Source organism: Pinus tabuliformis, chromosome 5_2 (assembly GCF_031772625.1).
Source record: "Pinus tabuliformis cultivar Carrire ecotype Pingquan chromosome 5_2, CPIR1, whole genome shotgun sequence".
NCBI classification, from domain to species: domain Eukaryota; kingdom Viridiplantae; phylum Streptophyta; class Pinopsida; order Pinales; family Pinaceae; genus Pinus; species Pinus tabuliformis.
The window spans coordinates 82,345,206-82,489,384 of NC_142306.1; the positions used below are offsets into that span (position 1 = coordinate 82,345,206).

Genomic DNA, 144,179 nt, shown 5'->3' on the forward strand with positions numbered 1-144,179 from the left:
AACATTCTACTAGGTAGAAAAATAATATGTTAACTAGATAACGAACAAAAATGAAAATTAGACTTACCTCATTATGATGACCTTCTCATTCCATCAACATACTCATGGTCCATATCCATATGAATATCCCTTCATGCATCATAGTTCTCAAGGATCGAACTTGATTACCAAATTACAACTTTTCTTCCGGAGACTAAACTGGATGTTAATAATTATCTTACATATTCTAGAGAAAGTCTTATTCTTTTATACATCCTTAAGTAAGTCAAATTCTATTCTTTCTCTAGCATCATAGGTACTCAAGCATAATTTTATAACCAACTTTGTTCCATAAGATTATTTTACATTCTAATCTTATCCAAAGTTTATTTTCAACATGCATTCCTATGCTTTCATCCAATCACCTAGCTATATGACCCTGCAACCTGACCCATTGCATTCCTTCATCCCTTCAACAATATTGATTCCACATTACATGGAATGTCTACTTTCCTTGTCATGATGCCTTTCCCAAGGACATTTTATATGAAGGTCCTTCCAGGATCATGATGATCCAATTAGGTAATATGACAACTTATAACATGATATTAGATAATCCTTGGATGAACATTATTAAAGATGATCTATCTATCTCTCTATCTAGATGATTTCTATAAAGCAACTTAATCATGTAAATTTCAAAATATGCCACTATCATGTGCTTTCTTTCTATGATGCAAAACAAACTATCCTAAAATAAATATTAATATTCACAAAGAACATAACAGTTAGTGAACCTTCTTCAATAGTAAATATCCTTCACTTCTTCTTTCTTTGCCTTCTTCTCAGGTTCTCCCATTGCTTCAGCTACATGAGCTTCACTCCTTTCCTTTCTCTTGTTGTTTTGTTGGTTTGGACATTACCTTTTAAAATGTCTAAACTATTAAACCTTGGACATGTCTTTCTTCTTGGACTTACCCAAATTTCCCTTCTTCAGCTTCTTGACTTGGGCTAGAAATGCTTGAGTGTTATGCAACTAGCTCAAAAAAAGATATAAAAAATAGATCAACAACTTCAAAATCAGCCTCTTTGAGGGGGCGACCTCCCCTACAATACACAAATGAACAATTCTTGGATGATACAAATGAAGAAAATCCTTTCTATATATAGGAGTCTAAATGGTCACAATATAATAAGAGCCGATATAACATTAATAAAGTAAGGGCACAATAATAACAATAGTGGGCTTCTATGGGGCACAATAATAACAATATGGGGACAATATGGGAACAACAAACAACAATAATGGCTACAATAAAAATAATAATGGGAGAATACACTAGTATTATAGGGACCTAACATTCCCCTCTCCTTCAAAAATAGTGTTATCCTCAACACTTGTGTAGTTTTGGATGCTTTTGTATAAACTTTTCATCCTCCCATGTGGAATCTTCAGCAGGTAAGTTCTTCCACTTCATGAGATACTTTGAAATTGATCGATTTCGTAGCTGTCGAGTTCTTATTTCTATGACTACTCCAGGTTCCAATATGATTTTTCCTTCCTCGTCAAGTTCTGGCAATATTGTTTGAACTGGGAGCTTGTCACCTATAACCTTCTTTAATAATGAAACATGGAAAATTGGGTGCACTCGGGAAGATGCAGGAAGCTCTAATTTGTATTCCATAGTACTAATATTTTGCAACACATTGTACAAATGATAATACTTTGCTAATAATTTAGTATCCTTCTTAGCTTGCTTGAGGGGCATTTGTTTGTATGGTTGTAGTCGTAGAAATACCCAGTCACCTACGTCAAAATTTCTTTCGTTGCAATGTTGATATGCTTATTTTTTCATTCCATTTTGTGCCAAAGTGAAGTTATCCTTTAAGAGTTGAAGAACTTGTTGTTGATGCTCGATGTGATCTTCCACTTCTTGAACCTTAGAATTTTTTCTTAAAGATGATGTGATGGATGGTGGATGATATCCATAAAGTGCCATAAATGGGTCATTTTTGATGCAGTATGGAAGGAAGTGTTATACCACCGTTCAGCCAGAGGCAACCACTTGACCCATTGTGGTTGTTTATAAGATACAAAGCAATGAAGATATCCTTCTAAACATTTGTTCACTATCTCTATTTTCCCATCAGATTGAGGTTGATAAGATTAGCTATGAGCCAATTGAGTACCCAAACAAGAAAATAATTCCATCCAAAAATTTCCAGTGAAAATGGGATCTTTGTCACTTACAATAATCTTTGGGTTTCCATGTAGCTTTTGTATTGTTTCCAGAAATGCAGTAGCAATTATACTAGCTTTAAATGGATGAGATAATGCACAAAAGTGTGCATACTTGGTAAGTTTATCAACTACCACCATGATAACACTCTTTCCTTCAGACTTGGGTAGATATGTGATAAAATCCATTGAAACCTCCTCCCAATGTTGACTTGGAATGGATAAAGGTTGTAACATACCCGGGGTCTTAACTGTTTCAACTTTATTTTGTTGGCAAACCAAACACTCTGCCACAAACTTTTGAATATCATATTTAAGGCCATCCCAAAAAAATTCCTTCTTAACCCTATGGTAAGTTTTTAAAAATCATGAGTGCCCTCCTAACGAAGAGGTGTGCAATTCAAAAAGAACCTTTTGTTTGAGTTTGAAATTCTTACAGAGGTATAGGCGATATTTGTACCATAACAAATAATTTTTCTAGCTAAATGTGTCAAATGTACTTGGATCTTGCTGCAACTTTTGAATGAGTGCCCAAATTTCTTAGTCATTATTCCATTCATCCCTTACTTCATTTATCCAATCTAGTTGGATAATAGACATGGCACAAAACAACGCTTCCAAATCCTCATCCTTTCTTGATAGTGCATTTGCAACAACATTTTGCTTCCCTTTTTGTAGATGATTTCAAAGTCATAACCCAACATATTTGTGACCCATTTTTGTTGCTTTTTTGAAGATAATCTTTGTTCTAAAAAGTATTTAAGACTATCATGATCCGTTTTTACCTTGAAGTTCCTTCCCATTAGGTAAGGTCGACATTTCTGAAGTGCATGTAGTATCGCCAAAATTTCATTCTCATAAATAGCATTGTGTAAATATTTTCCTTTGATTGGACAGCTTTCAAAAGCAATGGGTCTTCCTTCTTGCATTAAAACAACACCAATTCCATTTCCTAAGGCATCACATTCCACAATAAAGGTTTTTGTGAAGTCTAGTGTAGCTAATGGCGGTGCTTGGCACATCTCCTCTTTAAGATGTTCAAAGGCCATTATTGCTTCTGGAGTCCAAGAAAATGAATCTTTCTTCAATGATGTCATTATAGGTGTTGCTATCCTCCCATAATTCTTAAAAAACTTGTGATAATACCATGTCAACCCAAGAAATCCTCGCAGATGCTTTATGGATGTGGGAATTTTCCATTCCTTAATGGCTTTAATTTTGCTAGGGTCTACCTTAACACCTGCATGAGATACAATATGACCCAGATATTCCATCTCCTGTACTCCAAAGAAACATTTGGCGGTTTTTACATATAATTGTTTCTCCTCCAATAGTTTGAGCACCCTGTCAACATGTTAAACATGATCCTTCCAATACTTGTTTTAGTTTAGTATATCATCAAAAAATACTAACACAAATTTTCTTAGGAAGGGTTTGAAAATGGAATTCATCAAACCTTGAAATGTAGAAGGTGCATTGGTAAGGCCAAAAGGCATCACCAATAAATCATAGTGACCCTCATGAGTTCGAAATGTCGTTTTCGGAATGAATTTAGTCTTCGTTCTGATTTGATGATATCTTGAACAAGGATCCAACTTGGTGAAGTAAATTGCTTCATCTAATTCATCAATGACTGGAATTGGAAATTTATCTTTAATAGTGAGCTTGTTGAGCTCCCTATAATCTAGACACATGCGCCATGATCCATCCTTCTTGTTCACCAATACTACTAGAGCAGACAAAGAACTTTGACTAGGTTTAATTATACCAGCCTCTAGCATTTTTGTAACCATACGTTCAATTTCACTCTTTTGGGCATAAGGATATCTGTAAAGCCTGATGTTTGGAGGAACACTTCCTGGAATCAAATGAATAGCATGGTCATGATCACGAATAGGTGGGAGGCCTTTGGGAGTCTCAAATACCTTTGAAAGATTGTCCAAGACTTTTTGGAGACCTGGATAAATAGATGATTTCAGTGTGGGAACCTCTAGTGAACATAATTGTGCAATTATGCCTCGTTGTTCTTTATTTAGAAGATGTGTCTTGCCGTTAGAGTTGATTACCTTTCCTGGTTTCCCTATGATACCCTTAATTCAACTTCCTTTCCTTCCCAAAAAAATTCAAGAAAAGTTCTTGAAAATTAAAATCTATTGTACCCAAAGATTGTATCCATTGGACTCCTAGTACAACATCAACACCACCCATTGGAATGGAAAGCATTGGAATATTCAATACATAGTCTCCCATGGATAAATTGATATTATGGAACTTTCCAGACAAATTTATGGTTCCTCCATTTGTAACCATCACTTGACACTCTGGTGTTGGATATAGGAAGCAATTCAATCCCTTGGCTATCTTACAATGAATAAAATTATGGGTGCTACCTGAATCAATCAACACTATTACCTTTTTCTTCTTAACATGTCCTTCTATCTTGAGATTTTGAGAAGTGGTAATTCCTACCAATGCATTACAAGATATGGTCGGATTCATTTATTATTTCTCTAGGGTTGGTTCCTGGTGTATATCCTCTTCTTTTGACATTTCTTGTTCATTTTCTTCCTCATCTTCATAATCTATGTAAAATAATTTCTTCTCATCACACTTATGACCTTTAGTGTATTTTCTATCACAACAATAACAAAGCCCTTTTGCTCCTTTTTCTTCCAATTGTTGTGGTGTCAACCTTGTAGGTTGTGGAAGGCTAGGGGTAGCAACACTTCCATCTTTACAGTTGTGAGTGGTAGGCTTCCTTGTTGCCATAATTTTGCTTTCAATTTTTCTTGCCAACTTGAATGCCTTTTCCAATGAATCAGGTTCCCAAAGGCGAACCTCATGTTGGATGTTATCCTTTAAGGTCCCTATGAACACATTAATCATATGCTCCTTTGGAATATCATTTATCCTTATATTCAATTTTTGGAAGTCCTCAATGTTCTCTACCATTGAACCCTTTTGTTTGAGATTTATCAATTGACTAAAGAAGGTGTTGCTCTTTGTATCCTCATAATGTTCCATCATTTCCTCCATAAAAATTGACCAAGTGACAATTTTTTTACGAGAACAAAGCAATTGATACCATACAACTGATTGGGTTCCAAATATAAAGTTGCAATGCATGCCATTTGTGTGTTTTGCACATTATGGAGATCGAAATATTGCTCCATCTGTAGTATCCATGTTACGGGATCCTTGCCATCAAAATTCCTCATATTGATCTTTGGAACATGGTGGGTATTCAATCAAATGTTGGAGTCTATGGATTCATGATTAAAATTTCTTTTTTTATCATCATTAGTTTCATCTAATACCTTTTCACCATTAGGAAGAATTTCTTGTAGCAACCTTGTCAAACCTTCCTTGAAACCTTCCATGTTTGTTTTTAAACCATTCTTAAAATCTTCCATATTATCTTTCATGTCAACCATATTAGCTTTCATGTCATCCATATTAGATTTCATGCCATTCTTCAATCCTTTCATGTCTTATTTTAATCTATTCTTCAAACCATCCATCTTAGCTTCCATTTCATTTTTGGTTACTCTTTGTGAGAGCGAAAATTGTTTCACTTGGTCTCGTAATTTTGATATATCATGTTGCATTTCTTCTTCTTCTTCATGATTCATAGTAGAACTTTTGGGTTGCTTACTAGGTGTTTCCATTTTCTTTATTTGGGGCATCAATTAATGAGTATTATGCTTCACTATGTCTTTTGAATCACTTCAAATTATTTTTTCAAATAAAACTTATGCAAATTTAAAAAAAATACACACCTTTTTTTTCTTTGTAGTAGCTAGATAGTGAATCTATTTCATCTCTATAATGTAGGATCCCCAAGGTCTAAAATTTTGTCCTATGGTATCCCTCTGATTTCTCTTTCCAACCCCACAAGTATGATCAAGATTGGATTCTGCAAGAAAGAGTTATTCCCAATATCCCACAATGACCTGATTATAGACTGGTTCAGTAGAGAAAACTTGTATGAAGTGCCATGTGTCATAGTTTCAACTTTAGGACCTAAAAACAATACCCAAATAACCACATTTTGTCCTCTTTCTATAACATTTTACAAAATTTGAATCTAATTCTCAGAGATAAAGTTATGACGATTTTCCCAAGGTCACCTGTTTCATATGGAATTTAGGAGCCTGCAATAACCCTAACTTCCTTGGATCATATCTCTGAAAATATAGCGAGATAAGATCTAAAATTTTGATAAGACGTTAATCACGATTTCTTCTCAAATCAATTTTTTTTCCACTTCTGAATCTTTCTATAACAAACATTATATTGAAAATTCCACGAGGACCTGTTTGAAGCAGTGAAACCCTAGAATCCAAAGCTCTGATACCAAATGTTATGAAACCAACTCACAAAAATATAGAAAAGATAGATCAACGACTTCAAAATCAGCCTCTTTGAGGGGGAAGCCTCCTTTAAATTATACAAATGAACAATTCTTCGATGATACAAATGAGAAAACTTCCTTTCTATATATAGGATTCTAAGGGGTCACAATATAATCAGAGTCGACATAACAATAATAATGAAAATAATAATGGGGGAATACATTAGTATTATAGGTACCTAACATTGAGATTTCTCATCTAATCCAATATCATCTTTTACTTTGATCCTTGATTCTTCCAATATGCATTGATCCCACAACTCATCAAAGGGAGTTGAATCCTTATTGGAGTAGATGCTTTTTGCAAAGCTACTCCATTCTGGTGGCAATGCATTTAGTACATATATGGTTACTTTAGAATCAATAATTGGTTCCCCAAGTCCTTGCATATTGTCTCTTAGTTGAGAGAATCTCATGAGAAAGGATGCCAGACCCTCATACTTAGAGAGTACAAATTCACTAGCTTCTCATACATAGCCTTGGAAGTTTTCAAGTTTGCAACAAATGGAAACAGAGAATATTTAATAGATTTGACTATGATCCTTTGAGCACTTACTTCCCCTTTCTTTTACTTTGCTAGTTCTTATGTCTTGTCATTGCTTGGTTTAGTGATTTCCCTACTAACATATCCCATTACTTCTTGTTATGTGAGTATCATGTTAATTATTTTATTCAACACTAGATAGTTTGATGCCCCAACGAGCTTATTTTTCTCCTTGCAGAAAGAACCCATATGACTTGAAGGTTCGGACATGATGTAATAATATGATAATTACTTGAGACCAAGATTCCTTTTGATTATGTCTTCAATCTTCTTGATGCCTTCAAGATCTTTGAAGTGTCCTTGATAATAGCTTTCGAAGTCCCTTGATGCTTCCTTCAAAGATGCCTTCCAAATAGATCTTCTTTCAGAGAGAGATCAACACTCTTCTTGAAGTCTTTCTCTCAGATATTCCTTTGATGTGATCTTGATGTAGACTTGATCTCCTTTAATGTAGAAACCCTCCTTCCTTGAGTATTTTCTCAAATTATCCCTTTTGATAATCAATTTTATTCTTGAAGAGTTTCCTTTTTCCTTCCCCTTGACAAGTAACTAATGTCCTTTCAGTCACCTTCCTTATTCACCTTAGCTCTAATACCATGTTGGAAAATGGATAGTGGCAGCTTATTAATCTTTTTTTCCTTAACCTTGATATTTGCTTGTGAATCTTATTTATCGTATTTATGTTCCGCGGTTAGATCTTTTCATCAAACAATATCATGAATAGTAATAGCAACAATATAGGACATAGATATTAGGCTCTCATCCAGGGAAAAACCCCTCTAAGGGGAAAACCTGTAAACTCTTCTCTTCTTAGAAACTTCTTTAAATGAGATACAAAGACCCGAACCCTAGACCAAGTCCTTCTCCTTAGACCAAGTCATCCCTTCCTTGATTCTACACCAAACTACTACACAGTGCAACTTCAACCTACCAGCTTCGATACTGCTACTCATCCTGCAAATTTGACCCTGCAATTTCGGTCTTTCAACTTCCAAGGAAACCCTATATCAGCCTCCTATTAAGACCTTCTTGAAGAAAAACATCTCCTCCTAAGGTCAATGAGGTCTAGATAGAATACCCTTCCTTCCACTTACAAGATGTTGCATTTTGTCATATTTCAACTCGATCGAGCAATTTTGGCCTCTTCCTGCTACCCAGAAACCTTATAATTATGCATGTGTGGGAGAGATAAAACCCAAAACAAGATATTTTCATCCTTATTTCTTCTTCTAGACCTATGCTATCCTTTTCTGCTTCTCCTAGCTACAGATCAAACTTCTTCTTGTCACTTGTGATATTGAACTTGTATAGTTAGTGCATGCCAAATGAGGTCAAATTGCTCCTTTATATAGCCTTCTCAAGAGGTCAAATTCCCTCCTTTAGGCTGAATTGATGCTACCAGGGTTGACTTGTACTTTTGGAGTTTCCAAGGCTTTCTAGACTCAAAAATTATTCTTTTTACGATTATGTTTTTCTCGGAAGGGTCTTATAAACATGATTTTGACTCCTTGGAAGTCCCACATCATCGATCTACTTAAAAAATATAATTTTGAAATGTTTGGTGGCACTATATTCCACCATGCTTAGAAGTTGGGAGATTTGGTGGACTCGTGATTATAGAAGCAAGGTATTATTCCCAAAACAAATCAGAAATGGGATTTGAGTTATATAATTAAAGAGTTATCTTTTACATCAAATATGCAAGACATGATATAGACCTTAAGTAAATAATATAGATGTGGGTCAACAAGGCTGACAGAGTAGTTAATGAAGGTAATTACAAAGCACAATTCGTTATGTAAGGGGTCCAGAAAACCACCTTTCATGGCGTCAGCAAATTGATTATGTTTAGTATCAATGACGGAGGGATGAAACAAGAAGATAGGGCCAAACCAGAGAGCCAAGGATGAAGAAAAATGCACTAACCTGTGAGTAATTAAATTCTTCTACTTTAGCTCTGACTGAGTCAATATACATGGATATGGTCATCAAAAAAAATAGAAGGTTATGTCAGTTAAGTGGATACACATCTTAGTCTTTTTTTTTTACAGTTTTGCTTTAACTAATTAAGTTATTTGAGGAATATCTATGGAATTTGCCAGTTCTCACTAAGGTTCTCATCATGGATTGTTATAGTTGTAGAGTTAATACTATTTTCTATGCAGAAATTCATTCTATATACTAAACAAACACTTTGGATTTCAAAAGATACATCTAGGCTCTTGACCAAAATTTAACCTGTTTTGTGATCCATGGAATTCTTCCTCAAAGAAAAATAAAGGAGAAATGTCGATCAAAATTATGCCTACAATAAATTCTATAAAGATGAGGTGTTACAATGCCTTAGCTCTATAGTTTTTGCCTATTTATTGTTGCCTCTTTATAGAAAGGAAGTTGAACTCAACATGAACTTATTTCTCCACATGTAGATCCAAAAATATAACATTGAAAGAATTTCTAACTAGATGGTACCAATCTGGAATTTATAGAACTATAATAACATAATGAAGAATATACAAAACAATATTTATTAACCTATCAAGTTGATCACATCCATGACAATTCTTGCATTGCTTTAATATCAAATGCGAAGTGCCTTTTCTTACAAAACAAAAGATGTATTTTCAAACAAAGAGAGGATTTTTCTAATATTGAAGGTCACAATTACTACAAAGGAGAACATACGCATATCTCAGTTCCAAGGTCAATAACCTTACAAACTTAAATCTCAATAAGTTCAATATATGCGCAGAGCATATATGAATATGCGAGAACCATGTATAACTAGTTTAACTAATGTGTATGTGTGTGGTTCCACTTATTCCATATATAAGTTAAATTAAATTAATAAATAAGTGAAATTTAACTAATATATGGATTATATGGAACTATGTATTGCATATGTAATTAAATTCACATAAAAAACATATTATTTAAATTAATATCAAAATGATTCTATAAATTATATTTATATATATATATATATATATATATATGAAAAATGAAAGGAGGATAATTGTAACAACATTTTTATTAGCAATTTTATGTAAGAGTTTTATGTTTTATATGTGAAAAATTTACCCTAATATAATCTAATTTTATGTTAGGATAACATATAAAATTCTAGACATCAGGCGTAGTTAGCTTGGCAAAGCATGTAAATGTGTTACGTAAAAATATTATGAGGTCCTTGTATCAATCTCTTGATTAACCCATGTACACATTAGGGGAAATCATGGTGCACCTAGTGGTTATAGTGGTAGAAGAAAGAATCAACCTCGTGACATGCAAGTATGAAACCACCCTATTTGTTGATTCCACTAGTCACCAAAAAAAACATAGCAAATTCTAATTCTTTTGCAACATGTAATCAAACTACATCATACATAATTTTCAATTTAGAAATACTTGATTAGGTAGGTGAATACCTCTAATTATGGTTAGATAAACCTTTTGAAAGATAATTTGGATTGTCTTCTTCCTTTGTCAACTTCCCAACTATATTTTTAACCTCTCATCCAGATAGGAATAGCTTCTTCAACTCTCTAACTCCAGGAAACCTCCAAAGGTTCCATATCCCTTGTCCCCAAAGCACATAGAACCACAAACAACCCAATACATTCAAAATCACAGATCCAAATCTCAATGTCAATCCTCAAGTATCATAGACTTATAATAGTGCTATTTTTCTTTGACTACTATTCTTATTCTCCAAAAAAAAAGGGTAATCCAACCTATATCTCCTAAAAAATCATCCATCTTTAAAGCCTTCTCCATTGTCATGCTAGATCCCCTCAACCAAAGCCTAGAAAAGCCAAAGCTCGGATAAATTAATATCTTGACCCCTAGCCACATTTAATGAACTAACATTAGAAGTCTCATAATTAAATCAATTCAATCAAATCATATTTCACTTTATTCTTCATTTTAACATTAATGTTTTAACTTTATCATTAACACTAAAGCATAGCCCCCAGTGTTAGCTCAATTGGTAGAGTTCCCGCTGTTAAATCACCTTGCTAATGGGAGGTCACTAGGTCAATTCTCCTCTACACTCTTAGGGTTAGGCACCACTAATGAGTTGGCGGGATGTGATCCCTTCGAGTGGATTTTCCTGAATAGTTTTTGTGGATGTAGTGACCACTAATCTATGATTTCAGCGAACCACTCATTCAAAAAAAAATCATTAACATCAAAATCCTATATAGATTAAATTTCACTACAAAAATTAAGCACAATAATATAAATAATATTATAATAACCAATACATTATAATAATATTATCATGGGTGTGTGAGGTATATATGTGTATCTAGCATAACTCATGAGTGCACAACAATGTTAACCATAAACATATATAAAACATAATTCATATATATTCACAACTAAATAAACAATAGAATAAATCTTGTAAGACATTAATCGATAACATATGCTAACAGTGTAGCAATCATTTATCATTCACAAAAACTTGATGAATTAAACATTTTCTCTATATCATCACCAATGAGTTAGGATTTTAACATACAAAAGGGAATAAGATGGACATAAATCTTATATGATTAAAACATAATAACACTCCAAAATACTTCGAAACCCATACTTCCCTAACCTACTTCCATCTTCCAAATCATATCCCTATTTTTTGAATTGTCCTAGAGCTTTAATTGTATTAACTTCACACCAAATAGAATTTGTATGCAGAAGTTGTTGGAACCTTTGAGCACTACTGAGAAGGGGGGAAGGTGGAGGTGGGGGGTAAATCGGTAGTGTGATCTATATACAATGTTTACCAAATTAAACTTCACTTACTAAATCATGCATATAACCAACAACATATTATATCATCACATGAATATAACAATGTAAGCAGCTAAATCAAACAATCATGAGAGAAAAAATACCATCAAATACAAACACAAAAACCATCACACAAGAGACATAAGATATCTAGTGGAAAACCCTTCACCAGGAAAAAAAGCCACCCTTACTTTTGTTGCATTTCTTTGAATCTTCTATTACAAAAAATCTGTCTTTAAATAGATTGTTGTCTCCCATTAGCTAGGAGACTTGACCTCATACACAATCAGCTAACTCCCATCAGCCATGAGACTCAATTCTACTTATAATCTTGGAAGACTTATTCTCACACAGATCTATGGACTACCATCCACTAAAATCCACCACGATCAATGATCCTTGCCCAACTTCGATTAGACTATCAAACTACCATTGGATTGATAAATTGTTCCTTTTGTTGAAACTTCGTGATCACTGCTCCACTCCCATGAAGCCACTGCTCCTCTACTCTATGTGGACCGTGTTTCATATATTTTCACACTAAATCCCAAGAATTTCTACTCAACTCAATTAAGCTCTGCAATACGAACTCTAGTAGCAATACATCATAATCAAATCAATAAAAAACACCACAATCATATGCTCCCCACTCTAGCAAAATAGTGGCCACAATCCATCCAACAAAAGCTAAATAATACTATCTCCAATAGCTAAAACAACTCATACTCATCCATAATATCAAACCCTCACTGCAAAATATAATTTCTACATACTATAATTAAAAACATACAACACAATGGTTATGTGTCAAATGCCTCAGCATCTCCTACAAGACCAAATTGGTGAGCTCCAGTATTGTAGCAATAATGCTACAACTCCTGGAGCTTCCTATCTCTAATTTTATAAACCCGGTAGTTCGTACAAACTTGGAAGCGACGGTGCTGTATGCACAAGTACTAGCTCTTGTCGCAGCTGTCACTTGGTCAGCTGGCACAAGTACGCTAGGGCTCAAGCCAACTTCTATATGCTCTCAGAAGAAGCTTTATGAGTGATGGACGAAAGCTAACTCAAAGGAAGCTAATCTACTTGCGGAAAGAAACTGAAAGCCAAAAAGAAATGCAAACCCTAGCAAACCCTAATTCTACCAACTAGTCCTACTGATGCAAAAATGAGAATGCAAACTATGAGAAGAGATGCCATTACTTCTAGGAAGGTAAAATGCATGTGTCTAAGTTATCACTATCTGAAGAAAACATCTTTTTGTATTTTTGATTAAGTTGTTGGAATTATCATGCATGCGCTTCTAACTAGTTTTTCACTGTGCAGGGATGGATCAAGGGATGAAATGCTTTGGGAAAGGTTGGGATGGTACAGAAAGGGTCTAAGGGATACCTGACATCCTCTCTGAGAGTTTCACAAGGTCTGGATGACATGCAACCGTGCTTATGAACTTCTACAGGAAGTCTGCAGGGGTTTCTACAGGAAGTTCTGTAAGTCTTCTACAGGATGTTCTGTAATTCTTCTACAGGATGGTTCGAAATGGGATTTTTGAGGATGGATGGTTGATGGAAGATGCATGGATGGTTATGGAGGTAGGATGGGGGTCTGAAGTGACCTAGGAACTGATGGATGGAGAGGTGAGATGATGTGGAAGGCTGACTTGCATCAACGAAGGTTTAGGCAATGGAAAAGCAAGAAGGTAGGGTTACGTGGCAAAAGAGCAGATGGGAGATGAAGAAACAGACTTGGTGATGGAGGAGCTGACCTGAACGAGGCTCAGATGAACGAGGAGGTGATGAAGGTGATAGAGATGCCCTGCACAATGCTTATTCAAACAAATCAATGAATTCTTGCAAACAAACCAAGTCCTAGCTAACTCAATCCAACTGTTAATGAATGAGTAAACAGCAGCCTTGTTTGAAAAGAGAACCATATACATCACATGAGAAAGAACATGCCAAAAGATCTAAATGCATACAAACTCCTACCAATCTATTATAAACATGAGAAGCTACTCGAACCATCAAAAGAAACCTAAGTAACAAAGCACGAATTAAATCTAAAGAGCAGATTTTATTTCAAGAACGCAGCAAACACACATAAAGAGAAACAAGGGAGGTACTGGGCGCTTGAGATGGGCCCAACCCCAAGAGCTACAGCCTCCCATGAAAGATTTAGGGCTGGTGCAAAGCTGGATCCATCTTTATTAATCAAGAAATGAAAAGTACATCAAAACTGTCCACAAGGAGAACTTGAACATGAGCTGAAAGCAAAGCTAATCTATTGCATAAAAATCGAACTACAAACTAGCTAACTAATGGCTAAAACAAAATGACTAACTAGCTACAAAATGACTACCCACTAGCTAACCCAAAATGACTAACTGAAATGAGGTCTTAAGCCCTCTTATTTATACAATTTGAGGACCCAACAGTCCTCCTAAAATTTAGGGACTTGGCTGCCCAAGACTTGGAGTTAACAGCAGTCCAACTTGACTTGCTTGGCTGCCCTTGAGCTCATTGATTTGGTGGCCTTTGAACTCCGAGCTGATGGTGGAGAATTCGAGGTAAGGGCCCATAAATGAGGGGGACACCTTCCTACAAATCCTCTAGCTTGTTCTCCCACGAATTTGGCTGCCAAGTGCTCATTAAGACCTTCAATTTTGTCTCCAAGTTGACCAAAAAGGCTACACAAAGCACCCATTAGACTTGTTGGCATAATGACTAACCAAATTCACTCTATTAACATAAAAATAATCAAAAACATGCAATAAACAAATGAGAATGGTGGACTAAGCCAAATTAGGAGGTTGAATGAGCCCAAATAATTGTACATTTTTGGGGCTCATCATCACCCCCCTACTGAAAGTGTTGCTCATCCTCTGAGCAACCTATCTCTCCCCTTGTCTTTGATGGCCCTGATGGCCTCCTTGTCATGCCAAGCTTCTGAAGTGATGTCCTCTTCTCTGTCATGAAACCATGCTTCTTTGCTTCTTCCCACTACTTGCTCCTTTTCCTAAAGAATTCTCAGCTTGGGTATGATTGTGCAAGTGTATTCAATCTGATGGCGGAAATGGTGGTGAAAGGAGATGAAACCAGTGGAGGATGGAAGAAAAGAGTGGTTGCATGCCTCCTCAACAAACTTCAAGCTTCAAATCCCTCTCCATAATTGATTCTGGCCTGCCAAAAGGCTTCTACGGGATGTTTTTGGTAAAAATACAGAACTTCCTGTAGAAAGTCCTGTAGCTTCCTGTAGAAGGTTGAACCGTGACTAAATTGTGCCCGAACCTTAAAAGAAATGAGTGTTCATGGAGGGGATGGATGTGCTTAGGGTGGCCAACACAGGTGCTGCCTGCTTAGCTAAGATCTCGGCCGATTTCTCCTTTTGTTGCCCTTTTTCCAAACTTCCTGTAGAAACAGTCTCTGTCTTCCTGTAGAAACAGTCTGATAACTTCCTGTAGAACTGCCTTCACTGTTTTGGTCTGCGCGGCTGAGGGTGCCTTCTTCTCGAACTGTGCTGCTGCTCCACTTGTTGGGAAGGATTTTGCTGTTGCATATGAAGATGGTGTTGATCCAGCTGTTGTGACCACATAATTTGAGGTTGATACAATTCTGACTGTTGGGACTGTGGAATACTGAATTGTAACTAATGTGACTGCAATGCCTGTTGGGCTGAATTCGAAGGCTTGGTTATGTCACTGCTCCCCAGTTTTTGTAAGGTAGCAGCAGCCATAGGACGATAGTAATCTGGCTGGATGGATGAGTTTATTATATCAGGTCTCTGATGCATGTTCATCCATTGGAGTAAACCAACACCAGGCATTGTAGGATTTTGAGAATTAACAATACCAGTCTCCTCCCCAAACCACAATGAAGATCTCTTGATGGAACTCTCTATTTCTGATTCTTCACCCAACATTCCTGGCTGTCGTGGGTGCTTGGGCCTGAAGAAAGGCGGAGGACAAATGAAAAATGGGGTGGCAACGGGCTCAATCTCCCAGATAGAAACTCGATTCTGCCTTTCACCAGCAGTTGATTCATCCCACCCAACCTGGATATTACGCCACTGTGAGTTTGGCCATTTCATAGAATCAAGATCACTGATCCCTGTAATGGTACCCATATATCTGCGCACGCCTGATTCCTCAGTTTCAAACATCATCCTGAACCGCATGCCAAGTGAAACCTGGGTGCCATAGATTGCTTCGTTGTACTTAGACAGAGGAATGACAAACTCTGAAGGGCTTGCCCTTGGATTGTAGAAAACGGTAAATGGGCTATGGTTTGAAACAGCATGCACTGCTACAGCAAGAACACCAATATGCATGCTGTCACTAGACAGGACAGATGACGACATAGTTGCTCGTTGCCGATTTGCACGCCTTATACCCAGAAGGAGTTGTGATTTTTCATCCCTTATAAAAAGGACAGAGTCACCAGCAAAAAGTCTCTTCGCACTCACAAATACACCCCATCCTGTTGTTAGAAGATGCCTCTTTGGCTGACCACGATAGATATGTCTGCATGGTTAGGCAAATCTCTGGCCACAAGTTCTTGAGCTGGTGGTTGCATCGTATAATCTAGTGGTGGAAATGAAACAAGAGGTCCTACGCAGGCATGCCAAAGTTCAGAATTAATGCTCCTCCTTTCCCCTCGTTTTGAGCTTGAACTTTTCTAAAAATCCCGTGGTTTCTTTCTGCAGGGCTGTTTTCTGCCTTTCCTGTAGACGACATCCTGTAGAAAACGCCTGTAGAGTGCAACAGGCGGGAATTTTTTTAAGGAACTGAAGAGATCTCGAGAATAAAAGGCAGAAATCGGTAGAGCACCATTGTTTAACTGATCTGGATGGTGGACATGCGCTTCAGTTGACCGCAGTTGAACAAAGAGTGGTGAGAGTTTCAGCCGAGCGTTCCTTGAATTACTGCGTGACTTGTGGTGAGGTGGCAAAAAAACATGCGCGCTGGTTTTTTCGAACTGAAGTGTTGTCATGAACTGCTGTTGCTAACTATTCGTTCTCTGCTTGTATTCAATTCCATTAGTTGCACTAGAGTTTAGAATATCCCCAACTGACTGTGTTTTGTTTTTGAACTTCACGTGAATGGCTGATCCATGCATGCGTGATTTTTGCCTTGCTGAGTGCAATTGAACGTGGCTCCCTTCTTGGCTGAACCCACTCATCTCATTCATTCATGCATTGCTTTAGATTAGATCTATGCAAATAGATGAACAAGGTTAAGTCACGTACCTGCAAATCGACTGGCTGCTGTGAAGCTTTTTGCTGCTGCATGCTTGGATTCCTTGGTTGCATGAGGGCGTGGCTGATGATTCATAGCTGGTTTCCTTGTGCAGGTGTCCTCTGGCCAGATTCATGCAACAAGAGTTCATTTCCATGTTCAACTCCGCCCGTTCAAGCTGCTGCTGCTGCCTGGTCACAAAACCAGAACTTCTTTTTGCCATTTCTCCCAAACTGTAGATCAGTTTGATCTGAAACTCGGTGAGCATGTTACTACCATCATTATGCATCTCCCATAGCAAATTCGTGATCAATGGATGCACAGATTTCGAGAAAAATGGAAAATGGCTGAAGATTTCAGAGGTCGATTTCTCGGAAACCGTGCATCAGAATCGGCTGAAACTACTTGGGTAGGCTACTATCACCCATGTGCATCTCCCCATGAAACAAGTTTTAAAATGGATGCACGGATATGGAGAAAATGCAAAAATTACTGATGGTGATGGAGGCTGATTTCTTGGAAACCGTGCACCAGAATTGCGTGAAACTTCTCAGGCATGTTTTCATCAACCTTGTACAATTCTCCATAAAACGGTTTGTCAAATGGATGCATGGTTTTCAAGTTATGGGAAAAACAAATTTTGCTCTATGGATTTTTGCTTCAAGGCACTTTGCATGTGTTTGCATGGTATGACAAAATGAATTTTGGCTGTGATGTAGGTATGGAGATGATGGAGGAGGAGTTGGAAGATTGCATGAGGACTTCTGAACCCTTGAGGAAGCTACCATGTTCACCAAACAACTTTTTGAAATCCATGCCTAGTTTCCCACAATTTCTACAGGAAGTTCCTGTAGAAGCACAATGAGAAGCACAAGGAGGTGGAAAAAATGATGGATGAAGGCAAGGGATGGACACACAAGTGCTTGTAGGCCTAATCAACAGATTCCCACCATTAGATTCACTTTTGAAATTGGATTTGGCTCGTCCCAAGGTTCTACAGGATGTTTCCTGTAGAAATACAGAGCTTCCTGTAGAAGACACAGTTTTGAGGAAAGAAGCATAATGACATGAAAAAAATGATGGAAAAGGAGTGAGGAATGGAAACATGGATGTGGGTAGGCCTCATGGACATATTCCAAGCCTTCAGGTCCTCCTCGGAGATCAATTTGGCTTTTTTGTAAGCTTCCTGTAGAAGATACGAAACTTCCTGTAGAAGGCACAAAAACTCCTTTGTCTTTGATTTGAGTGCTCCTCCTGTCATGAAACGTCCTTCTTTAACCTGCAATGTCATTGCTGCAACATGAAATGGAGATTAGCTTTATTTTTCTTTATTTTTCTCTTTTTTTTTTTTGAAAAACAACTAGGGCGCCTCATGGAGGTTTTCACCCTAATTGCCTGCCCTAGGCGCCTCCAAGGGAGGTTTTCACCCAAAGATCTTATTCTCTTTTCTCTTTTTTTTTTCCAACCCATTGACCGCCTCATGGAGGTTTTCAATCAATGAGCCAATCTAAGGCGCCTCCGAGGAGGTTTTCACCTTAGATTTCTATTTTCCTTTTTTTCATTTTTTTTTCCTTTTTTTTTTCTTTTTTTTTTTTTCTTTTTTTTTTTTCTTTTTTCTACCCTACCCTACTTGAAAAGAAAAATCATTTTCAAGTATAAGAATACTTCCAATGGAGCCATGTGCACATCGAGATTAGAGAAAAAATGATGTGAAGGCTCGCAATGCATGCTTTGATAGGTATCCAGATCTCAGAGACAAAGTGATCTAACTTTGAAAGTACAAAACATAGCTGAGGAGGAGAGTACTGCTGCAACTTAGTGACTTTCTGGAACCATGTCTCAATATAGCTTTGATATCCTTGGTCCTTTTCTTGATCTCGATCATTCTTCATGTCACCTTCTAACATGATTTTCTCACCTTCCTCTTTTTGCTGATCTTTCTCTTGAATCCATGGAATATTTGATGGTAACCATGAGGGATCTTTCTTTATCTCTGCTTCTGATGTCTTCTCTTCATTAAGTGCAGCCCATGGTTCTTTGATCTCCTCTTTGGAATCTTCTTTTGCTTTTGGTCTTTCAATGTTGTCAATATAATCTCTGCTTTGCAACACTCTTCCTGAGCTTTGGTGAACATCATTGAGCTCAAAAGGAGTCATTTGCACATGTTGTGCCTCAGATTTGCATTTGGGTTGAGCTACTCCATTGTATGGCTTTGGAAATGGTGCTACGGGTAACTGAGTGGAGGGGTGTAATTGAGATGGAGGTGGATGGCATTGTGGTTGGGTAGGCATTTGGGGTTGCCTTGGTGGAGGAGGAGGCGATGGTTGTGGATGAGCAGGTGGTGGAGGAAAATGAGCAGGATGAGAGTTGTACTGGGGCCTCCACTCCTGATAAGGTGCATTCCACTGAGGCTGTGGCTGAGCATAAGAGTGAAATGAATGAGCAACTGGTTGGGCATAATATGGATCTGTGAAGGAACAAGGAGAATATGACCAAGGAGGAGGTGTAGACCAGGAAGGATGAGCAGGGGGACCCCAAGAAGGCATGAAAGTGGCTTGATAGGGGTCATAATAGGTCTCGGGTGTCCCTTGCAGTTCCTGCTAGTAAGATCTAGGTCCATGCGGCCAACTTTGGTTCATGTAATAGGGTGATTCAGTGGCTCCCTTGGCTCTTTGATATGTAGCTTTGATTCTGGGCAAGGAAGGGCACTGATCTGTAGGACGGTATTCTTCACAGATGAAACACACTTCTAGAGAGTGCATTGGACATTCGTTCCTAGGATGCTTTCTAGTGCACCTAGGACAAAAAATGGCCAAAGCCCTCTTGGCTTCTTCTTGCTTCTTTTAGATCCGCAAGGTATCCAGTTGCATGGCAAGAAACTGCCTCATATCACTCTTGAAATCTTTGATCTGATTTTCAAATTCATCTTTGGACAAGATGTTGCTCCCAACATCTCTGCTTGTAGCCATTTGCTCCAGAGGAATGTTTTCTTCTTCTTCTCCCCTAGAGGTTCTTCAAATATGTCTTGATGTCCACCCAGGGGTTCTTCAATCACAGCCATCGAAGAAGAGAGAAGGCTGTGTGAAGCAGTGGGGGTGTTTTGCAATCATTTTTCTAACTTATCTCTACTCCTACAAGGCATGAAATGAAATCTTTTTGGTTGATTTTTGCTTTTTTCTACTTCTACATGCAAAACTGAAATAGATTGAACTGCAACTAACTATCTTGATAAAATGAAAATGCGGAATTGAAATGAAAGCAGGAAAGGACTAATCTATTTTGCTCAAATGAAATTGCAGGAATGGAAAGGCTAGTCTACACTTGCAAAATTGAAATACTAATCTACGCTTGCAAAATTGAAATTGTGGAATTGAAAGGCTAATCTAGGAAAGCAGGAAATGCTAATCTATGAAAGCAGGAAATACTAATCTATGAAAGCAGGAAATGTCTATGCTACTTTTGCGGAATGAAAATGAAATAAACTACTGAGCAGAAGTAAGAGTACGAAAGTAGAAGAAAAGCAACAATTACTAATACTCTGACGCTTCCTCGGCAACGGCGCCAAAAAGATGGTGAGCTCCAGTATTGTAGCAATAATGCTACAACTCTTGGAGCTTCCTATCTCTAATTTTATCAACCCGGTAGTTCGTACAAACTTGGAAGCGACGGTGTTGTATGCACAAGTACTAGCTCTTGTCGCAGCTGTCACTTGGTCAGCTGGCACAAGTCCGCTAGGGCTCAAGCCAACTTCTATATGCTCTCAGAAGAAGCTTTATGAGTGATGGACGAAAGCTAACTCAAAGGAAGCTAATCTACTTGCGGAAAGAAACTGAAAGCCAAAAAGAAATGCAAACCCTAGCAAACCCTAATTCTACCAACTAGTCCTACTGATGCAAAAATGAGAATGCAAACTATGAGAAGAGATGCCATTACTTCTAGGAAGGTAAAATGCATGTGTCTAAGTTATCACTATCTGAAGAAAACATCTTTTTGTATTTTTGATTAAGTTTTTGGAATTATCATGCATGCGCTTCTAACTAGTTTTTCACTGTGCAGGGATGGATCAAGGGATGAAATGCTTTGGGAAAGGTTGGGATGGTACAGAAAGGGTCTAAGGGATACCTGACATCCTCTCTGAGAGTTTCACAAGGTCTGGATGACATGCAACCGTGCTTATGAACTTCTACAGGAAGTCTGCAAGGGTTTCTAGAGGAAGTTCTGTAAGTCTTCTACAGGATGTTCTGTAATTCTTCTACAGGATGGTTCGAAATGGGATTTTTGAGGATGGATGGTTGATGGAAGATGCATGGATGGTTATGGAGGTAGGATGGGGGTCTGAAGTGACCTAGGAACTGATGGATGGAGAGGTGAGATGATGTGGAAGGCTGACTTGCATCAACGAAGGTTTAGGTAATGGAAAAGCAAGAAGGTAGGGTTACGTGGCAAAAGAGCAGATGGGAGATGAAGAAACAGACTTGGTGATGGAGGAGCTGACCTGAACGAGGCTCAGATGAATGAGGAGGTGATGAAGGTGATAGAGATGCCCTGCACAATGCTTATTCAAACAAATCAATGAATTCTTGCAAACAAACCAAGTCCTAGCTAACTCAATCCAACTGTTAATGAATGAGTAAACAGCAGCCTTGTTTGAAAAGAGAACCATATACATTACATGAGAAAGAACATGCCAAAAGATCTAAATGCATACAAACTCCTACCAATCTATTATAAACATGAGAAGCTACTCGAACCATCAAAAGAAACCTAAGTAACAAAGCACGAATTAAATCTAAAGAGCAGATTTTATTTCAAGAACGCAGCAAACACACATAAAGAGAAACAAGGGAGGTACTGGGCGCTTGAGATGGGCCCAACCCCAAGAGCTACAACCTCCCATGAAAGATTTAGAGTTGGTGCAAAGCTGGATCCATCTTTATTAATCAAGAAATGAAAAGTACATCAAAACTGTCCACAAGGAGAACTTGAACATGAGCTGAAAGCAAAGCTAATCTATTGCATAAAAATCGAACTACAAACTAGCTAACTAATGGCTAAAACAAAATGAATAACTAGCTACAAAATGACTACCCACTAGCTAACCCAAAATGACTAACTGAAATGAGGTCTTAAGCCCTCTTATTTATACAATTTGAGGACCCAACAGTCCTCCTAAAATTTAGGGACTTGGCTGCCCAAGACTTGGAGTTAACAGCAGTCCAACTTGACTTGCTTGGCTGCCCTTGAGCTCATTGATTTGGTGGCCTTTGAACTCTGAGCTGATGGTGGAGAATTCGAGGTAAGGGCCCATAAATGAGGGGGACACCTTCCTACAAATCCTCTAGCTTGTTCTCCCACGAATTTGGCTGCCAAGTGCTCATTAAGACCTTCAATTTTGTCTCCAAGTTGACCAAAAAGGCTACACAAAGCACCCATTAGACTTGTTGGCATAATGACTAACCAAATTCACTCTATTAACATAAAAATAATCAAAAACATGCAATAAACAAATGAGAATGGTCGACTAAGCCAAATTAGGAGGTTGAATGAGCCCAAATAATTGTACATTTTTGGGGCTCATCACAAATGTGAGAATCTCAAATATGGAGCTATGCCAAGCTCTCCATCATTACCAATAACTATGCTACATCTCTCTACATCTTTTCTCTAAAATATGAAGATCTAAATCAATATTATGCTTCATTAAACATATCTACTCATTTTGCTACCATTAGAGCTCATACACTGAAGAAATCAAGCTCACTAATGGCTCTGAAACATACTCACATAATGCAACCTTCACTCATTCAATATACTCACCATCAACCATCACTCAGCTCCAAAAGGAAGAATATAAAACATGAAGGGTGAATTGCACTTTTGGACTAGGATCAAGGGTGCACAAAGTTGACAAAATCATATCATAATCATCACTACTTGTGCACTAATGGTGTTCACACACACTAGAGGACTTTTTCAACCCATTTCAGCCTTTACCAATTAGTTTAGAAGCTTCCCCAAACATAAAAGTTGAAATATTTTGGATTTATGCGAGGAATGTAGAGAAATTCACTTCCAGGACATATATGTAACTTTCCTTCATAAAACCTATTTATACACATTTTTCCTTCATAATACCTATGTATTCCTCTCAAAACTAAGTTTTCTCAAGAGTTTTGTAGCCCTAATATTGCATCTAATCAGCTCCAAACTTCATATACTTGTTTATCTACTTGGGGGGGCATCTCCTAATGTTGTAGAACCTCTAAAAACCCATGATAAAAGTCTCTCAAATTTCACTACCAAGTTGGCATAAAAGGCCAACAAACATAGGTTGGAAAGACTGCCAACAAGTCCTCCACAAGTTGTAACACCTATGAACATACCTACAACACCTCTACATCATCATCATCATCATCATCATCATCATGAGGCCAAACCATTACTACAAGAAGTCATCTCCATAAACACAAGCATGAAGACCTAAGATGCCAACTAAACAAGTGTGTCATCATAACAACATGAATGACAACAGAGCCATCATCTCCATCACATGTAGATCTTCATCATCCACCTTTATCAACATCAACAATTCCTCCAATCAATGGACATGCTAACATATTCCAACACAAGACAACTCAAGGAAACATCTCCATGAACACCACTAACACATGATGAACCATCAACCACACCAATTCCATCATCCAACCACTCTCAAAAGGTTGACATCAAGAATTAACATTATTACCAACATAACCATCTCAATGCCAACTCAACAAATTGCAAACTATTCTAAATGAATGCATCGAAACATCAACTAGACTGCATGGGGTTGACATCAATGCCAACATAAGTTAGCTTCCATCATGAACCAATGACAACATCAACTAGCTAGAACCATGCGCACCATAATTCCAACAAAAGTGTCAACTACATTGTTCAAACTTTCCTAACATGCAACCAATAGTTCCATCACATGTCTAAAGGGGTGACTTAGCATTGTTCTCCCATGACTGAGTTTTGGAGGATAAATAATGAGAAACGGATCCATCCCCTCTGATGGAACTAAGGTCAACACCCTATCATGGATCATACTACATTATTATTTTTGGGTGATTTATTGAAAGTAATTACTTAATTATTCATGACAGCTGAAAAACATACAATTGCTCAAGATCTGGGTCACTTATAGCTCAGATATGGGCTTGGACACTTGATAATATTTTGGGTATTCTCATCTTGTCAAAGATATATGCAAAACTCAAGATTAGCGAATAAAATCAATGGATAAAGCCTTTTACCTCCATTTTCTCTCTCAAATCTCCTTCTTCAATGAAGCACTATGTTGAAATCTGAGTGATTCCACTCTTCAGCTAGCTAGCATGTATGGTTTCAATACCAAAACTAGTTATCTACAAGCAAGGTTTCCAAAACCCTAGACTCTTCTCCAAGAGCTCTCCAATTTTTTATTTTTTTTCAAATGGTAAAAGACTAGGATGAGGAGAGACCACCTCATTTCCCTTTTCTTATAATTCACTTGACTCTTTTGCCACACATTTTAGAGTGAAGGAAGGCAAAAATGACAGCTAAAAACATGAAAATGACACTTGTAAAAATAAAGGTGCGTGAAAGAAACAGTTTTCAAAACTCATTGAAATTGAAGTACGAATGTAGCTAGAATGTGAGAAACTTTCGTTGTTAATGTGCACTGACTATCGACATGGATTTTACATCACACAGGCACGGTCTTAATGGAACGTGCTATGCTTGTCCAAGCTTGTGTAAAACGATGCACTCATGAACTTGTTGTGAATTGAGCATGTGTGAACAAGTGACTTCGACACTTTCAATCCGAGGGAACACAAAAGAATCAACTAACCAAGAAGTGACTATGGAATGACTGATCATAAGATCCATAGTAGGCTCCAAAATTAGGGTGTAGGAAAAATTTTAGAGGGTGTTTGTCACAACGACAACACGATCCTAGTGGCATCTTTGTTACAATATCTTGAATCATCTCCATTTTACTTTCTCTAAGGGTTCTAGACATATAAACCCTAATCTAGGGTTGTGCCTTCTTTTTAGGGTGTTATTTCAAAGTTTTAACCCTTCTATATAGCCACACCTTCATTCCAAGGGTTATCTAGGGTTTTGTACCATTTGGGTATATAGAGAAGTATTCATTCCATAAGGAGCCTTCATCCTAATATTATTGAGTCGATGGATTCAAAGTGGTTGTTCCCCATCTAAATTGGGCTAAATCATTCTTGGGTGGATCAAATGGATACCCTACCTTAAAGTAAAGGTTTATGGATGCAGTTGATGAAGTTGCTTCCTACCCAAGATGATGACAATGATGACCTTATATATGTAAAGAAGGATGAATCTCTTTGGTTGATCACTCTTTATATCAAGGCTAGTCTCATTCATCATACCAAGGATAATAAAAAGTGTGAAGGAATTATGGGATACCCTCAAAACTCTCCTCAAAAAACTCTCTCACTTCAAGATGGGCGAATTCAACAGGATTAAGAAATATATTGAAAGGTTTCTAATGATTAATATTATTCAAGCATGAGGAAAAGGTAAATCAAATATGGAAATTGTAAGTATTCTTCTGAAAAATCTCTTTCTAGCACTCAAAATATTTTATCCCTTATTTGTAGAGGATCTCAATGTAACTTCTTGTAACACCCCTAGGATGATTGGCCATGTATGTGATGTACATATAATGTTTATGTTGGTGATTCGAGGACTAATTAGAGGTCAATGTGCCCATGTACATGTGTGTTTAGGATAAGTGTGCATGTGTTATATATTTCGGGGCCAAAGAACCTAGTTTTGTAAATATGAAATTATATGTATATCAATCAAATACACCATTGTTGAAAACCAAGTTAGATTAAGAGTATGACGGATCTAATACTACTATGAAAGGGGGAATAAAGGCTAAGTGATAAAGAGCTTAAGCCTAGGTGGCCAAGACATTATTAAAATAAGCCTAATTCAAAAGTGTGAATGTTTTTATCCAAGGTTCATAAATTGACTTTAGAGGGTACCATGTTCTAATAGAGTGGCATGCACATAAAAGTGAGGGTGTCAGTCTTATGGTGAAGTCACAAATTATTAGAACATTATAATTATTAGGATGAACTTGTGACATAATGGACCACAAGTTGAATCTAAGTAGGATTTAGGGAAAAGGGGATAAGTTCCCTGGTGGTGAGCACCAGTATTGCAGCAATAATGCTGCAATTCCTGGGGCTCCCTACTTTACTTTTATCAACCCGGTAGTTCGTAACAAACTTGGAAGTGATGGTGCTGTATGCACAACTATTAGCTCTTACTGCAGGCTGTTACTTGATCAGTTGGCGCAAGTTCACTAGGAGCTGAAGCCAACTTCTATGAGTTCTCAAAAGAAGCTTTTACTGTGATGGAAGAAAGCTAACTCTATAAGGGGCTATTCTACTCACAGAAAGAGAAGGAAAACTGAAACGAAATGCAAACCCTAGCAAACCCTAGTTGTGCAAGAAAGAGATGGGAACTACTGAAATGGGTTTCATTAACTACTGAAAAGGTAAATTGCATTTATTCAAGCTACTTCTGAAGAGAAATGAGAAGAAATCATCTTTTTTGTACTTTTAAGTATTTTTGCGTGGAATTATTATGCTTATGATTTGACTGGTTGTGATTGTGCAGAGGTTTGGTGGCAAAGGAAGATGGAGTTGGCTTTCGTAGATGGTGAGAAAGGTGTGGAGGGGTCCTAAGAAGTCCCTATCACCCTTCTGGAGACTTCCATTACGATCAGACTTTGAAAAATCACTCGCAGGAAATTCTATAGGAGGCTGCAGAGGATCTACAGGAGATTCTACAGGAGGATCTACAGGAGAAGGCCAAAAGTGGTTTTTGGAGGTTTGCATGTGGAAAATTGATGGAAAAATGGAAATGAAGGCTGGATGAAGGTGTTGAGGGGTCTAGAACGTGTCAAGGAAGATCAGGGATGAATGAGATGGTTGGATTTGTTCAAAGGTCAAGAAAGCAACTTTGTGAAAAAACGTAGAAATTAGGGCAGATTGGCGAAATGTGGCAAATGATTGGGGAAATATTGAGAGATGAACTAGTACAGTCTATGTTATGGAGGAATGATAAGCTATAATGGCCTACAAGAGAGCTACACACTTATTCCTCAAAACTTACTGAAGCAAGAACCGAAAAACAGAGTTTTGCCTATTTTAACCTAAATTCTGACCTAAAACCAGAAAAATGCCAAACAATACTTTATGAACAGAAACTTGTGCGAGAAAACCATGGTAAATGAACAAGAAATGATCTAAGCATGTGAATCCAAACTGATATCAACTTCTCCAACTCGAAATATCACACTAGCAATTGCATTGGAGGAGCAAAAACTGTGTTTTTGGTGGCAACATTACTACCTTGACCTCAAATCATGGTCCCAGGGAGGGAGAAAGGAGACCAAGACCTACTGGTAGCCTTTTTGGACCTTTTCTATTACTGCAGCAAACTACTTAAGCAACTTGAAGCAAAAACAACTATTCTAACCATCAAAAGCAACCTAATTTAACAAAGCAAGATTAACCTAAACAATAGAAATTATCTTATGAATGCAAGCAAAAGAATATAAATACACAAATCAGGTGTTGGGTAGCTTGGGTTGGGACCTAACCTAAGAGCTTTAGCCCTCTAGAAAAGATCAGTGCTGGTTCAAAACTTGGTTCATCTTCATTTATCAAAAAATAGAAGTTACATCACAAAACTGTCTTCGAAAAGAGCTCGAAAATGAACTGAGTACAAGGCCGCACAAGAGTGCAAAAATATATAATGAAATGGCTAACCTACTGAGGCTTGAAGCCTTCTTATTTATATAAGTGGGGACTCCCAACAGTCCTCCTAAACTTAAGGAACTCGACTGCCTAGAATTGAAGATAACATCAGCCCTACTTGACTTGCTCGGCTGCCCCTTGGAATCATCAATGTGGGCCTTTGTACTCCGAGTTGTTGATGCAGAATTCGAGGAAGGGGTAATTAATGAAGGAGACACCCCTCATATAAGTCCTCATCCCTTTTTCCTCGGGTTTGGCTGTCATTTTGCTCATAAATTCCTGGGCCTTGTCCAAAATTGTCCAAAAATTTGCAATAAACACTCATTAGACTTAATGGCAAAGTGACCATCCCCATTCACTCTATTGACATAAATATTTTAAAACATGCAAAAAATATTGAGAATGGTGGATTAAATGAAAATAATAGGCAGAATGAGCCCATATAGTTACCCATTTCTGGGGCTCATCATCACCCCCCCGCTGAATGGGTTGCTCATCCTCTAAGCAACTAATCCAGTTATTCATCTTTAATAGTTTTAATAGCTTCCCTGACATCCCAAGCCTCTGATGTGATGTCTTCCTCTTTGTCATGGAAACCTACTTTCCTGTCCACTTCCTCCCATTTTTCCTGTTCTTCCTCCTCCTTAACTCCTTCCAACAGTCCTGATAGTATTGGAGGACTGAACTTAAGACCAATCCAGTTGGCTTTCAAGTTTTGAATTGATTGTTTATATAGGGGCACTCTCCTCATGGTTTCCCTCATTCTAATTGGGGAGTGATACTTCCTAATCTTCAGGCTATGTGATAATATATTCCACCTTCTCATGCGGGCATGAAGGCAGTCATCACCAAACAACCTCTCCATATCTTCAAAGTGAGCTATAGCCTGTGCTTTCCTGTCAACATAGTCAGGGGCAGCTCAAGGATTGGCTGCAAGGTGCTGGTGGGCATAAATGAGATCCAATGGTTCTGCTGGTTCTACCCTTATCATCAGGGGCTCACTTAGCTCCTTTTCCATGATTTTCTGAAATTCCACTGCCCTCTTTTCTTCATGGTTCAACCAAGAAGCCATAGCCATGAGCTATAGGTCTCCCAATGCAGCATTTGGATCCCATAAATTCATGTCAAGAAGTGCCATGTTGTGTAGGTAAAATTCTGCTAGCTTGGCTTTATCCTCGGCTGAACTACTATCACATAAATGCATAAACTGACCATAATTTTGGAATGGAATTGTGCCCCTCTGTGCCAATGTTTTAATCTGTAATTGGAGCCACTAGTATTTGAGATACAGTGCATAGGATCTAGCTAGCTGTCTGCACTGCAAGGCCTCCATTTCCCAGCTGGCCATGCAGGCCATCTGGGCTTCCTTTTCCTGCAATTGCTTTTTCAAAATCAGCACTTCAGTCATTGCATGAGATTCTTTTTCTTGCTGCTGTTTCATCAGCGTTTCAACATCAGTCTGTGGTTCTTCTTCTTGCTGCTGTTTCTCTGCTACTTCATTATCTGCTAGGGGTCCTTCTTGTTGTTGCTACCCTTCCAAGATTGGCAACTTGTCTCACCCTTGAGGTTCCAGTTCCTGTAACTTCTTTTTTAACAATTCATTTTCTTCTTGTAGTTGGGCTCTTCTGATGATTTCTTTGTGTTTGACCATGCTCAATTCTCTGCTCATCTCTCTCAACTTGTTTTCCATATGCCCATTATCTTATACTCCTTTGGATTTTGCAATTTGCATCCATCTGTGGCTTCTGACCCTTTCTTTTTCGAATTCAAAGAACAGGGGCACAAAAAAATTTTGTGGGATGATCTTCCCACCTTCCAGAAGGTTGTAGTAGGAGCCTAAGTTAGGCTAAGGGTTAGGGTCAGGCATCTCTTTTGCCTTACCCTCCTCTCGGGACTGTTCTTCTACCTTCTTTTCCAATTTTAAGTTTTTTTAAGCTTAGCCAGTGTCTCCTGTAGAGAGGTTTGTGCCTCCTGTAGGACTGCTTTGGAGTCCATCAATTTGATTCTTTCCTTCCAGGTGGAGGTCTTTGGACTCCCTCTCTCATAGGTGATGGAGATTTTGGAGGGAGATTCCTCCTTTTTCACAGTAGGTGCATCCTCAATGATAATGGGTTCTTTTGATGGTGGCTGGGGCTTGCCCACCTTAATCCTGGTGTTCTTTGGAGCCCTAAAGTACATGGATGTCTGTCTTTTTCTCTTCCCTTTTTGCTTGGATGGAGTGTTAAGTGTAGCCAAAACAACTGCTACTTCTCTTACAAGTGTCTCAGGAGACACTTCCTCTTGCTATTTTTCTTCTTCACCATCTGCAGTTTTACCTGTGTCTGCTGTTTCCACTTTGATTTCTGCTATCTCAGATGGTGTTTTCTCCTTTTCCTACAGGGCTTCTACCTTTCTAGTGGTAGCCTTCTTCTGAGTTGTCTTGGTTTTCTTTTTCTCAACTTTTTTCCTCTTTCTCTTTGCTGCTCTTGATGCTGTTTTCTTTTCTACCTTAGGTTCAACTGTGGTTTTGTCAAGTTTCTCCTCTTCTTTGTGTTTCTCCTCTATTTCTCCTTATGTTTGAATATCTTGTGCCTCCTCATGAATTTCCTTCTAAAATTCCTCTATCTCCTCCTCCTCTTTACTGCTAGATGGGCTAAGATCATCAATAGCAGTTTTGATGTCATCTTCTTTAGACATGTTCCTGAAAATTTGCCATGCTATAGGGATGGTGTATATGTGTAGGGAATCTTCTACCAACAATTTGATGAGCCCATGGTGGGCCAGCTGATCTGGGACCCCTGCATTTAAGTTAGTGCCACATTCTATTAAAGATTGGAGGAGGAAATATGGGAGACTGAGTTTTCTAACTGCAGGTAGGTCCATCCCATATCTCAATTCATGCAATAAGATGAAGTAATAACCATAAACTATATCGAATCTTCCTTCACAAGTGATATATTTCATGATCTGGTATCTGACCTCTCTCCATGGAGGAGGTAAGCTTGTCCTTTTTACCCCATTCTTATCCTCTACAGGATTCTCATCAGGCTAAAAAAATGTCTTTTTAGCAACCTGTCCTAATGGTTTTTCTTCTTTGCTCCAAGGGAGCCCAAGTAGAAGACCTGTGATTCTGATAATAAAATTTGGTGTAAGCTCTAGGGTCAGACCCCTGAAACTGATTGTAGCATGTGTTTTAGAATGGGTTCTTAAGGGCAGTAGAAATTCTTCAGTAACCTCTTCGTCATAACCATGAATTCTCTCAAAGAAAGACATCCAGTTTGCCCTGGTGAAGAGGGCCACCACTTCGGGGTGCTCATGCAATTTGTTGGAGTTCAAAGGCTCCTTTCTCATAAAACCTCCTGGCATGGTGTTTAGTGGTTTCTGAAAATGCTCAGATGAGGAAGAAGGCAACAACTTTCAAAACTGGAAACAGAGGAATGGTTGATGTTTGTCTTCCTACAACTAGAGAGGGGATTCCTTGTGTTCTTCTTCTTTTCACAACAACAATTTACAATTTTTTTCTCCCTTCAAACTGTTTTCACCCTGAATTTACTTCACAGCTCTTGGAGGAACTTCAATATTTTGACAAAACAGAGAATATATAAAATAGTGTTTTTTTAGACAGAGTAAATAGAATTGCAAATTCATTTTTTTCACAAGCTTGGTTACTATGGTTGCGTCCATTTTTTTATAGGAGAATACGGGAAAGGGAAAAACAGACTTTGAGTGCATAGACGAAAATTGGTAAATTGTATGGAATTTAGGAAAACACGGGCAGACTTTGGAGTTTTCTTTCCTTTCTTTTTTTCAACCCAATACTTTGCTTATAATCCACCACCTTGTATGGATATATCACATGCAGAGTGGGTTCCCGAGCCTACCTCAATTCGAGCTCGAATTTTGACAAAAATTCTGAATTTTCTTCTACAGAGCTGCTTTTTGGCCTTCCTGTAGAAAACCTCCTTTAGACGGTGTTCTTGCTCCTGTAGAATGCAGTAGTGCTCCTGTAGAGCCTGATAGGTGATAGGGTTTTGAAAAACTGGCAGAAAATGATTGGTTCGCTGTTCTGAAGGTGGTAGGTGAGTACCGCAGTAGAGAGCTCGTCGATGCAAATGAAACAAAAGGTGGTGGAGGCTTAGACCGCACTACACTTAAGCTGATGGCGTAATCTGCAGTGACTAGGTGAGGTGGCCGGATGGGTACGTTATCCCCATCTGGACCGTTGGTCCTACGCCAGTGTCATTATGGTTTTTCATGTTGCCTGACCACCATCACCTCCACTCTTCCTGTTATACGCTGCCACCACTACCGATTTTGAGTTTCTCTTCTCCAAGTTGACGGGCCACACGTGCTGACTGCATATCTGAACCATGGTTTGAATTGCACGCGACTCATTTGAACTCCACGAGGGTGGTTTGAACTGAAAAAGGGTGGCTAGTTAGCTAGCCACCGATTCTGTTTAATCGTGACCATTCCAATAGTTCGTGCAGTTCCTAAATAATATTCATGCAATCGAGTAATAGGTTTAGCCACTTACTTGTTAGTCACTGCTATGTTCTGCATGCTGGACTTTGGCAATTCATTTGCTCACTGTTGTTGCTACTGATGCTCTGCATGCTCGGACTTTGGCTTATGCTAGTGATGTTTCGATCAGGCTCTGCTCTTTGCATGCTGCATACATCTTGGCTGCATTGACCCTGTCTCTGGAGTTTGTTTTTCAAAGGGATCAACTACTATAGGAATCCTGCAGGATTTCCCATAGTTACTTCTCCTTCTGAAATTTTAGGCTAATGCTTGAGCAGGGGCTAAAAAAACAGCTGAAGAAGGTTTTGAATGAAAGGAATAACAGCTGGAAGGAATCAGGTAAGAATAAGTAAAGAACGCTATTGCTTTATTTACCATCATTTTTTGTGTTTAAAGAATGGAAGAAACATAATTTTCGTATTTCTTGTCCTCAGTGTGCCCTTTAAATCTTTATATCTTGAATCATATAGCAACGCCCAATCTCCTTGCTAGAATTGTTTTTCTTTGATGTGTCTGTCATGCCATATTTTTCTTTGAAGTTGGACTACCTCTGAGTGGAGAAGGGTCTGTAATCTCTATTATCCAATCCATTTAGCTAAAGTAGTCTTTCCTTTTGTGCATGGCTGAGATCTAGGTCCAGCTGAGCTACCATCCTTAAGGTGTTATATTCAAATTCTATTGACAACAGAGCCTTCTTCCCATAGACTAACTCATAGTGTGTGAACCCTGTGGTGGTTTTCTAGGTGGTTGTTATAGGCCCAGGTGGCCTTAACCAATCGATCTGCCCAATCTTTTTTGTTGCTGCTTACAACCTTAGTCAAAATCCCTTCCAAAGCTCTGTTAGTGACTTCCACCTATCCATTTGCTTGCAGATTATAAGGGGTGGAAGTTCTATGCTTAATCTTGTGATGTGTGAGTAGGTCTTCAATGAGATTGGAGGTAAACTGACTCTCTTGATCTGTGAATAATTCTCTTGGATAACCAAACTTGTAGAAGATATTTTCCCTCAAAAACTCAACTACTTTTTCTTCTGTTGTTGCCTTGATCGCCTTTGTTTCTGTCCATTTTGTTAGATAATCGGTACACACAATGATGTAATATTTCTGTTTTGAAGGAGGATTGATAGGACCCACAAAGTCCATGCCCCCCTTCTCAAATGGCTTGAAAATCACTTGAGGTTGCAGGGGCATCTCATCCCTTGGGGTAGGTTTCCCCATCCTTTGACATTGGTCACACTGGCTGATATATCTCCCGACATCTTGATGAAAAGTGGGCCAATAGTAACCTACTTGCAGAATTTTGGAGGCAGTCCTCTTTGCTGCAAAATGGCCCCCACAGAGCCCATCATGACAGGTTAGGAGGATGTCAAAAACTTCCTCCTCCCTGACACATTGCCTCAGAATCTAATCTGGGCGAAGTTTAAAAAGATTGCCCCTAATCCAGGTGAATGGGGCACTTTTCCTCACGATCTTGCTCTTCTCTTTTGAGGACAGGTGTGGCGGAAACTATGCTGAAACAAAATAATTTTCTATATCTGCAAACCATGGAGAGAGTACTGAAATAGCAAATAGGTGTTCATCTGGCATTTGATCATCCACCATTCCTTCTTCACCTGTAGGCAGATCTAATCTAAACAGAAAATTAGCAACAACATTTTCCTTACCTGGCTTATCAACAATGGTCAAATCAAATTGATGCAATAAAAGTAACCATCTAATAATACGAGCATTTACATCTGGTTTATTCATTAAATACCTAATTGCAACATGATCATGTGTACGAATGTTTGATAGCTGGTGATGTAGTGTTTGAACTTATTTAGGGAATGGACTACAGCTAGGAGCTCCTTTTCGGTTACATTGTAGTTTAATTCTACCTTAGACAAGTTTTTACTTACAAAATATATGGCATAAGCTAGCCTCTCATCAACTTTCCCTAAGGTTTCTCCTATCGCTTTGTTCGAGGCATCTGTGTGAATGTGGAAAGGTAGGGCATAGTTTGGACCTCTCAAAATTGGGGCAGTTACCAGTTTACCTTTCAAGGCATCCAGAGCCTCTTGACAGTTGTCAGTCCATATGAACTTAAAATCTTTTCCCAAAAGACCAAACAATGAAGAGGCTAGCTTACTAAAATCCTTAATGAATCTTCTATAATACCTTGCTAAGCCTAGAAAACTCTGAACATCTCTTACATTTTGAGGAGGTGGGACCATTTGGATGATAGCAATCTCGTTGGGATCCACCTATAATCCTTGCTATGAAATTGTATGACCTAGCACGATCCCTTCAATCATCAGGTATTCGCATTTTTTAGGACTGAGGGACAGGTTCATTTCAATACACTTGGCTAGAACTTTTCCTAGGTTAGTCAAAGCTTCGTGGAAGTTAGAACCATATGGGATAAAGTCATCCATATAGATTTCCACTGAGTCATGAACCAGTTCAGCAAATATGTTCAGTACTGCTCTCTGGAAAGTGGCGGGAGCATTGCATAACCCAAAAGAAAGGACTTGGTAGGCAAAAGTACCCCAAGGACAAGTGAAAGTGGTCTTATCTTGGTCTTCTAGGCTGATTTGGATCTGGTTGTACCCACTAAAACCATCTAGGAAGGAGAAGAACTTCTTCCCTGCCAGGCCATCTAGCACTTGATCTATGAAAGGCAAAGGGAAATGGTTCTTCTTGGTGGCCTTGTTTAGTTCTCGATAATCTACATAGATTCTCTACTTCCCATTTTTCTTTGGCACTAGCACCAAAGGAGAGACCCATTCGCTATCAGAGATGGGGTAGATGAATCCTGCATCCAGCAACTTTTGCAGTTCTTCTTTGGCAATGTCCTTAAGGGCTAGATTCATCCTCCTTTAAGGCTGCCTTATTGGTTTAAAATCTTCTTTAATGTAAATGTGATGAGTACAAACTGAAGTGTGGACTCCCTTCATCGCTTATAGCTCCAAGCAAAAGCATCCAAGTGGTTTTTCAATAAGCTACACAGTTCTTTCTCCTGAGAGGTGGATAGGGATGATTTGATATTCAAAGTTCTTTCTGGGCCGAATTCCACATTCTTAACTCAGAGAGGGGTCGGATCAGCCATACAGAGATCAACTAGAGCATTTCCTTGGGTTTCTTCCACCAACTCTTCTAATGGAAACACACCGGGGGCTAGATTCTGAATCAAGTTCTCAATAAGATCATCCTTGGTTTGTGGACCCCCCAGGGTAGCCTCTACTGTACACAATGGTGCGGAATAGACTTCATCCTCATCTTCCTCCTCCAACCAGAGAGGTAAATCATACTCTAATAGAGGTTGGGCAGGAGGATATAGGACTAGCTATTTGGACATATGCCCATTCTTGATTGTCATGCTCCCCAGCTCGACAAATGATGCAAGCATCTGGAGTAGCCAACCAAGGTCTCGCCAGGATGAGAGGATACCCAGTGAGCTTTGGCTTTGGCTGAAGAACCAGGAAGTCAATAAGGTACTCCCAGGAGTCAATAGAGACCATTACATCTTCCACAATCCCCTCAGGGGTCATGGTGGAGCGGTCTGCTAACTGCAGTACTGTTGTGGTCTTCCTCAGAGAACTTTGAAGGTTGGTTTGAGCATAGTGTCCTTGGTCATCACATTAATGGCAGCCCCTAGATCAATCAAGGTATGGGGGATTATGATGCCATTGATGTGGACATCGACTACAGGACTCCCAGGGTCTAGATATTTCGGACAGATCACCTGCCCCAACATCAGGTCGGGCAGTTGTCCTATGACATTGATAGTTGGAGCATCCCTCTTGCACCTGCCTGGGTGCCTGAAGCATTTCTCCTTGATCAGCTTGTTGTAGATTGGTACATATTTTATGGCTTGGAGAAGTGGTATCTTTACACATAACTGTTTCAATTCTCCTAGAAGTTCAGTTTCTTCTGGGGTCTGTTGTGTGGTTCTAGTTAGTCTCTCGGGAAAGGGTTGAATGGCTTTTGGTTCACTTTCCTGTTTTTCTTCCTCATCCTTCTTAGGAGGCTATCTGGGAGAACCTTCCTAGATTGTAGGTTAATCTTCTGAATCTCCATAGCATAGGCTAGGCATGATGTTTCTCCAGTATATACCTATTGGGCCTGTCTGTTGTTGGGGTTCAGGTTCGGTTGAGTAGGTATTTGGGGTTGTCTTGGAGGAGCAGGAGGTAATGGTTGTGGTTGAGTAGGTGGTGGAGGCAAAAGAGCAGGAGGAGAGTTGTACTAGGGCCTCCACCCCTAATGAGGTGCATTCCATTGAGGCTGTGGCTGAGCATAAGAGTGAAACGGAGCAGCAACTAGTTGAGTATGATATTGAGATGGATACAACCAAGGAGGGGGTGTGGACCAGGAAGGATGAGCAGGGGGACCCCAACAAGGCATGGAAGTGGCTTGATTGAGGTTGCAATAAGTCTAGGATGTCCCTTGCATCCCCTGCTGGTAAGGTTTGGGTCCATGTGGCCTCCTTTGGTTTATGAAATAGAGTGGTTCAGTGGCTCCTTCAACCCCTTGATATGCAGCTTTAATTGTGGGTAAGGAAGGGCATTGATTTGTAGGATGGTCTTCTTCACAGACTAAACAAACTTCTATAGAGTGCAATGGACATTCGTTCCAAGATGCTTTCTAGTGCACCTAGGACAAAAGATGGCCAAAGCCCTCTCGGCTTCCTCTTGTTTCCTTTGGATCCGCAAGGTATCCATTTGCATGGCAAGAGTCTTCCTCATCTCGCTCTTGAAATCTTCCAGCTAATTCTCAAGTTCGTTTTTAAGGGATGAACTGGATAAGGGTGTACTGGTTAAAGGATGACTTCCCCTACCTCTCTTTCTGGCTACCCTAGAATGGTTTGTAAACATAGTCTTTATGTCATCATAAGGCAGTTGGTAGATGTCTTCCCTAACCAGCAAATGGAGGGTATCTAGAAAGTCTTCAGGGACTCCTCTGAGCAGAACCAACTTCAGAGATTCGGGATCAAGTGTGCACCTAGCCCTTTTATAACTAAGTTGAAACCTTTCTTCATAGTTTTCTAAAGATTCATCACTTCCCATGGTCATTCGGAAGATTTCTTCCTTGGTATCCTTTGACCTACAGTAGTCCTGGTATTTGTTGTTAAAGGCTTTCTACATCTGAGCCCAAGTTGTGATACTGTTTCCAGGTAATCCCTTGAACCAGCGTAATGTTGCATCCTTGAGGGTAGAGCGAACCAGTTTCAACTTCTGTTTGTCTTCTACATAGTCATAGGTTCGACAGAGATCAACAAACTCAAACAAGAAGGTATTAGGGTCTTTGGTAGTCAATCCATGGAAGTGAGGTAAGGCTGAGGGACTTATGTTTTTCATTTTTGTGTCCCCATTGGTCTCTCGGATAGGAAAGGCACCTTCTATTCTTTCCCCATTTCCTCTAATGTTTTTTTCAGCCATGGTCTCAGGAGGAATGATTTCTTGCTCTTCTTCTGTTATAGGATCTTCGTATATCTCTGGAGGTTCACCTATAGGTTCTTCTGGATCACTACCACCAAAGAAGAGAGAAGGGTGACTTAGTGATGTGGTGGGGTTGTTGGGTAGGAATTTTCTTGAATTGTCTCTATTCCTACGAGGCATGAAAGGAAATCTCTTCTTTGGATGATTTTTGTTTTTTCTCTGCTTGTACTTGCAAAACTGAAATTGATTGAACAACAAATTGCAACTAGCTGAAATGAATTTGCTGAAATGAAATTGCAGAATCAAAATGAAAGCAAGGAAATGACTAATCTACTTTGCTGGAATGGAAATTGCAGAATTGAAATGAAAGTAGGAAATGACTAATCTACGTTTGCTAAAATGGAAATTGCAGAATTGAAATGAAAGCGGGAAATGACTAATCTACATTTGCTAAAATGGAAATTGTAGAATTGGAATGAAAGTAGGAAATGAATAATCTACATTTGCTGAAATGGAAATTGTAGAATTGAAATGAAAGCAGGAAATGTCTAATCTACTTTTGTAGAAAGGAAATTTCAGAATTGAAATTGAAACAACTGCTCTACTCTTGTTGAAATAAACTACTTAGCAAAATGTTGCAGTAGAAAATAGAAGAAAAGAAGTAATCACAAGATACTCTCACTCTTCCCCAGCAACAGCACCAAAAAGATGGTGAACACCAGTGTTGCAGCAATAATGGTACAACTCCTGGGGCTCCCTACTTTACTTTTATCAACCCAGTAGTTCATAACAAACTTGGAAGCGACAATGTTGTATGCACAAGTACTAGCTCTTACTGCAGGCTGTCACTTGATCAACTGGCGCAAGTTTGCTAGGAGCTCAAGCCAACTTCTATAAGTTCTCAGAAGAAGATTTTACTGTGATGGAAGAAATCTAACTCTATAGGGGGTTATTCTACTCGCAGAAAGAGAAGGAAAAATGAAATGAAACGCAAACCCTAGCAAACCCTAGTTGTGTAAGAAAGATATGGGAACTACTGAAATGGGTGCCATTGACTACTGAAAAGGTAAATTACATTTATTCAAGCTACTTTTGAAGAGAAATGAGAAGAAATCATATTTTTTGTACTTTTGAGTATTTTTGTGTGGAATTATTATGCTTATGATTTGACTAGTTGTGACTCTGCAGAGGTTTGGTTGCAAAGGAAGATGGAGTTGGCTTTTGTAGATGGCGAGGAAGGTGTGGAGGGGTCCTAAGAAGTCCCTAACACCCTTCTGGAGACTTCCATTGCAATCAGACTTCAAAAACTCACTCGCAGGAAATTCTACAGGAGACTGTAGGGGATCTCTAGGATATTCTACAGGAGGATCTACAGGAGAAGGCCGAAAGTGGCTTTTGGAGGTTTGCACATGGAAAATTGATAGAAAAATGGAAATGAAGGCTAGATGAAGGTGTCGAGGTGTCTAGAACTTGTCAAGGAAGATCAGGGATGAATGAGATGGTTGGATTTGTTCAAAGGTCAAGAAAGCAACTGTTTGAAAAAACAAAGAAATTAGGGCAGATTGGTGAAATGTGGAGAATGAGTGCGGAAATGTTGAGAGATGAACTGGTATAGGTTGTGTTATGGAGGAATGATAAGCTAGAATGGTCTACAAGAAAGCTGCACACTTATTCCTTAAAACTGACCGAAGCAAGAACTGAAAAACAGAGTTTTGTCTATTTTAACCTAAATTCTGACCTAAAACCAAAAAAATGCCAAACAATACTTTATGAATAGAAAATTTTGCAAGAAAACCATGGTAAATGAACATGAAACGATCTAAGCATGTGAATCCAAACTAATATCAACTTCTCCAACTCGAAATATCACACTAGCAATTGCATTGGAGGAGCAAAACTGTGTTTTGGTGGCAACAGTAGTGCCTTGACCTCAAATCATGGTCCCAAGGAGGGAGAAAGGAGATCAAGACCTACTGGTAGCCTTTTTGGACCTTTTTTTGTTACTACAGCAAACTACTTAATCAACTTGAAGCAAAAACAACTATTCTAACCATCAAAAGCAACCTAATTTAACAAAGCAAGATTAACCTAAACAACAGAAATTATCATATGAATGCAAGCAAAAGAATATAAATACACAAAGGAGGTGTTGGGTAGCTTGGGTTGGGCCCTAACCCAAGAGCTTCAGCCCTATAGAAAAGATCATTTTTGGTTCAAAACTTGGTTCATCTTCACTTATAAAAAAAAAGCAATTACATCACAAAAATGTCTTCAAAAAGAGCTTGAAAATGAGTTGAGTACAAGGTTGTACAAGAGTGTGAAAATATATTATGAAATGGCTAACCTACTGAGACTTGAAGCCTTCTTATTTATACAAGTGGGGAATCCCAATAGTCCTCCTAAACTTAAGGAACTCGGCTGCCTAGAACTAAAGATAACAGTAGCCCTACTTGACTTGCATGGCTACCCCTTGGAATCATCAATGTGGGCCTTTGTACTTCGATCTGTTGATGAAGAATTCAAGGAAGGGGTCATCAATTAAGGAGAAACCCCTCCTATATGTCCTCATCCCTATTTCCTCGGGTTTGGTTGTCATTTTGATCATAAATTCCTTGTCCTTGTCCAAAATTGTCCAAAAATCTGCAATAAACACTCATTAGACTTCATGGCAAAGTGACCATCCCCATTCACTCTATTGGCATAAATATATTCAAAAACATGCACAAAAATATTGAGAATGGTGGATTAAATGAAAATAATAGGCAGAATGAGCCCATATAGTTACCCATTTCTGGGGCTCATCACTTGGCATGAGGTCATAGAGGTAACTGCAGACCCGTGACATAACACAAACTACTAGAGACCACAAGGCTGTGGAACATCCTTGGGATACCGACTTGGACACCTTGGAAGTATTGGGTGTGGAGCTTGATTATATTCTTTATTCATAGGTCTCGTTTTAGCCGTGTTGGGCCCCAATTCCTAACGGGGTGGAAATTTTTCCTGTAGGATCATCATTAGGGGGGTCCAGGCCATTCATTAGTCAATTTGGGTCATTCATTAGGCAAAATATATGATGGTAAAAGTTATGTTAAGTTATGGTTTTTTTCCATAGAAGGAAACCCTCAGTTCATATGAGGGAATTGTATTGTCGTCATGGATGATTATTCTATGCGAGAAAAAAGAGGAGATTGTGTGAGAGTGAAGAGGAAACTACAACACATTTGTTGTAGTTTGTATCTCTTCATTTTTCTAGATATTATAAGAGGAAGGCTTGGTTGTTTCTCCATGGACGTAGCCAAAATTGGGTGAACCACTTATATATGTGTCTCTCTTTCTTTATGCTTTTTTGTGTTTGTGATTTCACAATATTTTATGTGTTCCATTTCTCTATTAATTAATTTCTAACAGGAAGGGTAATGGCACAACCTAAGGAACTGTGGGTGCAAAGAAAGGGGTGCATGACTTGAGTTGTGGGGTTGATGGGAGATGTAAAACTCTTGGTAGGAGGTTGTTGGGTTTGGTACCTTAACCAAATTATGTATGGTTTGGTATGTACTTGGATTTGAATAAGTCATTTCTCTATGGAATTGAAGCCCCAGCTCAAGGTTGACCCGTTTCTGAGAGAATATGAGTAGCATGGTATGCGGTTGGTAGGAACATCTAATGTTTGCATCCAATCAGTGTATTTTATCAAATAACTATTATTCTTAATGGTTATTGGAATTCCATTGTGATTACTAGGGTATTTTTCTTGTGATGTGTGTGAATTGCTATTTAAATGATATAATTATGTAATTATACCTATGTAGATGACTGAATTGCATCATTTAATGTACTAGACATGCATAACATATGTTACTGGAAATAAATTAAAGGGAAAATAGCAAATAATTCAAGTTACAAGAGTAACAAGGGCAATAATATTCCCTAGCAGGTCACTAGGAGGTGTTATAGAGTGGTATAAGAGCCCAAGTTGGAACATTGGGCCATATGGGTTCAAATCCAATTACAAAAGAAAATCACAAGTTGCATGGAAATTATTTGAAAATTTTTGTACGGAATAGAGATGGATGAATTCTCAATGTGAGATGAGATCCATTGGAATGACAAATATAAAGGTTAAATTTATGGTTATAGGTTCAAAAAAGTGAAGTGATGGTAAATTTTCACAGTGAAGATGCCAATTTCATGTAGACATAAATTCTAAAAAAATAAATGTTATTGATGGAAAGAGGAATTACAAAATTTTAAAAAATTAAAATATTCCATATAGTATATAGGTGGCAATGTCATTTTTCAATTGAGTTCGCAGAAGGACAAGGAAAGATGACATCACTAACTTCCATCAGAGTTTTATGGGTGATTAAACCCATTACACATTGGAATCTGATATGTAGCAGGAATTGTTGTTTAAAAAACAACTATCAAATCCATTGAAATGCAGCTTTCAATCAAACTACATGCATGTCGGGATTCGATATGGATCAATGTCATTAGATTAGGTGGATCATGGTCATCTGATCCATTAAAGGTGAAACTCCCCTTTAAATTCCACACATGTTGAAACCCAATGTGAAATATATACCATTAAATGGGAGTGGATCGCGGCCATCAGACACTTAGAATCCACTTAGAATCCCTCCAAACTATACACTTGTTGTCATATAACTCTGTCCAAACTGAAATTACGACACTTAGAATCCATATACATAAAAGAAGATAACACATACACTTAGGATGTCATGCTTTAGCCTTAAGATACTCTTAGGCTCCTGTGTAAATACTTGAAGATTTCAGCCCATGGTTAGGGATTCTAGTAGTTGTTATGCTAGCTCTAATTCTGGGCTCTAAACCTCCTCAGAAACTGCACAAATCCTTCTCTAAAGAACCCTTTCTCCTGCACTATTATACAAGAAAACTCACTGCTCTTGTTCACTAGTCTTAGCCTTATTTAGGATTGTTTATATCACATAAACCCCAAGAAAATTTTTTGTAGGCTTTCTAGCCTTGTAACAAAGGACTAAGGGCACCTCTAAGGGTCTCATCACTCCCTTTCTTCACACAAAACATGAGCGAAGGAACACAGAACTTAGGGAAAATGAATAGGCCATATAGATCCACAGAAAAAGGTTGCATTAGTGAAGTACAATAGGTCGTAGATGATCCATAAAGAAGTTTCATATAATCCACAAAGAAAGCATAGAAGAAGGTCACATTAGGCCTGAGTTAGTACATAGATATTTGTCGCATTAGAACATAGATAGGTTGTAGATTTATGTGAGATAGGATGCAGAGAATAGGAGAATAGGCCGTAGAGATAGATCTTTGTATGCCAACCATGCAAGCTACCTCAAAACTAGCCACAGTTCATTTGAAACCTTCCAAAGATGACATTAGAAATTGAATGCAAATGGTGGAGGATAAGTTCCAATTTATATTCATTTCTCCATGTGAAGGTTCATGAACTTTGGGGAAAACCGACTTGAAATATTATGAGGCCGACTTGTAAATATGGAAGGAAAGCATAAACTAAATGTGCTAATAAATTCCTTGGTGATTGCTTGCCCAAATAAATTTTTCACATCAAATAATAATGAGAGGAGTGCGAAATAATAATTTCCTTTTAACAAATTTAAATTCTTCTTGGGGAAATATGGTTTCTCCTTTGAGGGAATTGGATTTCTCTTGGATAGATTCATCCCGAAGCTACCCAAATTTCAACACTCCCTCTCATATAGGGAGGAATTTTTGGATGTACATATCTCAATATAAGAGAAGCTAATCTCATCTCATATAAGAACAATAAACCACAACCAAGGGTAGGGGATATCAATTTACCATAACCAAGTCCATGGTAGTCACAAATGACCTTGGTAAAGATCACACACACCCCACTAGTCTTTAGGTAAAGCTCCATGACCTCATCTTAGCTAAACAATGATGTCTCTAACCATAGAAGAAAATAATGATCCACACTGACAATAGTGGAGATACATCTACCACAACCAATTCCATGGCAGTCACAAATGACCTTGGTAAAGATCAGAAGAACCTTACTGGTCTCCAGGTTAATCTCCATGACCTTATCTCAATTGAACAATGATGACTAAATCCATAGAAGAAGAAGAATGATCCACACTGATAATAGGGAAGATCAATATACCACAGCCAAGTCCATGGTAGTCATAAATGACTTCACAGAGATCCATTGTGCCCTATGTGCATTGACTAGCCCTCTCCCAACTTGATCCTCATTGATCATGTGGTAGAACAATTGCATCCAATACTTAGGGGAGAGAAGTTTACCATAACTAAGCCCATGTTAGATGCATTTTCCCTTGGTAAATATCACACACACCTAAGTCCCCCCTCCCATGTGACCAAGATGGGAGGCAATCCAACAAGCTTTACCAAGTCCATATACCCTTTGTAAGGGTGGTTTGTGGGTAGGATGAATATTGGGGTATGTACTCAACCAAATATGTGACTTTAAGGAGTACCCTCACCTAGGAGTCTATTCACACAACCACATTCACTAAGTCCATGGCTAGTCATAAATATTGAGGAACGTATATTCTTAATGTTCTCGATCAGCAAAGTTCCCTCTTAATGAAAGATACATTCTCTAGCACTCCAAGCCACTCTCTAAAGAATATGAACTTCAACAGCTTGGTGAGAATGTTTGCAACCTACTCATTTGTTGAAGCCTCACTTCTTTAATTCTGTAACAAGTCATTGTTGGAGCCTCACTTATCTCTCTGTGCTAGATCCTCATGGCTCCCTTTGTGTTGGAGCCTCAATGCTCCATCAATGGCATCATGTTTGACAACCTTGTGGATATATTTTAAAGCCACATTTCTTGCAATACAAACATGCAAGTTGCAATATGATCGACCATTTCTAGATAAAGTGCAATGGAATTCTGTTACATGCTCATCCAGGAAATCAAATGAAGACACATATTGAAGCAACACCTCAATGTGTTCTTCTAGTTCACATCACTCCAAATTCACTTGGAGTTGACAAATATATTCAGTCACAACACCGTCTCAATCCATGATTGATTGTATCATGTAGGTATCTCAATAAAAACTTTGCAACCTCCCAATATACATGTCCAATCTCTATTTGGCTCAATGTACATGTTGCAAAGAAAGGATCCAGTTGGTTTCCTGCTCATCATGGGATCCACCAAATCTAAATCTAAAGAGGAGTCTCTCAACTTCTTTAGTGTAACCCAACATGCCAAGTCTATGATAGAATACTTCCCTTGACTAAGAAGTCCTCATCATCTCTATGTTACACTTCTAATCTCAAGAAGTTGATCACCTAGGCTTAGAGGTAAACTCCATATGGTACTGAACACTGAGATGATTTGATCTTGTCATAAATAAATAATTAGCATATATAAAACCAAATATCAAAGACATACCTTCAACCTTGAAGAGAGGTTGGAATCTACATCAAATTTCCATCCATCTAAGCATGCCAAGCCCAGGGGACTTCCTTGAGTCCGTATGGGGCTTTTTTCAGTCGACAATCATGAGTGTCCTTCTCATGTTCCTAAAATCTCTGAGGTAGATCCAAGTATGCTTCTTCCTTAATTACATCATGGAGGAAACCAACATATTTCTAATAATAGATAATTTGGCAATAGGTGCTAGGATCTCGTCATAGTACTCTCTCTCAGAGAGGATATCATTATTGAAATATTTGACACTACAACATATTTTTCATCTAGTATGGACCTTTCATGAAGGACATATTTCTCTCAGAGACTTCTTGTATTAGAGCATCTCATCTAATTGTAACATCCAATCTAATAGTTTACTCCCTTTAAATACGAAGCCTCTTTAGTCATAGTCATCAACCTAAGAGACTACAATTCTTTCTTTTGAGATGTTGTCCATTTCCAAGTTCCACTATAATCAAAGGGTTGTTTGACATCCTCCTCAATCTCAATATTGAGGACTTGGTCCTTACATCCATTTGATGTATATGTTGACCCTAGAGTAAGAGTAAGAGAAATAATAGAAAATTAAATAAACATAATGAAAGTGTGCCTAATGATTAAGAAGGGTACTTCACAATCCAATATTCTTGTCAGTATAATCCTCTACATTTTGAGCTTCTTCATGTTTTTATCATGTATTTCAAGTTTCATTCATAAGATATTACTGTCTTTCTTCTCTAAATATGAGAGTGGCTCCTTTATTTTCTTGTACCAACTCCCTTTTGGAGCTAACTCATCTTGCATTACTCTTTATCACACCCTCAAGATGGATCTACTTTCCTTTATCACACTCTCAACAAGAAGTCACAGAAGGAACCATTTTTTAATCCATCTCCTACTAGGTAGGAGACAAGCCTAACTAGGGTTACTCTCAATTCATCACTGGATAGATCAATAGATTCTCATTAATTATTATGGGGTTTTTCCATATCCAAGATCATTTCTAGGGTTTCTCCCAAACCCTAACCTTTATATGTAGGAAAATGGTCTCCCTGGGGTTTCCTCCAAACCCTAACATCCTTTTAGGTCTCCAACATCTTTATCGCTTGCACTCTATCTGATAAAAAAATCAATCATAGGTGTCTACACAGGGGTGATCTCAATGACTTTTACTGATGTTTCATTCAACTCACATATAAGAAACTATATAGAGATAAAATTCACATAAACACTGTATTGGAATAGTAAGGAACATTAGAAGAAAAATACACACAATAGAGACACCAAGATTTAGGTCAGAGACCAACCCAAAACCCTATAAGGGAGAAAACCCAAAATAAATTCTTCTTCTCCCTAGAAAATCATCAAATATTCAGCTGAGATATAAATTGTAATTATAATGAGACAAAAGTCTTCCAATATCTATGGCATTAGGCTTCCTAGGGCCAACCCTGGATCGTACAATATTCTCATAAGAAGCAGACAAGCCTATCAAGGATGCATTCACAAGCCCTCCACAAGAACTTTGATAGGTCTCTTAATGATCAACATGTGAACCCATAATGGTTTCCTTCAAATCACTGTCACAAGTAGCATATACCTCTACCTCAAGTTGCCAAGGGAGCACATGTCACATTCATATCATCACAAACATAAGATCAAGTATCACTACCATATAAGATCAAGTATCACTATCATATAGGAAGACGTATCATTGCCATATAGGAACTAATATCTCTTCCATATAAGATCAAGTATCATTGTCGTATAGGAACAAGTATCATTGACATATAGGAACTAGTATCTCTGCCATATATTGTTGTCACCAGAGACATATATCACTGCAATTTATCAATGTCACAAGAGACAAATACTATTGCCATATACCATTGTCTCAAGGACACATTGTCCTTCACAAGGGACTAAACTAAAGTCTCTTCTAACCATCACTCCATGCTATACACTTGTTGTCATACTGAGTTTGTCTAAATTAGACTTACAACACTTAGCATCCCTCTACATAGAAGAAACTAATGATTACCTTTAGGAAGTCATTATTTATCCCTAAGATACTCCTAGGCTCCTGTGAACATACCTAAAGATTTTGGTCCCTGGTTAGGGATTCTAGTAGTTGCTACGTCAGCCCTAATTATGGACTCTAAACCTCCTCCAAACTTGTGTATATCCTTCTCTAACCAACTCTTTCTATTGTGCTATTATGCAAGTAAATGCACTACTCTTGTTCACTATTCTTGGCTTTATTTAGGAGTGTCTATACCATAGAAAACCCATGAAAAATTATTGTAGTTTGTGCAGACCTTTAACAAAGGACTAAGGGCACCTTTAATGGTCTTGGTCCTCCATTTCTTCACACAAAACATGAGCGAAGGCACATAGAACTTAGGGATAGAGGATAGGCCACATATATCCATAGAAAAAGGTCGCATTACGGAAGGTGTATAGGTTGCAGATGATCCATAAATAAGCTACATATAATCCACGAAGAAACTATAGAAGAATGCTAGATTAGGTATGAGTTAGGCTACAAATATTAGCCGCATTATAAAGGAGAAAGGCCGAAGATGTTAGGTGATATAGGTTACAGATATTAGGCCACAAAGAATAGGAGAATAGGCTGTAGAGAATGATCTTTGTATTCCAACCATGTGAGTTTCCTTGAAACTAGCCACAGATCGTCTGAAATCTTCCACAGATGAAGTCTGAAATTGAATGCAAATGGGGGAGGATAAGTGATAATTTATAGTTATTTATCCATGTGAATATTCATGACATTTGGGGCAAGTCAACTTGAAATATTATGAGGTTGACTTGTAAATATGGAGGGAAGACATAAATTAAATTTTATAATAAATGCCTTTGCGATTGCTTGCCCAAATAAATTTCTCACATCAAATAATAATGAGAGGAGTGCCAATTAATAATTTCCTTTTATCAAATTTAAATTATTCTTGGGGAACGATGGTTTCTATTTTAAGGGAATTGGATTTATCTTTGGGAAATTCATCTATAATTTCCTAAATTTCAACAATATGTGCTACAGAGAGGACTCCAAATACTACTTTTTTCTTCTCCAAAACTAGACTTCAAGTTTACTTCACAAATTGTCTCAAGATTACCCTCAATATTTTCTCCAAAGGGTCTCCATGAACTGTTCTCAAAATACTTCAGAAAGTTTTCTTAAGAGATTATTCAAAGTGCATTAGGACTTGCTTCAAGGTCTACTTGTAAGTTCTCCATAGTCTACTCAATATGTCTCTTCTATCCTGCTCAACAAAAGTCTTTGAATTTGCAACAAGATTTCTTGAAGGGGGATGTTCCAAGAGTTTTCTATAATGCTCCAAAACCTCTTGAAGTCCACTCAAGGTTTATAGTCTTCTCAAAAAAATTCCAACAGAGGTTGAATATCCTTCTTTCCTCAAGTCCAAGATCTATTAAAAAGCTTTCCTCAGAGCTAAAATTATAGAGGGATTGATTTTTCTCTAGTTTTTGGGATGAATCTCCACAAAAGAAGTCCAAAATATAGTCCTGAAATTGCGGTCAAGGTAACACTCCAAAGTTAGTTCTTTAATAGATCAAAGACTGGTCTTGAATAGTCCAAAATTCTATTCCAAACTAGGTTGAATTCTAATGCAATAAAGTCATGAAATCCAAAGGGATATTTCACAGAGTTTCGATGGCCTTTTAGCACAAGGATATATTACAAAGTTTTCACTGGTAACCTACTTTGCACATAGAGATTTGGCCTCTATCCACCATAGAAAAAATATTCCTTGAACAACAAAGAAACCAAATTCATAATTTTTGTAGATAAGTTTTCACAATCTGAATATATTAAACTGAGTTCTATAGATGAAGGTAGAGGCTTGTAAGATAAATCACGTTCTTTCTCCAATGGTGGCTTAAAATTACTCCAACACCTAATCAAAAGAGACCTTCCAAAAAACCTTAGTCCAATAACAAAGTTGACTTTTAGTTGAACTTTATTTAAAAACTTTTTAGGTTCATGAGATATCAATCTTGCTCTCCTACATATCTAAATTACTTCTACTCTATTCTCAATCGAGTTCTCTTTCTTGTCTTCTATTTTTTTTCTTGAACAAATGGTAGATGAAAAGAAGGAAATCTTAGCCTATATTTATACTAGTTCAAACCTATTGAACTGACATGTATTTTTGAGGCGGCTGACATATCTTTCGTGGAGGAGTCGACTTGTTATTAAGATACAACATGTACATTTATATTGTTATTGCATCCATTATTTTGTTTTTGGATCTCATTTGACTTCTTTGTTTGGGAAGAAAATAGGTTTACTAAATGGGAACCACATGAATTAATTTGAATAGCTTACCATGGCTTCTAGAATATGAGATATTTGGAGTTATTTATGATATTCAAAAGGTTCAAGCATAATAAGATCGTCAAGGTCTTAGAAAATTGTGTATATAATTTTCTTAACCTGCTCAGAGAAGTGCCACTCATGTAGGAGGAATGAGTATATTTATCCAAGGTGCAGAGAATATTGAACAAGATGTATAACCATGAAATCCTTTATTTTCCATCACTTACTTCTCAAAAATCTCCCCCTTTGTCATTTATAGCAACAACCTGATCAAAACACCTACAAAAAAAATGAATTACGCCCCAGACTGTAAGCAACTCCCACTCAAATGATGGTTTGTTTTACTGTGCTTATTTTTCTCCCCTTTTGACATCAATTACAAGGAATAGCTCCCCCTATCATCTGATCCCATAGTGGTAAGATATATTCTTCTTGTTTCACAAGTATCTCAACCATAGGTCTTGTCAATAAACATGCCAATTGTCTGACCTTGCATTGCATCAAATTTAGAGTAGTACTCAACAGAAGTCTTGAGATCCTTATCTCTGAGAGAAATGTCCACATTTATTCATATGAACCTATCAAAAGTGTGGTGTATTGTCAACTTTACAAACCCCTTTTTAATATTTCCTCTAATGTTAGGAGGACAAGGCTACTTCAAAAACATGGTTTCACTAATGGCAACAAAGATGGGAACAACAGATCGAAATACAATAAATGTATCAACATTTGCATGGAGTAGTAGTTCACTATTTGTGAACAATGACAAATAGAAGACCATTGCAATAAGTAAAAATCTCCACACAGTTTGTAGATCAAGTTTATCATGTTCCAAAAGTTTCAACCAACTAAGTATGAGTACCCCTAATACATTTGAAAAATATTGCAGAGCAGTCAAAGATCTAGTTAAAGTAAATTTCATGATCGCCTACTTGTTGATAATTGATAACAAGGATGTAGAAATACAAGGGCATGTTTTGTTCTATCAAATCCAATCATAAGAAAAGAATATCCCATGGAATCATATGAAGCACTGGTGGAAGTAGATTCTCATGAACTCATTCAAGATGATGATATGTCAAGGAAAAAAGAGAAATTTGAATATGTTGTGTCAACTACACTCTAGTACCAATAATGTGAATAGGATGTAACAAATATGCAGTAAGGGAAAGATCCATAAATCCAATGAGAACCTAGGGATAAAAAATATGAAGAAGGATCGTTGGAAATTTTTTTGAACCTTTTGATGTTGTAACTGGTGATACAAAATCCATCAATAAGGGAAATTTGCAGCACAAGTCTAAATTTGAAGAAGGAAATGTGCATAATTTTATTATGGATTTCCATGAACACCACCATGGAATTTTTCGTGACAATGCGAAACAAAATCCCAGAAGAGGTGAGGATTCAATGGCTATGGGGATTAATTAATTTGATGTTGAGTCTATTTCCTACCCCATTAATTCATATATTAAGTTTCATGAGAAATCCAAGGTAGGAAACCTTGCTAGAATTATTGAAAAGGATACTACAGAGTTAGAAGAAAATTATAATAGCGACATTGATGTATGCTTGGATTTGGATGCACTCTTTGGGAAAAACAATGACAAATCATATGAATTGTATTTGGGTGGGCCACCAAATTCAATAATGATCCTCGAGATTATGAGGTGCATTGCCAAGAATTAGAGCACTGTGATTTTAGAAATTTCAGAAGTTGAATAATATACTACTAAAATATACATCAATGATGTGGACCATGTACAACAACGTGAAGATATTGTGTAGGGATAGCAGGCATTAAGCACAAAGGATAACCCCTTAGCTTAGATTGAAACTTTCAATAAAGGCAAGAGTAATACAGGGATGAACTGTTAGGAGTATATAGGTTTGATTTTGGCATGTAATGGACTATAAAAAGAGAATGAACAATCTTCCATCCTTGGAATTAGCACCTTCTTTATCTTAGACTTATTTCTTCACTAGAGTAAATCCTTTTAACTGATGGATATATGACCAATTATGTTGTGCACCTACTTAGTGTACCAATGTTACTTCATTTTCTTTAGTTGCAAATGATCTATTTCCTTCACCTTTTACCTCGTTCTCTTGAGCCAAGGATATATTCTTTTGTTCTTCATATGTCATGAAATCTTCAAAGTTATCTTTATCTTTGATATGTGTAGAGAAAAAGGGGACTTCTTGTTTTCTTCTCCAAACCTTGGTAGGATTTTCAAATGATTTTTGATCTTTTATTTTCTCAGGTGCCCACTTCATGCAGCTTATGCAATCCTGCACCATATTTCCAAAATTGTGAAATTGATAACATTCTATACTAAACCTAAATAGTGGATTGGATGAACTATAATAGCCATTGGGGATTATGTCTTGTTTGATTTAAATATTCCTTCTAGGATTTTCATGAAAACCTTTAAAATTATCCTTGTAGTATGCTTTATAATCTCTAGCTTTATGACTAAAATTAGTGCAAGATAATAATAACCATAGAAATCCTTATGTACCTAGATAAATAGAATTCTCCTAATGACCTTTTGAAGTTTCTCTTTCTTGGAGTAGGCTTAGCCCTTTTTTTATCCTTACTATTGCTTGCATTATGTATGAAACCCTTGAAATAATTTGCATATATTCTTGTTGAAGTGGTTCTTCCAAATTCATCTTCATTTCCTTTACTAGGACTAGAGCCCTAAAGGATATGGCTCTTAGATATTTTAGGTGACTTAAGACTTTCATAATTTTTTCATGATGTCTTACCGGTATAGCCAAGACCTGATTTGTCAAATGGTGACCTTTGACAACTAAGGATGCTATCTAACACTTGAGACATTTTCAAGTTCATATTGAGTTGGTCAAATTCATTTCTCAAGGAAACAATCTCTTCTTAAAACCTCTCATAATCTTATTATTTATTTGTAATTTGTATCTTCGTTATTTATTCTTCTTTCTTTGCTTCTTCTAAGTGAAATTTTAGGGAATTGACTTCTTCTTCATGTCTCCTTTCTAGATGATGTAATTTTGCTTCAAGCTTGCTAAAGTCCTTAGATATTACTTCTTATTAGAATCTTAGAAGAACAACTTCTTCCTTTGTATGGTCAAGGTCTTGATTTTTCTCTTTAAGCTATTATTTTATTTTCTCAATCTATTTATTTCATCTAGAGCAGCCTTTAGTTCTACTTCAAGGTTTGCTTTAGAATTTTCTTCAATGTCCTTTTCATCTTATTTTTCTTTCATTTTTTTGGTTCCTTCATCTATTTCCTTTGATTCATGTTCATCCTTATATACTTGTTCCACATGTTCTAGTTTTGATTCAACAAGCACAAAGCCAAATTCTTCATAGATATTTTGTAGTTTTTCCTAAAGTCTTTCAGCTAAAGGAGATTGACCCACCTTGATTTTTACGATATATGATAAACCACTTAAAATTTCTTCCATCACTTTTGTATTGTACTATTTTGAATCATCTGTTGTTGTGTATATGGTAAAAATTGATTCCCATACTTCAGAACAAGGAGTCATTAAAAATAATTGCATTTTGTTGCTCCATGACACATAATTTGTTCCATAAACCAATGGAGCTTTCCCAACCTGATTTACATCTGATTTCATGACTGAGGAGGATATATCTCTAGAAGTTTTGGAGCCTTTCATTCTTTACTTTTCCATTTGTGTTCATAGGATCTACCTTCCAACTGTTAGGTTGTGCTTGAAGGTACTAACTTTGATAGCAATTGTTGGAAATACTAAGAAGGGGGTGAATTAGTATTTCTATACAATTGTCATATTATGCCAATTAGGATCACTTAGTTAAATCAGAACAAGAAGTATGATACTAAAATAATTATATTAATAAAAATGAAGAGGGCTCCAATATTTTTACAAACAATCAAGATCCAACCTATACAATAAAATTTTAACTTCTTCAAGGCTCCAACCCTAAATGAGAACTCTAATCCTCATGTTACAAGTCATTTTGTCACATCCAATCAAATTTCCAGAAAACTCGGATCAATCAACATCCTTAACACTTTGTCATTATCCCTTTGAAAAGCCTTAAGTGTCATTCCTCCAAAAATCTGAGTTTTTGGGTCAATCAGCTCAAAAACCATGTTTTTGGCCCTGGCGCACCTTGCCCTTTAGTCCACCTGCAATGGTCGCATGTTCCATAACTTAGTAGCTGCACTAACTGTTGGAAAATGTAACTAGGTTTGGTCTTCATTAAATGTATTTGAGTCATTTTGTAATGTACTTGTCAAAAGAACAAAGAAAAGAAATTTTATTATTATTATTGTGACTTATTAAAGCATGGGTTTCATGCTTGGGTCACCATGTTTTAGGTCAAAGTCCCCATTCAGGACTTCTAGGATTTATTCTGAGTCAATGGAGTCATTGTACTTTTAAAGAGACCCTTCTTGGGCTTTTGAATCATGTAAAAATATTAAGGATTGAGTCAAAAGTAATTTATGTATCCTCCACATCAAGTCAGCCTAGAAGAGATAAAGTCAGCCTAAGGACACCAATTCCACCTCCCTTGAAGCCTATAAATAAAATAAAGTCTAATTCATTTGGAGCACCCACTCTCACAAGAAATTTTGATATCTCTTGAAGACCAAAGTAGTGTGAAGTAGAAGAATAAGGGGAAATAAGTGTGAGTTGGGTGGAGTTTAAGGAGAAGAAGAAAAATGAAATTTTGGTGCCTCTCTCTCTCTGTTCCATGCCCTAGTTTGGGAGGTAGGATTCTTCCAAGATATGTTGATGTCAGAAGATTCTTATGTTGAAAGCTACTACATAGTCAAAGTTGTTGGAAGAGAGGTCAAAGATCTGGGAGGTTGACTTGGTGTGGAGGGAAGGTTTGTTCTTTGTCTAGGGTGAAGATTCTTAAAGAATACTATTGAAAGGAAGATAATTTTGACTGGGCTTTCCCCTCGAGGGGGGTTTTTCCTTGGCATAGTGCCTATATCTATTGTCCATTGTTTTATGTGCTTTCGCTTTGCTAATTTCTTGATGAACTAAAGAAAGAAGATATAAAGAAAACTTAATAAGAATTCAAGAACATCACAAGTAATTATCAAGTATAAGAAAATATTTCTACCTTTCTAATTTTCTAACATGGTATCAGAGCTTTGGTGAAGAAAGAAGAAAAAAGCAGTCTCAAACATGTAATCAAGGAACCATTCAAAAGGGTTATTTCAGGGAAGAATTCCACTATATTCAAGGAATATTTCTAACAAAATCAATGGATAGAAAAAACTTGAAGGAGCCTCAACCTACAGGTCTTGGAAGAAGAGGATTGACCTCATCCTTGAAAAGAACAAGGTTCTAGACTTGGTAGAAGGAAAAGTAAAGAAGCCTACATAAGACTCCAGTGATGTTGAAAAAGTAAAATTCAGGGAACTAGAATTGGTAGCCATGACTCTAATGGTAGAACGAATAAAGGACAACCTTGTCCCATTCGTAGCCAACATCAATCATGCTCAAGAAATGTATGAAGCCTTGTCAAATTTATACACTATTAAGAACATTGGTCAAGTAGTAAGTTTGAAAAATGAACTAAGGACCACAAGGAGGACTAAAGAAGATATAGTGATCTCCATATTTATGAAGATAGAAAGAATCAGAGATGATATTCTGGCCATTGATGAACTTGTTCCAGACAAAGAAATCATGATCACTGCTCTATTAGGATTGCAACCTACTTGGGGTGCATTTGTTGTAGGTCCTAACAGTTGGAAGGAAGCTCCCACTTTTGAAGAAATATGCATTACTTGCAGTCAGGAAGAATTGAGGAACTCATTAGTTGTCAATTTTGAAGATGTTTCAAATGCCTACATTGCTCAATATAAAGGAAAGAAATAAAAAGGACCAAGGAAGAAAATTGACATGTCTAAGGTAGAATGTTATCAATGTCATAAGAAGGGTCACTACAGGAGTGATTGTGCCGACAATCCAAGAAACAAGAATAGAGAAAGAGATAAAGCTAATGTTGTTGAAGAAGAAGATCCCAATGAATTCAAACCCGAAGAATCTGACATAAGGGACTTACACTAATAAGTCCTTTTCTTTTAGTCTTAGTTATTATATTTTTTATTTTTTATTTTTGATGTTTTAGAATTTATAGGTTGGATATAATTTTTGGATTCAATTGTGTTAAGTAAGTCATTCATGTATGACCATTTCCATGAGAGGTAGTCATAACTGACTAATTTCTCATGATTTTTTAATAGTTCACTTAGCACTCATTGCATCGGGTGATGCTCAAAGGGGTGAAGAAGTGGGATTGAAACTAGTGAAATGAATCACATAACATCAATCATCACTTCCGGGGCTTTCACTCAGTAAAACAAGACTTCCCAGGAGGTCACCCATCCCAGATCGCCTTTGGCTCAAGTGTACTTAATTGTGGAGTTTTCCCCACAATCAAGCCCACTTAGCTTGCTACCCCATTTGAAAAACCTTAGCAAGTATTGTGCCTCATGAACCATTCAAGTCGAGATCCCTTCACTCTTTTTGAACTTAAGTATTAGGGCGTTTATGCAGTGCATTAAATTGGATATCATTTTGGGATTCAACAGCATTAAGTAAGTCATTCACGTATGACCATTTCCATGGGAGGTAGTCATAACTGGCTAATTTATCATGATTTTTGAATAGTTCACTTAGCACTCATTACATCAGGTGATGCTCACAGGGGTGAAGAAGTGGGATTGAAACTAGTGAACTGAATCACATAGCGTCAATCATCACTTCCGAGACTTGCACCTAGTAAACCAGGACTTCCTAGGAGATCACCCATCCTAGATCGCCTCTGGCTCAAGTGCGCTTAACTATGGAGTTTTCCCCACAACCAATTCCACTTAGCTTGCTACCCCATTTGCAAAACCTTAGCAAGTATTATGCCTCATGAACCATTCAAATAGAGATCCCTTCACGCTTTTTGAATTTAAGTATTAGGGGGTTTACGCAGTGCATTATATTGGATATCATTTTGGGATTCAACTGTGTTAAGTAAGTCATTCATGTATGACAATTTCCATGAGAGGTAGTCGTAACTGACTAATTTCTCATGATTTTTGAATAGTTCAATTAGCACTAATTTATAGGTTTTTGGCATTTTTTCGGAAAAATATTGTCTGTTTTTGTAAGTTTATAGGTATCCCTCAAGATTTAGAGGGAGCCCCCAACAATTCCTAAATATAAGTATCTCATTTCCTTTCAGTTTTTGGTTTCATGTACTCATTTAGTTTTGGTTATACTAATCACCATTCTCCCTTTATTGTCTTGATTAGGAAAAAATATGTTATATTCTCAAAGAAGTATGAAAGAGGACCTCTCAAGGCAAGGTTTGTCAAGGAACAAAGGTATGCTTTAAAACATGTATTTATTTATAATAAATGTTTATTCATTTGACAATCTATTACTAACATTGTTGTCTAGCTATAGTGAATTATATTGATTCTTATTTTGGGTGATGCATCACTTGATAAATCTAACCCACTCTTATTCTTAACTGATTTTATAGAACCCTAGATAGGTTCTCTGGAAAGCCTAACCTAAGGGTATGCTAATGTGAATTTTTGAAACCCTAAATTTCTTAGGGTTATTGAGAAATGTTATTTGAAGTTTTTATTCATGATTTCATGTTTGGGATTTTGGTATGATCAGGAAAACCTAACTTGTTAGGATTGAATGATAAATTCTAAAATCCTGAACCTTTGAAATTTTTGGTAATATTTGGTTTGCTATGTTCCTATTTTGAAACCCTAACTCATTAGGGTTTGGTGGAATGTGTAAGAAAGACCCTTATAATGTCTTAGAAACGATTTCCTTGGTATGTGTGTGTTTGTTTGATCTAACCCTAGTCTAATATGTTGTCTAACTCTTATTGATCTTTGTGAAGTTGGGTTTGACTAACGCATGATATGAAATGTCTATGCATGATTATGAATTCATAGATGTATGAGTTAACCTATTTTTCAGTATTCATGAATCCTAGGGTTTCGAATTAAGCTCTAGTAAAAGTTTGTCTTTCTAGGATGATATTATTTGTGAAATTCTAGGGTTTTGGAGTTGAACCTTAGTAGAAGATAAAATATCTGATGATTTGAGATTTGTGTAAGATTGATGAAATATGAGTTTTAGTTGGGATTGATGTTTGTTTGAAAAATATAGCTTGCAACTAAACCTAGTAGAAGTTGGTCAAGCTAGGGACTAGGATGTGATTGGTTGATTAATACTCTTATATGAAATCTAGTATTTGTATGAAACCCTAGTGGAAGTATAACATATGAATTATGAAAGTTAGATGCATTGCAAATCTATATTTGTTTGAATTGTTTCTAGGGTTTTCTATATGTTGTAGTAGGGTATGTCACACCTTTGAAAGAAACATTGAAACCTTAGATGGAATGAATTCATTATGAAGTAGTCTAGACTTTATGACAAAGTCCCTAGAAAGATGTTAAGAATATGTGTTTTTTGTTTAAGATTGGGTATCTGATATACGTAATATTGAAATGCTTTCGTAATTTTGATATCGCTATCTTCATGCTTCTATAGTTTCGGCTGTACTTGCTATATAAGGTGTGCAGGTACACAATCCTCAAAATGGTGAAGATGTTTGTTGATGTGTAAGCATGATGGGGTTGATGATAACTCTGATGAAATGGTTGGAAGCCATGAAATATTCTCTGATGATGAAAATAGAAGCAATCTCCCTTAGATTAAGAGGGAGTATGGATAAAGAGATGCTCCCTAGTTGAGAGGGAGGGAAAAGCTTGGTTTTGATTGAAGAATGAATTTCAGAGAATATGTTGTTGCATGGGAAGTAGGAAAGGAGAGTGTATGGATGAGGAATATTCTGTCTAAGACTCGGTCGATATTCTTACTATGAAAAGTTGAGAAGAAACATCAAGTTATCTGGAAGACACCATATATTTGTATTGGATTATGTACATATGAAAGTATATTATTGATTAGGGTTGTGTTGGTATAGGTGAATCTCTCAAAGGTGTTGATAGCATGATGGTTACCAATCATTTTGATTGGGAGATATTGGTTATCCTTGATTTGTTGGATCTAGGAATGTTGAGGCTTTGTGAGTGAAGCATTTCCTGGGAGGACATCTAGTTAACACTTTGTGTTAATGTTTAGGTCCTGAAGTTGGTGTTAGAGCCTAGATCGACCTCACGCTGAAGGGAGGAAATCCTAGGATAACCACAAACCATGCTTAACCTAGTAGCTAGCCCTACCAGGTCGGGAGAGGGCTCTCTCCTTGTTAATCTCCATTAAGATGGTTGCAATTATGACTTGAGATGAATAAAATTTAATGTAGATTTTAGGCTAGGTATAGTAGCTCAGAGTATTTTTGGTTGATTTTGATGATTGGTTGCTGGATCAAATGGAACAGACAAGTTGGGTCTAAGAAATCAAATCAGGGATACAGACATGTTCTGTGGGATGAGGTAGATAAAGGATTTATGTACTAGAAATTGATTGAGATGGTAGATTTGGATTGCTGAGGGGTTAAGGAGGGCATGAGGAGCATGAATCCTCTTCAAACTATTGAACAACGCAGAAACCCAAATGCATTCCGAAGACAAAGCACTGTAAATTAGTGTATTTTGTCTATTCACCTTGAGTCATTTAGTTTAGAAGATAGAGAGAGATGTGGATACATACAAAACATTAGAAAAACTCATTACAAAGAAGAAACAATACATAAACTCAATATCATAAGAATCCCACAAAAATAGCTATAAAACTTGGTTTCATTCCTTGCCAATCCCCCGATACAAGTATACAATGAGTGCACCACTTCCAAAAGAGTCCAACCTTCACAAATGAATGAAAAAGTAAATAATATAGGCAAGGAAACTACTCATGCTAGCTATCAAGGGTCGAATCCATGAGAAGAGGGGTGGTTTCAACCATATCTAAAATAGGAACACAAAAGTAGGTAGTGGAACAGCTTGCCTCTAAAACTAAGGACACTGATACATTCAGTTCAAAACCACCTTTGTCTTGATGTATCTACCCTATCAAGTGTTTTACATCCATAATTACATAAATTTACATCATTTTCCATGCCAAATTCATCAAGAGAGTGAGAAAAAGTCAACTGTAGAGAAAACTAGGAAAAATTTGACTTTTCTAGCAAAACTGGCAAAATTTCATTTAATGTACAGCGCCACTGATTTAATGTGTAGCGCCAATTCAGAGGCAGTTTTGGAGGTTTTCCACACATCCAATTCAGGCAAAAAATGGCTTGTTGGAAAGCCCTACCTGTCTAGTTTTTGGAACAATTTGAATTTCTCGATTTGGATGTCATTTGCCCCCTCGAAAATGGAATCTCCCAAGACTACTTCCTGTGTGTCAAAAAAGTGGCAGAGAGGTCATTTTTTGATGGTTTTTTGGCCTTTAGGTGACCAAGATCTACTCCAAAATTGATGAAACTTTTTGGGTTTTCTTATTTTTTGATGCTTAATCCAAATTTGCAAGCCATTTTCCAAAATAATGTCCCCATCAAAATCGTGGCGCCAATGGCGTTGCGCACTTATTGGGTTTTCCTGTTTTTCTAATTTCAAAATTTGAAAATGACAAAAGATTCTAAAAATTTCCCCAAATTTGGTATAGAGCACCCTCAAGCACTGCTATAATGAGCTAAGAAGGCATCAACAAGAATTTCTAATTTGTTATTCTCCCTGTTCCATTTTTCACCTATGCTTGGGATGCTTGTAGGCTCTGAAATGAAGGCAGGTGACAAAGTGAAAGTGACACCAGCAAGTTGTACTTCCTTATTGTCCAAGTGTGACACAAATAGCCTTGCTAATTGATGGTGATATTTTACCCTCTCCACCATTTCACAGAACTCATAACAAGACTGATGCTAGAAACATGTGATGGCAACGAGACAAGCAAGTAATTCTCTGAGGCTGATGCGCTTCCTCACTATTTATCTTTCCTCCTTTCTGAGGTCTCCTCTGCTGCAAGTTTAGTTCCCTAGAACTGTCACTGAGGGTCTCTTCGCCAATCTTGTAATCACTGTCCATTGTCTTATTTGACTGTATATGCCTGTGGGGAAAGAAAGATAATGTAGGTGAATGATGAGTATGAAGAGATTTTCAAAAGAAAGGGAATGAGTGAGATTTGATAGAGCGTAGGGTTTGAGGGAATAGGGTATGAAAGGGATGACTAGGGTTTTGAGAATTGATGGTATAGGGTTAAGGTAAAGGGTTATGTATGTAAATAGGGTTTTAGGGAAGTGTACGTGAGGGAATGGGAATGGTAATAGGAAGAGTGTGTAGGGGTTTAGGGTTTTAGGAATAGTGTATTATTTTGAGAGATTATGTGTGGGAGTATGGTTTTAGGGGGAAAATCAATGGATGAGATATGCTAAAAATCTATGAATGAGCTTTAAATTTTATGAGAGGCTTTGGTGAAAACTAGGGTTTGGTTTTTGATAAACACAATTACCATAGACTGATGCAAAAAACTATTTTTCAACAAGAATAATTGTGTTACTTACTTGTCAACAGGAAAATTTGGAGAATTAAGGAAAATTGGAGTGATTTGGATCAGTTTTTGGGAGGGTTCAATAGGTGCACAACACCCTCCAACAGGTGTACAACACCAATTTAATGCGCAACGCCAGCAATATTTTGCATTGAGAGGAACCATCCAATGCGCAGCGCCAACTGAGAGGTGCGCAGTGCCTTTTTTCAGACCACTTTTGGAGGCCTTCCTAGAGTCAAATTGGGTGCAGGATAGCACATTGGAAATATTATTGAGTCTACTTTCCAAAACATATTGAATTTTTCAATTTGGAGTTCATTTTCCCTATCAAAAGTCAAATATCCCAAGACTTGTCAAAATGTGCAAAATGAGGCTGCCTAAATGTAGAGTGTTGTTGCAGTCAACTTTTGAAGGTCTAACTCAACTCCAAATTGAGATAATTGGAAAGCTATTTGTGTCTAGTTATCATTTGACTCATCAAGAAAGTCATTTGGCCAACGAGGATAGGAGAAATCTTGATTTTCCCAAGGTCACTCCAGAGGTGCATTAACTCTCTTGAGGCAACTTGTATTTTTGACATTTCTCTAAAACCATGACACCTGTGTAAAAAATGAAGGAGGTTTTTCTTCCTTGGCATATTATGGAAAATAATCTCTCTCACTTTTGTTAAATTCATCTTCTATTTCTCAGAAACATCATTTGAGTAAAACCTATCCTGATGTGTGGAACAGGGGATTGGTAGAAATGAAGGGACATGAAGGGGCTAAGAGGATTCTAAATTCTTGAGAAAATTTTGGGAAGTAGGGAGGGATGTTAGGAAGTAAGGGAAAGTGGAATTTCAAATATTGAGTGAGGGGAAGGGGTCCAAAAGGGCAAAACACAGGCCTAGCCTAAAAAGTTGTCAAATTGTAGCAAGACGTTAGGGTTTGTGGGAAAATGATGAATTTGAGGGATATCAGTGATGGGAAGTGCTTAAGAAGGTACATTAAGGATAGGGGAATATGTATGAGCATTAGGATACAATTTTTGTTGAGGATTTGACCATCCAAGAGAAATTACCTTCAAAACCCTAGGAGAGGGAAATGAGCCTTACCCAACTACAACTCAAGCACGAACAAGGTGTAAAATGACCCATTAGAACCTGAAATGATGATGACAACTCTCTAAATGATGGTACACTCATATGAATGGTGACATGGAATGACATTTGGACAACTTTGAAATAAGTGAAAACAAATCCTAGACCTAATACCTAGTGACCAAATTTTATTTGAAGACTCACTAAAATGACAAAATTTGACCTTGACACCCTAAGACCACTTTGTAAGAGCATGTTTGATCACTAGTGGAAGGCTTCAAAGACTGACACTAACATTATCTCCAATGGGGATGGTAGCTCCATGGAGGTGCCAAGTACCGCAGATCTTTGGGAAAGAAGACCAGTGCCTTATCCATTGGGCAATATGGAGTCAATAAACTTAAGCTAAAATTACATGACTGAATACTGATGACTCAAAGACACAAACTGACTTGAAACTGACTGAATACTAAAACACAACTAACAAACTGGAAAATATGCTCAAAATGGAGCTTATTCAATAAAACCTACTCTAACTATTCCATACATCTCTTGATCAAGTGAAATGAAACAACCAATGCAACCAAGTAAGTATTTTGGATGTTGTTTAAATTTTCCTCAAGTGCTTGTTTCCGAGCAATAAGAGAGAAATACTGAAAGGCAACTCCCATCAAAACTTGTAAATAGATCCAAATTTTACTAGATTGAATAATATGGATTCTCTATCTGACTCCAAAAATACTGCATAAGGATCTTGAAATTCATGTGCATTGGGGCTTAGCTCATCCAATATATTACTTTCCTTCTACTCATACCATGAATGCAAACTTTCATCTGAGCTTTGTGACGAGACTCTTGTTGAAAATGACAAAGAAACCGGCTACCAGATAAAGTTTGTACCAATACTTTTTTCAAGCTCATAGGTAGCTAAGAGAGAAGGACTTTGACTACAGACATCATCCAACACATCAACTATTGGATTGTGAAACTTTTGAAAAGACTGTTGCAACCCATTTTCTATTGGTTCCGATGAGATTGCATGATTTTCTACAGGCTGCCCATCCTTTATTGAAGATATACTATGCAAATTTCCCTTCAAAAATTGAAATGATTCAAAACAAAATGGTACGGAATCATCTTGCATCATTTGATCATATGTTCCAGCTTCCAAGTCTTCATATACAACCTGACAATCAATGGATTTCAAGGGCTGCAAATCTAGATATGAAAAGTTTTGAACAAGGATTTCATTGCTCTCTAGATGGTTAAGATCCAAAGTTATCGATGGTTGATTTCTGATTGCATGAAAGTTGTCTCTGATGATCTGAAATGAAGTAAAACAAAAAGGAAAAGATCCTTCACTTACTTCAAAATTTGCTGCACTTTCCTCCTCACTTCCATAGCTTATATGCATTGGCTAATCACTATACTCGAGTTGATGAAAGTGAACCTCATCAATCCACAAACCAGCTATTGATTTGTCTGCAAGACTAGATTCTATTTGGAGGACATAATCATCATCATACTGATCAAACTGAGGCAAATCATCAGTATAAAACACGTCATCAAGAATACATGTCATATCAATAGATCTCTCTTCTCCAAGATGATCTATAAAACAATCATTATTAGATCTATGACAACTGGGATAAGAAAGAAAATGTTTTGGATCAACCACTTGTTCTTCTTCAATCAGCGAGCCATGGTATTGAGCATCATAATCATTCCTTGTGGTGATATTTTGCATTATCTCTTCCACTAAACTTACCAAAATGTCGAGCTTTACCTCTAAAGATTTTGATTCCTCTGGATCTATGTTCTTCATCTCTTCTTCCTTCAACTTTGCCCTTCTGATCAGAAAATTAGCCTCTAATCTACTGCACTATTCTGCATCTCTTCAAGTGTTGCAAGATTCCTTTCTCTCAGCTAAAACTCCATTTTCGGATCAAAGGCTTCCGGGCAGTGCAAGAGAGCAAATCCAGGAGGAGGTCTTATAGTAATAGGCATCGAACAATAAAATTGGTTAAATATGGTGGAAAACTATTGTACTGTCTCCTCTTGCTGTCTTTTTAGCTGGTTATACACTTCTATAATCACGAAAGGGTTCTTTCTGACCACCCACTTGTCAAGGAACACTTTGACGAATTGCTGGAAATCTGAGATGCTCGCATCAAGCAGGGTTTTGAACCAACTCTTGACTTTGCCTTGCAAAGAAAGAGAAAAAAGCCTAATACTAACATCTTCTTCATCAACTTAAAAAAGATCAAAAAAAGACTCAAAATTCAATATATGTCTCTCAGCAATGATGTTGTCACATTCACCATCAAATATTGGTAGATATAGGTCATGATTTTTAGGGAAAGCATGGGATATAGGAGGTAAAATTAGAGGCTTGTATTGATCTGGAATTTTACAAGGTATAGGAGTATATATAGAAGGTGTACAATCAGTCTTGGTCCCTTGAGGTTCATCAGTTTGAAGACGGTCATCACAAGATTCAGAAGACGGGTCTTGATCAAAATCAAAGGCATGCGAATATTTGGTATTCACAATCTTCAAAGGGAAAGAATCAAATGTAGGTCTAGGATCTTCTCTCAAACACAGTATAATTCGTAATGCGTTCTTAACATTCTCAGGAAATGAGAAGAAATAATTTATAACAAAGAATATAATGTCTTGGATGAAATTCCAAGTTGAATACCTGATGTTTCCATATTGTCCTTACATGATTTTGCTGGTCAGGTTCATCCTCCAGTGGAGTCCTTGGATCTGATGTCGAAACTGATTTGAAGTCACCAAGTGAATGATTTCAACCTCTCGGTGTTTGATCGTTGTCCACCATCAACAATCAGATCTAAACTTGATAAAGTTTGTTGAGGAATATAAAACTATGTCCCCAGTATGGTCACCACTATGTTAGAGCCTAGATCGACCTCAGGCTGAAGGGAGGCAATCCTAGGATAACCACAAACCATGCTTAACCTGGTAGCTAGCCCTACCAGATCGGGAGAGGGCTCTCTCCTTGTCAATCTCCGTTAAGATGGTTCCAATTATGACTTGAGATGACTGAAATTTAATGTAGATTTTAGGCTAGGTATAGTAGCTCAGAGGATTTTTGTTTGATTTTGATGATTGGATGCTGGATCAAATGGAACAGGTAAGTTGGGTCTGGGAAATCAAATCAGGGATACAAACATGTTTTGTGGGGCATGGTAGACAAAGGATTTATGTACTAGAAATTGATTGAGATGGTAGATTTAGACTATTGAGGGATTGAGGAGGGCATGAGGAGCATGAATCCTCTTCAAACTGTTAAAAACACAGAAAACCAAATTCATTCCCAAGACAAGGCACTGTAAATTAGTGTATTTTGTATATTCATCTTGAGTCATTTAGTTTAGAAGATAGAGAGAGATGTGGATACATATAAAATATCAGAAAAACTCATTACAAAGAAGAAACGATACATAAACTCAATATCACAAGAATCCCACAAAAATAGCTATAAAACTTGGTTTTATTCCTTGCCAATGCCCTGATACAAGTATACAATGAGTGCACCACTTCCAAAAGAGTCCAAACTTTACAAATGAATGAAAAAGTACATAATATAGGCAAGGAAACTACTCATTCTAGCTATCATGGGTCAAATCCATGAGAATAGGGGTGGTTTCAACCATATCTAAACTAGGAACACAAAAGTAGGCAGTGGAACAACTTGCCTCTAAAACTAAGGACACTAATACATTCAGTTCAAAACCACCTTTGTCTTGATGTATCTACCCTATCAAGTTTTTTACATCCATAATTACATCAAGTTACATCATTTACCATGCCAAATTCATCAAGAGAGTGAGAAAAAGTCAATTGTAGAGAAAACTAGGAAAAATTTGACTTTTCTAGCAAAACTGGAAAAATTTCATTTAACGTGTAGTGCCACTGATTTAATGCACAATGCCACTTCAGAGGCAATTTTGGAGGTCTTACACACATCCAATTCAGGCCCAAGATGGCTTGTTGGAAAGCTCTGCCTGTCTAGTTTCTAGAACAATTTTAATTTTTGGATTTGGATGTCATTTGCCTACTAAAAAATGGAATCTCCCAAGACTGCTTCCTGTGCGTCAAAAAAGTGGCAGAGAGGTCATATTTTGATGGTTTTTTGGCCCTAAGGTGACCAAGATCCGTTCCAAAATTGATGAAACTTTTTGGGTTTTCTTATTTTTTGATGCTTAATCCAAATATGCAAGCCATTTTCCAAAAGAGTATCCCCATCAAAAGCGTAGTGCTAGTGGCACTGTGCACCTATTGGGTTTTCCTATTTTTCTAATTTCAAAATTTGAAAATGACAAAAAATTCTCAAAATTTCCCCAAATTTGGTACAGAGCACCCTCAAGCACTGCTATGATGAGCTAAGAAGGCATCAACAAGAATTTCTAATTTGTTCTTCTCCTTGTTCCATTTTTCACCTATGTTTGGGATGCCTGTAGCCTCTGAAATGATGGCAGGTGACAGAGTGAAAGTGACACCAGCAAGTTGTACTTCATTATTGTCCAAGTGTGACACAAATAGCCTTGCTAATTCATGGTGATATTTGACCCTCTCCACCATTTCACAGAACTCATAACAAGACTGATGCTGGAAACATGTGATGGCAAAGGGACAAGCAAGTAATTCTCTGAGGCTGATGGGCTTCCTCCCTATTTATCTTTCCTCCTTTGTGAGGTCTCCTCTGCTACAAGTTTAGTTCCCTAGAACTGTCACTGAGGGTCTCTTCCCCAGTCTCATAATCATTGTCCATTGTCTTATTTGACTGTATATGCTTGTGGGGAAAGAAAGATAATGTAGGTGAATGATGAGTATGAAGAGATTTTCAAAAGAAAGGGAATGAGTGAGAGGAAATAGGGATATGAGTGAGATTTGATAAAGCATAGGGTTTGAGGGAATAGGGTATGAAAGGGATGACTATGGTTTTGATAATTGAGGGTATAGGGTTAAGGTAAAGGGTTATGTATGTAAATAGGGTTTTAGGGAAGTGTACGTGAGCGAATGGGAATGGGAATAGGAAGTGTGTGTAAGGGTTTAGGGTTTTAGGAATAGTGTATAATTTTGAGAGATTATGTGTTGGAATATGGTTTTAGGGGGACAACCAATGGATGAGATATGACAACAATCTATGAATGAGCTTTAAATTTTATGAGAGGCTTTGGTGAAAACTAGGGTTTGGTTTTTGATAAACACAATTACCATAGACTGATGCAAAAAACCCTTTTTCAACAAGAATAATTGTGTTACTTACTTGTCAAGAGGAAAATTTGGAGAATTAAGGAAAATTGGAGTGATTTGGATCAGTTTTTGGGAGGGTTCAATAGGTGCACAATGCCAATTTAATGCGTAGTGCCATTGTTATTTTGCACTGGGAGGAACCATCCAATGCGCAGCGCCAATCCAGTGTGCAGTGTGCAACGCCATTTTGCAGACCACTTTTGGAGGCATTCCCGGGGTCCAAATTGGGCATGGAATAGTGCGTTGGAAATATTATTGAGTCTACTTTCGAAAACATCTTGAATATTTCAATTTGGTGTTCATTTGCCTTGTCAAAAGTCAAATATCCCAAGACTGGTCAAAATGTGTAAAATGAGGTTGCCTAAATGTAGAGTGTTGTTGCAGTCAACGTTTGAAGGTCTTCCTCAACTCCAAATTGAGCTCATGATAGCTCAATGGAAATCTCGTTGTGTCTAGTTATCATTTTACACATCAAGGAAGTAATTTGGCCAAACAGTCTAGGAGAAATCGTGATTTTTCCAAGATCACTCTAGAGGTGTATTAACTCTCCTGAGGCAACTTGTATTTTTGACATTTCCCTAAAACCATGACACCTGTGTAAAAAGTGAAGAAGGTGTTTCTTCCTTTGCCTATTAGGGACAAAAACCTCTCTCACTTTTGTCAAATTCATATTCTATGTCTCAGAAACATCATTTGAGTAAAACGTATCCTAATGTGTCAAACAGGGGATTTGTAGAAATGAAGGGAAATGAATTGGCTAAGAGGCTTCTAAATTCTTGAGAAAATTTTGGGAAGCAAGGAGGGATGTTAGGATGTAATGGAAAGTGCAATCTCAAATATTTAGTGAGGGGAAGGGGTCCAAAATAGCAAAACATAGGCCTAGCCTAGAAAATTGTCAAATTGTAGCAAGAAGCTAGGGTTTGTGGGAAAATGATGAATTTGAGGGATATTAGTGATGAGAAGTGCTTAATAAGGTACATTAAGGATAGGGGAAGATGTATGAGCATCAGGATGCAAGTTTTGTTTATTATTTTACCATCAAAGAGATTCAAAACCCTAGGAGAGGGAAATGAGCCTTACCCAACTACAAATCAAGCACGAACAAGGTGTAAAATGACCCATTAGAACCTGAAATGATGATGAAAACTTTCTGAATGATGGTATACTCATTTGAATGGTGACATGGACCGACATTTGGACAACTTTGAAATAAGTGAAAACAAATCCTAGATCTAATACCAAGTGACCAAATTTTATTTGAAGACTCACTGAAATGACAAAATTTGACCTTGGCACCCTAAGACCACTTTGTAAGTGCATGTTCGATCACTGGTGGAAGGCTTCAAAGACTGACACTAATAGTTGGAAAAGGCGGTGTTGATTATAGAGCTATGTTTTTGGATACACACCTGGATCTTTGGTTTGATGGTTAGAAAGTAACCCAAACGATACCTAGAGAGGTTGAAAGTTTGAATCCATCTTATTCTCACTCCGGTAGACTTCCCAGGTCATGGATCCAGTCTGTGGCATTACAGTACCTAAATTGTTGAGAGACCAATGGATAGATTACCCTAGTCGAATCTAGTCCATTTCATTGCAGTGCCTAAGGTTATTCACAGTTCATATAGTTGAGATCTTCCTTGTACTTGTGTATGATGATTACCTCCCTAGTTAAGAGGGAGTTTTGGAAAATGTAACTAGGTTTAATCTTCATTAAATGTATTTGAGTCATTTTGTAATGTACTTGTCATAAGAATAAAGAATTTTTTTATTATTATTATTATTATGTATTAAAGCATGGGCTTCATGCTTGGGTCACCATGTTTTAGGTCAAATTCCCTATTGAGGACTTCTAGGATTTATTCTGAGTCAATAGAGTCATTGTACTTTTAAAGAGGCCCTTCTTGGGCTTCTGAATCATGTAAAAAGTTTAAGTATTGAGTCAAAAGTAATTCATGTATTGCCGACTTCAAGTTGGCCTAGAAGAGTTCAAGCCAGCCTAAGGACATCAATTCGACCTCCCTTGAAGCCTACAAATAGAAGTAAGTCAAATTCCTTTGGAGCACACACTCTCACAAGAAAGTTTGATATCTCTTGAAGCCAGAAAAAGTGTGAACTAGAAGAAGAAGGGGAAAGAAGTGAGAGTTGGGTGTAGTCCAAGGAGAAGAAGAAAATGAAATTTTGGTGCCTCTCTCTCTTTATTTTGTGCCCTAGTTTTGGAGATCAAAGTCTTCCAAGGTTTGTTGATGCCAGAAGCTGTCTGTTGCCGAAAGATGCTAGATAGATGAAGTTGTTGGAAAAGAGGTTGAAGATTTGGGAGGCTGACTTGGTGTGGAGGGAAGGTTTGGCCTTTTTCTAGGGTGAAGAGTCTTAAATAATGTTATTGAAAGTAATATAATTTTGACTGGGTTTTCCCCTTGAGGGGGGTTTTTCCTTGGCATAGTGCCTATATCTAGTGTCCATTATTTTATGTGCTTTCACTTTGGTAATTGCTTGATGAACTAAAGAAAGAAGATATAAAGAAAACTTAGTAAGAAATAAAGAAAATCACAAGTAATTGTCAAGTATAAGAAAATATTCTTCCTTTATGATTTTCTAACACTAACCAATGCATGTTGTTCTCCTTTTCATGTGCGATGGTTCTATAATTTCGGGAAAAACAGAAAAAAATATTAAACTTCTCCTTCTAGAAGATTCTATGGTGGTTTTAATCATTTACAATTGATAGAGATCTTGAATTCCTGCTCTAGAGATATTATCTCTTATCCTTAGAGATTATCCTCCTTCATATGTGGATCTCAAGCCTAGATTGGTAAATCCTAAACTACCACTTCACCCTATAAATCCATTGCCTCCCATAGAGTCTGGGTTGGATTTTGGAGATTACTAGTGTCATCATGTTGCTACGTTGAGTTTAAGCATGGAAGGACTAGAGAATTTGGGAGACATCTACAAATTCAAGCATCTATAAATGGTTGTAACTCTCTCATTCATTTATTAATACAAAAAGCATTATGTTTCCTATACTTGTACTATGTTGATGCTTATGTATTTCAATGCCTTTTGGCTCATTTATTAGAGACATTAGTTTATGTTATGTGGAGATTGTAGATATCTTTCTTATTTTAGTCATTTTATATATTCCATTTATAGTGCATGGAGCTAGAGTTGGATCTTACAATAAAGGAGAAGAGGAGGGCTTACTACAGATTCTAGGTAGGCCTTTCTTCTGTATTCTAATTTCTCTAAGGAAAACATAGATCTTTTTGCCCCTATGGTTTCTAGATCAGGCCACTAGATTTAGGGAGTTTCCTTTTGTTTTTATAAGATAATTTTCCTCATAACAACTTGGCGACCATACTAGGGAGTTTTATTTCCCTTTAGTGGTTTCCTTGGCCTAGCTATTTTTAACCTTTCAAAGTGACATGAATTGACTTGTTCATACAGTAATTGGCTTAAAGAAAACATAATTTTGAGCTTGGTAGATCTTTTGTGTGATCCAAAAGGTTTTCTTCAGTCTTTGAACGTGTTTGTGTCTCTTTAAATCCATCATTATGTTTACATTTGAGTTTGATTGCCTCTGATAAGAGTTAGTTTCATTTTTCTTTCTTCTTATCAATTAGGTTTTATGAACTCTTGGCTTGAATGTTAATTGGATAAAATGGAATTTTCATATTTCAGTTGCAATATTTTTGAGTTATTTTGGTCAATAATCTAGCTTCATTTTCATTTTCATTGCATTTGAAATTGAAAATCAAAAGAAAAGAAAATTTTCAGTTTCTTACCAATTTTTTAGTTTTTTTGCCTTCAAAATTTCTTGCTTCAAGGTCTACTTTTAAGTTCTCCATAATATTCTCAATAAATGTATTCTATCCTACTCAAAAAATGTTTTTGAATATACAACAAGATGTGTTCAAAGCGAATGCTCCAATATTTTTCTATAATGCTCCAAAACTTCTTCAAGTACACTCAAGGTTTGTAGTCTACTCAAAACAATTCCAACAAAGGTTGAATATCCTTCTTTCCTTGGGTGCAATATCTATTAGAAAAAATTTTAGGTCCCTATACTACAACTGTAGCCCCTTATTGTTATTAGTGAAACCCCCTTATTGTATTTTTGTGCCCATGTAGTCCCCATATTGTTATTATTGTGCCCCATATAATCCCACTATTGTTATTGTTGTGCCCTTACAATATTACTGTTATGTAGGATCTGATTATATTGTGACTCCTTAGACTCCTACATATAAAAAGGAGGTATTTTCATTTGTATCATCTAATAATTATTCATTTGTGTAATTTAAAGTAGGTTTCACCCTCAAATAGGCTAATTTTGAAGTCGTTGATCTATCTTTTCTTCTATTTTGTGAGTTGGTTACATAACATTTGGTATCAGAGCTTTGGATTCTAGGTTTTGCTGCTTCAAATAGGTCATCATGGAGTTTTCGCTATAACTTTTTTTCTATGAATATTTGGAAGCTGAGAGTAAAACCACGTGGATCCAAAATCTTGGTGAACCTCATGTACAAATTTCAGATCTTTTCAAGCTACATTTTAAGAGATATGATCCGAGGAAGTTAGGGTTTTTGCAGGCTCTAGAATTACATCTCAAACAGGTGACCTTGGAAAAATCGTCATAACTTTCTCTCTGAGCATCGGATTCAAATTTCATAAAAATAGACAGAAAGAGGATGCACTTTAGTTTGTTGGGTATTATTTTTAGGACAGAAGGTCAAAACAGTGACACATGACACTTTGTACAAGTTATCTCTAATGAACCAATCTATAATTAGTTCATCGTGGGATATTGGGAATAACTATTTCTTGAAGAATCCAATCTCGATCAGACTTGTGGGTTTGGAAAGAGGATTCTAAGGGATACGACAAGACTAAATTTTAGACCTTGCAGATCCGAAATTACAGAGATACAATAGATTCAATATTGAGCTCCTACAAAGCTAAAAAACAAAATAAAAACAAAATTTGTAGTTTTTAAAATTTGCATAAGTTTTGTTTGAAAAAATAGTTTGAAGTGATTCGAAGGGAATAGTGAAGCATAATTATCATGAATTGATGCCCTGAAGAAAGAACATGGAAACATGTAGTAAGAAACCTAAAATCTATACTAGGACACATGAAGAAGAGGAAGAAATGCAACATGATATATTAAAATTGCGAGACCAAGTGCAACACATTTCGCTCTCGCAAAAAGTAACAAAAATTGAATTGGAAGCCACGATGAATGTTAAGATAGATGTTATAAAAAGGGACATGAGAGTTTGAATGATGGCATAAAATCAAACATGGAAGCAATGATGAATGTCAAGATAAAAGGGTTAAAGGAAGGTTTGGCAAAGTTGTTAGAAGAAAGGTGTCCCAGTGGTGACAAGGCAATCCATGAAAATCATGATGAAGACAAAAAGAATATCAATTACGATTTTAGAGACTCCAATGTGGGGTTTAAGAACCACCACAGTCCAAATATAGATATGAGTAAGTTTGATGGCAATAATTTGGTAACTTGGATACTACAAATGGAGCAATATTTTGATCCACATGATGTCCAACCCTAACAAAAGGTACGTATTACATATTTATATTTAGAACCCAATCAGTTTGTATGGTATAGATAGATTTGTTCTCATCAGCCACTTGTCACCTTGTCAATTTTTATGGAGGAAATGATAGCATATTATGAAGACACAAAGAGCAACACCTTCTTTAGACAATTGATAAATCTCAAACAAAAGGGGTCAATGGTGGAGCACATTGAGGACTTCCAAAAATTGAATATAAGGGTAAATGATATTCCAGAGGAGCATAAGATTGATGTCTTCATAAGTACTTTAAAGGATAACATCCAACATGAGGTTTTCCTTTGGGAACCTGATTCATTAGAGAAGGAATTCAGGTTGGCAAGAAAAGTGGAAAGAAAAATTATGGCAGCAAGGAACTCTACCACTCACAACTATAAAGATGGAAGTGTTGTTGCTCCTAGACTTCCACAACCTACACGGATGACACCACAATAGTTGGAGGAAAAAAGAGAAAAAGGGCTTTGTTACAGTTGTGATAGTAAATACACTAAAGGTCATAAGTGTGCTAAGAAGAAATTATTGTACATAGATTGTGAAGAGGAGGAAGAAAAGGATCAAGAAATGTCAAAAGAAGAGGATATACACTAGGAACCAACCCAAGAGAAAGAAGAAATGAATCTGACCATATCTTGTAATACATTGTAACTTATGGATATCATCCACTATCCATCACATCATATTTAAGAGAAAATTCTAAGGTTCAAGCAGTGGAAGATCACATCGAGCATCAACAACAAGTTCTGCAACTCTTAATGGATAACTTCAGTTTGGCGCAAAAGCAAATGAAACAATATGTGGATCAGCATCAGAGCAAAATAATTTTTTATGTAGGTGATTGGCTATTTCTATGGCTACAACCATACAAACAAAATTCTCTCAAGCAAGCTAAGAAGGATAATAAATTATCACCAAAGTATTATGGTCCTTACAAGTTATTTCAAAAGATTGGTATTATGGCATACAAATTGGAGATTCCTTCATCTTGCCGAGTGCACCCAGTTTTCCATGTTTCATGCCTAAAGAATGTTATAGGTGACAAGCTCCTAGTTCAAACAATATTGTCAGAACTTGACGATGAAGGAAAAATCATACTTGAACCTAAAGAAGTCATGGAAACAAGAACCTGACAGCTATGAAATCGATCAATTTCAGAGTATCTCATCAAGTGGAAGAACTTACCCGCTGAAGATTCCACATGGGAGGATGAGAATTTTATACAGAAGCATCCAAAACTACTCAAACATTGAGGACAACACTTTTCTTAAGGAGAGGGTCATGTTAGGTCCCTATACTACTATTTTAGCTTGTTATTTTTATTAATGCAACCGCCTTATTGTATTGTTGTGCCTGTGTAGTCCCCATATTGTTATTATTGTGCCTTATAGAAGCCCACTATTGTTATTGTTGTGCCCTTACAATATTGTTGCTATGTAGGCTCTGATTATATTGTGACCCCTTAAGACTCCTATATATAGAAAGGAGGCCTTGTCATTTTTATCATCCAATAATTGTTCATTTATGTAATGTAAAGGAGGTTTCCCCCTCGACAGGCTAATTTTGAAGTCGTTGATCTATCTTTTCTACTATTTTGTGAGTTTGTTGCATAACAAAACTTGCCTCATAGTCGAAATTACAGAGGGACTAATTTTCCCTAGTTGTTGGGGCGAAGCTCTGCAGAAGGAGGCCAAAATACAATCCTAAAATCACAACCAAGGTAACACTCCATATTCAATTCCTTAATAGGCCAAATATTGATCCTAAATGGGCCAAAGGTCTGTTCTAGACTAGGCCAAATTTTGATCATAGAAAGTCATGAAATCCATAGGGATATTTCACAGAGTTTCGTTGGCCTATTAGCACAAGGATATACTACATATGTTTTCCTGGTAACCTTCTTTGAATAGAGAGATTTTTCCTTCATGCACCATAGAAAAAATAGCTCTTAAACCATGGAGAAACCATAGTCCCAATTGTTATAGATAAGTTGTCAGAATATGAAGATGTTAGACTGAGGTATGTAGATGAAGGTAGAGATGTGTAAGCTAACTCGCATTCTTTCTCCAAGGTGGCTCAAAATTACTTCAAAACCTTATCAAAAGAGAGCTATAAGAAGCCTTAGTCCAATAACAGAGTTAAATTTCAATGGTATTTCTTCAAAAACAACTTAGGTTTATGAGATATGAACCTTGCTCCACTACATATCCAAACTAATTCTACTATCTACTTAGCCAACTTCTTTTTCTTCTCTTTTGTTTTTTTGCTTGAATAAATGATAGTTAAAGTGGAGGAAATACTAGCCTTTATTTATACTACTTCAAACATATTGAACCGTCCATGTGTTTTTTAGGAGGTCGACATATCTTTAGTGGAGGAGACGACTTGTTCTTAAGAGTTGACCTGTACATTTCTACTGTTATTACATCCATTATTTTGTTTTTGGATATCATTTGACTTCTCTGTTTGGGCTGAAAATAGGTTTATTATATGGGTATCAAATGAATTAATTTGAATATCTTACCAGGGATTCCAACATATGATATATTTGGAGTTACTTCTGATATTCAAAAGATTCTAGCATAATAGGATCTTCAAGATATTAGAAAATTGTGTATATAATTTTCTTAACATGCTCAGGGAAGTGCCACTCATGTAGGAGGACTTGGTATCTCAGGGAAGTTCCACTCATGTAGGAGGAATTGGTATCTCAGGGAAGTGCCACTCATGTAGGAGGAGTTGCTATCTTTATCCAAGATGCAGAGAAGATTGAACAAGATGTATAACCATGCAATCCTTGCTTTACCATCAGTGACAACTTCTTAACAGTATATACACAAGAAAAAAAAATCCAATAAAGGGAGGCCACATAGAAAATGTCTATATAACTTAAAGAAGTCACATAGTAGAGTTGTAGGCAATTCTGATAGGTTTGCAAGATGTTTTTGAGGCTCTAAACAACGTTTTCAAACTACAAAAATTATGTAACTATCATACACATAGTTTCTATAGACTAAATGAAAGAGCTCATAGAGAGATCTCTAAGGACATATTATAATTACAAAACAAAGCTAATATGAGGGCGCTATAACTAAAATAATAGAGAGGAAAATAAGGTATAAATTCACTTCCAGGAGGTGTAACTTTGAAACCAAAGATTAGATTTGGATATAGAAGTGGTCAATAGAAATATCTTGGAAAGTAGAATGTTTCCATGGAGTTAGATTTTCAATTCTAGTACACAACATTTCAGGAAATTAACATAAGCTTGTTATAGGAAAACAAGGAAAATTCGGTAAAATTGTCCAAAAATTTCACAAGACATATATTTCAACCCGCAACTAAGATTTGGGAAAACAAGCACTCAGCAGAAAGTTATTGAAGAGGAGAATGTTTCTATCATCCCAGAATTTTAGTTTGGGATAGAAAAATTCTCAAGAAATTAAAATGTCTTCAATGGCCTATAGTACCATAATTAACAAGAGAATCCTAAGTATGGCAGATGCTTAGGGGTCCTACAATCATGAGGAAGAGATCAAGGGTATGAATATTAGCATGAGTAATATTGAGACAAATTCAAATTGGCATGGAAGTTGTAGGTTAGAAAATAGAGACCTGAAGGAGACCATGAAAAGTCTCAAACTAGAGGTGCTCAGCTACAAGGATGATGAGGGAACAACAACAAATTAACACTTGGATTTAGCATAGCCTAAATAATCTGCAGATGAGAATGGAAAAGAAATTTGATTATAAGCAGGAAGGGGAACATGATTCACAAGTTAGGGGGTAGGATGTTGAATATTCGAGGCATGCGATGAGTGTTGTTAGGCAATAACATCGCTCACGAAGAGAGCCTATGTTTCCTTAGAATTTGGAAGTGGACCAAGTGGATCACCAATGTAAAAACAAAGAAGGAAACTTGACTTGGATAATTTGTAAGGATATCTTAGGAAGATTAAGCCATCTACATTTGATGGTGAGCATAATGTGGTTCCTAAGAGACAACCCTCAGGTTGATAATAGGATTCAGTGCCTTGGACATCTTAGAGTTTTCAAAATATATATCTATAATGCTCCATATTTACATATAAATGCATCAAATTGGTTCAGATATCTATTCCAAAGGCTAATCTAATAAACACACACAGTGATTATTCTGTTCTTAAAGAATTAATATTCGGGTATGGTGCCCTGCACACATAAAATGTAGTTCCATAGTTCATTGTAGCATGGTTGGAAAGTAGAAAATAGAGGAGGGGAATTAATATAGAGGGCTAATATTATAATCTTGTGCATTAAATTCCAACAAAAATATGGAACAAGTGATGAGAATGCAAATCAGAAAAAGTGGAGTGCATTTTAAGTACTTCCATCTCAAATATCATAAGCACCAAGCAACAAAACATGACATAGATGAAACTAAAATTATGAAATTATTTCCAACAACTACAATTTACATGATTTCTGAGAAGAACAACACATATGAAACAATAAACAGAGAAGGAAACACATACTACACTTTCAACATTTGGAATCACAAAAACTTCTTTATTAATCTTCAAAACACAGCATACATCCCATATATCTCCAAAACTTGCACTACTTGCAAATTAGATCAGCCTATGAAATAGAAAACACCAACCCTTCTAAATTAGTTCTTTGTGCCTTTTGTAAAATGCTTTTCCAAAATTGAGAACCCCTTACAAAATATGCTCCCAAAAATCTTACAATTGTCTCCCCACGAAATAGCTTGAGAATGTTACTAGCACAGTTTTCTTAATTATTACATAATAGTCTTGATTTCATTCTCGAAACAAACCATTTACGAAAACATCAAAATAACATGAAGTGTCATGATTGACATGGCCAAAATATCTTCATTGTTGGCAGGCTATTTCTGGTGGGAGGGATCCCGAATCTATGATTTGGACTTGTGGCGGATTAACAAATTGATCACACTTTTACCATAACGTTGGGTTTGGCAAGGGAGAGTGAAAGAATTTTTGATAAGCTGTCTTTAGGCTAGTGATCTCAATATAATTTGGCTTGGAAAAAAACAAAGTCTTTACCAACTAGAGTAGATGGAAGTCCCTCCGCAAATAGTTGACTATAGTCTTCCCTTTGAGGGTGGAAGTCTTCTCATGAGAAGAGTCTACCTTGATTTTTGCTTCCACCAACATTTAATGATACCACTCTCATGGGAATAGGTTCCCTAGAATCTTCCAATAGCTAGGCAATCTAGTTCTCATAATTCTATCAAAATCTAAGTCAAATGCAGCTACAAATTTTACTAGATTACCTAAACACTCCTCAACTTTGGCCCTCTCTACTTCCTTCTCAATCATATTGGAAATTTCAATGATGGCCCCTGTCCTTGTGGTTGAAAGCAATTGGGTGTAGTGGTGCTAGAAGTGCTCTACACTGGCTGATGGTTGAACGAGATTGAGCACAAGAGGAGCAATAAACGAACATCATTGAAATGAAATAAATTTTAACCCCAAAGGTTAGCGTGTGATAGCTTTATAGGTTGGTAACATGGTGGAGTGACGCGTTGGGTGGGGAGAGAGATAGTGGGGAGATGTTTGGAAAGGACATTTAGAGACACCAGTTTGGATGAGAAGGGGAGTAGGAGGCCCTCGGCCTTACAAATATCACGCTCACTTTTTGACATCATTGATGTGTTGGCACTTTGGCGGATGGTGTGGTCCCCATACTCCAGTGGGATGATTAAACAAGGTCGAGAGAAAGGCTCAACCCCACCCCCCCCCAAGAGTTGATCCTGGCCATTGATTGGTCGCACCCAATAGTTGGTGTTGACCATTCCGAGGACTATCCACCACACTAGTTACCCCATCAAAATACTTTCAAGACTGGGCGGTCTTAGGACTGATGGAAATCTGCCCAATAGTTGTTTGTTAATTAGTTGTTTTTCATATAATGCAGAGGTGGACCCCCTTCCTTTTTTCTTTTACCTTTTATTTTTTTTCTAGGTTCTCCTCATTGTCCCTCTAAGATACACCTTCAGGTGTTACTATCAGGTGGACATCGCCTACTTATTTACATCCTGGCATGTTATTTATGTGCCATCTATGAGTCTTCTAGGGTGCTCCCATCAAAGCACCATTGTCGGGATGATGTCATTTTGGTCCTCCACTCGTGATGCTTAACATTTTTCACTCCTAACATTCTGTCAGGTGGATCCTGTCGAGTGGGTTCCACATGTGGCTAATAGAATTTATTTCTATCACTAATGTGTCGACCATGTCTACCCGGGGCTTCGCATAGAGGCTCTGTCAACTTTTTCGTTGAGTTTGGCACTTAAGCAAACTTTGGATATGCACCAAAGATTCACCTAAATGCCTTTTAGCTATGCAATATTTGACTTGTGGTCTCCAACTTTGACTGACTCTATCTCACGTTCCAAGAGGCCATTTTGAAACTTATGCATACCAGTGGAAAGATCTTCTAGATCACTTTCTAGTTGAGTGGGTCCAATGTGGTCTTTGAGCTAATATTTTGCCTAAAAAATGGCTTCAAAAACTGTTATTATTTGCACTAGTTCTCTTGATATTTTTCAATTTCTCCTTGGATATGCCTCAGCCTTACTTTCCTTTTTAATATTGTTTTGATTTTATGGATTTTTCAATCCCTCTCTATATACCAAAACAAATCTCCTTTGCTATTGTTAGGGTCCTATAATAATAGGATTCATAATTTTGAATTGGCTATGGTTATTCTTGTAATATTGTAGATACTTTTGCATTGTGCAAAATGTTTTCCATATTAAAAATTAAAAAATGTAAAGAGGGTATGTCCTAAAAGAATAATCAAAGGACAAAAAGAAATAAAAAAGATCAAAAAAGTGAAAAATATGAACCCCAAAAAGAAATAAAAATAGATCATGAAAGTGTGCAAATTCAAATGCCACTACTTTTACTTTACTATGCAAAATAAGATTGTGTGCAGCTTGTTAGAAATGCCACAATCCATGATGGTCAAATAGCTTAATCTTAACTCATTCATGCTTTAAATTTCATGTTGATAGATAGAGAATAAAGATCTAGCCAAACTGTTTAACCTTGGCAGATCAGTAGTTAGGTAGAGAATAATAATGAGCTCATCAATTTAATCTGAGCCATTGGAAGTTATAAGGTTAGAATTAGATAGTTTGCTTGTCAAAATAAAAGGAAATAAAGGGTCTGCAAGCTCAAATGCACCCATTAAAATGAAGAAAAAATGTTAGGGTAAATAAAGGGTAGGTAGAAAAAGTTTTGCAAAGTGCACAAATTGGCTAAGACAAAAGAACATTTATCATGCTTAATCCTATGTTTCATGTGCAGGAGGAATTGTGAGAAAGAAAGGATATTCACCAAGCTTGTTTACTAATTTCCCCTCATTTCACTACACCCCCACATACTTATTTGCTAATTTCCCCATTATCCCTTCATTTCTTATAAATACCCTTTTCCCCTCATTTTGACCTTTACCCCTTGGTTTCACACATTTCCCTAGAAATTACCCTTCAAAAATCATCCCCCTTCCCAAAACCCCTTTCCCTAGTGTGAAACCCATTCCCCATTACAAATATCACTTCCCCCCTTATTAATTTCTCTTTTCCCCTCAAAAACCCACAAAAACCCTTATCCTAAGTTTTTATGCCCCCGCATTATGTAATTAACATCCCCCACTTCATATTTCCGCAATACCCTTTTTAACCCACCAACCCTTGGTGCAGTTTAAAAACCCCCGCCACATAACCCAAAGTCCCGCCTTATTAACCCACTGCTTATATTAAAAAACCCAACATTATTCGTTAATTAATTGCATTTATGTGTAATTAAACCCCGGGCCCCGCCAAATCACTTTCCCAATTCCATCCATGCAACTCAACTGCACGATTTCCCTCTGATCTCCTACCCCCAGATCCGATGATGTACAACCATATCGTGCGTATTCATTGTCTGATCGATAATAGCCTGAGAGCATGCAAGATTCACGGATTTGCCTGGGCACTGCTCTGCTACGTGGCAACACCGGGTTAGATCGCATGCTTGTGAAAAATACCGCCTGTCATCCAAAAGCAGTGTGATGGCACACAAAACCACCTCCCCACCTAAATTGAAAACTGCCCATTGCTCATTAAATAATTTCTGCACCAAAATGTGACTGTTGTCAGTTAAAAGGCAAAAAAAGCCCCAATTTGCTCTTTTCTTGCATTTTCACTATAAACCTACTACTTAGCCATTTGCGACACCCTGAACCTCTGCGACCAATTTGACCACCTTTTTCCACCTGAAGATACTCTAGATACCCAATTGAAGTAGCCAGTTGATAGTTGAAGCCTCAATACCTTCTACAGTTACCACAGAACTTGGTTTGCACACCAATTCGCCAAATTCCAAGTATTCTTGGAAAAAACCAGAACGACCCTTGAATTTGAAAACACACAGTTTAAATTGAAAGGTTACTTTATATTGAATTAATTAATGAAACTTTCTTGAATTGAGAAGAAACCTATTTGTACATCCCAAACCCTTTTACAAACTGTAATTACCCTCCCACTGTTCAAGAGCTCCTAAACGTCACTCCTGAAAGCACTAAAAGCCTAATTCAAATATGTAAACCCAATTATGGCTTCCCAAACCTCTATGGACATGAGACCTCTGCAAACCCTTCACTTGGACATCGAACACCTTACATTAGTAGACAAAGACTTCCAAATTAAGGACACTGCTTCCCCTATGTACCTTCTAAAGCTCCACTGCAGGAGTAAGGACAAATTTTTAAACCAAAATGATGACATCCACCTTTGGGATTCCAATTTTCCCAAGTGTTTGTTCCCAAAGTTCACCCATTCCCAGAAATCATTCACTTCTGCCAAGCTTGCTACATTCCCATTCAAAGATCCATTGTCACCCCTGACTAGCAAGTTTTGTTCACCATCACTATAGAATCCATTAACCAAATTCTACAAGTCCAACCAAGCCCAAATGAGACCCAACTTTCCATTGAAAGCATGCTTGACCTCTATACCACGTTAGACCTTCCCAGGATAGCCAAAAGTTTCCAAACTTTCATCATAGAGGAGTGTCATACCCCTACAGAGAGTCCACCATATGTTGTCACCATTTTTTATAAAAGAGGTAGACAAATCATCACCATGCTTTCCTGAATTTTAGGATATATCACACATGAACATGCGGATGAGGTTGTCCTGGCTTTCCTCTCTATCTTTTGCCGAGGAAAGCCTCCTGCTACAATGTATAACTATGCTCAGTTCATAGCAGATAGAATGCATGAGAAATTCATCAGACTACCAATTGAGAGAGTCTTCAAGTACTCATCTGTATTGTTTCACATGTTTTTATATTACCAGTCAGACAAGTTTCCTATCAACATTCAGAAGTTAGATACCAAAGGAAACCCAAGATCAGTCATCTACTAGACACCATTGATCCAGAAATTTTCCACTATTTTTTCCTATAAAGACTTCATTGATTCATTTGTCCATCCAGTTATGAATATGCTAACCAGTAGCCATCAGCCCAAAATCAGTCAAGAGATCAAAAGAGTTCCACAGTTGGCAAAGAACAGTGGAAACAATGTAAACTTTGAAACGGGAACTGATACTGTTACCCGTTTCGTAGAGATAGCTAAAAAGTGACCTGATTTTGAAAATGGGTGATGCAGAATGCACATGTTTTTTTTAGAGCATAGTTTTTGGCACTTTAGTTTTTTTTATGTACATCACGTTTTAGAATGGTAGTGATTTTCATGCTGATTTAAAAAAGTGAGCATTCTGCATCACACTCCTTTTTTAAAAGCTCTGTTTTTTGGCTTTAAATTTTTTAATGTATAAAATGTAAATAATTATTTAGTAAATTTGATAATTTTTGAAGTGGTCGTTTTCTTCACATTTTCTTGTTTTTTATTATAATTTTAAAAAAAAATTTCGTAAGGTTTTTACTGTTTTGCATTTTTAAATTAGAAGGTCGATATTTAGACTTTTCGATATTCTACATATTTATACATCCTTAATTAATTTTTCAATCGACATGAAATAATTGTTTCTAAAAAACGATATTTTTTAACAATGGACATAAAAATAACAATTTTCAACATAAATATAACTAAAAAAATACATGTTTTTATAATTTTTTGTTAGAATTGACATGTCAAAATCACAATTTTTATACGATAATTTTAACTAAAAATGGTTAAATAATAGCTTTTTCTATGAATTTCATGTCAAAAAAATAATAAAAATCACTTTTTTTTTCAAAAAATAATGATTAACTTAAAAATCAATGCAAAAATCACATATTACCAATATTGAACGTATAACAACCCTAATTGAGTGTTTATTCTTCTCATAAAATGTCAAAGTCAAAACATTGCAAAGCTTAATTTACAAGCATAACTTAAATTTAATCAACAATGTCACGTAATCCAAACTCTTCGTCCTCTAGAGTTTCATCATTGTCCTCTTCCACAATATTTTCTGTTTCATTTTGCTCATTTTCCTCTTCTAATGGGTCTTTGATGTCTGCGAAACTCCCAATGTATGTCTTTCCAAACATTCCATGTAATGGTGGTTGGGGTTCCTTTGCCTTTTTTGCCACACGTGATTCACTAAAGTCCCCTTTCTTCAACCCAATTTCTTGCATTGCATCTGGAAGAAATTGAAGACCATTAATTCTTTGCTGAATGAAATTGCATTGTACTGGATCTTTTTCAATTGCAATGCAATTTTTTCCTTTTTGAAGGCAACATGCTAGTGTTGTACCTAATTTTCAAGCACAAAAGAAATAATGAACTAAATTAGTACAATGACATATTAATTAAAAAGATAACATATTGAAATTCAATTCCATATAATAAAACTTACCTGAGCTAGAAAATAAATCCAAAACACAATCTCCTTCATTTGAACAAATGTCTATAAGATAGTTAATCAATAATTGTGGTTTTTGATAAATGTTAACTATCTCTCATTTTGCTTCTTTGTCTTCATATGTTAGTTTTCTCACAACAACATCATAACTCAGTATTTGGCTATGACTCTTTCTGTCTACCCGATTAAAAATCATAGACATATGGCTATCATCTTTTTCCCAACTATCAATATGAATGAACTCACAATCATTTATAAATTGTTGATCTTCATTGTGAAGAAGATTTGACTTTTCCCTGTAACATGAAATAGTAAAAGTTAAATTAACTTGTACATAAATAAATTTTTCAACATTAATCAAATATACATTTTAAACGTCTTACCATGTAAGCTGCATCCTTGAATTTGTTTCCCCCTTAAGCTTGACAATATCATTGCCAATTGTGTGTCTAAATGAAATGTCACAAATCTCCATAATGGTGATGACGTGACTTCTACAAATCTCGCAACCACTTTACTAAAAGCTTGATAAGTATAAGGGTCACTATCATAGTCAATATTTGGAATATTGAAACCATGGGGAATATCTGCAATGACTAGGGCATAATCCCTTTTAGGTATGAGTTTAGCAATGTCTTCACAGTCGCCTTGTATTACTTGATATTGAATAGTGTCTAGCCCATTCCAAATGAAATGATTAAGAGTTGGATCAAGTTGAATATCCTTAATACGTTGCTTCCTCAGTCTTTCGATCTTTATTTTTTCGATAAAGGTTTTGAAACTATCTGGCACTCCATTATCATCCTTCCTCATCTTTTATAAAATAAACAAATATATGTGTAAGTTATAAATTAAAAATAGTACACAGGTGAATAAAAATGAATGTATAAATCAAGATACCTTTTTAAATGCAAGATAAAAAGCTTTTAATGTTGATGTAGAACTTGAATCTGGATAGTTGCGTACGACATCATCCCAACTATCTTCATTCAACAATCTAACCATTTGTTCTTGAATTTTCATGTAAACTTTGTGACTGCATAGATAAAGTAACAAAAAGTTAATATAATGATATGTATAACAAATACTACCAAGAACAGCATGTTTAATTTAAAATATAATTATAATCTAGAAATAAATAAAAATATTTCAAGAAACTTACTTTTGAAATTCTTCAGACATTTCCTCCAATGATAATTCCCCTGACCTCACATGAGATAATAGTGTTTTGACAATTTTTTCATCTTTCACTCCTTGCATCGCCCTCCAAGGTGTGATAGTCATATCGTCTGGAAGATGCTTCATTTCAGGAGCTAATTTACTGTTGCCACATATGAATGGCTTAGACTTTTTGACCTTCTGGTTTTTAATGGCAATGTCTTCCCACATGACAAAAATCTCATCAATCAACCTCCAAACATCTCCAGTTCTAAATGCCAATTGGAAAATGTTATCAACACCTCTGAATAAATCACTATGTTTGCTGCCCTTTCCACCTTTTGAATTGGTTTTCTCTTCAATTTGATATCCTATTTCCATACAACATTCCTTTCGGAACTCTACAGTAACTTTTGTCCTATCCCCACCACATTTTTCTTCAAATTCACTATGAATAAATCTAACCCTTTGGATGAAAGTCATAGACATCCTATATTCATTATCTGAATTATGATCCCATGCCACTAACTTTGCTTCTGTATCAGATAAACCAGCATAAATGATACATTTCATTGTTTCAAAACGTGGGTTATTAGGATATTCCTCCATCAATTGTCTTTGAGCTTCTACAGAATGGTTCCCCCCAAGCACATAATAATTGTATTCAAAACATTTTGACTTATCAAATGCTTCTTTGTTGGGAACTTGAAGTGGATCAACAAGAAGCACATAACTAACCACATGAGCATATGGATTGTACCTCATCAATGTCTTCAAGTTGTGAACATGCAGATGATGTGGCTTTCTAACTTGATATTGACATTGTCCTTCACTTGCTTTATAGGTTTGCCTGACATTAAGCTGAAATGTGCGACCACCATCAATTAAGTTTCTCTTTGTCAAATTCTCTCGAATGACATTTTGTTTTGTTTTGATAATGCCATCTTCTAAATCAGCTCCTGGTGTAATGATTTCTCTGCTTTCTTTTGAAGTTTCACTAGGTCCTTGACTGCTGGTAATGACTGCTTCAAAATCATCAACTCTACTTTTCTTGGTCATAACATTCCCACCAGAGTTATTCTTGGGCATTGTTACTTTTGGATTTTTATGGCTCTTCTCAGTTCCAATGTCATCTTCAGTAATGACAACATATGTTTCATCGTCAATTTCAACTTCATCGTTCTCAAAAGTAACTTGTTTACCCTTGCTAGATTTATCCACCAGAGACCTTTTTTTCTGATTCTTTGGATGTAGTTTTGTAGCATTATCAATTACTTCATTTTGCCTATTTTCCATATTTTCTTCTGACAATGAGTAAAAACTACTGACAGCTTTCATGATATCATTCTCAATGAAATGAATGCCTCCCAACCTAATTGAACAACTTTCAATGAAATTCTGCCAAACAAAATATCATATGTCAATAAAAAACAAAGTTAAAAAATATAGTGAGACACTTTCAAAAACGCAAAATACAAATATAAATAATAATATTTACAATGTTTTGTGTCATCTCATTTACGATTTGACTACACAACTTTGTAGATACCTCTCTCGTGTCATACAATGAATATGATAGTTGGTATTTAACCCTTTCATGTGACTTGGGAGCTTTTGTAAGTACGTAAACAACTTCAGTGTCCGGTACCAAACAAATATTTACGACTCTTCCCATCACCTCAAAAATTCCACTATCATTCGGTATATCGATATATAGATATATATTCACATTTGCGCTTTCTCTTTCTTTCACATACCACATTCTTGATGGAAATTTCACCTCTTTCGAATTCTTCCAGTCTGAAATCATCGTCTTATCACTTGAGGCACTTGAAAGATTTGTAGTCATGAGCTCAGGTGGAGTTCGTTCACCAATGTTTCTTTTAGATGCACCTTTATGAGTCTTTGGTCCAGAAAGATTCATTTAAATTCTCTTTGATGCCATTTTCCTGAAAAATAGAAACACATAAATCAGTAAATAATAAAAACATATTAACTTAAAGTAACAACGAAAACATATCATAAATTTTAATCAACAATCGCCCCACCCACCGCCCCTCATATTCCAAAAGGACATGCATTAACATTCCAGTGTAAAAAAGTAAATCACGAATAAAACATTTTGCTCGGGCGCCCTCACCCACCCCCCCCTGCATGGCATGGGCGCCCTCACCCACCCACCCGCCCCAAGCATCCAAACCCCCCCAACCCGGCGGCCCGGACGCCCTCACCCGCCCCACTGCCCAGGCGCCCCGTCCCAACCCCCACAACCCTCTCCGGCCCAAGCGCCCTCACCCGCCCGCCCACCCACCCCAACTCTCTCCCTACTCCACCCCCACCCCACCCGCTCGCCCGCCTGCCTGACCGACCGACCGACCGACCCAGGCGCCCTCACCCACCCCTCCGGGCGCCCTCCCTACCTCTCCCCCAACCTGCGCGCCCCGCACACCCTCACCCGCCCGCTCCAACCCTCCCGGCGCCCCACCCCTCCGGGCGCCCTCGCCCACTCGACCGCCCCACCCCTCCGGGCGCCCTCACCCGGCCCCCTCCCGACGTCCTCACCCACCCGCCCGCCTCACCCGAACCCCCCTCCACCGGGCTCCCTACCTCTCCCCACACCCCCTCACCTGCCCGCTCCAACCCTCCCGGCGCCCTCACCCCTTCGGGCGCCCTCCCCCGCCCGTCCACCCTGCGCCCTCACCCACCCGCCCGCCTCAACCGAACCCCCCTCTGCCCGGGCTCCCTACCTCTCCCCCAACCCGCCCACCCGCACCCCCTCACGCACCCCTCACCCACCCGCTCCAACCTGCCCGGTGCCCTCACCCACTCGCCTGCCTCACCTAAACTCCCCTCCGCCTGGGCTCCCTACGGCACCCCCTTACTCTGCACCCCTTCACCCGCACACACCGCACCCCGTCACCCGCCCGCCCTCGCCCGCCCCCACACCTCTGGGAGCCTTCACCCGGCCCCCCGCCGGGCGCCCTCACCCGCCCACCTGCCTGGCGCCCTTAGCCACCCGCCCGCTTCACCCGAACTGCCCTCCGCCCGGGCTCCCTCGTGCAAGTGCCACCCGGGCCGTCCGCGCCCTCGCCCGGTAGGCAGGGTCGCCCTGCGAGGGTGAGGGCGGCCCGGGTGGCGCCTGCACGAGGGCGCCCAACCTCGTGCAGGCGCCACCCGGGCCGCCCGCGCCCTCGCCCGGCACGCAAGGCGATTCCGGGAATCGCCCGGCACGCAAGGCGATTCCGGGAATCGCCCTGCCTGCCAGGCGAGGGCGCGAGCGGCCTGGGTGGCACCTACACGACGGGGGGCACCCTTGTGGAGGCGCCACCCGAGCCGCCCTCGCCCTCGCCCGACAGGCGTGACAGGCACCCTCATGCAGACGCCACCCGGGCCACCCGGGCCCTCGCCCGGCAGGAAGGGCAATTTCAGGAATCTCCCTGCCTGCCGGGTGAGGGTGCGGGCGGCCGGGTGGTGGCCTACACGAGGGCGCCTGTCACGCCCCTACACTTGCGGTAGTCTTCCAACCACTTGTAGCAAGGTGCAACACCACCGAACGCTTTCTTTTCACCAATACTAACATTCGTGGACTACGCCTACTTTCACATTAACATACTTAGCTTGTGTTTCGCAACTAAGTAAAAGCAATTATCCTTTATACTTAATGAAGCCCATACTCATTCATTATCATCATGCAATTAAACCGAGAACATCAACAATTGCAGCAAGTATAAAGGGGAGGGGCAACTCCCCGTAATGTGAGTCTACCCGACAATTTTATTAAGAATATCAGATTACAATACAACAGTGTGTCTTGGCCGAACCAAGTCTCACACTTAACCAATTTTTACAATAGACAGGCCACTTGCCTTTTACAACATGTTGTGCACTCTTGCACGAAGGGAGGTGCTCACCCGAGCCACGAAAGATCCCTTAGTCATGTCCTACACAAAACTGTACACTATAATTCACCCCCAGGCACACTAGCCCAACCTTCGCACTTATTTCAAGACTCCACCAAGCATGCAATCCTCTTTGGAACAATGCGCATGAGATATGCGTAGTTCCCTCTTAACTGCGCACCTGTTCTTTTCCTTATGCGAAGATGTGAGAGCGAATGTCTTGTCTTTCAAATGAGCTCATGCTCCACTTACTTATACCAAACTTACGTGAGTTTTAAGGGGGTGTGCAGCCCCATGGTCGACCCCACAAGCTTTCAACGCATGCCCACTTGTCTTCATTCCCAAGTCGGCTTGCTTCCTTTCTTTACATCGCATATATACGTGTGTTTATCTCAACACTTAGTTGCATAAGTGTTTTTCTAACGTCACACTTTATGTCGCATTTCCTCCGTGCTCTGTCGCACCCGTCGCACATCGTGATTGAACGCACCCGCACGCCCGCCCACGCCCTTGCCCGTGCCCATGCACGATCGCCCGCCATCGCCCTGCTCCACGAAGGCCTTACATCCTCCTCCACCTGAAATCATTGTCATCCTCGACAACATACCATCTCGGTAGCCATCCACCAAGATCATCATCATCCACAATGTCGACCTTTCTACACAAGGCAAACATCCCTGCAACATATGTAGAGACTCTTTCCCCACTATGTCCCAGCTTAATGACCACTGCCACCAAGCTCACCATACCAAGGTATGCTCTCCATCAGATGTCATCTCGATCCATGATTTCTGACCTCCTGTCTTCATCATGTGTCCTCATGTGAACCGTTGCCATGATACTCCAACATAATGCTAACACATCTCTGCCCACTGCTAGCCCTCATGCCTGAACTAGTCGGATGGCCAGTCCAACTGCCACGCTCAATCCATGAGAGTGAACATCCTCATGCCACCATCAGTTGTTTCTCAAAAGATCCTGCCACATCCTCGACTCATCAAGAATCTATCTCCATAATCCATGCTCAGGTCCATGGAACTCCATCCATCTCATCTTCAACATGCTGTCCATGATGTTTGGTGTCAATGTGCTATATGAAATCAGCCACATCTATCCCAACATCATCGTCCATGTGTGTGTCTCCTCCATATGAAGAGATCATCTCCTCAAACCAACTCTTAATGTGCCACATCTAGGTCCATGAAGTAACCTTCATCATATCTACAATGTGTCATCCCTCAAGTCTACCATAGAAACAAGTATGCACTTGTCTCACTTATCCATGTGTCAAAGTAGTTGAGTCTCGGCTCAACCCATGCCCAAGTCAAGGCATCATCATCATCATTGTAACTCCATCACTCCAAAGTGTCTCATATCGATCCTCCACATCAAGTCACTCTTCCAAGCCATGCCCATACATGTACTTTGAAAGTATGCATCCCATACTGCATCAAAGTCTCCTGACTTTCAGCTCCTCAATGCATCAGATCCTCTAAGTCCACCATATATGAAGTCCCTAAAATTCACAACAGTCTCATGTCATCATGAGCTCCATAAACCATTCCCAACCAATACCTCAGCAAGCATACAAGATGCCTCAACTCTCCATGTAGTAGGAATGCTCCATAGTCTACTCACAATCCATCCAAGTCCATGGTCTTGTTGTACCAAAGTGCACAACCTCCCCATCGGTTCACAAGTAATAAGTCTCCATGTCACATCAGCAAATCTACCTGCAAAACATCCCTGCCTTGGCACTCCTCATTCGATGTCCATTGACATCTCTACAAGTGCTCCCACACGATGTCCTTGCATAAGACTGCCCTGCTCCATGGCTCCAACCTGATGTCCATGACTAAGTTGCCCATGTAGTCCAACCAAGTAGACCCATCACAACAATCAGTCATCCTCATCCAAGTCTTCAATCTTCGGTTTAGTGAACTCGATCACCCAACCATATCATCATGTTATGAGTCCCTCCATCATAGCTCCTCCACCAAAGTGTCCACCAAGACTATTCCTTGGTCTCGGCCATGAGAAGTCCACCCAAGCATCATCATACCTCAAGAGTGTGCCCTCCAATCTGTCCATGAGTCATGCCGGGCACTTAGCCAATTCTCCATGTGGCTAAAGCATGACCCAATCCTCCACAATGATCATCATGTTCCTCCCTTGTCAAGGGCCTTTGCACCTTCTATCATAAGGTCACAAACAACCCCAACAAGTCCTGCAACAATCAACAATCCTTGCTTCTCCATACAAGGTCTCATCCTAGTCATCCATGGTAAGATCCTCCCTAGCATTGGAAAACTGGCTTTTCCCTTCCCTGCATACGGTCCATCTACCAAATGCCCAAATGAAACACAAGTATCAATACTTACTTCATCATCATGAGGCTCCTCCATGTGAGTATCCTCATCCATCCATGTCCACAAACTGCACGATCTTGGTCCAACTTGATCGTCCTCCAGTTCATCCTCCATCATGGTCATGTCTGCAACATCTTCAATCATCACGGCTTCCTCTTCCTTGTTTGCACAATCTGCAACTTCACCTTGCTCCATTGTCCATCCAAGTTGAAGAAGCTCTTCTTCAACATTCTTTCCATCAGACTCAGCCTTCCTCTTACGAACCAAAGCTATGGAATGCCTCACCTCAAGAGCTAGGCAATCCCACTTGTTTTGATTCAATTTCTGTCTTATCTCTAGTTCCTTGAGTTTTGCTTCAAGCAAGTCCATCTCCTTTGCAAGTTGATAGGCTTCCTCCTTATTCCTGTCAGAAACCCCTTCCTTGACCAAGGCACGAAGAGCATCCTTTGTTTCAAACAACCTTTTGCCACATTCTCCAAATCCTTGTTTTACTTCCTCTGACTCTTCAAGTAGACTCCCTTCGAATTCTTCGAAGGTTGCAAAACCCAATTTCTGCAAGATAGACATCTTTACCAAGTCACCTGCAACCTGAAACAACCCTTGTTCCACTTCGTGTGAAATGGCTTCCTTCACCTGCAAGTACCCCTGTCACTGTTACAAGCAACCCTGCTCACCGGCTTCAAACCGAAGCTTTGATACCAACTTCACTTCGGTGAAGTTGTGTAGCAGCTTCAATACTGGATCAGCTGCTCTGATACCAACTGTCACGTCCCTACACCTGCGGTAGTCTTCCAACCGCTTGTAGCAAGGTGCGGCACCACAGAACGCTTTCTTTTCACCAATACTAACATTCGTGGACTACGCCTACTTTCACATTAACATACTTAGCTTGTGTTTCGCAACTAAGTAAAAGCAATTATCCTTTATACTTAATGAATCCCATACTCATTCATTATCATCATGCAATTAAACCGAGAACATCAACAATTGCAACAAGTATAAAGGGGAGGGGCAACTCCCCGTAATGTGAGTCTGCCCGACAATTTTATTAAGAATATCAGATTACAATACAACAGTGTGTCTTGGCCGAACCAAGTCTCACACTTAACCAATTTTTACAATAGACAGGCCACCTGCCTTTTACAACATGCTGTGCACCCTTGCACGAAGGGAGGTGCTCACCCGAGCCACCAAAGATCCCTTAGCCAAGTCCTACACAAAACCGTACACTAGAATTCACCCCAGGCACACTAGCCCAACCTTCGTACTTATTTCAAGACTCCACCAAGCATGCAATCCTCTTGGAACAATGCGCATGAGATATGCGTAGTTCCCTCTTAACTGTGCACCTGTTCTTTTCCTTATGCGAAGATGTGAGAGCGAATGTCTTGTCTTTCAAATGAGCTCATGCTCCACTTATACCAAACTTACGTGAGTTTTAAGGGGGTGTGCAGCCCCATGGCCGACCCCACAAGCCTTCAATGCATGCCCACTTGTCTTCATTCCCAAGTCGGCTTGCTCCCTTTCTTTACATCGCATATATACGTGCGTTTAGCTCAACACTTAGTCGCATAAGTGTTTTTCTAACATCGCACTTTATGTCGCATTTCCTCCGTGCTCCGTCGCACCCATCGCACATTGTGATTGAACGCGCCCACGCGCCCGCCTGCGCCCTTGCCCGCGCCCGTGCACGATCGCCCGCCGTCGCCCTGCTGCATGAAGGCCTTACAACCCCCCTCGTACAGGCGCCACCCGGGCCGCTCGCGCCCTCGCCGGCAGGCAGGGCGATTCCGGGAATCGCCCTGCCTGCCGAGCGAGGGCGCAGGCGGCCCAGGTGGCGCCTGCACGAGGGCGCCACCCCTCGTGCAGGCCCCACGAGGGCGCCCCCCTCGTGCGGGCGCCACCCGGGCCGCCCGCGCCCTCACCCGGCAGGCAGGGCGATTCTAGGAATCGCCCTTCCTGCAGGGCGAGGGAGCGGGCGGCCCAGGTGGTGCCTGCACGAGGGCGCCCCCCCTCGTGGAGGCGCACCCGAGCCGCCCGCGCCATTGCCTGGTAGGCAAGGCGATTCCAGGAATTGCCCTGCCTGCCGGGCTAGGGCGCGGGCGGCCTAGGTGGCGCCTGCACGAGGGTGCCCCCACTCGTGCAGGCGCCACCGGGGCCGCCCGCGCCCTCGCCCGGCAGGTAGGGCGATTTCGGGAATCGCCCTGCCTGCCGTGCGAGGGCGCGGGTGGCCCGGGTGGCGTCTGCACGAGGGCACCCACCCTTATGTAGGTGCCACCCGGGCCGCCCGCGCCCTCGCTCGACAGGCAGGGCGACCCTGCCTGCCGGGCGAGGGCGCGGGCGGCCCGGGTGGCGCCTGCACGAGGGGCGTTGTAAGGCCTTCGTGAGCGAAGTCCGACGGGCATCGGCAACTCGTGCATGAGAGCGGGCGCACGGGTGCGTGGACAAAGTGTGGGATGGGTGCGACACTTGTGCATAGGAAATGCGACAATCCTACGACACTATGCGACATAAAATGCGACGATAATATAAACACTTAATTCGACTAAGTGTTGAAGCGTATCACACATATATGCGATGGAGAAAATACTTGAAGACGACTTGCAAGTAAGGTTCTGGGCGCATGTATGGTGGTTTGGGGGTCGGCCAAGGGGCTGCACACCCCCTGTAAACCCACATGTGAAAACAAGTTAAGGTGCATATATATAAGTGAGCATGAAGGCTCATTTGATGATCGCATTCACTCTTGGAGTCTTCGCACAAGACAAAGGAAGAAGTGCGCAGTTATAAGAGAGGACTTGCGCATATCTCATGCGCATTTCCTTAAGGAGGATTGCACGCTTGTGAAGTCTTGATCAGGTCGAAGGTTGGACAGAGGTGTCCGGGGTGAATTCTAAGGTGTAGTTTTGTGTAGGGACTTGGCTAAGGGATCTTGGGTGGCTCGGGTGAGCACCTCCCTTCGTGCAAGGGTGCACAAGATGTTGTAAAAAGGCAGGTGGTCTGTCTATTGTAAAATTTGGTTAAGTGTGAGACTTGGTTCGGCCAAGACATACTATTGTATTGTAAGCTAATATTCTTAATAAAATTGTCGGGCAGACTCACATTACGGGGAGTTGCCCCTCCCCTTTATACTTGTTGCAATTGTTGATGTTCTTGGTTAATTGCATGATGATAATGAATGAGTATGGGCTTCATTAAGTATAAAGGATAATTTCTTTTACTTAGTTGTGAAACACAAGCTAAGTATTTTAATGTGAAAGTAGGCGTAGTTCACGAATGTTAGTATTGGTGAAAAGAACGCATTCGGTGGTGCCGCACCTTGGTACAAGCGGTTGGAAGACTACCGCAGGTGTAGGGGCGTGACAGGTGGTATCAGAGCTTCGGTTCGGTGAAGCTGTTGAGCAAGGTTTGCTCGTGAAGGTTTAAAGCTGATACACAACGTGACAGTTGGTATCAGAGCTTAGTTGGAGCTGGTGTTAGAGCAGGGTTGCTTGTGACGAAGTGCAAGTATGGGTACACTTGGAAACTTGACAACTGATGACAGTGGAAGCAGGTTTAGCAGAGGTGAAGCTTAGTGCTTGGACCAAGCTGAACGACAAGGCATGGCAAGTTTGGGAGAAGGTGAAGGGAAGCTCTTGCTTTCCTTATACAGGTTGAAGCGGTTGAAAGAAGAGAATCCCCAGATTCGAGAGAAGCTTGCAGTCTTGGAAAGGAATGTTGAAGAAGAGCTTCTTCAACTTGGTTGGACAATGGAGCAAGATGAAGTTGCGGATTGTGCTAACAAGGAAGAGGAAGCTATGAAAGTTGAAGATGTTGCAGACATGACCATGATGGAGGATGAACTTGAGGATGATCAAGTTGGACCAGGATCGTGCAGTTTGCGAACATGGACGAATGAGGAGGAGCCTCATGATGATGAAGTAAGTATTGATACTTTTGTTTCATTTGGGCATTTGGTATATGGACCGTATGCAGGGAAGGGTAAAGCCAGTTTGCCTATGTTATGGAGGATATTGCCATGGATGACTATGATGGAACCTTGTATGGAGAAGCAGGGATTGTTGATTGTTGCAGGACTTGTTGGGGTTTCTTGTGACCTTATGGTAGAAGGTACAAAGGCCCTTGACAAGGGAGGAACTTGATGATCGTTGTGGAAGAATGGGTCATGCTTTAGCCATATGGAAGATTGGCTAAGTGCCCAGCATGACTCATGGACAGATTGGAGGGCACACTCTTGGGTGGACTTCTCATGGCCGAGCCCAAGAGATAGTCTTGGTGGACACTTTGGTGGAAGAGCTATGATGGAGGGACTCATGACATGATGATATGGTTGGGTGACCGAGTTCACTAAACCGAAGATTGTAGACTTGGATGAGGATGACCGATGGTTGTGATGAGTCTACTTGGTTGGACTACAAGGGTAACTTAGTCATGGACATCAGGTTGGAGACATGGAGCATGGCAGTCTTATGCAGGGACATTATGTGGGAGCACTTGTAGAGGTGTCATGGACATCCAATGAGGAGTGCCAGGGCAAGGATGTTGTGCAGACGGATTTGCTAGTGTGACATGGAGACTATTACTTATGAGCCTATGGAGAGGTTGTACACTCTTGTGCAACAAGACCATGGACTTGGATGGAGTTGTGAGTAGACTATGGAGCATTCCTACTACATGGAGAGCTGAGGCATCTTGCAGAGACCTTTGGGCCAAGACTTGTATGCTTGCTAGAGTGTTGGTTGCGGATGACTTATGGAGCTCATGATGACATGAGGTTGTTGTGACTTTTGGGGACTTCATATATGGTGGAGGATCTGATTCATTGAGGAGCTGAGGTCAGGGACTTTGATGCAGGTGCATACTTTCCAAGTACAAGTATGGGCATGGCTTGGAAGAGTGACTTGATGTGGAGGATCGATATGAGACACTTTGAGGTGATGGAGTTACAACGATGATGATGATGCCTTGGTGGCTGCACTTGGGCATGGGTTGAGCCGAGACTCAACTACTTTTGGCACATGGAGCTGATTGAGCAGCACATGGACAGGTGAGACAAGTGCATACTTGTTTCTATGGCAGACTTGAGGGATGGCACATTGTAGATATGATGGAGATTGCTTCATGGACCTAGATGTGGCACATCGAGAGTCGACTTGATGAGATGATCTCTTCATATGGAGGACACACACACATGATGATGTTGGGATAGATGTGGCTGATTTCTTGTAGCACATTGACACCAAACATCATGGACAACATGTTGCAGATGAGGTGGATGGAGTTCCATGGACCTGAGCATGGACTATGGAGATAGATTCTTGATGAGTCGAGGATGTGGCAGATGTTTGAGAAACAATTGATGGTGGCATGAGGATGTTCACTCTCATGGTTTGAGCGTGACAGTTGGACTGGCCATCCGACTAGTTCAAACATGGGGACTAGTAGTGTACAGAGATATGTTGGCATTATGTCGGAGTATCATGGCAGCAGTTCACATGAGGACACATGAAGAAGATAGGAGGTTAGTAATCATGGATCGAGATGACATCTGATGGAGAGCATACCTTGGTATGGTGAGCTTGGTGGCAGTGGTCATTGAGCCGGGACATAGTGGAGAAGAGTTTCTACATATGTTGCAGAGATGTTTGCCTTGTGTGGAAAGGTTGACATCGTGGATGATGATGATCTTGGTGGATGGCTACCGAGATGGTATGTTGTTGAGGACGACAACGATTTCAGGTGGAGGAGGATGTAAGGCCTTCGTGAGCGAAGTGCGATGGGCACCGATGACTCGTGCACGAGAGCGGGCGCGCGGGCGGGCGCATGGGTGCGCAGACAAAGTGTGCGACGGGTGCGACACTTGTGCGGAGGAAATGCGACAATCCTACGACACTATGCGACATAAAATGCGACGATAATATAAACACTTAATTCGACTAAGTGTTGAAGCATATCACACATATATGCGGTGGAGAAAATACTTGAAGCCGACTTGCAAGTAAGGTTCTGGGCGCATGTATGGTGGTTTGGGGGTCGGCCAAGGGGCTGCACACCCCCTGTAAACCCACGTGTGAAAACAAGTTAAGGTGCATATATATAAGTGAGCATGAAGGCTCATTTGATGATCGCATTCACTCTTGGAGTCTTCGCACAAGACAAAGGAAGAAGTGTGCAGTTATAAGAGAGGACTTCCGCATATCTCATAGGCATTTCCTTAAGGAGGATTGCACGCTTGTGAAGTCTTGATCAGGTCGAAGGTTGGACAGAGGTGTCCGGGGTGAATTCTAAGGTGCAGTTTTGTGTAGGACTTGGCTAAGGGATCTTGGGTGGCTCGGGTGAGCACCTCGCTTCGTGCAAGGGTGCACAAGATGTTGTTAAAAGGCAGGTGGCCTGTCTATTGTAAAATTTGGTTAAGTGTGAGACTTGGTTCGACCAAGACACACTGTTGTATTGTAAGCTGATATTCTTAATAAAATTGTCGGGCAGACTCACATTACGGGGAGTTGCCCCTCCCCTTTATACTTGTTGCAATTGTTGATGTTTTTGGTTAATTGCATGATGATAATGAACGAGTATGGGCTTCATTAAGTATAAAGGATAATTGCTTTTACTTAGTTGCGAAACACAAGCTAAGTATGTTAATGTGAAAATAGGCGTAGTCCACGAATGTTAGTATTGGTGAAAAGAACGCGTTCGGTGGTGCCGCACCTTGGTACAAGCGGTTGGAAGACTACCGCAGGTGTAGGGGCGTGACAGGCGCCCTCGTGCAGGCGCCACCCGGGCCACCCGCGCCCCCACCCGGTAGGCAAAGCGATTCCGGGAATTGCCCTGCCTGCCAGGCAAGCGCCCGGGCGGCTTGGGTGGCGCCTGCACGAGGGCGCCACCCCTCGTCCAGGCGCCACCCCGGCCATCCGCGCCCTCACCTGGCAGGCAGGGTGATTTCCGGAATCGTCCTGCCTGCCGGGCGAGGCGCGGGTGGCCCAGATGGCGCCTGCACGATGGGTGGCGCCCTTGTGCACGCGCCAGCCGCGCCCTCGCCCGGCAGGCAGGGCGATTCCCGGAATCGCCCTGCCCTGCCTGCCGGGCCGGGGCGGGGCGGCCCAGGTGCGCCTGCACGAGCCCCGCTCATGGGGCTGAGGGAGGGTGGGTGAGGTCGTGGGCGGAGGGGGTGGGTGAGGCGAGCGGGGGGAGAAAGGTGAGGCAGGCGGGTGGGGCTGAGGGAGGGTGGGTAGGGCGGGCAGGTGGGTAATGGCTCCCGGGTCGGGCAGGCGGGTCAGGGCGCCCGGGGTTTGGTGGGGCGGGCGGGTGAGGGCGCCCGGGCCGGGTTGGGCGAGCGGGTGGGTGAGGGCGCCCGCGGGTGTGGTGGGGCGGGCAGGTGGGTGAGGGCGCCCGCGGGCGGGCGGGCGGGTGAGGGCGCCCAGGGTGGGTGGGCCGGGCGGGCGGGTAAGGGCGCCCGCGGGCGGGCGGGCGGGTGAAGGCGCCTGCAGGCGGGTGGGTCAGGGCGCTCGCGGGTGTGTGGGGCGGGCGGGTCAGGGCGCCCGTGCCGGGTGGGCGGGGCGGGTGAGGGCGCCCGGGGGTGGGTGGGCGGGCGTGCGGGTGAAGGCGCCCGGGGATGGGTTGCCCAGCCGGAGGGGTGAGGAGTGGTTGGGGGGGCGGGGTGCGGGTGCCGGCGGCCGGGCGAGCGGGTGAGGGGGTGTGGGTGGTTCGACCGGAGCGGTGGGGCGGCATGTCAGGGCGCTTGAGCCGGGCGGGCAGGCGGGTGAGGGGGGACAGGGTGGGTGGGTCGGCGGGTGAGGGGGCCCTGGCCAGGCAGGCGGGTGAGGGGGGGGCTGTTAGGGCGCCCGGAGGGCGGGCCGGGCGGGCGTGTGCGGCGGGGTGATGGCGCGGGCGTTGTTAAGGCGCCCGGAGGCGGGGGGCGGGCGGTGCGGGCGGGCGGGCGAGGGGGGTGGGGCACACCCACGGGTGTTAAGAAAATGAGGTTGACCGGGCCCACCATGCTCACGATTTTCATTAAACTAATTTAATATAAAAGTTTTCAAGAAAAAAAAATTAACTTACCTTTTAATTGCGAGAATTCTTCGTTGATTATGTTGTTGATAGCGATTTAGCTGCTCCACAAATTTATGACCTCTTTCAACGATTTTCAGAAAGCCTGGATGTGATGTTAGTAATAGTGATAATGAAATTTTAATATGTAAGTGAAGTTACAAGGATGTTTTACTGTACGGTTAATATGGGATAATTTGTTTTACAATATTATAAAGTGAATATTATAGATTTGTTTTACAACAGGTTGAATGTGGGATAATTTGTTTTAAAATATTTTAAAGTGAATATTGTAGTATTGGAAAGTGAAAATTATATGGTTTAACTATTATAATAATTAATGTAGAAGTTGTAGTGTACAATTTTAATTATGATTTCATAAAAAAATTTAGTTTACATTTTCCAATAAATTGTAGAACAAAGTAATAAAGGTAAATAAATTTAACAGACTTTCTGGAGGGAAATATTTTCGCGAAACTTTTTGGAGGGAAATATTTTCGCGAAATTTTTTGGAGGGAAAATATTTGGAGGGAAAATTTCATTCTTTAAGCTATATAATATCTTTAGGAGACTCTCCATTTGTATCATTCAAAATCTTCTATTTGAAAGGGATGGATTGTTCTGATAGTGAAGTTTCGATTTATACACCATCAACTTCTTCATCGCGTAACAACTCTATTCATATTGATGAACATAGCGGGAATTCTTCCACTATGAATAGAAAGTCACTTCTTCCACTTAGTCCTGATTCTAAGGACTATGAGAGCAGCACTGATGAAAGAGGGGATGAATAATTTCAAATAAATAAAGAGTCACAGATTCCACTTAGTCCTACTTCTAAGGACTATGAAAGCCGCAGTGATGAAGAGCATGACGGTGAAGTTCAAAAGAATGGAGTGTCACGATGTCCACTTAGTCCTAATTCTGAGGATTATGAGAGCAGCAGTTTTGAAGAGCATGATTGTGAAGTTCAAAAGAATGGAGGGTCACGGTGTCCACTTAGTCCTAATTCTGAGGACTATGAGAGCAGCAGTTTTGACGAGCATGATGGTGAAGTTCAAAAGAATGGAGTGTCATGGTGTCCACTTAGTCCTAATTCCGAGGACTATGAGAGCAACAGTTTTGAAGAGCATAATGGTGAAGTTCAAAAGAAGGGAGTGTCACGGTGTCCACTTAATCCTAATTCTGAGGACTATGAGAGCAGCAGTTTTGAAAAGCATAATGGTGAAGTTCAAAAGAAGGGAGTGTCACGGTGTCCACTTAGTCCTAATTCTGAGGACTATGAGAGCAGCAGTTTTGAAGCGCATGATGGCAAATTTCAAAAGAATGGATTGTCACGGTGTCCACTTAGTCCTAATTCTGAAGACTATGAGAGCAGCAGTGATGAAAAGCATGATGTTGATTTTCAAAAGTATGGAGTGTCAAAGTGTCCACTTAGTCCTAATTCTAAGGACTATGAGAGCAGTAGTGATGAAAAAGCATGATGTTGATTTTCAAAAGTATGAAGTGTCGCGGTGTCCAGTTAGTCCAAATTCTAAGGACTATGAGAGCAGCAGTGATGAAGAGTGGGATGATGAAATTCAAAAGATTGGAGTACCACAATGTCCACTTAGTCCTAATTCTACGGACTATGAGAGCAATAGTTATGAAGAGCGTGATGATGAATTTCAAAATAATAGAGTGTCATTGTGTCCTCTTAGTCCTAATTCTGTGGACTATGAGAGCAGCAATGATGAAGGACAAGATGATGCACTTAGTCCTAATTCTAATGAGTATAAAGGTAGCAGTGACAAAGGACGGGATGTAGCATCTTCAATAAGTAAACAGTCACATTTTCAACGTAGTCCTAATTCTATGGACTATGAGAGTAGCACTGGCAATGCATATGAGGAATAATATCCATTAAACATCGAGTCAGATTTTCCATTCAGCCCGAATTCTAAGGACTACGACAGTAGCACTGAAGAAGTAGAAGATGAATAATATCCTCCAAGTCAATATTTGAAAAGCATAGCTGATCATAGTGTGGATAACATTCCTCTTAATGATGATGAAAATCCTTATACAAATGATGATCAAATGATGGAGATGTTGCCAAGAAACATTGTATCAAGGAGTAGGAGCAGACCTTTTCATATCAATGCAAGTTGTTCTAGTTATACAAGGGGTAGAGCAGAATATCTGACGAGAAGAAGTTCTATCAGTGCTCTCATTTCAAGTGAATGTTGCCAAAAAGATTTCTTGAAACATATGGATTTCAAATTTGCATTAGAAAGCAGGAAGAGATATTTGTCAATGAATAAAAGCATGCAAAATTCATATTTAGTTGGGTGCATGCAATCTACATTGTCAGGTTATGATTATCATATTGGGACTCTTTTTATCTATAGAAAAGGTTTCAAAATGTTTCATTCGACTGGGAATTTTCATCTCTCGAGAATTCAAGAAAATTTGGAAAAGGATCCCACATTTTATTCAGAAGTATGTCATAAAAGACAGTTTGGTCCATTATCAAATACTGCAATGTCATGGATGAAAGATTTCTTTTCAAAGCATGGAGAGTGTATGCCAAATGGAGAGACAATACATATTCCAGATAATTTTTCAAGATGAGAAACCTACAACTTATACAAAGAATATGCAGAAGGTGCTGAGGGACATGGCCAGTTTATTACATATCAATATTTTGTGAAGGTATGGAAGAAAGAATTCAACAATGTCCATATTCCTAAGAAGACATGGATGGGGATTTGCAGTACATGTGCTTCTCTTAAATAAAAAAGGGACAAAAGTGAAGGGTGAGAAAGAGGTAAGCGTTCATAACTTTAACTTTTAAAATTGTATAGTCTTCAACTATGAAAACATATTTCTTAATGAATCTCTTTTATGTTGTGTAGATTTAATTGTCAAACAACTTCAGCAGCATCGCGAACAACAAACAAACGAAAGGAAGAAGTTGTACAAGCATCGAAAAAAGTGTTATGCTAATACGAATAAATATTTGGGTTTGATAATTGATGGTATGGACCAGAAGAAAACACTTTTACCACATTTTGTTCGCACACCCAAAAATTTACAGGAGGAAAACTTTATTCAATTTCACTTGGTCGGTTGTATGGTCTTCAATGGGAAAATGTTGCCAAGGGTGTACTTCACAGCTCCAAATATTCATAATGATGCAAATCTGACCATAACTATAATTCATGATGTGATTTCTCATTGGTCTGGTAATCTTCCTGAAGTTTTGTATCTACAATTGGACAACACTTGCTGTGAAAACAAAAATCAGGTTGTTTTTGGATATCTAAACATGCTTGTTGAATTGGGAATTTTTCAGAAGGTAAAGGTTGGTTTCCTTCTTGTTGGGCACACTCATGACCATATTGATCAGATGTTCAGTCATTTTTCAGTCACATTGAGGAGGAAGGAAGTTGGTAGCTTGCCATCACTAATTGAATGTATTAAGAAATCATACATGCCAGAGCCTACTTTTGATGTGTTGGAAGAAACTATTGACATGCGAAGGTTTATTCTGGGATCATATGGTGAGGGGAAATGCATTGAACAACTTAATGACATTAGCTTCCAACATCAATTTCGTATCAAAAAAATTGATGGGAAAACACTAATATGGGGCAAGAAGTATTCAACTACTACAGAATGGGCACCATCATCAGGATTGCAATTTTTGAAGTTCATTCCAGATCATCCAATATTTGCATCAAAAATATTGTTATTACAATCAGTTGGTGAAGTTCAGAATGCACGTAGACAGAACAGAGCTATAAATTATTCTGATTGCCTGGAAGAAATTAAAAAATGTATTAGATATACATATGAGTACTTTGACATTGTTGATTCAGTTTGGTGGGAGTTGTTTTTCAATAATCAAAGTGATATCATTTCAACAACAATAAATGAAGATATACCTTTGAAAATTCCATTTATTTGGCCACATAATGTGTCTAATGAACATGAGGAAGTAAACATTGTTGAACAACAACAATCTCAAGGTATTATTAATTCTTCACAGGCAGAGGAAAGAGAGATGTATATTGGTTCCAGAAGATCTCGTGCACAACGTGAAGCCATGGAAGACCTTTATAGGGGTACAGTACAGGATATTAAGGAGGGTTGCATGATTGCAGTGCTAGCAGATGGAGATCCCAATGGCTATCCATTTTGGGTTGCTAAAGTTATAAAGGTCTTTACAAAAAATGAGGATGTTACAAGTGTTGAAGTACATTGGTATGCCACAAATACACACCCATTCAATGGTGTGTATAAGCCAGAGATGGTAGTTGACAAAAAAAATGGCGGAAAAAGAAAAAGAAAGGGTACAAATGTAAATCGCCGCCGCACAGACATATTAAAATTGGAGGATGTAGACATGCTTGTTTATGACTTCAATTTAACAAAGAGAGGAACTCTTCGCTTCAAGACGATAGAGATTCTGAAAAGGTTGTTACCAGAAGGAACAATGTTGACATGGGAGTCACCTGAAACCAGTCGTAGATCTAGAAGAATTTTGAAACCTGAAATGTTGGGCATGCATGTGGACTCAGATGGGGCACTAGTTGATGAAAGAGAAGAATATGGAACATCTTCGTCAGCATCCAGTCACTCATCTGAAGATGTGAATTCTGATGGTGTGCCAGAAAACATGAGTGATTTTGAATAATTGTTTAAGACAGTTTATATAACTGATGTATGCATCGTATCTTCAAATAAAATTAATGTTTTCCATATGGTGTTAAATGAGAAGTTATGAGGCATTTTTATGTTGTTGGATTACGTCTTAGTTATGATAAATTTTATTGTTTAAAATATCTACAATGCAATATTAAATTAGAGATATAAAATATTTTTTATTCAATATACAAATAATGACTTTTGAATGCATTTAGTGATGTAATTTGTTCATAATGTCATGGTTTTTTTTATTTTATAGTTGAAAAAATTTCAATTTTTTTTGTATCTAGCATGTTATGGTTGAAAACATGTTAAATTTATACTTAGGAAAGAAAAATGATATTCTACCAAAAACATTAGTGTGTTTTTTCCCGCATAAACAACTTTGTTTGACACATGGAAATTTGGTTTTATTAGCATTTTTTTTAAATACTGAAAATTGACCCTAAAAAAAAATCATTGTTCCAGTGTCATCACTTTCATTTTGAAGCTATATTTTGCACGAAAATTTCATAGTAAATTTTGTAGTCACTGCGAATTTTAAAACATGTTCAAAATTGACACCTAAAAAATAAAAACATCGTTCCAGTATACACACTTTTCGTTTTGAGCACTATTTTTGATGTTTTTTTGGGGTTTTTTGGCCAGAGTTCCCATTTTGAGTTTATAGTTCCTGTTTCAAAGTTTACATTGTTTAGAGTGGGAGACTGGTATTTGTACCAGAACCACACAGAAATAAGGATATATGGATGCCAACTTGCCCCCTACAAACTACCCAAATACCTCCCCATGAGGTTATTTGCATTAGAATACTTTAGTCAAATAATTAATTCTGATGAAGTAAACTTCCTATTAGCTAGGAAGAAGACCCAGTTCAAAGTGAAAAATCAATTGAGCTCCTTCATTTGTAATAATAGGGAAGTTGGACCAGAGGCAGATAAGATTTTGTAGCAGATGAAATTCAAGAATAGTTTTATGTGGCAATATGACCCTCATGGAGTCATAAATAAGTTAAGGCTCAAGGTCAAATTGGGTCCTTTCATCCATCATCCTAGGCCAGACATTGAAAGATTTGCCAACCAATCAGAATGGTTGGAAAATACTTTGATAGACATGGACAATACTATAGTTGATGTAGAGAATACATTAATTGATGTAGAAAAATAGATTGATACAAGTTCCTTCCTACAGGTTCTAGAATTAGGAGAACCAATGAATATTCCTCCTATTTTACAAACTCCAGCAAATGAAGATAGGAATGCAAAGAGAAACAAGGAAGAAGGTTCTAGTTTAGCTATGGAAACCACAGATGAACAATTTGAGATCAGTTACATGAAGAGGCCCAAACTTAAACCTGTAACTAAACAGGAAGATACCATTGACTCAATGGAAATAACTGACACTGATACAATGGTGGAAAGGAGCAAAGGCTGAGCAGCCTCAGGAGAAACACACCAACCCTCAACATCAAACACTCAACTTATTGAGAGACAGCTCAGCGTGGAGGCCTCTTCATTCACCAGGCATGTGGATAAAGAGAAAGGCATCAAAGATAGGTATAAGGAAATTAAGTTGAGAAATGAGAAACTGAAGGCTGAGACTTATGCTCAATACTTCAAGCATACACCTACGAATCAAAACACATTAATGTCAGTCTTTGACATCAAAACAGGGAAAATGCAAATGACATTTATGCAACCTACAGTCCAGTGGCCAAAAACATTAGCAGACTATAGGAAGACATATTTTGAGGTTTTGGCCAGGGATGTTCATCCCATTGACCAAATTGAGTTTCATAAGTAGGCAGGTGAGATGATCTATTCCACCTTGATAGGTAAAGCTATGACTGCACACAAATTGCAACGTTCATTAGATAATATCGCTGCACAGTACAAGCTGGAAAAGGCCTCCTCACAAGCCAAAGATAATAGAATCAAGTCACTAGAAGACTTAGTGATTGAGCTGGGACATGATCCCAATGATATCAAGGTTGCTGACATCTTGATACAGTTAAAACAAGCCAGGCTTGAGACTGCCCCAGCCACTATCATTCCAACAGTCACCATAGCAGTACCATCCACCTTGGCAGCTTCATTGGCTCCTACAGCTTCACTGGATACAACCCTCCCAGCTGCAGCAACATCTACATCAGAAACAGGTTTGACAACAGCAGCAGCCCAGCTGGGTGATGAGGCAAGTAAATTGGTCAAGGCAATGGAATACATGTCCATTCAGACCACAGAAATAAAAAAACTTAAGGAAAAGATAACTAGTCTAGAGAATGATAATAAGCTTGCACAGATTATGCACAAAGAATAAGTTCAGAAGTCAACCAGGTTGACTGAAAGGATGAAGAGCTTGGATAAGGAATTGACATTAAAGGAGCCACTTGGCCAAGCTAAGGAACAAATATGGGCCAATATCATTGACTCTATCAATGATATTTGGCCATCCATTCAAGTAATTTTTGAACAAAGTGACTTAGTTAAAGAGGCTACATAAGCCATTCAGAGAGTTAAGGCTGAACTGGGAGACATGCCAGAAGAAGCCACTAGGATCATCCACTTCCTAAACTCCAAAAACAAATATGAATTACAGGAGCTGGACATACCAGATAGGATAGGCACCATACTAGAAGTAAAAAGGGTGCTCACTAAGAGAAATTTAATGCTAAACCTAGAAGACAAATACCAAACCATGCAGTTGGCTATAGACAGGTTCATGGTTAAGTTTGATTCTCTAAGGCATAAACATTTTCCTAATCCCTTGGTGATAAATGATAAATTGATGCCACAAGATGACTACAACAGGAGAATCAGAGAGGTGGCCAAAGATCAGGTAAATACTTCCTCTATGAAGGGGATGCCTACTGGAAAGGTTCTATATCATACATTCCAGAACCTGTTTTACCTCCAGCGTGAGGTAAAACACCTTTTTGTGAACATGCCCACTTTTTCCAAGTATACAGAAGCAGATGAAATTTATAGGAAAATGGTAAATATTCAATTACGAGATGCAGACACATGGGAAAATTTAAATGACTTGCTGTAAAAGTGCACAGTAGAAGTGAAAACAGCATAGTGGAAGAAAAGTGACAGGTTAGCCAGGTAAAAGTGTATCAGGTGAAAGTGTATTAGTTGAAAGGTCAATGTAAAAAGAATAGCCATCGTGAAGACCAACAACAAGGCAGAGAATAAACAACAAAATATCAGAGCATAAAGACACCACAACCAAATAAATAGGGACATCATACAGTAGTTAAAAATATGTCACTATCTTCTTGCATGAAGATATTTCTTTCTCCTAGATTAATTCCCAAGGCAGTTTGGGATATTTTGTAAACTAGTTTTGTATAAATACTTCATAATTCTAAGTATTGAGTGTGGATTTCTAGACATTTGTAGATGTGTATTGATCAGAAACCTGAGGGTTATTGTACCAATTTTTCAAGTCAGCAAACTAGACTAAGTAATAAAAAGATTGCATTACAGGATTCATGTGTTGAGTGATTACAGTGAAGTATTTTTTTTGTCGAAATTGTTATCTTCTTATGTATTACACAAACTTACATGTTATCTAAAGTGAATGAATTAACTGGAAATTTATCTTAGAATTTGTTTAAGTACACTATGCTTTGAACAGTTGATCATTTCTATGTTTTCTTCTGATATCCAGATCTGAGAATCCTTAACTGCTCTCCCATCTTGGTTGATCTCTTTCACTTCTTTCATAATCCAGCCTAAGGAACCCTTAATTTCTCTTTGGATACGATTGGAACCAACTTCACCATCCAACCTTAAGATCTAAAATAACTCAGCTACCTTGCCCTGTAGACACTATTTTTAGAACTTGATCCAGTCCTGTTTGCTTGACACTTGACCCCATAGCCCAATGGTAAAAAACATCCCTCTACCCATCTAAGTCAGTGATCTCACCACCAAATCCAAATCAAAACCTAAGTACAATCATAACTAGCCTAAAATCAAATAACTAAAACAAAGTTAAAACATAAAGAGAGAGCCCTCTCTGAGAATTAGGAAGGCTAGATCCTAATCTCCAAAGTTGGTTTGTGGTTACCTCTAATCATTTCTTTCTTAACAAATCTAGAGAAATATTGGAGTGATAAAAACTATATCAAGAAATATAAGAAAAAAAAAATGGTGGATAACATCGGCTCCAACTGGGGGCAGTGCCTTGGTGCCATGGTGTTGAGAACCTACATATTAGTGCTTGGAACATGGGAATGGAGTCAAATTAAAATTTCCATATACAAAATTGAAAACAAAATAACCACTCTGGTATTTACAATGGGCGAGAATGAAGTTTTTCAATGTTGAAAGTAGTGCTCGAGATACTTCCCATTTACATGCATCTCAAACACTTTACCATCAAGGTTCTCCAATAGAAATCTATTATTCCCTTTGACTTCATCTATCTTGAAAGGCCCAAACCATAGGGGATAAAATTTCCCATGTTTTCCCTTGTCCTCTCTCTAGACATCCCATCTGAGCATGAGATCACCTAGCTGAAAAAGTATGTCTTTAGCTTTCCTGTCAAATAGAGCTTTCATCTTATCCTGGTATTTGATCATATTTCGAGTTACTTTCTCTTTGCTTTCTTGCAATTCGACCAACTGCTGTATCCTCCTAGTCAAAGGATTGGGCGCCTCCTCAACATCCTGAATAAGAGCTGCTATTGGCTTAACTAATTTACTGGAAAATAAGGTTTTCATTCCATATACTAGTTCAAAAGGTAAATTTTCAGTGGACCTTTTAGTTGTCACCCCGTTTACCCACAATGTAAACTTAAGTTGAGAATCCCAGTTCTTTTTGTTTTCTGTAATAGTCTTCTTCAAAATTATCACCAGAGTTTTATTAGAAGATTATGTCAACCCATTCCCTTATGGATAATAGGTAGAGTGACTAAGGATCACATTGTATTTCTAGAAAAATTTAATTAGCTTTGTATATTTAAATGCTTGAACATTATCTGCCACGAAATTTCTTAGACGACTAAATCTAGCAAATATATTTTCCTCTAGGAATTTAACAACCACTGAATTTGTTGCATTCCGGGTTGGAATGTCTTCCACCCAAATTGTAAAATAATCAGTGGTTGTTAATATCCACTTGTGATGTCCACTAGAAGGTGGGTTGATTTCCCCTATGAAATCCAAACCCTAGTGCCTAAATGGTTCATACATAAAGACATAGATTAACAATAATGGTGCCTTCTTCTTCTTTTCAGCAAAAAACTGACATTCTTTGCAACATCTGACCAACTTATATGTGTCAGAAAATATGGTGGGCCAATAAAAACTACCTTTCAGGATTTTATGTGTTGTAACTCTCCTACTATAATGACCCCCATAGACACAGCGATGATATTCATTTATGATTTCATTCATTTCTTCATATGTTAAGCATAGTAACAAAACACCAACGGGATCCCTCCAGTAGAGCTAACCATTTACAATAACATGTTTTTGGGCTTTCATCCTTAAAGCCTTATATTTTTCTCTATCAAAATTTGATGGAAAACTAAGAAATAACAAATAATGAACAATATTTTTATACCAATCAAAATAGAGATATTTATAAGAAATCCTATTATCATGTTCACTAGATTGGCCTTCTCCAACAATTGGATTTTGTTCAGAAATTTCAGCCAATAAATTTATCCCCATCACTTGGTAATTAGCTTCTGTCAAGATCTTAGCTAATCCCTTTCTTTTTATTAATTTGGTAGGCTTGACATCCATGTCATATTCCTAAATCATTATTATCCATTTGCCTCTCTTTCCTTCTTTGTCCCCCTTGTGTGAGGATGTCCTTAACAATACCAGAGGGAACATAATTTATTATCCTAAATTGCAAAATATAGGTTCGGAAAGCTTTCAGTGCCTTGACCAGACCATAAGTCTATTTTTTGAAATGGTCATATTTCATTTCTACATCCCTGAATACTTGACTAAAAAATGCAATCATTTGTTCCTTCTCTTCAACATTTTTCTGCAACAAAATAGTTGCCACAATGTTAGGAGATGCAAAAGAAAAAATGAGAAATGGCCTTTGATAATCAGGGCTAGCCAAAATTGGGGCTTCTGCAAAGGCCTTCTTGATCCTAGAGAATGATTCTCTAGCTTCAGCAATCCACTTGACTTCCTTGTCTTTCTTCAGCATATATGTAATCTCCCTCACAATCTCAGCATAGTTAGGTACAAACCTCCTTAGGAAATTTATTATTCCTAAGAAAACTTGTATCTCCTTTTTATTCCTTGGTGGGGGAATATTATTGATTTCTTTTACCGTTTTGGGGTCAATCTTTACTCCCTGTTCTTCTACTATGTGTGCGAATAGCTTGCCTTTGTTTGAGAAAATTATGACTTCTTTGGATTTAGATACAGGTAAAACTTCCTACACTTTTCGAAGGTATGCTGCAAATGTTGGAGATGTTCCTCATCAGATTTTGGGAAAACAGTTATGTCATCCAGATAAATTACCACAAATTTGTCTTTTCTCCCCAACAAACGTTATATCCACTGCCATTTGAAAAGTTGCTCCAGTGTTTATGAGTCCAAATGGTATCCTGGAATACAAGAATATCCCCCAAGGTGTGGTAATAGTTGTTTTCTTCTTATCCCAGGTTGTAGAACAATCTTACTAAATCCATAGAACCTATCAATCATGGACAAAAAGATTGATCCCACCACCTTTTATAAAATTTAATCCATCTTGGGCAGAGGATAGTTGTCTTTTAGAGAAGTCATGTTTAGGTTCTGAAGTCCACACATACTCGAATTCATTTGTTTTTCTTCCTAACAAGGACTAAATTTTCCACCCAATCTTAGTATCATAGAGGCACAATAATTTTAGTGTAGAGCAACTTATTAACTTCTTTTTCAATTAATGGGAGTAGTAGCATATGTATTTGCCTGAGTTTCTGTTTGTGGGGCTTCATTCCAATCTTCAAGGGAATTTTATGTTGAATGATACTAGGATCAAAAGTCTTCATATCATCATAGGGCCATGCAAAAATATCAATAAATTTTTTAAACAGGTCAAGGTATCTTTTTTTGTATTCCTTTGAGACCCCTTTAGCTAATTTAACAAATTTAGGTTATTGCTCTGTACAAATATTACAGTCTTATACATCTTCCTCTTGCTCTTTTTTAGTTGGTTTAACTGCGGCATCATTTGCATTAAACAATATTTATAGTGGAACCAACCCTATAGAAATTATTCTTCCCTTTAGCTGTAAATTTTTTTTCCTAGCAATCGATTCTTCCCAAGATACCAGTGGTTCCTCCTCTACATCTTCACCCTCCTGGTCAATCACCGAATTGGAAAATCTTCTAATTACCACCATAAAACGTTTAAGATGATCTTCATCCTCGAAAACCTTCCAATATTTCACATTATCTAGTACTGAGGGTTTGTTCTTGACCTCCACTTCATATCTAAGCAAAGGGTTATGTGGTGGTTTAAAGGTACTTGTTGCAACTATGGTAAAATATCTTTGTTCACTTGTACTCATCAATGTAATACACATTTGTATATATAAGAATATTTTTTATTATTTGATATGAGATGAAGAATTTACAAGGCTTGGGTGGTTCTCCTTTATAGGAGTTGACTGGCCACAAGCCTAAAGACACATATTTTGAACAAAGTGCATTTTCAAAACTAATTGGATAATTGAATTTATTTATTAATTATTAATCAATATTTATTTATGATTATTTTTATTATTTTATCTTTATCTATCTATCTATATATATATATATATATATATATATATATATATATATATATATATATAGTTATGAATATTTTATTCATAACATTGCCTCTCCCTTAAAATTGCTTTGTCCTCAAAGCATAGGAAATGTTGGGTGTTGCTAGAGAAAACATTTTGTCTCCCATGATGAGTCTTCTTCTAGTAGTTTTTTTCCATTTGATAAGGTACTCCTTAATGGTCTTGGATTGTAGTGCGTTCTCTTTGGTATCAAGTATGCCCTAAGGTTATAAGATGATCCTTCTTCATCATTATCAGGTATCATAATTTGAGTTGTTTGATTTGTCCCCAAGACTTTTTTGAGACTTGATGAATGGAATGTGTTGTGGATTCGAGAATTTTCTGGTAGCCTCAGTCCATAAGCCACGCTACTTATCTTTTTGATTATTTGGTATCGTCCATAATATTTAGGATATAACTTATTTTTTCCTTGTTGTTTTAATGATTACGTCTTATAGGGTTGAAGTCTAAATAAGACCCAATCTCCTTCTTCGAACTCTCTTTCAGTGTGGTGTTTGTCAGATTGTTGCTTCATTCTGTTATGTGCCATTCTTAGATTTTCTTTTAACAAGTTAATAATTCTTTGGATTTCTTCTAATTGGTTTCTTACTAATTGAACCTTAGAATCATGCAGCACAAAATCCTTCCACCTAGGTAGTTCATATCCATATACGGCTTGGAAGGGAGTCATTTTAGTTGAAGTATGACAGGTGGTATTGTACCACCATTCCACCATATGAAGCCATTTAGACCATTTGTTTTGTTTATCGGTGAAGAAACAATGGAGGTATGTTTCCAAACATTTATTTACAACTTCAATTCAACCATTTGTCTGTGAGTGATAAGTCGAACTTGTGTTGAGGGATATTCTTGCTTGGTGGCAGAAATTTTCCAAAAATTGCCTTTAAATTTTGCGTGTCTATCACTGACAATAACCTTGGGAAAACCATGTAGCTTGTAAATGTTTTTACAAAACACATCCGCAAGTTTCTTAGTTGTCTCAATTTTTTAATCTGCCATGAAGTGGGCATATTTGATGAGTCTGTCAACTACGACAAATATCTTGTCCTTACCATCAAACATAGGTAGTCCTTCAATGAAATCCATTTTGATTTCCTCCCATTTTTTATTTGGAATATGTAATGGGTGTATTAAACCAGGAGTTGGGATATTTTCACCCTTATTTCTCTGAAAAACATCACATTTCGCGACATATCTTTGGATTTCCTTACTCATACCTTTCAGGTAGAATGATTGTTGAATGTTGTAGTATGTTTTGAAGAATCTAACATGCCAGCTACTGGGGAACTGTGAGATTCTTTCATAATTTTCATTCTAAATTTGGATGATGGAACTAGATATAATCTACCCTTGTACCATAATATGTCATTTTTCCATTCAAATTTGGCATATTGACTGATATTTTCAATCATAACACCACTGTCAAAATATTTGGCATACTCGGCTCGTATCTCATCTTGCTAGTCAAGAACAATTGCCAAGGTGACACATGTTGTGTTGTCCTCATCTTTTCATGAGAGTGCATCATCTATGAAATTTTCCTTTCCCTTCTTGTGTAGTATTTCTAGGTCAAATGCTCAAAGTTTCTCCATCCATTTTTGTTGTTCTGTTGATAATGTTTTTTGTTGAAGTAGAAATTGAAGACTATTGTGATCAGTTCAGGTTTAGAACTTACTTCCAAGAAGTTATTGTCGCCATTTAGTTAGAGCGTGTATGGTGGAAAGCATATCTTTTTGGTAATTCAATTTCAATATTTCCCTTTTGTTAAGCTTCCTACTTTTAAAGGCTATAGGATGGATGTCTTGCATTAGTACTGCCCCAATTCCAAACCTTGAAGCATCACATTCCACTGTGAATGGTTTGGATAAATCTTGAGTTGCTAGTACCGGTTTGTTTGACATCACTTATTGTAGTTTCTCAAAGCATTCGTCTGGCTGGTGCCTCCATTGGAAAGCATTATTTTTTAACAAGTTTGTCAGTGGCACAGTCAAATGTGCATAGTTCTTTATGAACCTTCTCTAATACCTAGTTAAACCTATAAATCCTCTCAATTTTGATATGTTATTGGGTTTGGGTCATTCTTTAATCACTTTGATTTTGTTGGTGTCCACTTGGACTCCTCCCTTGGAAATGATGTGTCCCAGGAATTCAACTTAATTTTTTCGAAAGGTACATTTTGATAACTTGGCGTTAAATTGATTCTTCTTCAAATACTAAAAGTACTTCCTCTAGATGCTTGAGGTGATCCTTCCACGTTTTGTTATAGATGAGGATATTGTCAATGAAGACTAAATTAATACAAATTTTCGCAAATATGGATGGAAGCTTTCGTTCATGGTTGCTTGGAAAGTGGCTGGTGCATTTGTTAAACCAAATTGCATTACCTTAAACTCACAGTGTCCTTCATTAGTCCTGAAGGCAGTATTTTCGACATCTTCTAATCTCACTCGAATTTGATAGTAGCCTGATCTCAAATATGATTTTGAGAAATATTATGCACCATGGAGTTCATTTAGCATCTCATCCATGTGGGATAGGGTATTTGTGTTTAATAGTAATTTTGTTTAATCCTTTGTAATCTATACACAATTGAAAAAATCCATCCTTATTCTTGACTAATACTACTGGTGCATCATATGGAATTCTACTTTTCGTAATGACTCCATGCTTTAACATATCTTGTATCAGTCTTTATATTTATGTTTTATGATGATGGGGGTAGTGATATGGTTTTACATTTATCGGTATGAAATATGTTTTGACTTCAATGATATGTTCAATTTTACTCTTAGGAAGTAATTCAATTGGTAATTCTTGAAATACCTTATCATACTTATGGATTAAGGTTGCAACTTCAAACTATTGGTGGACTCCTTCTATCGATAATAACTCCAATTGTTGGCATTTTGCGATGAACATCGGAGCTACTTTACGAATCTTCCTCATTTGTTGAGCAGAAATGACTTGGCTAGGTGGGGCTTGGAATCCAAATAGCTTATACTTCCTTCCATCCATTCTGACCTTAATGTACTATTTTGGTGGTTTGCAGCATATGTCCCTAGCGTTTGCAACCATTGTACTCCTAAGACGTTGTCTACACATCCTATGGGGACCGTATAAAAACTGGACTCCATTTCGTATTCGTTCAGTTTCATTTTAACTTTGTGGCACATTCCTACTCCATCTACTCAGTTTCCATATGCCACCATAACTTTTAAATTTGCTATGTGATAGGAAAAGATGTTCAATATTTTTGCGACGTTGACATCTATAAAGTTTTGTATACTTCCTGAATCTATTAACACAATAAAGTTATGCTTCTTGATATGTCCTTTATGTTTTAGTGTTTGCGGTTGAGCTATCCTTGTGATAGCTGCCAGGGAAATTCTGGGCATATTTTCTTCTTCTAGATCTGGATTAGGGGTCTCATTTCCTTCATTGTTTTCTTCATCAGAGCTATTCTCTAAATATTCTTCTTCTTGTTCTGCTTCACAGTTGTAAATTTTTTTCGTAGTTCACCTATGCCCTGGGGAATATTTATCTTCACAGGTCCAACACTTTCCATATCTTTTCCTTTTGAAATTTGATTGTTGTTTTCCTGCTTCACGCTTTGGTGGGGGAATGTACTTACTACTGTTTTCTGAAGATGAATTACTTGATTTCCCTTTTGAGTAGTTGTTTTATTTTCTATTACTGGCATATGGCATTTTATGGATCTTATATTGTTGCTTAATGATTATCGATGCATGTCTAGCTTCTTCAATGGTTTTGGGTTTATATAGTTTTATTTCTTCTTGAATATATTCTTTAAGGCCACATCACTACATTTTTAGCAGTTCTTTGTCTAAGAATCCCCTTTTCCTTATATTTAATACTTCCCACTCATGGTTCTATTCGGTTACCGATCCTTTTTGTTTGAGGTGAACTAATTTTTCATACACATCGTCTTCTTCTTCGTCATGTAACCTTTTGAGTAGCGTGTTTTTTAAATTTTCCCAATTAAATGAATGAACCACGCATCTTTTGGACCACCATAGGAACCAATAATATGCTTTAGCTTCCAGGTTGTTAGATGCGGTCATGGCCTTCTCTTGGTCACTTATTGGTGGGTTTGCTCTGAAAATGGCATCCATTTTATTTACCCATACAATGTCACCCTGGCCCCTTATGGTCCTTACCATCATACTTAGGTAATTCTATTTTAATTTTAAGGTAGTATCTCTTGGGAACCTTTGTATAGTATTGAATTCCTTTGAACTGTATATGTGATATTCGTGGCTTTTCATGCATTGACGAAAATTCATGACTTGGAAAAAATTCACCTTCCGGAGTCTTGGGACTTTGTGTGGCTAAAGGATTGAAAGGTAGATTGGCTCCTCCCATAAACTGGCTCATCATGCTATTTAATTCTTTGATATTATCTTTCATTTGTTCTTGATTACTAATTATCTTCTCTTGGCCTTTTCTGAATTCATCCTACTTCCTATCGACATTATCAAGGCCCTGGCTCATCTTGTCGATTTCCTCCTAAAATTTCCTCGAATTTGTATCGTCATGGTTACTTCCCATTTTGTTCCTCCTTTTCTTAGTAGACCCATTTTTATTTTTATTTTAATTAATTAAATACTATCTATATATATATATATATATATATCTATATATATATATATATATATTATATAATATATATAGATATATATATAGTATAGTATATATTTAATTCAATATATGTCACTAAATGAATACCAAAGAATATGAATTGAATATCACGAACATTAATCGATTAAAAAAAAAAGCATAACATATCGATACATTGACCCACTAGGGATTTACGCTGCAAGTGTTGACGATCAACGGGGTGGCAATGTGGGTCGAGAGGACCTGTCGCATGGATGAGGGTCGTCGAATCTGGTGAGACAATTTTGGAAGCACACAGGCTGATGGATATATAGTGTGGGATACTCGATACAGGGGGATGCAATAGATGGTATAGAGAAGAGGGACGGGGGTTCGAGATACTCGGTACAGGGGGATGCAACAGATGGTATGGAGCAGAGGGACGGGGGTTTGAGATACTCGGTACAGGGGGACGCAACAGGTGGTATAGCATAGAGGGACATAGCATATGTGAATTCAATGACCAGTGGAAGGATACACAATGGATAGTGGTTTGTTGAATCAAGGGACGAATGGTGACAATGGAGTGGTAGATATAGTTGTGTGGGCATAGATGAGTAACGAATAGGGGAGGATGACGAACTGCTCCGATATCACTGGTACAATATCTTTGTTCTTTTGTACTCGTCAATGTAATACACATTTGTATATATAACAATATATTTTTATTATTTGATATGAGATGAAGAATTTACAAGGCTTGGGAAGTTCTCCTTTATATATATATATATAGATATACGACTCATTGGTAGTTTGTTATGAATTAAATATTCACACACATACATACATACATACATACATATATTATATATTATATATATGTATATATGTATATATATATATATATATATATATATATATATATAGATACATATATATATATATATATATCTATATATATATATATATATATATATATATATATATATACATATACATACACACACACACACACACACATATATATAGATAGAAATATATCTATATATATATATATATATATATATATATATATATTATATATATATATATATATATATATATATATATATATATATATATATGTGTGTGTGTGTGAATATTTAATTCATAACAAACTACCAATGAGTCGTCCATTCTATTATGTTCTCACGGAAGAAACTGGATATTAAATGCCAGAAAGAAATTTTTTATTAGGTCCCATACCTCATTTCTTTAGGACTTCAACCTTGGATGTTTGGTTTGACACTGGTTCCTAATTTGTTTCACGATCAGCTCAAAATCTCTTAACACTGTCAAGCATTCAATATTCATATTTTTAGAAGCTTGTAGACCTAACACTAATGCCTCATATTCAGCTACATTATTTGTAGTATAAACTCTATTTTAAATGAGAGAGGTATAAGGCTACCCTCTGAGGATACTAATAGCACACCGGCCTCATTTCCTTCCTTAGAATAAGCACCATCGAAATATAGTTTCCATATATGATCAGGTTTTACTCCTTGCTTATCCATCTAAGCAAGAGATTCTACCTATGTGTCTTCCATAATTTGGTCTTCTACTTTCAATAGAAAGCTGGAAAAATATTTTTCCTAACCCTCTATTGGAGAATTACTCGAACAATCATCTCTAGTCATTGTTTTCACAAATCATGACTCCCTGTATAACCTACGTTCTTCTCCACCAAACATTGGGATAGTAGCATATTTCCAATATAGCTTGAAATATCCTCCAAGATTCATTCCCCAAGACCCAAAAAGGAGAATACCAAATATTGTAGGGCTATTAGCAACTATAGTGTCCATAACTACACTCTTCACTTGGATTTGGGCCAAATTAACCACTAGATATTTAGTCATGCCCATGCATTTTACCCTTTTGGAGTCAAAGGAATATATATCCTTGTATGGTTTTTTTATTTGTAAGCCTAACTACTCCATAATAGATAGTGCCATTAAATTATGAGAAGCCCTTGAATCAAGCATGCAATTATGCAGCAATAAATCATGGATCACTAACGTAATATAAAATGGAGGTGTGGGGGGGTCTTTTTCTTCTACATGTGGGCCAAACACCACCATTGGCCTTTATTCATGCAGATTCAAACTTTCTTAAGTTGGTGTTAACTGAGGCACCTCCATAAAATCATAAATATTTATTTTATAAGTAGGTTGACTAACCAATTCGGTTAGGGGAACACATATCGTTACCTTCTCCAATTATTTTTGTAAGCTAAAATCATAAACGATTCTATCTTCCTTCATTGGATCCATAACCTCTTTATTTTCCTCATGCATTGTTTCGGTTTTTTCCGGCATAGGTCCCATCTTTTCCTGTTCAGTGGTAGAATTATTGGGATACAATGTTTCTCCCTTGGTGGTCATACCAGGACTAACAAGCTTTTTCCCCTCATTACTCTAGTTAAGAGTGATAGGTTGTGCAGGTTCATCCTTCTGGTTTGGTATCCAAGACCATTTTATAGAACTCAAGTCATACCTCCTATGTAATTCGATCGGAATAAAATCAAGAATTGTTTTACAATAGGCATCAATTTGTTCCTCATCTAAGAGGACATCTAGAACCTCATCTAACTCTCCTTGTGCTTTTATCTCATACTCCTCTTCTAACAAAGTTGAGAACTAATTTTCTTGAACATCAAGAATGTCTACTATGCCTTCCTTTGGGTCATCCTCAATATATAAGGGGCATTGTATTTGTTCTTGCTGGTCCCTTCTCTCTCTTTGTAAGAGTTGAAATGGAGGTCTCCTATACTGAGGATTAAAATTCCTATTACGACCTTGTGGTATTTTTCAAGGAGGATTTTTATTCTCCAATTCCAGTTTTTCCATATTGTTTGAGAGGTTTCTAAAAATCTTATTCATATCATCTAGCTTATGATCATGGGCATCCTTAACTAGATCAGAGGAATCAGTTGCTTCCTTTCCCTTTCTTCTCTCACTATGTTCTTCTTTTCCCTTCAATTTCCCCATTGATGCAAGATTTGCTTCTACCTCCAAGGCATCAATTTGAATTTGATCTAGTGTGGGATATTTTCTCTCTCTCAATGTAAATTCAAAATCTACATTAAAGGCTCCAACAAACACCACTCTAGTTGTTTCCTATGGAGGTTTTATTTCAATTGGAAAATTGTTATACAATTTGTTAAACCTTTTTACAAACTCAGTAACATTTTCATTTGGTCTTTTCTTTATAGCATTAAATTCAGTTAAGAAGTATCCATGGTCCTTCTTCTCACCCCAATTCTACATAAAGATGTTTTACATCTCTTCCCACGAATTGATTAAGTTTTTTAGTAAAGTCTTAAACCATTTCCTGGCTTCCCCATCCAAATATTGAACAAATAATCTCAATACCACATCTAGATGTTCGACATTTAAATTCTTTGCAAAGGCACAAAAGGTCTCAATGTGTTTTTGAGCAGTGATATTGTCTTCCCCAGTAAACCTAGGTAGGAGCTTAAGGTAATATTGGGGCATGAAATTCATAGGGTGTTAGAGGTTAAGTGGGCATATATGTTAAGTAGGAAGCCAAAGACAACCATGTTTTGCAATGGGGGTCAGAAACAATTTGCAATAGGGCCTGGTTGAGGAAATGTGTGAGTAGTACCTAACGAGACTTGGAGTGGGGTATTAGTGAGTATTTGAGATGGAATAGTAATAAGAATATCCTTAACTTCTTCAACTTCTAGGAAGGTATGGAACGCAAAAGGGTGGGAACTGACAAATTTCTCTTTATCTTTAAGCTTTTAGGAGTAAGAGTCAAGTGGAGGGAAATAGTCTCCTAAAAACTCCAAAGCTTTAGCTGAGGTTTTAGGATAATTTATCTTGGATTTTTTTGAGCTAGAATTTGAGACTTCTGAGGAAAAAACCATAGGATATAGATTTCTCAAAATTCTTTCCCTCCAAATTCTTCTAGAAATAATTCTCTCTAGGTTGAAAACAAGAATCTTTTGCTAAGAGGTATCAAAGGGAGTGTGAGTCCTTTTAAAAGCCAGGATGAAGAACTTAAAATATTGAAAATGGAGTTGTCAAGGTGAGAGATATCAACCCACACTTCCTTTGCTCACCCAACAAAATGAATGTACAAATATATACCCAGGGAATTATATCTAAATTTATTCACCAGAAATGGCACCAGAAGATGTTGTGGTTCCTAGAGACAACCCTCGGGTTGATAATAGGAGTCAGTGCCTAAGACATCTTAGAGTTTTAAAAATATATATCTATAATGATCTATATTTACATATAAATGCATCAAAGTAGTTCATATATCTATTCCAAAGGCTAATCTAGTAAACACATACACTGAGTATTATGTTCTTAGAGAATTAATATTTGGCTCTGGTCGCCTTCAAATGGAAAATGTCCATAGGTCATTGCAACATGGGTAGAAAGTAGAAAATACAGGATGGGAATTAATACAAAGGACTAATGTTAGAATCTTGTGCATTAAATTCCAGCAGAAATATGGAACTGGTGATGAGAATTAAATTCAGAAAAAGTGGAGTGCATTTTAAGGACTTCCATCTCAAATATCATAGGCACCATGCAACAAAACATGACATGGATGAATCTACAATTCTGAAATGAATTCCAACAACTACAATTTGCATGATTTCTAAGAAGAACAACACATACTACACTTCCAGCATTTGGAATCACCATAACTTCTTTATTAATCTTCAAAAAACAACATACATCCCATAGATCTCCAAAACTTTCACCAGTTACAGATTAGAACAGCCTATGAAACAGAAAACTCCAACCCTTCTAAATGAGTTATTTGTGCCTTTGGTAGAATTATTTTCTAAAATTGGGAACCCCTTACAAAATATGCTCCCATGAAATAGTTCAAGTGTGTTACTAGCACAATTGTCTTAATTATTACATAACAGTCTTGATTCCATTCTTAAAACAAAATATTAAAAATAAAATCAAAATAACATGAGGTGTCATGATTGACACAACAAAAATATCTTCATTGCTGGCAGACTGGTTCTAGTGGGAGGGATATTGGCTCTATGATTTGGACTTCTGGTGGATTAACAAACTAATCACACTTTTCCGCAATGTTGGGTTCGAAAAGGGAGAGCAAAAGAAGTTTTGATAAGATATATTCATATTGGTGAGCTCAGTATAATTTGGCTTAGCAAAAAATAGTCTTTACCAACCAGAGTAGCTGGAATTCCCTCCATAGATAGTTGATTATAGTCTTCCCTTTGAGGGTGGAAGTCTTGTCATGAAAAAAGTTTGCCTTGCTTTTTTATTCCACCAGCATTTGATAATATTTCTCCCATAGGAATAGGCTCCCTATAAATTCCAAACAGATGGGAAATACATCTCTCATATTCTATCAAAATCTGAGTCAAATGTAGGTACAAATTTTGAGTAGATTATTGTTGTCGATGCAACAAACACCCTCCAAAATTTTGCGTACATTCGAATTTTGGAGCCTTTTGTGGATCTTACGATCATTTGTTCCATAGTCACTTCTTGGTCAACTAATTATTTTGAGCTCCCTTCTTGGAATGTAAGTTATGAAGTCACTTTCTCACACATGATCAGTCTGTAACAAGTGCATGAGCACATTCTTTTACGCAGGCTTGGACAAGCATAGCACTTTCCTATCAAGACTGTGCATGTGCGATGTCCAATCCATGTTGACAATCCTCTTGTCAAGATTTTATTGTAGACACAGGAACTCTACCATGCTATGGAAAGATTATAAAGAAGGATTTGGAGAAGGAATACATGTTATATGACACCTAAGGAGATGATGACAAAGGATGATCATCAAGAAATAAGATGAAGGAACACTGGAATATGATCAGGACCACATGAAGACTTCATCTGGTTTACAACTCTTTGGAGGATAGATATGAAAAAAAAATCACATCTCTCATGAAGTTGAAGTGGTAAGGATAGCTTATAATTGCCACATAATTATGTCTTCAATGCCATGTATTTTCGCACGCATTGAAACTCATTTCATGTATTTTCTTTAAGTGTTTTGGTCTCATTTGTACGTAGACAAAGTGTCATATTTTCACATAATGGTTGTCGAACAATGTTTAAAATCCTATTCTAATGGTTTCAAGGGTCTACCTTTTTGTATATGAGTTTTCCTAACCATGTAAACACTGGTCGCACTCATTCACAAAGTTTTGAGCATTGTCGCACAAGTGTCATCATGGTCATTGTAAAGTGTATCTTAAGTGTCACACTTGTCGTAACTTGTCATAAAGTGGTCACGCGGAGGGAAATGTGGTGTTCCTATGTCATGGATGATCTATGTTGTTGTGTCGTAAAGTATTCTAAGTGTGAGATCACAGTTGAAGTCTTATCACTATATGCATCAGTCTCACCAGTCTCACACTCAAGCATTTCCGAAGAGGCTTTGTGACCAAGCAACTTGGCTCCACCTAGACTGCCTGGATTGCACATTGCATAGTTCCAAAACTCAATATGTGACCTTCCCCCTTGAAAATATGCAATGTTCATTTCTTGCCTCCTAGGACTACTACACTACACAATTTTTGTGCCCAAGGCCCAGCGTTGACCTTTAGGATTGAGCAATCATTCCTCCTAGCCTAGTCCTAACTGTGCACTGCGCAAGCACAAGCCTCGATCTCCTTCCCTGAGCCTATGAACTACATATTTTCGCAATAGCTCAATTCCCCTTCCCTCCTAAAACTGCGTAGTATGTCCTCCCAGTGTCTAGCCCCTCAACCTACCTCATTGTCACCCAAGATTGCGCAATTTTTTTTCCCTCAGTCTAGCCTGAACTGCCCATTGTGTAGTCTTAGTGATCAATCCTCACCCCTGGCTACTTAAACTGTGCAATTGCGTAGTGAGTGAGCCCTCTCTCCCAACCTGTCACCCAGTCTCATCTTAGTTAATAGATCCAAATGCATTATATTAGACTAGGGGGTTTCAGAATGAGGTTGTCTCTCCATGAGTGAATTGCAAATGCAAGTACTCTCTCACACCATGATAGGATGATGAAGAATTGAGGCAAAGAAAAGGGACACTAATTTGCGACCACAACCCAAGACTTGAGGTCATTGAAGACTCCTTATCACCAATCCATGAGGAGGTGGAAGACAAAATCATTCTCAAGCAGATACCAAAGACATAGTAGTTGCAGTGGTTTGAAACTACCACATCATCAAGCAGTCCATGTTAGCATTGTCATGTCATGTCATGTCGCGAGTTCTCATAGGCCACATCATCATTGTGGATCATGTATATTCAAAATGTATTGTAAAGTGGAATTCCAAGGGACACACATGGAATATAAAGTCATGTAAGTTGAAAGGTCATAGGAAGTCAAAAAGTCATGAGGGTAGTCAAAGAGTCACAAAGAGGGTGAAGCATCACCCCTTGGTTATATATACACCCTCATTGTATGAGCAAAGGACATTTTACCTTGGCTCCTCTTGCAAAGCATTAGAGATATAAGCTAGTTCTTATGGGGAGCAAGGAGTGGCTCCAACACTCCACTATTGGAGCTAGTGATGTACATCGTATACATGCATCTTGGAACTTTTACTTATTAAAAGCCTTCAAGACAAACACGTTCTTCATGCATGGATTATGAATGTTTGTAAGACTATTCTGCGGATGTTTGTATTTCATGTTTTCTTTCACATGTGCTAAGATAGTTGAACTATTTCGGTTATTTTAGTACTTATCTTCTTGAGAATGTGTTTTAATGGTTATTAATGTTGTCCCATCCTTGTGGACTACTCTAACAAATGCTCTATGGGCATATCTCACTAATTGGTTGTAATGATCATCACATTCATTGTGGACTATTCCACTGGATGTTAGAAAGATCCTCTTTGTTTGTGTGTGTCTCTTCCTGGGTGGTCATATTACCTCTCTCTTATAGAATCACCTTTTCATTCCCCCCATAGTAGAAGGACTTAGACACATCTATAGTTGAACACTTACCAGGCACATCTTCTTTCTTTTCGAAGGCACTAGGGGTTCCACTCTCTTGTTGACAGTTAGTACCAAGGAAAATCTATAAGAATACATGGCAACTGAGCCAATATTCTGGATGGGGCTCCTACTCCAAATGGTGTGAGGTCTAATTAGGACTTCACACTGGGGAGACCCCTTGGTTGACAGATTTATAGCACCGTCAATAGTGATGCTAGAAGGAGGGTCAGATGACAAGTTGAGCCTATTGAATCTAGTTTGAACCACTTATCTAAAATAGCTCATCCTCAAATCTTTCTCCCGGGGTGTTTCTCTAATTTATCCCTTTATCAATTTTCAATCCTCGATGAACCTCTCTATTGTCTCAATTAAATTTTAATGGTGAGAATGGAACATCCATAACCAAGCACATTTCTAATTTTCTTAAATTTTGTGAATCTTACGAAATCAATGATGAAGATTTTTCTTGTGTTTTTTCTTCCTCTCCCTTGAAGGTCATGTTAGTCGATGGTGCCATACCTTATCACCTACTTCCATACATTCCCTTCATCATTTCCTCGAGGAGATTCATAAACCTTTGATAGGTATAATTACTGAAATGTTTGTAAAAGAATCAATCTCATGAATCAATTGAGGATTTTTATGATCAATTTCTTCGCCTTTGTTTTGAAATTTCTGAATAAGACATGAATCAACATTTCTTGAAACAAGAGTTTGAGAACTTGGTTCTTATCTCTTTGTTGAGAACTAGATAAGGTATGTTATTATCATTTATTTTGTCATCTTTTCTTTAAAACTCATAACCTTTTTACATCATGAACTAGGTATATGACAAGAGATTATGATAAAATCTAGAACATTCGTATGCCACGTGAAATAACTAATAATTACCCTTTTCCTATGCAGAAAAAGGAGAAAACGAAAGATTTCCATGGAAAAGGAAAATCCAAGACAAAGTTAACTGTTGTCCCTTTGACAGAGAACCGCATTCAAACAAGGCGATCCAAATTGGAGCGTATTAGCCAGGAAAAGGAAAAGGAGATACCAAATCGGTGCAAGAGAACAAGAGGATAACTGAGAGCTAACATTTTGGCGAATCCCTCAAGATCCTTTGATCCTGAGGGATTGCTACCTTAACGATTTTTTGTATCGTTGATATCTCCGCTCAGCTACTATAAGAAGCGGGCAACATTGCTAGCAAGGGGATGAATTATTGTTGTTTTTATGAAATTCTCCTTTGTACTTGAAACTTTGATCATCGACTCTCTTTGAAGAGCAATTCACTGTAACTCTGTTTTGATGTTTTAATATATAAATCTTGTTGTCGTTCCATCTTTGATTCTGGAGTAATATTAAGCAGTGTGTCCCTGGAGGCTAAGGGCCCAGCCCTGGTGGATCACTTACTCCTGTACCATTATTTCTGATTCGTGTGTGGTTTGATCTCTTCTATTCGCTCTGTTCAATAATTTGATGTGTCTTACTACTTTACATATCGGTTCTATTATATTTCGTTTATACTTGACTAAGTAATGTTATTCTCTACAACAGGAATGTCATGCTATTCATTCTAACTTTATATCGCATCATTGTTCCTTTAACAATTGATATAACATTGTTGTTCCTTACAGATTGCCATTGCTATTCGATTATAGAGTAATAGTGTTGTATATTCATAAATCAGTATTACTGTATTTATCTATGGTTTACTCTTAAACGTGATTGTTGTTCATTTGGGATTGTTGTTCCCTCGTGATCACAATTGTTGTTTCTTTATAATTGTGATTCATACTCATTGTATCGATGCTTAGATTATTGTTCCTTTCAATATTAAGAGTGTCGTGTGTAATATTTGATTTGGTTCGCTGTACATTTACATATGATTTAAGTTGTTGTTCTATTCCCGTTTGTTGTTCAATTCATCTCTAAAGTAAAGATTGTTACTCAATTCCTGTAGGATATAATTATTATTGCATTCATTTCTATAGGTTAAGGTTTTTCTGTTCAATCCCGCTAATAAGATTAGTTGTTGTTCGATTTCCTATCATTTGAATTATCATTGCTTTGGTGTGCAGAACAATCTGAGACTATAGTGAACATTGACATATGTTGTCTAGCTCCCAGATTAATGATCTTTTCCTTGATTGCTTTTTAATTGAATCAGTTTTGCAGAGGGAAGAGTTACCATTACTGTACCCTTGACTGATAAGTTGTTGTAGCTTTATGAATGCATGATTTGAGTTTTAAGTTGCTTTTTGTATGTATATTTTATTGCAAGCATCCGTTTACTCTTGTATTTAGAGCACTATACTATTAGCATTACTCTGACAAATGACCGCCTCAAACTAAGTACACTCTTTGAGATAACAAAGCGTTCCTGGACTGACAATTAATATAGGGTAAATAGAGGTGAAAAAGACCCTTTGTAGCCATTTGTTTCTTTTCTAGAGTAGTGTAAGAACCTGCTAGGAGAGAATTGAGTTTTAAAAATGGAAGGTAAGAACCTGCGTACGGAGCATGTAACAGCCCTACTCCCCTGCCTGCTTTCCTACATATTTGTTGTTGTTTTTGGGTAGAAATTAGCATTTGATTTATGTGCATGACTAAGCAGAAAAAGCCTAAAAATAATCCTAAACCACTACCCAAGTCTGATAAAGCTAAGGGGCTGGTGACCATTGGCCGATCGACCTTTATAGGCAAAATCCTTAAGAAAGCAGAATCTCAGCCTTTAGTAGGACCTAGAAAAGTTGCTTCTAGACAACCTACTAGTTCCCTTTAGGCCACAAGATCACCATCTATAGCGTTTGCTGAGGTGCATAGTCAAACCAAAGAGCAAGATGTTCAAGAAATTGAGAATTCTAGCCCAAAATCATTGCAAGAAGGGAACCTTAGCAACCTCTATGAAGGGAGAGGAGAAACAGGGGAAACTGAAGAACCAAGATCTCCTCTTGGGATAATTTAGCCATTAAGCAGCCCAGATAAGGGAAGTGCTGTAAATATCATCCAAAACAAAGAATCCTCCCAAACATTAAATCAAAAAGGAACTCTCATTATCCCAGATCAAGGAAGTGTTGTTAAGGCCACTCCTGCTCCTTCTCGTCAGCCTAGGAATACCCTCCTAGACATCCCAGAAGATTATTGGCACATATTTGACCAAATGTCCCAGAACCAGCCAAACACCCAAACCTCCACACTACAATATCCCATTGTAGATACTGCAGCTAATGCACCTATGAAAGCAATTCCTCTCCAGCATATCCCTACATTTCATGGCCTTACATCAAAAGATCTGGATGCATTCTTGTTTGAATTTGATGTGCTGTGTAGAAGATATGACTATACCACTGATCCCCAAAAACTAAAATTATTTCCTTCTACATTAAAAGAGGCTGCTTTAAGATGGTTTATGGGGTTGGGTGGTGGTGTTATAAATAACTGGGATCAAATGAAAGATGCTTTTCTGAAAAAATATCAGGATTATTGCAGGTCTAGAGAGTTAAAAGATGAAATATTTCAGATGGTAGCTAGACCTAATGAAACATTAGAAGAGTATGTTGAATGTTTTCAGTATAATCTTCAAAGATCTCCTTATGCATCATTACCCTTACCTGATAATGTATTAAAAACAACATTAATTAAAGGAATGAAGGAACAATGGATTGAAACACTAAATATTATGGGAAAAGGAGATATTTATCAGGAAAATTTTGCTGACATTATTGATTTATGTATCAGGAGTTCAAGAGGTAGCACAAGGCTAAAACTAGCAGAACATGACAGGTTTACAAGAGACAACAAGAGCTTTGCAGAAGGAGTAACTCACGCGGAAATTGGAAATTTATTAGAAAATTTCAAAATTGATATATTGGGGACTCTGAAAATGCAACTTGATATTATGCAAGCCAAGTAGAAACAGGCAGAGGCATAACAAAATCTGGCAATCTTCTGTCCCAGAAGCAGAAAGAAACACAGCCAAAAAGAGTGTCCATTAGATGTAGTTCAAGTTTGCACCATTTGTACAAAAGACCATTCTACAGAGAGTTGTCACTCACTTCTTGGTTTGAAAGTAGTATACAAGGAAGCGGAAGAAGAGCCAGAACCGGTGTACCTACTTAATCAGCGTCATCAACAACTGCGACAATCAGGTATGTTCCTCGATCCAGCTTCTTCTTTTTAGCCTCCACAATATCATGCTCAATAATATAATACAATGTGGAAAAATCAACCTCCCTTCTCATATTGGTCACAACAACCATTTCCTTCATCATCACCATGGCCAAATCAAGAAAGTCAACCCAATTGGCCAAATTTTCCCTATGCCCCACCATATTGGCAAAAAAATGTATATCTAGCACAATGGTCCCCTCCTACTTCACAGAGTCAAGCCTAGCAGACAAACTGGCAAAGACCGATGAATCAGCCAGTAGGAACCATTCTTCTCCCTCAACCTACACTGCCAACATTACAACAAAACCCCCAGTCTAACTTAAGACCACAACTCCCAGCCCAACCCAACCCTAATCCAAATAATATATTGGTCCAATCTATTCAAATAATTGAAACACTAGAACTAGAAACCAATCCAAAGGAGTTCAATGACCTTCAATTAAGATCTGGACGCATTATAGAAACAGAGGGAGATAAAACCGCTCAACTTAAAAATCAGTTACCTATAGAACAACCACCACAAGAAGAGGATGTGATCAGATAGCAAGCTCATGATCAAGCAACCACATCTTCTCCTCCATTCCCAGAACGATTAATTATACTTTGACCTATACAACATCCTGATTTTGACATTCTGGGAGAACTTAAAAATCTGTACATAAAAATCCCACTCCTCCAAGACATCCTAATATATGCAAAGACCATCAAAGAGCTATGTATAAAAAAAACCAAGGAGGAGAATAACAAATACCCCAAGAGTCCAAGTAGTTGCACCTTATCCGACCTATTGTCAGGAAAAGAAACACCCGTTAAATATGAAGACCCAGGAAATCCAATAGTAACAGTACAAATCAATGGACAAACCTTTTCAAATGCCTTATTTGATTTAGGGGCTGCAATTGATATCCTAACAACCACCACTTGTCAAAAAACTGGGCATTACGTCAGTAGAACCAACTTCCACTTTATTAGAACTGGCTGACCAATCCGTGGTTAGGCCAAAAGGCACACTACATGATGTCATGGTATCTGTTGATTCCTGGGAGTATCCTACCGACTTCTGATAATAAACCCCAAAAACTGACTTGATGGACATCCATTGATTTTAGGCATACCTTGGCTTGCAACCATTGACGCTTATATTGGCTGCCGACAAGGCAGTATGACCATAACTAGAGGGGCTAATATCAAGAATCTAGCCTTATATCCTCCGGCCCAGCCAAGTGTCACAATAATAAGAACTAAAAAACATCCTGTATCATACCTCACCGAAAATATTAGATCCCCATTAACTATAGAAGATGCCCTCGATTTCAAAGATCAAACATAGGATGATGTCATTAACAACTTTATTAGCCAGATTGAATCCAGATCCCACATACAATGTCACATGATAGAAGCAACATTTGATAATGAATTAGAAGAAGATCCTCTCAAAGACACTCATGATCAAACAATACCTACTACCTCAGTGTCAAATAGCAAAACTGTAGAAATTGAGCCAAGAAAAACTTTAAACATTAATGGCAACCTGACTCTAGAACAAGAAGAGAAGCTAATCCAACTACTGAGAAAATACAAAGAAGAATTTGCATGGGATTATCCTGACATGAAAGGACTCCATCCCTAATTATGTACACAACACATTTACACAGAAAAGGATGTAAGACTTGTTTGCAAACCACAAAGGAGACTTAACCCTCATCTTAAATACATTGTAAAAGTTGAACTTCAAAAACATTTAGATGTGAACTTCACTTACCCTATCTTCGATAGCAAATGGGTCTCTCCGCTTGTAGTGGTGCCAAAGAAGAATGGAAAGTGGAGGATTTGTGTAGATTACAGAGAACTAAATAAAGCAACACAAAAAGATCACTTTCCCCTTCCATTCATTGACCAGGTATTAGATACTTTAGCAGGAAAGAAATTATTTTCTTTCTTGGATGGCTTCAATGGATACAATCAGATTCAGATTGCCCCTAAAGACCAAGACAAAACTAATTTTACCTGTCCTTGGGGAGCATTTTCCTATAGAGTTTTACCCTTTGGCCTATGCAATGCCCCTGCCACATTTCAAAGGGCTATCCTCAGCATATTTCAGATTTAATAAATGAAGGGCTTGAAGTATACATGGATGATTTTACACCATACGGAGATGATTTCGACATAGCATTCGACACATGAGAAAAAGTGTTGCAGTGATGCATTGCCACCAGGCTCTATTGGAGCCATGAAAAAGGCTATATGATGATGACTGAAGGACTTATTCTAGGCCATTATATCTCAGTAGCTGGAATATAGGTAGATCCGGCCAAAATTCAAATAATTTTGTTAAGACCTACTCCTACCACTCAGACAGAGGTACACAGTTTTCTTGGATTTTCTGGTTAGTATAGGAGATTTATAGAACATTTTTCTCATATTGATGCACCTTTATATGCACTAACAGGAAATGTTGACTTTGTTTGGACAAAAAAATGTGACGGTGCTTTTAAGGATCTGAAAAAGCTTGTATCAACAACCCCAGTACTCAGAGGTCCAAATTGGGACCTGTCATTTCAAATTTCATTAGATGCTTCAGACACAGCTATTGGAGCAGTCCTTGGGCAGGAAGAAGATAAAAAACCATATGCAATTTATTATATTAGAAAGAATTTATCTCCTGTTGAATTGAACTATATTGTTACTGGAAAGGAATTTTTAGTTGTAATACATGCTGTCAATAAATTTAGGCATTATATCACTGGATATCCTGTTGTCTTATATATAGATCACTCTGCCATAAAATATTTAGCAAATAAACCAATCAAAAATGGTAGAGTAACCAGATGGCTGATTTTATTGCAGGAATTCGATATCACAATAAAGGACCAACCTGGAAAAGAAAATCCTGTAGCTGACTTTCTCTCATGAATGCCAAAACCAGTGGACGCAACAATGGTCGAAGATCAATTTCCAGATGAAAATTTGTTCGTTGTCACTGTTAAAACACCCTAGTATGCTGATGTTGCGAATTATTTAGCAGTACGTAAATTACCGAAACATTTGACCTCCAATGAACGAAAGAAGATTGTTCAACGTAGTACTCGATTTTCTTGGATTGGGGGCTACCTGTTTCATATAGGGGTAGATATGCCCATCAGGAGATGCGTCCGTGAAGATGAAATTTTTGACATCTTAAAAGCTTGTCACAACGGACCATGTGGTGGATATTTCGCAGATCAGGGAACTGGTCACAAGGAGCTACAAACAGGGTATTATTGGCCCACAATCTTCAAAGATGCAAAGAAGTTCGTTGAAGCTTGTGATAGCTGCCAAAGAGCAGGACGCCCTCGACAGTCTGACGAAATGCCCCTGAACCCACAGTTAGTTATTGAACCATTCAAATGATGGGCGCTTGATTTTGTTGGTCCAATCAACCCATCATCAAACTAGAAATATCTTTTGGTAGCAACAGGATATGTCACCAAATAGGTTGAAGCAGAGGCATTCCCAAGAGCTACAGAGGATTCCGTCATACAGTTCCTGTTCCACATATTTGTGCGATATGGCCTCCTAAGAGATATAATTACAGATGGAAGACCACAGTTTGCTAGTAATAAAATTGCTGTAACACTAAAATACTATCATATTTAGAGTAAAATTACTACTCGATACCACCCACAGGTGAATGGTCAAGTAGAAATCACGAATAAAATAATAGAAGCAATATTGACAAAAACCATTGCGTCACATAGACGCGATTGGGCTATAAGATTCTCAGAAGGCTTGTGGGCATATAGAACAACATGGAGAAGTACTACCAGTTATTCACCATATCAGCTAGTATTTGGAAAGGAGCCCATCTTTCCAATAGAATTCAAAATATAGACACTGCAAACAGCACAAGAAGTCGGTCTAGATTTAAACGAGGCCCAGATTAATAGATTACAGCAAATCAATGAGCTAGATGAAATTAGGCTCTCTGCCCTTCAACATACTGCGTTAATCCAACAACATCGAGCCAAATGGCACGATGCCCTCATTAAGAAGAAAGTCTTCCACGAAGGAGATTGGGCATTCCTATACGATTCCAAGTTTCAGGATTTTTCGGGGAAACTTCAGACTCGCTCGTTGGGACCATATGAAATTCAGAAGGTACATGATAATGGCACCATTAATCTAACCACCATTAATGGATCTGGACATACCTTTAAGGAAAATGGCCACCGAGTTCGATTATACTTCAAACCAATTACTTGGGAATCCTTTTACCAGCAACTCCGCGAAGACTCCGACATGCAGATTGTGGTTGAGGAAGAGAAATCTTCCTCACCTTTGGTTCATTAAGTGATTCGATTGCTCTTACACTCTGTACATAATTCTTTTGTTTTGATAGTATAAATTACTTTTTGTACATATTTTTTCATTTCTGTAAAGTTTGCATTTTGTTGTTCCTTTTAGGAAGGAACAACATTTTCACCACTTTGTTGTTCCTTTTTGAAGGAACAACACTTCTTCACTTTGCTGTTCCTTTCAGAGGGAACAAAATTTTCACCATTTTGTTGTTCCTTTAGGAAGGAACAACATTTTCACCATTCTGCTGTTCCTTTTTCAAGGAACAACACTTCTGAATTTCGCTGTTCCTTTCCGAAGGAATAGCAGTTCCACCATTTTGCTGTTCCTTTTCAAAGGAACAAGACTTTTTCATTCTGTTGTTCCTTTTTGAAGGAACAACATTTCCACTGTTTTGTTGTTCCTTTCCGAAGGAACAACATTTACACCATTTTGCTATTCCTTTCCGAAGGAACAGCACTTGCATTTTCTGCTATTCCTTTTTCTGAAGGAACAACACTTTCGTTTTGCTGTTCCTTTTCTGAAGAAACAACACTTGCATTTTCTGTTGTTCCTTTTTTCGAAGGAACAACACTTTCATTTTCTGTTGTTCCTTTTCCGAAGGAGCAGCACTTTCGTTTTCTATTGTTCCTTTCCAAAGAAACAACACTTGCGTTTTCTGCTGTTCCTTTTCTGAAGGAACAACACTTTCATTTTCTGTTGTTCCTTTTCTGGAGCAGCACTTTCATTTTTTGTTGTTCCTTTCCGAAGGAACAACACTTGTGTTTTATGCTGTTCCTTTTCCGAAGGAACAACACTTGTGTTTTTTGCTGTTCCTTTTCCGAAGGAACAACACTTTCATTTTTCTGTTGTTCCTTTCCGAAGGAACAACACTTGCATTTTTTGTTGTTCCTTTCCGAAGGAACGACACCTTCATTTTTCTATTGTTCCTTTTCGAAAGGACAACATTTTCATATTTTTTTTGCTTGCGCTTGTTTTCTTTGTTGTTCTAATTAAGGGACAACTACTATTTCTCTCAATGCACAAAAGTTTCGAGTATATTTTTTCATTTTGCTTGCGATTTTGTGCACAGTACCTGTTTTATCTTTTTAAGTACATTTTTCTTCTATCTGTGTTTTACCATTTAGATCATTTTTGAAGCACAAATATACATCTATGCAATGAATACAAAAACTAGAGGATACTGAAATCAACAAATTACATAAAAATCTTTATATTTACAAGAAATTGCTTTGGATTGATAAGAGAAAAGAGGAAAGGACACAACTATTGATCACCTTGCTGTCATTATTCTACTAATACCGATATGATTGGTTATCTTTGTCATGATGGTTCTTTCTAAATTCCCATAATCCTCTTTGATCATTATTAAGGAATAAGAACAAAGGGTATATTTTTCTATTGAGATATTAAGACTTCTTCCACCATTCCTACTCTTAACGAGTGTTGAACCACCCTTTGTGTATAAATAGAAAAAGTGCTTTATAAAAGAAAAAAAAAACAGAGAAAAATGTTTTTATGATTTGCTAACATGTTTTTTCAAATGAAGGATAGGGGGTCTCATCGAGAGCCATCCTACCATGATCATAAGGAAGAAAGTGAAGTGGCATTCCCATTATGGCCACCACACTAGGGATGATCCAAGAGGCACATCAGAAAAAATAAAGAGTCCTTGGAATAGGAGGTCTCATCACGAGCCGGCCTGCCCACCTTTCACTCCTTCCTGGTGAATGGCATTATGATTTCTCTGGTTACCAAGCCAACATAATGGCCTCCATTCTGACATTGCACAGCACTTTCCTAAGCATATACAAAGGATCATGGTTCCATGGGTGAAATAAACAACTCTGTCAAGGTTATGGACACCTGTGAGCAACAGAGCTCTGTTGTTGGTATTGAAGTCACATTCCTTATACACCAATAACAATTATAAAACCCTTCTTATTCTTATATCTTTGTAATGGGTCAAATGAGATTATGTACATAACTTCTCTGAACCTTTAATACATGAAAATCTATTATAATCAATTATGACAACAAAAGTTGTTAATGACCACATCAGACCTTTTGTGCACGTCAGCTGTCTATCCTACAAATCTCGCATCATATCATGACATTCTCTTATTTATTAAGTGATTCTATTATACACCTCGATTTCGGTAATCTACTCATTCTTGTAAACATGGCATCTCGGTATACGTTGTTCCTTTATGACTCTGTACCATGGCAGTTCAGCACACCGCTCCTTCATTTGACGGCTGAGGATGGCCTATCACATTGCAGGGGGGGAGTAGGTGACCTCATAATTTGCTAGCATACGTGTCAGCTTATCATTCGGAGAATTCTCACTCGGGAATAGCAAGGCTTAATGGTATATTGTTTTCCAATTTTCATGGCTTGCTATTCCAAAGCTATTTCCATGTTATGCTCTGCAACAATTAGCAGTAATTCGAAATTTGAACAAGCTTGTTGTTTCGTCATTTTCTCTGTGTTTGCTAACAGCTTGAACAACCTGCTATTCCATTGTTGTCTCTGTGTTTTTTTACAGTGTGCTAAGCATGGGAGGAAGATCAATTCGTAGAGAACCACAGGTGTTGATAGTCTCTGATGCTGCATGAGAAATCCTAACAAGGGCAGGATGGATAGTTTATCTCAATCGTCTACAACAATCCAACAAGACCGTGGCAATTGAATTTTTGCAGAACTTGCAAGAACATCACTCCATGGTAAGAGGGAGATAGATAATAGTCACCGATGACATAATTGTAGAGGTTTCGGGACTGCTAGCCACTGGACCTGTGTGGACTTTGAAAAAGGTGAGACGAGATGCCATAAAAATCTTCCAAGATGAAGGGCAGAACCTGACTATAAGAGGAAAGGGAGTTCTACCAGCACCCTTGGGAGAACCGTGGGCAAAGTTGGCGAGAATCATCCAGAGTTACATCGCCTGTGAAGGTAGGAAGGATGTGGTAAGACCACGCCACCTTAAACTTTTAGTCGTGTTAAAACAAAAATGCACTGTGAATTTGCCTGCGTTTTTAAATTCTTTATTACAGGATGTTGCCCGAAGCATGAATAAATCTCACCATGTAGAATCGGTAGTAAGTCACCATGGGTTGATATGACTGATAGTTAGCTACAAACTTGCTCAGCAACAGAGCAGTTGGGAAGAACTGATTTTCACAATAGACGGGGGGCTAGCTTTGCTAGTCCCAAAACGAAAACATGCTGCCAGTACATCGAACAGACCGCTGAAATGAAGGAAATCCATTAGATTGGCATGGATCAGAGGGAGGCTGGAAAAGTCCCAAGGGAACACAAATCAACCAGTTGAAATAGATGATTCAGGGGATGGGCAACCCCCACAATTGGAAGGAGAGGACAATGAAAAAGAATTGGAGGAAAACGATGAAGGAGAAACAGAGGAAGAGACTGAGCAATCTGGTTAGGCAGAAGAAGAAATAGAGCAACGTGAGGAAAGCCCATTGCAAAATCCGCTGCAAGAAGATGAATTGGTGTAGATTCTGGCCAATATGGGTGAATATGCTCAACCTCTCAACCCACTAAATCTCCACACCGAAGAAGGATCGAAGGAGCACTCAGTTCATGATAAGAGTGCATCCGAAGAATTGTGTGACGAGGAAGAAGAAGAAGAGAATCACTCTGCCCAGATGAAAGTGTACTCGGAGAGAAAAGTGATGAAGATAAAGAAGAGGAACAATTTGTTCCTAGTCAAAATACACTAGAAGAATTTCATGAAGAAGAAGGGGTGGAAGAAGAAGTTACCCAAGAGATACCAGAACAAGCTAGGGTTTCTACCCCTGAACAACCTGATCAACAGAACAATGAGGAAGCACCCCAAGAAGAAAATCAGGAAATTGGTCAAGGCGAAAGTCTAGGCCCGAGTAAACGAACGGCTATTCCTTCCAAGAAAATAGAAGAAATCAAAAGATTACGAAAGGAACAACAAAGACTACTTAACGTGATAGCACGACTTCGACAACAAATAAGGGTTTTGGAAGTGGGGAAGAAAGAAAAAAGGACCACGGTGGTAAAGAATGCAACCACTACGGTGAAACCTATTAAGAAAAATATTAAGAGGAGTCAAGTCCAGCCTGTCATTCAAAACCGAAAGGAACAGAATTCGGCTATTGCCCATGTCGAAGTACAAACAGATAATATATCAGCCTGTGACAAAGAAGTTCAGACAGAGGCACAGTCCTCTGAGGAAATTCGAACCATAAATATGGGATGATGCAATAAGAAGATTCAAGTAAACCTCCCACTTATAACTACTATGTGGGATAGTGACCTGAGGATAGTAACTTTGTGAAAGGATTTGTTGCAAGCCCAGCAAGCAATAGAAAAACTTACAGAACAGACTGTCCCTCGAGAAAAGTATGAGAAATTACAACAGCAGCTGAGGGATGTTAACTTATCTTAAAGTCAGGCCTTCGAAGTATGGCGAAAGGAAGAAGAAAGATTCAAAAAGGCAACTCATAGACTAGATGTAGTCACCAAAGAAATGGATACCTTATGCTCTTTGTATACTGGCGTTCTAGTGTGTAGAGCACCTGCTAGGAACTATGCTTTTTTTTTAATGGAAAGATATTTGCAATTGAAAATTAAAGCTGTCAAAGCAGGAGCCCCTATAGAAATAAACATTATTGATGACTTCATAAACTGTTATAAGCACTATGGGGTGAAGGTTCAGAGGATATTATGTGAATTCTATTTGCACAACCTCGTGTTAGATCGAGAAACAGAGCAGAATCCCAACCCTTTCATGGGTGATGTCCAACTACAAGCATTCATTTCTTTTGATGTTAATCAAATAAAATGGCTTAAAGCCTACAATTCCTTTCAAAGACAAGAGAATGGATTAGACTTATGGGTGAGAGCTGAACCTAGAGACCCATTGCAGTTATGGAATAAACAGAGGAACCTAATGAGGACTCCGAGCGTGATTGGGGCATTGGGACCTATTCATACAACAATCAATCGGCAAGGGATAGAATACTTATTTACCATCAAAGACCTTTCCATTGCAGCTGCCAAATTCCAATATCAGACTTCTAATCCAAACATCCAACATAGGGAACCATTTAACTATGAGAACTTTAAGCTAGCTATTGACCGCTTGGGTCTCTATGGTGACCTTATTTTGAGAGAAGGCCCATCTTGGTTAGGCTGTAGGTTCTGAAGTCCTATCATTTGGCATCCTGCACTAGGATACCAAGCCTTATATTAAATGCCAGAGGGTCAGACAGGACATCTTTTTTAGCACCTAGCTAGGCATCATGGTTGTAGACCACCTCATGAGATCCCATCTCCAGCCTACTCCCTCACTGCCTTGCATGTCAACTACAATGTTTTCATGAGGGCATAAAAAAGGCTAAGCAGGGGGGTGTGTTGAGCACTAGAGAAGGTATGTTATTATCATTTATTTTGTCATATTTTCTTTAAAACCCATAACCTCTTTACATCATGAACTAGGTATATGACAAGAGATTGTGATAAAATCTAGAATATTTGTATGCGACATGAAATAACTAATAATTACCCTTTTCCTATGCAGAAAAGGGAGAAAATGGAAGATTTCCATCCCAAAGGAAAAGCCAAGACAAAGTTAACTGTTGTCCCTTTGAAAAGGAGTCGCATTCAAATGAGGCGATCCAAATTGGAGTGTATCATCCAGGAAAAGGAAAAGGAGATACCAAATCGATGCAAGAGAACAAGAGGATAACTGAGAGCTAACAGTTTGGCGAATCCCGTAGGATCCTTTGATCCTGAGAGATTGCTACCTTAATGATTTTCTGTATCGTTGATATCTCCGCTCAGATGCTATAAGAAGGGGGCAACATTCCTAGCACAGGGATGAACTATTTTTGTTTTTATGAAATTCTCCTTTGTACTTGAAACTTTTATCATCGACTCTCTTTGAAGAGCGATTCCCTGTAACTCTGTTTTAATGTTTTAATATATAAATCTTGTTGTCGTTCCATCTTTGATTCTGGAGTAATGTTAAGCAGTGTGTCCCTGGAGGCTAAAGGCCCAACCTTGGTGGATCACTTGCTCGTGTACCATTATTTCCAATCAGTGTGTGGTTTGATCTCTTCTATTCGCTTTGTTCAGTAATCTGATGTGCCTTACTACTTTACATATTGATTCTATTATATTTCACTTATACTTGACTAAGTAATGTTATTCTCTGCAATAGGAATGTCATGCTATTCATTCTAACTTTATATTGCATCATTTTTCCTTTAACAATTGATATAACATTGTTGTTCCTTACAAATTGCCATCGTTGTTCGATTACAGAGTAACAATGTTGTATATTCATAAATCGGTATTATTGTATTTATCTATGGTTTACTCTTAAATGTGATTGTTGTTCATTTGGGATTGCTGTTCCATCGTGATCACAATTGTTGTTTCTTTATAACTGTGATTCATACTCGTTGTATCAAAGCTCACATACTGTTCCTTTCAATATTAAGAGTGTCGTGTGTAATATTTGATCTAGTTTGCTGTACATTTACATTTGATTTAAGTTGTTGTTATATATTTCATTTCTATTAGTTTGTTTTTCTATTCCCATTTCCTATTCAATTAATCTCTACAGTAAATATTGTTAGTCAATTCCTGTAGGATATAATTATTACTGCATTCATTTCTGTAGGTTAAGATTTTGTTGTTCAATCCCGTTAATAAGATTAGTTGTTGTTCCATTTCCTGTCATTTGAATTATCATTGCTTTGGTGTGCAGAACGATCTGAGACTATAGTCAACATTGACATATGTTGTCTAGTTCCAAGATTGATGATCTTTTCCTTGATTTCTTTTTAATTGCATCAGTTTACAGAGGGAAGAGTTACCATTACTGTACCCTTGACTGATAAATTGTTGTAGCTTTCTGAATGCATGATTTGAGTTTTAGGTTGATTTTTGTAAGTAGATTTTATTCCAAGCATCCGTTTACTCTTATATTTATAGCACTATACTACTAGAATTACTTTGACAAATGACTGCCTCAAACTGTGTACACTCTTTGAGATAACAAATCATACCTGGATTGACAATTAATGTAGGGTAAATAGAGGTGCCATACCTTATCACCTACTTCCATACATTCCCTTCATCATTTCCTCGACGAGCTTCATCAACCTTTGATAGGTATAATTACTGAAATGTTTGTAAAAGAATCAATCTCTTAAGAATGAACCCTAATGAATCAGCTGAGTATTTTTATGATCGATTTCTTCACCTTTGTTGTGAAATTTTTTAAGAAGACATGAATGAAGATTTCTTGAAAAAAGAGTTTGAGAACTTGGTTCTTATCTCTTTATATGGTGAACCTGAACCCCCTGATTTTCCTACTTCCCCAACTCTTGTGGATCATGAGACACCTCTAATTTTAGAGGAGGAATTTACTGCTCCTTTTGTTCATTGTCATCCTCCTTTTCTAGTTCCAATGAGGGTTCCTCCATGCGATAGTAATAAAATTGGAAAATCCGCAAATCAAATTCCTAATCCATATTCTCATTCTTCTTTTGTTTTTCATGACTGAGATTCAATGGAGGAAATACCAGAATGGCTCATGAAGCCCATGGGGAAGACTAAATTCCCCATTCTGCAACATGATGTTATCATTCATAACCCTAGCCTCCAATATAATCTAGATTTTTGTGATCCTCTATCATCTACATGTCATGACTCTGTGTTGTGACCCACCCAATCGATCTGATCCACCAGTGAGTCTTTCACACTCTCTTGATTTTCACGTTGTTGGTTAAAATTGTGATCAAGTACAAGGCAATCACTTTACACAAGAAGAGGAGCAAGAAGGTGAAGATGCTTTCAATATTTCTTATTTTTTCTCAGTATCCTCCATGTCAAGATGATTTGCTTCCATTCTTGGATGATTTTCAATGTTCTAATATCAATAGTGAATAAAATATAATCAACTCTTTCGATCAATCTATAGTCTTGGGAAACAATCATTCCCATGATGATAATGTATCACGAATTCCGAGGTACATTATTGGATTTTTTGGATACTCCAAAACATGTTGATCTGACCAAATTATATCTCGAATCAGATCCAACCAAAGAAAATATTTGTATCAAAACTTCCTCTTCATATCACAACCTCTTGTGCTCTACCGTTTGTGATGCACTTACATGCGATAGAGATGCTCCATGCTCTTCAAGTTCTTCATCTGATAATTTAAATTCTCAATTGACACAAGGTGGTGAGATTATCTATGATGAAAATGAACATAGTCAAGTCATTGAGTACTCTTTCCATCCCTCATCATCTTTTCTTTTGCATGAAGAAAACTCTCCAAACCATATTGCTCATGACATTTTCTTGTTTCATACATCTTCATATTTGTGATCATATGAATCTTTTAACTTGAGTAATCTAGTTTTTGAAGTTGAAAATTTTGATCAAATCAGTGATAAAGATGGTTTCCACTCGGTTAATAGTGATCTCATCAAGATCAGTGAAAGCAACTATCCTCACACCATGCACAATCTGGTTCAATCTTCAAGTTGCGAGTTTACAATTTTGGAAATTTTTGGGACTTTCCAGGGAATCGAGGCACTTCAACTTCCATTGATGGTTATGTCGGGATCTCACAAATCTGGTAAGACCCCGCGACTTATGTCAAATCTAGTTTTCTTCACAAATCTCTTATTTCCACATGGTTTCACTCAATGTAAATTCTTTCCTAAAATATATTTGGCATTGTAGATATGAACTCTCGAATTTTCAAGATCTAATTTCTGATCGGCTTCAATATGTTTTATCTTCATACAAGCCTCCTGTATCAAACTTGGGTTTGGATTGTGTATCTCTCATAGAATAATCAAATTGTAAAGTTTATTGTTCTAAATATTATCTTTTGCCAAAGGAGTCATACCTGTCACACTCTTTTGAAAGCAATTAGCTCCTCATCCTTCTTGTCAATATTTTGATGCTAATCATTTTCTTCATCGTACCTGAAATCCTCTTGAGCATCAATGGATGCATGGATTATTTGATGAATCAAATTCTTCTTCACTTGTTTTACCTTGACTGGTTTCATGTGTTTGTTATACTAGCATTCTTGTTTTTCTTCTCTCGATGATTATGATGCTAGTACAATGTGTAACCAGTCACAAGAAAATAGTTTGTTACACTCATCACATGAGGAAGATGATTCTACTATGCAAAGCATTTATGGAACTGTTCAAATTGATTTATATTTGTTAATTACAAACTAGGAATTTGATGCGTTAATTAGCTCATCTGTTCATTATTATGTCTTTTATGACTATCATTCCTTTCATCATTATCTCGCCAATACATCTAATGATATTTGTTTTACATCCTTCGAACTTCATCATTCAACATCTCACTATTTAGATTTTTGTCGAGCGGTTTAGGCACGTCATCCTTCTTTAATGATTATGTCAGATCTTCATTATCTCAACATGACTACTGAATTTGATCATATATATTTTCCCTCACAAGATTCTCATTATAATACTGTGCCTCTAATTGAAAATCCATATTTTCAAAGATTTCGGGGTTTTTTAGAGGATCATCATGAATTTTATGATCAAATCGTTGAATGGTTGGATCAATCTAACTCGGAAAGCTCCATTGCAATAAATAGATTCTAGCATTTTCTCATGGTTTCTAAGAAGGATGATACAAAAGAAGTTGCATTCACAAGAAGCGTTCGAGGTTTGTACGGTTTTCGTCGAAAAGGTAAGAATGTGAATTGGATGAAAGTAACAGTTGTGACACATCTTTCTACCCACAAGAAAGACCTTCCTTTTTTTGTGCAAGTTATTCAAGCTCTCATATTTTCTCTTTCACACTACTTTATATATGTTTTAATTGATCATATCTTTGTGATTGCAGGTCAGGAACAATTACGGTGGCTACATTGGAAATTTCATTATATGTGACCCTGACCTATTAGCTATTAGGTTAGGAGTAGGATTAGTTGCATCTTAGTTTTCCCCTTTCTTGCACTCATCCCATGCTTATTCTCTTTAGTCTCTCTTATCTTTTCTTACTTTTCTCTTGCATTATGCTTTGGTTTAGCTTCTTTTGCTTGTGCTTTGGTTTTTCTTTCTTGTTGTGTCATGTCTTTTCCTTTTGTTCATTAATAAGACCTTGCATGAAGATGCTTTGTTGGCTCAGAAGGGAATGTGGAAAAATAGAAAAGGACTTTGTGACACTACAACATTTGGCTAACTCTCTGTCCTACTTCCTTTTCTGGGTTACATCTTTTGGTCGATGACATTCCGACAGAAAATACGATCCTTGCATTAAGAAATCATTTTGTCGAACCATGACCTCCATGTCTATTCTAGAAACCTTATGCCTGCACTCGGGTTTTTATGTTTCAGTGTTTTCAAGCTGATCCAATCAAGTAGAGAAGGAAAAGGGGAAATATAAACGAGAAAACCAATATCAAAGGTCTTATATATGCTTCTCTAAAGGAAAAACTGATTCGGATTTAAGCAGGAGCGCAATAGATTACAGATATAACCATAAATACAGAGATGCGATAACCATAAAAATAGAGATGCAGCGGAAATAATACTTCATTTCATTAATGGAGAATACTGAAATATGCTTACAAATAGAAATAACCCAGCTAGGGCGATGGCAGCTTATCTCTGAGAAGAGATGTGGTGGCTACATGCCTCTGAACTGTTTCGAACTGTGTTTACAATGAGACTCGAAGGCCTATTTATTATTGAGAAACAATGGAAAACCCTTAACATTCCAAAACCTAACCCTAGAAGATGAAACGCCAAATTATGGGCCCCGTTTGGGTAAATTGGTACATCAACTTCCCGGGGTCGTAACTTTGGCATACGATCTCCGTTTGATGCGCATGAT

At 38.2% G+C, this 144,179-nt stretch overlaps 1 pseudogene; it reads right to left on the reverse strand.

The window, feature by feature from the left end:
- Positions 1–15,444: 15,444 nt before the first annotated feature.
- Positions 15,445–92,150, reverse strand: LOC149157643 (auxin response factor 19 pseudogene; annotated as a pseudogene).
- Between the last annotated feature and the right edge of the window lie 52,029 nt (positions 92,151–144,179).